Source organism: Sarcophilus harrisii, chromosome 3 (assembly GCF_902635505.1).
Source record: "Sarcophilus harrisii chromosome 3, mSarHar1.11, whole genome shotgun sequence".
In the NCBI taxonomy this organism is placed as follows: Eukaryota; Metazoa; Chordata; class Mammalia; order Dasyuromorphia; family Dasyuridae; genus Sarcophilus; species Sarcophilus harrisii.
In genome coordinates, this window is record NC_045428.1 from 540,156,353 (window position 1) to 540,280,290 (window position 123,938).

Below are 123,938 nucleotides of genomic sequence, written 5' to 3' on the forward strand. Positions count from 1 at the left end.
CAGCCCCAGCTAGAGCAGACTTTTGCTTTTGAAGGTCAATTGGCTGTCAAGGCCTGAACAAACTTCCACAATGTGTAACTGGGGATGCTGTGGCACTGGAAAGGGGGTAGAGGAGAATGAAATGCAAGAAAGCCTTTTGTTACAAGCCTGTGTTATGTCCTTGGGTCTGCTAGCACAATCTTGCTACTGGTAGCATAGGCGGTAGGAGAGAGGTGTTGATAGACTTTGGGTCAGTGAGCATCTGTTCCTGAGGATTGGTTTTTTTTTCTTTACCTTTACATTCTGGAAGTTGTAGACTATGGAAAAAATTGAGGTTTGAGAGGTCATGAAGATTGGAGAAAATGTTTAGTCTGCAGTCTTGTGGCTCACTTGACTCAATTGCTCTTTCCAGCTTTAATTCTGTTACTTTGAGGCAATTTATTGGTATAGATTATTTCCATTCATTTAAATATTACTAATATGGTAAACAAAAAAAATTAATACATTTGTCCAAAAGCACAATGAAGAATCTAAATTGTTTGTAAATATTGGCTGAATAAAGTCTAAGAGTTTTATGGAGTGTTCAATAATTCTTTGCTTTTGAAAGAAACTTTTAGGTCATATGATGCTATTACATTCCAGGTTTCCTAGAAAGACAACTGCTTGTCCTCTGAAAGAATATACAAAGTTATAAAACAGAGGTTAATGTATTCTTTCCCCCTCAGCACTAAAGTATGTAGTTTATTTAGCTGTCTGGTTTTTTTGTTTTGTTTTGTTTTGTTTTTGCTCTATATTCCTTACTTACTAGGTTGGGAACTCCTTAAAGAAACAGATCAGGACTTCTGTTTCTTTGTAATACCCTGTTTCTCAAATGCTTTTCATACATTTAGAATAATAAAGTAGGATCCACTGATCTCACCTTCCCAGATTGCAGGCATCAGATGTACGTACCATTATACTCACTATAGCAAGATTATTTTATTTTAAGTTTTTTTAGGTTATACACGTACATTCAATGTTCTCATACAAGTGGGAAAATATATCAGAACAAAAGGGAAATACCACGAGCAAGAAAAAGCAAACTTTAAAAAAAAAAAAGGTGAAAATAGTTTGCTTTGATCCTCAGTCTATTTCCATGGTTCTCTTTCTGGATACATATGACATTTTCCATCCAAAGTTTATTGGAATTGCTTTGAATCACTGAATTTCTGAGAAGAGTTAAGTATATCATAGTTGATAATCACACAATCTTGTTATTGCTATATACAATATTTTCCTTGCTTCACTTAGCATCAGTTCATGTCTTTCTAGGCTTTTCTGAAATCAGCCTGTTCATAATGTCTTATAGAACAATAATGATTTATTACTTTAATATATTACAATTTATTCAGCCTTCCCCCACTTGATGGTCATCCAGTCATTTTCCAATTTTTTTTTGCCAGCCCAAATAGAGATATTTCAAACATTTTTGCATAGATAGGTTTTTTTCCCTCTTTTTTGATCTCTTTGAGGTACAGACCCAGTAATGGCCTTATTGGATCAAAAGGTATAGCATGACTCTTTAAATACAGGCTACTAGGATGCAGAAAGAACATGTTTTTACAGAAGACAGATATACTAAATAGCAATTCAAAAGATATACATTGATCTTGTGGACATGGCTCTTTTCCATTGGTCTTATGATGGAGAAAGCCACCTACACCCAGAGAGAGAACTGTGGGACTGAATGTGGATCACAACATAATATTTTCACTTTTTTTGTTGTTGTTTGCTTGCATTTTGATTTCTTTCTCATTTTTTTCCTTTTTGATGTAATTTTTCTTGTGCAGCATGATGGTTATAGAAATATGTATAGAAGAGTTGTTTAACATATACATAACATGTATAGAAGAATTACAGTCTAGGGGAGAGGGGAAGGAAAGGAAGGAGAAAAAAATTGGAACACAAGGTTTTGCAAGGGTGAATGTTGAAAACTATGCATATGTTTTGAAGATAAAAAACTTTATTAAAAAATAAAGCTATACAGTGAAAGCATTTTCCCCAGTAAGTAGTAGATGTATCTAATTGTCCTTTTGCTATGTTGAATCTTAAGTTAGTATGATAATGGGCATAATGTAATTTTGATATTAATATTGTTCCCTGTTTTCTAGCTGTGAAAAGCCTGGACTTTTAATATATTTCATCATGTCCACTGTCATTATATCTACTTTCATAACTTTTATTATTGATGGTGAATTTGTTATGAAACTATTTATAGATCTTTCTTGTGGTTTTTTCTCTGTCCTGCTTCATCTTTAAATGTCCAAAGACTGATTTACTCAGTGGGCTCTCTCATTAAGATTTCTTTAAACTTCTCAGCTTTTCTTTTTGGTTTGTTGAATGCTACTAAAGGGAATTAGGCAACCGTGCCTGCCAGATCCACTACAAATCCATGTTAACTAATCTCAACTAGATTTTTGATGCTGCTAATTTTCTCTTCTACACTTCCTACAATGACTGCCCTAATACTTTTCCAACCTCAAGTCGTGAATTTCCTAAACTCATAATTCACTGAAAAGATTGATATAATTAATTATGAGCTCCCTTATCTCCTCTACACATCTTTCTGTGTCATCAGTAGTCTTTTCACCTGCACCAGTTTCAGGAAATGAAATGGCTCATTTTGATAAGACTAACATCTCAGTATGTACCTTTAATCCATACATCTCCAGTTTCCTGTAGAAATTTAACCCATGAATGCCCATCACAATATCTTACCACAGGTAATTGATGAGTACTTGAGGATTTAAATAAAATTGAATAATAAATTCATTAGAGAGAAATTTAGACTTAAAAATTTTTCAGACATAAAGGATAGAGGGGTTATGGCTATTATCAGTTTGCCTGAAAATCTATCTTAGGGGTTTTAATAGACTGTGAGCTCAAATTTGAGTTAAAAGGATAAAATGGCAAGTTAAAAAAGCAACTATGATTCTAAGATTTATTTTTTGTTTTCTTTTATTATTACTATTTTTATTATTATAGCTTTTTATTTACAAAACATATGCATGGGTAATTTTTTCATCTTTGACCTTTTCAAAACTTTCTGTTCCAACTTTTCCCCTCCTTCCCCCCAGATAGCAGGCAGTCCAATACATGTTAAATATGTTAAGGTATATGTCAAATACAATATATGTATACGTATTTATATAGTTATCTTGCTGCACAGGAAAAATCAAATATAGAAAGAATGTAAAAATAACCTGAGAAGGAAAATAAAAGTGCAAGGAAACATTAACAGATAGAGTGGAAATGCTCTGTTGTGGTCCATACTCATTTCCCATAGTTCTTTCACTGGGTGTAGCTGGTTCTCTTCATTACTTAACATTTGGAACTTATTTGGATCATCTTATTGTTGAAGAGAGCCACTTCCATCAGATTTGATCCTCATATAGTATTGTTGGTGAGGTGTATAATGATCTCCTAGTTTTGCTCATTTCACTTAGCATCAGTTCATGTAAGTCTCTCCAGACCTCTCTGAAATCATCCTGCTAATCATAAGATTTATTAAAAAGAGATTTAGTATCCAGAATTAAGGAGTTAGTCATCCTGTTCTGTGCTACTCTGGACAGACTACACCAAATATGTATATTCAATTTTAGGTGATATTTTAGGAAGGACATTTAGGAAGGATATTTAGGAAGGACAATCAAAGAGGATTCAAAGGAGGGCAAGCACTCTGCTTAGAGTTATGATAGATTCCTTGATAGTTATGATAGTTCCTTGCTCCAAAAACAGGGGTAGTATAAACATTTTTGTACATGGGGGTCCCTTTCCCTTTTTTATGAAGATCATAATCTATTGACCATGCCTAAGAGTGATTGTCCAATAAGTTCTGTCCTGGGCTACCTACTCTGTGCTATATTTATCCTATTTTCCTTGATGAACTTATGTGCTTTTTTTGAGCTCAATTATTATTTTGACAGATGATTACCATTTTAAAAAATGTTTAGTTCTAAACTTTTTCTTGACCTTCAGGCATACATTTCCAACTGCTTGTTAGAATCTCCATCTGGATATTCCATAGGCATCACACATTCAGCTTGTCTAAAGTGGAGTTTATTATTTTTCCCTCAAACTTTCCCCTTCTCCAAACTTCCCTATCTCTTAGGGGAACCATAATTATCCAGGTCAATTAAGTTTGTATCTTTAGGATTATATTTTACTCTTTTCCCTTCTCTTATTCCCCATATACAGTCCTGTCACATCTACCTACATGATATCTTTTGCATTTGTCCTCTACTCTCCATTCACATGACTACTATCCTAGTTGGGTTCCTTATTATACCTTACCTGGATTATTGTAGTATCCTCCTAACTGGCTTACTGCCATCTGTCTCCTTTATAATCTACTTTTCATATTGCTACTGAAATAATTTCTTTATGGTACTTATCCAGCTGTGTAACTTTGCTGCCCCCCCAAAATTAATTTCTTATTGCATCTTTGGACTGGGATTTTTGGCCCTCCAGATTCCAGTCTATCTCCCTAACTTTATTTCACATTATTCCTTTTTAATTCTTTTCTAGCCAAACTGGGTTACATGCTGTTCCCTAAACATAACAAAACCATCTTCCTATTACTGTCTTTGCATTATCACCCAACTCCCATGTTAGGAATGATTTCTTCTTCACCTTTGCTTTTCAGAAACCTCCTTTTCCTTTAAGACTCAACTTGTGTGCCACCTCCTCTGTGAAGCCTTCCCTGAATTCCCTAATTATTATTGCTCTTTACTTTGTCTGATATTCCTAGAACCCTTTGATTAATCTACTGTAAGACTCTCTATGTTAACTCAGTGAATAGCATATAAGGCCTGAAGTTGGGAAGACATGATCTCCAACACTTACTACCTGTAGCATTCTTGGCAAGTCACTTAACTTCTGTTTGCCTCAGTTTCCTCATCTGAAACTGAGACAATAATAGCTCTTATCTCCCTTGGTTGTTAAGATGAAATGAGATACTAATTGTAAAGTTAGCACAATATCTGGCATATAGTAACATTCATCACTACTATTATTATGCAGTATACCTAAATAGATTGTTAGCACCTTGAGGTCAGAAAGACTGTTTTGTTTTTGTTCCTAGTGCTATGGTGCCTTGTTGCATAACAGTGCTAAAGAAACAACTTCATAAATATTTGTTGATTTGAGTAATCCATATTGCTTATAAATTACTTTCAATCAATATTTTGAAGAAGAAAATCTTGACTTAAGAGGATAAAAGAACTCTCAACATTATCTCCTTATCAACACATTTTGTCCAACCCATACCTCTGAGTTAGAATACAGTTTAGGCAAGTAGGGGTTTGCTGTATTTAATGCATCTCCTAAGAAAGAGCTTTGTTCTTCCTCAGTTCTTTGTAGAATCTCGTTTGTTCTAAGAAAGAACCCTCCCTTTGGCTAACTAATGATATTTCTGTATAATTTGAGATTGGATAAGACTTGAGGAATTATTTTTTTATTAAAGCTTTTTATTTCTAAAACATATGCATGGGTGATTTTTTTAACATTGACCCTTGCAAAACCTTCTATTCCAACTTTCCCCCCCTTTCTCCCCACCCCCTCCCCTAGATGTAGTCCAATACATGTTAAATATGTTAAAGTATATGTTAAATCCAATATATGTATACATATTTATACAGTTATCTTGCTGCACAAGGAAAATTGGATCTAGAAAGGAAAAAACTTGAGAAGGAAAACAAAAATGCAAGCAAACAATAACAGAAAGAGTGGAAATGCTCTGTTGTGGTCCACACTTATTTCCCATAGTTCTCTCTCTGGGTGTAACTGATTCTTTTCTTACTGAACAATTGGAACTGGTTTGAATCATCTCATTGTTGAAGAGAGGCACTTCCATCAGAGTTGATAATCATATAATCTTGTTGCTGCCATGTATAATGATCTCCTGGTCCTGCTCATTTCACTCAGCATCAGTTCATGTAAGTCTGTCCAGGTCTTCCTGAAATCATCCTGCTGGCAATTTCTTACAGAACAATAATATTCCATAACATTCATATACCACAGTTTATTCAGCTATTCTCCAATTGATGGGCATCCATCTTGGAGGAATTTTTATTTTTTTTCAGTTTTTTTTTATTTATTTAATAGCCTTTTATTTACAGGTTATATGCATGGGTAACTTTACAGCATTAACAATTGCCAAACCTCTTGTTCCAATTTTTCACCTCTTACCCCCTACCCCCTCCCCCAGATGGCAGGATGACCAGTAGATGTTAAATATATTAAAATATAAATCAGATACACAATAAGTATACATGACCAAACTGTTATTTTGCTGTACAAAAAGAATCAGACTCTGAAATATTGTGCAATTAGCTTGTGAAGGAAATTAAAAATGCAGGTGGGCATAAATAGGGATTGGGAGTTCAATGTAATGGTTTTTAGTCATCACCCAGAGTTCTTTCTCTGGGCGTAGCTGGTTCAGTTCATTACTGCTCCATTGGAAATGATTTGGTTGATCTCGTTGCTGAGGATGGCCAGGTCCATCAGAACTGGTCATCATATAGTATTGTTGTTGAAGTATATAATGATCTCCTGTTCCTGCTCATTTCACTCAGCATCAGTTCGTGTAAGTCTTGGAGGAATTTTTAAAACAAAAGTGTGAATGAAGCACTGAGGACAAAACACTCCTAAAAATTTGTTAGCACAAAACCCTAGCCAGCTGTCAGGACATCCTGTCATAGAGAGAAGTTAGAATTAGTGAAAGATGATGCCCCACCTCAGAAACCTTTGTTATATCCTTTTAGTTGCTTCAAGAGCAAATCTTCTCTCTCTGACATAAAATCATTTATGTAGTGTTTTGGTTTGTTGTAGTTTTGACTTCAACAAAGCACTTTATATGTACTATTATGCCACTAGGAACCTCACCATTATGCACAATCACATCAGACTTAATATTTATAGTACCCTTTGATTGAAAAGTATAATGGGGAGCACCTTCCCAAATCTCCATTTAAGGAAGGCCCCACATCAGCCATCTCTTCATTTCCTTTCCACCTACACTCTTTTGGACTTCTCTATAATGTCCCTATATCTGGTTACTTCTCTTCCTTACCCTAACCCCCATCTTCTCAACTTCCTTTTTGTGTGATCTTCTCTTAAACTACAAGCTCTTTGAGGGCAGAGACCATCTTTATTCTGTTTGTGTCCTCAGTATTCAGTATCTGGCACATAAGAGGTTCTTAATAAATGTTTATCCACTATTTCACTTGAGCATTGTAATGACCCTCTGACAGTCACCAGTATGCCCATTTTTAGAGCTGAAGAAAACAAGTTTAGAGAGGAATAGTGACTTATAATCCTTATTAAATCTCTTGTCTTTCACTTCTAATAGGCTTGTGATGAAAAGTGGAAACTTGTGATGAAAAGTGCACATCCTGAGAGAACTATGAGACTGAATGTGGATCAAATCATACTATTTTCACCTTTGTTGTTATTGTTAGCTTGTGTTTTTTTTTTCTTTCTCATGTTTGTTTCCCTTTTGATATAGTTTTTCTTGTGCAGCATGATGAATATGGAAATATGCTTATATCTTATAGGAACTGCACATGTTTAACCTATATTGGATTGCTTTCTATCTTGGGGATGTGGAAGGAGGATGGAGAGAGGTGGAAAAATTTGGAACACAAGATTTTGCAAAGCTGAATGGTGAAAATTATCTTTGCATGTATTTGAAAAAAATCTTAAAAAAATAAATCCTTTGCCTTCTAAAAGAGGGAATTTGGAATTCAAGAAAAAATTTTGATGTTAAAAAATCTTGTTTACATGTAATTGGAGGGGGGGCCCAGCATAGAGAGGAATAGTGACTTATCCAATGTCGAAGTATAGGTGTCAACACTGGAACCCAGGTTCTCTGATTCCAAAGCCATCTTTACACTAATGCCCTGATTTCAACTTCTAACTCTGTTGTATTAGGAAGAAGGAATGACTGCTTTTAATTTTGATCTGTTAAAGAGCATCCAGCTGGGAAAGGCTACCTTGCAATAAGAAACTCCTTAGTAGTTGTTGTCTGCAAGAGCAAATAACCTTTTAATGTGTTTTCAGCGATTCAACAAATATTAAATGTCTGCTGGAAGCATAACATTATGCTGGGAGCCACAAAAATGAAAAAAGGAAACCCTTCCTGTTCTCAAAGAGTTTATATTCTGTTGAGAGTGTGTGTGTTTGGAGTGGGATAGGGAGGGTAATTTTCTTCATGTTATAAATTATTCTCAGATAATATCTCAAGGACATAGATAAAAAAAATAAGAAGGATTAACAATAACAAAACTATTCACCATTAATCCATGGATTATATCCAGGCCAGGTGCTGACGTTCATAGGATCATAAATTTAGAACTGGATGAAACCTTAGAGGTCATTTACTGTAGTCTCCCCATTTTACTTCCCACTGAACCTACAAGAAGTATCCTTTGCTCTTTTCATTACTCTCTTAGCTTTTCAGTTGAATTCAGGCTTTCACCTTTAAGTATTTGATAGACACTACTACTTCCTGCACATTAGGAAAAACTTGCTTTCTATTCCACTTGTAGGCAGTTACTCATTGCACTAATATGTGAAGGCTAATGTATCAAAGACCATTAAAGGCAGTGCCTTTTTACCACAGTTTGTGGGCTGTGAGATTTGTATATCATATAAGCCTGGGCCTAGAAGGAAACCTAATGAACTTCAAAAATATTCCTTATCTTTTTAGTTATCAATGGTGTTTCTTTTTGAAAAGCAATTTTATTCTTATAAGTCAGTGATGTCAAACTCAAATAGAAACAGAGAGCCACTGAATCACACATAAGGATCCCTGTACCATATTAAGAAATCACATTTTAACATTATCCATGTTCTGTTTTATTTTTATTTTGTTAATTATTGTTCAATTACATTTTAATCTGGTTCCCTTAATTTATGAGTATCAAAACCCAGGCTCTTTGAAACCTCTGATCTAAATTATACATTAAAAGAAATCAACAAATATTAATAGACAGTAAAAAAGAACTTAGGATTTGGAGTCATAATATCTGCATTTTAATTTCAACTATGTTAGGTACAACCTCTCAACTATATTATGTACAACCTCTGAGACTTCATTGAGCAAGTCACTTCCCTCCCTGGGCTCTTTTCATCATCTTTATAAACTGTGGGGCTTTGACTAAATAATAACTTTGACTAAAGTTCCTTCTATTTTAAGATGCTATTATCCTGTATAATCAGTCAGGCACTGGGATGAGTTATAGGACCTGCCCTTTGGGAGCTGATAAAATATTTAGAATTGAAATATTTGTATTAGGAGCAGCTGGGTAGCTTAATAGATACACCTTCCATCCTAGACTCAAGAGGACTTGAGTTCAAGTGTGGCTTCAGACACTTTACTCCCTTTGTGATCCTGATCATATCGTTTAATCTCAATGACTTACAAAAAATCAAATACATACATACATATATGTGTGTGTGTGTGTGTGTGTGTGTGTGTGAAGTATAAGTCCAGATAAATTATAGAGAGCTTTATAGAGAGAGCACATTTGCATGTGCTCATTTTATATAAACAGTCCCAAGAATTGGAGACATTTAAACTCTGTCTTATGTGAGTCTTACAATAAGGTATCAGAGAGATGCAATGGTCAATTAGGTGACCACAAAGTGTCAATAAAGAAATAAGGTTATTGTAGCCCTCTAAGATGATGTCTAGGACTTACAAGCAGATGCAAATATAGATTAAGGGACATGTCATTTGAATATTGTCATATTTAATATGTAGCATAAGAATTTTACATATATGTATATATATATAATTTTATAGCATAATGCTATATAAAAATGATAAGATTTGGAGATCATGGAAGTTTTAGATTTATAAATTTAGAGTTACAGGATCAGAGGTCATTTAATCCAACTCTTTCACTTCATAATAAAGAAACTGAGTCCCAGTAAGGGGCCTGGATATGTCCAAGCAAGGATGAATATATCCAAAGTCCCACATGTAGCAGTTATGTGGTGTTCAGGAGAACTAGCACCTCTGATCTGAACCCCTTTCAGGGCCTTTCCGCAGCTTTGGCGTGTAGATGTTACCCGATTTTCACCCAAGAAGCTGTAGCATGAATAGTGGCCACACCCCAATAAAACTCTTAGCAGACCAGGTTGAGGGTAACTAACAAGCCTTAAGCCCACTGGTGAGTTAGGGGATGTTTACCCCACACAGGTAAAGATTTCCTTTAGCAGAATGGGAAATGAGAATAATTTGTTCCAGTGGCCATAAAGACAACTAAAGAAAGTAATGCAGAGCATTTAGAGCTTGGTCAGACATCAAAGATGCCAGGCTTCCACTACATCCTGGACTATTGCCAGTTGTCTTGATTTTTGTCCTTCTATTGGACTTTGATGACTCAAGGAAAGTAAAGCTGATGACTTTGTGCAACTTTTCCTCTTTTAAATCCAATTCATAGGCAAGTCAAGACATCACTTATAATATCATTGATCCTCTTTGAAATGAAGGACAACAGTTAAAATAAAATTTAAATCCAGTTCCTTTAAATACAGATCCTATAGACAATATTGTATGAAGCAATTTGATCATATATATATGTATTTTCTTCCTGCTTTGTGAGGAGCTCTATGAGGGTAGGAATATTCTCTCTCTCTCTCTCTCTCTCTCTCTCTCTCTCTCTCTCTCTCTTTCTCTCTCTCCACACACACACACACATATGTCACTTATATTTGTGTGTATGTAATATATACACACAAATAGATATATCTTTGTATCTCTTCTAGCCTGGCTTAGAGCTCTACAAATAATAAGTACCGACTATTTTTGGAATTGCTAATAGTGATAACAACAACAATTATAGATGACATATAGTACTTTATGTATTTTTACATAGGACCTCTCTAGTCCTTAGAAGCAAACTGCCAGGCATTGTGATTGTGCATACCAAAGTCTTGAGGAGGTAGGTCATAGTAAGCAGTATGTTTCTTTGTTCTGTCTGGTTTTGTTTATTGTGATAAAATTGTGCTCTGATACTTTGTAATAGAAATGATTAAAAGGATAGAACCATTGTCATCTGCCCAGGTTATTTTGTAGCAAGATTTTTTTCCAGGTTTCTGAATGTTCTAGACTTCAAGAGAACAAACAGAATTATTACCCAGTTCTAATCCCATAGGTAATTCAGACTTTGTGCTATGAAGGAACCCACACAAGGGCTGCAGAAATTAAGATTACAATGAAGTGTGCAATAAAGGCTAGGTGAGCCATACTGATAGCTCTTCATGTTTTTAATATGTAAAATAAGTGGTTAAACTAGATTCAATTCAATTTGACAAACATTTATTAAGCTCTATATATGTAAGGCCTTTCAGGGCTTAGATACAAAGATTAAAGATGACACAATCCAATCCCTCAAGAAATATAGACTATTAAGGAAAGGAAATATAAACAAATATTTATAATATAAGATAGAAAATTAGGCAGAAGAAAGGTCAAACTAAGGGGCCTGGGAAAATCAAGAGGATGGATAACTTTTAGCTAGAGGACTAAGAAAGGTCTCATGGAGCTGGAGCCTTGAAGAAGGAAAAGTGCTTCATAAGTAGAAATGGAAAAGGAAAAGTTGGAATTATCTATTTCATGAATGAAAGCTACAAGTACAAAAGTAAAAACTTTGGAGACAACAGAAGAAGATCAAGGAATAATTTGGTTGAATTGTAGTCTGTGAGGAGATGAAAATGAGAAAGAAATAAAATAAAATTAGAAAAATAAGTTAGATTATGTACATTAAGAAATTGCCATGTATAAGAACTGTGCGGAATGGTACGATGAAGAATGCACAATTTCAGCCTTTGGGATTATATGATCTAGTGCAAAAATTCTAACCAAGAGTATGGGAGCCCCATAGGGTTCCATAGATAGATTTTAAGGGGTCCATAAACTCATATAGGGGAAAAATAATATTTTTATATTGACAAAACTTTTTTTTCTTTTGTTATCCTATATACCACATACATTTTTAAAATAGCTTTTTATTTACAAATATATGCATAGATAATTTTAGAGCATTGACAGTTGCAAATCCTTTTGTTCCAACTTTTTCCCTCCTTCCCCCCACCCCTTCCTTCCCTTCATGGCAAGTTGGCCAATACATGTTAAATATGTTAAAGTATAAGTTAAATAAAATATATGTATACATGTCCAAACAGTTATTTTGCTGTATAAAAAGAGTTGGACTTTGAAATAGTGTACAATTAGCCTGTGATGGAAATCAAAAATGCAGGCGGACAAAATAGAGGGATTGGGAATTCTATATAATGGTTTATAGTCATCTCCCAGAGTTTTTTCCCTGGGTGTAGCTGGTTCAGTTCATTACTGCTCTATTGGAACTGATTTGGTTCATCTCATTGTTGAAGTGGGCCACGTCCATAAGAATTGATCATTGTATAGTATTGTTGTTGAAGTAAATAATGATCTTCTGTACCATATACATTTAAAAACATTCTGAGAAGAGATCCATAGGCTTCATCAGACTGCCAAAGGGATCCATGACACAAAAAAAGGTAAAGAACTGTTTTAGTGTCAAGAAAAAGATTGATAATATCAGAGTTGGAATCTCAGAGTTCAACATTTAACACAATATCACTATAAGTGGTTAAACAGACTTTTTTGAAAACTAATAAGGCTTAACCCATTACACCCAGAAGGTATACATTCCACTATGGGATAGCTCTCATTATTAGGAACTTTTTACCAATCCTTATCATGCTTCATTTTGGTTTTTATTCATTGCTTCTATGTATGCTTTCTAAGACCAAACAAAACATATCCCTTTTTCACATGTTGGCTCTTCAGTATTAAAAGATAGCTATCATGTCTATCTTGGTCTTCTCAGAGCTAAGCAAATGACCCTCATGTGTAGTGATCTCAAATTCCTAATCATTCTCTAGCTTATTATGGCCTCCTTAAAATGTGACCCCCAATATTGAGCCTAATTCAGATTCATTCTGACTACTGTACAATACAATAGGAATATTATCTTCCTTCATCTGGACAGCTTGATTCTCAGTATATTTGCTTCTTTAACTCCTGGTCTCACTGTTGAGATCTTACTGTCCTTTTATAGCCTGCCAAAACCCTGAGATCTTTTTGATATAAACTTCTGCCTTCACTTGTCTCCCCACTTTTTACTAATGAAGTTGATTTTTTAAAAAGTCCAAACAGGGGGGAGAGAAATGCATTAAATTTCATTTTTCTGGATTTAGAAGTCAAGGGGATATAAACACAAAAGGTGTTGATGTGACATCTATTTAGCTTTGATGTGCTACTGCATGCCTTATTGCCAATAGTTGTGTGTGTTTTTTTTTTTTCTTTTGGAAAGTAGTTTCCATGTGCCAGACACTGTACTAAGGGCCAGGGCTAAAAAGACAAAAGGCAGTCCTTACCCTCAAGTCACTCACAGTCTTAATAGAGGAGACAACAAGGAAACAAATTTATATAAACAAGAGAAACAAGAAATCCTTAAAGGAGGGAAAGCACTGGAATTAAGAGGAAGTGTAAAAGAGGAGCTATTAGTTGGGACTTAAAGGAAGCCAGGGAAGTGAATAAGTAGAGTAGAGGATGGAGAGCATTCCAGGATTAGGGAATAGCCTGAAAAAAATACCTGGAACTGAGAGATGGAGTATTTTACAGCCAGGAGGCCAGTTTCACTGGATTGAAGAGTACATGTTGAGGAGGAAGGTTTTTGTTTTTGTTTTTGTTTTTTGTTTTTTGTTGTTGTTTTTTAAGAGCCCCTAACAAAATGGACAAAAGGAATAATATTTCAATTGGAAATACTACCAGTCCAAGAAAGAAGAGACATTATTATTACATTAGAACAAAATTTTAATATAATTGAATGTCATGAATATAGTCAAAATTAACTCTAAAATAAGATGAAATGTCAGAGTGCCTGAATCTACAATTCAGAATATTAGAAATAGGCAAAATAAAATTTAAGACAAAGTTGCACCACCTTTTTGTTTTGCATATAACTGTGGAGAATAAACATATGTTAAATGATAGAAATTATGTGTTAGCTATATGGATTGAAGATCACAATCAAAAACATTCCTCCTAAACATTCAGACAAAAACTTCAAATTTGTTAAAGCACTGTAAGTAAATGGAAAGAAATTGCATATGGAGAAACTTAATGCCAGATTTTGTTAGTTCATTTTAAAAATTGAGTTTAATTGTATAATGTTAAAAATTCCCAGAGAAATAGAGTACAAATGAGGGTGCAACATCTAAATATCCTGATGATTTGAAGAAACTAATTAAAAAAGCAGGATAATCTTTAATGTTTTAAATTTTTTATTTAAATTTTAAATTTTATTGGAAAGTAATGCTGAAGAGGATTTTAAGTTAAAAACCAATAGTTATTTATTCTCAAAGTCCTTGTACTCTGAAAGCATGTTTGTAATAGTATGAATACAACCAGGTTCTAATTAGTGAGAATGAATCTTTTAGAAGACTAAATCTTACATAATTCAATTTTGTACTTTTAAAGTTAAAAAATATAAAATATAGTAATTAGTTCTAGCCTAATAATGGAAGTAGGCAATTAAAATTAAAAATAAGTTTTTCATGTTTATTAATATATAGAGGATAAAAAAATGTATTTCTGATTCAAGTTTATTACAAAGTAACCAAGTAGTTATAAAAAGGAAAAAAAATTAAATTAACAAGTTAAAAAATTATAGAATTATAATGCCTAAAGATAAAGTTACACTGATATATGACAAAAACATTTTTTTGTCATATGAAATATTTTTTGCAACATAGACTATAACTGTCTCTCTTTCTTTAAATCATCAAGAAGACTCTATCTACCTCTTGGCTAATTTGTACACTCACATTCTCACACAATGAAGTGAGTACCTGGATGACCTGGGACATTATCGAAAATCATGAAAGCTTAAAATGTGACATTGTTGTCCTTGCAATATTTGCAACATGTGGGCTAAAATAACTTGAAAAACCAGTTTTCAAAAACAGTTTTCAGTTACCTCTGCTTTCTTATTTGTCTGTCAAAGAATTGGAAGTGCTTTTAGAACCTCTGGCATAGGAAGCTGTGCTTGAACTGGTATTTTGAAGGAAAAGAAGGGATTCTGTGAAGATGAGGAAGGAAGCAGGGAAACAAACATTCTTAAACTTCTGCTGTGTGTCAGGCCCTGTGCTAAGTGCTTTACCAATATTATCTCATTTGATTCTCACAACAACCCTGGGAAGTAAGTGCGGTTATTATCTTCATTTTATATTTGTGGAAGCTAAGAGGTTAAGAGACTTGCCTTGGATCATAGTTAATAAATGTCTGGATTTGAACTGGATTCTTCAGAATCCAAGGCCAATATTCTATCCATTGTGGCCAACTAGTTGCTTCTAGGCAGAGGTGGAGGCTGTGCTTTTCAGGTAAGAGAAATGACTCCAACAGATGCTTATTTAGAGCCTTTTCCCAATACCCTTTCCTTAGTTGTTAGCATCCTCATCACCAAAACAAATTACTTTTGTGTGTACTTTGAATATATTTTGTATTTGATTTGCATTAGATTATGGTACTTCCTTTATACATACAGGGAGAGAACTGTCATATAGATTAAATCTAGTAAAGGGGTTGGAATAACTCAGAGGGCAATATTTGAGTAAGCTGCTAAGTTATCCCTTCTTGAATTGTGCTATCTGCACGTAAGCCTAGTGCAACACTTAATCTTTTATCAATCTGCTAATTTTATCCTCTGGCCACCAGAGGGTACTCAAAACCTAAGCTATTTCTCTTAATGACAGCCACCAGTTTGGCCATTCATTTTCCTGTGAAAGAAGCTTTTCCCCTTTGCACAGATTACTGCTTCTTAAATTCACAATCTAGGACTGATTAATAAAATATTAATACATAGAGTAATTTTACAGTTATATTACCTCTGCCCACATGCCTTGGAATAATTCACCCTGAATTTCTCTCCTCTGACTACAATGTCTGTAGACATCTCCTCATTTTTAATACACATAAAATTAAAGTGAAAGTAAAACATCCATTTTACTTCCACAGCTTTCTTTTCATCCCCTATTCTTACTTGCTTGTTGGTAATGAGACATTCCCCATATAGTTCTCTGACTCATAGTGAAGAGGGAATTAAAGGAGTCTCCCAAAATTTCTAAGGTCAAAGGAAGGCAAAGAAGCAGAGTACTTAGATAGAATGTGTCCTGACTTGAAGTTCTCAGTGGATTCAGAAGGGGAGTTGATTATGGCAGTTTCTCTCCTAGTAGCTAGGCATATTATCCCCACATAGGACCATTAAAAGTTCTTTCTAACATATTGGTGTGCCTACAGCTCAACCTAGAAGTTCTCAAAGTGCTATAAAATATAGCCATCCTTCTTTGTTATATTCTTTGGCACAGAGGGAATTAGCAAGGCTATAAGAACAGTCCCTTAATGGTAAACAAGGCTCTACAAATCTATTCTGCTTAGTTTTCCCCTCAGAGTCACCTGGGTAATCATAGCATTTATATAGTACTTTAAAATACACAAACTTCTGTAGATATATATATATAGTAGCAGTTGATCCTCATAACCTTGTGAAATAGGTATTCTTATACCCATTGTACAGAAGAAACAACTAAAGCTGAAAGTAGGTGACTTACCTAGAGTCATGAAACTAATAAGTGTCTGAAACAGGATTTTAGTTCAGATATTCCTGATTCTAGGCCTACAACTCTTACCTGCTAATCCACTTGGCCGTCTTCTTAGGTCTTTGGAAGACTTAAAAAGGCAGAAAAATAAGGTAAAATTCCTTCAGATTACTGTACTTTCCTTTTCTATTGGTACAAGTTTGATGTATTGAAGAAAGACACCCTGTTGAAAATAAGTCTTTAAGATGTTATTTTGCTCAATTGAATTTTTTGCATTTGAGTTGTTGTGTTTTTTTTAAATAACAAATATAAACAAAATGGAATTTTCTGTTCCCTACATCTTCCAATTAGTTGTATAATTGGAAGATATGGTTGGTCTTCTGTGGAATATTATTTGTAAAATCTTGCCTTTGTGTGTGTGTGTGTGTGTGTGTGTGTGTGTGTGTGTACAGTAGATTTTAATTGACAATTGTTGATGTCTTCTTCAATTTTTTAAAAAACTAATGAAGTCCAAGATTTTGTTCATATTTTCAATATTCTTTCTCCTTCAAATATGCTTTGAGTTGATGTTTAGATGACTTTACAACTGTGTTACCTCCAGCATAGATCTCTCTTTTAAAACACTTCTTTTCTTGTCTTTGTTCTTTTTAGTATCATTGTGATCTTTTTTTTTTTTAATTATAGCTTTTTATTGACAGAACATATGCATGGGTAATTTTTCAACATTGTCCCTTGCAATCACTTCTGTTCCAACTTTTCCCTTCCTTCTCTCTACCCCCTCCCCTAGATGGCAGGCAGTCTCATACATGTTAAACATGTTAAAGTATGTCTTAAATACAATATATGTGTACATATTTGTACAGTTCTCTTGTTGCACAAGAAAAAAATTGGATTCAGAAATGTAAAATAATCTGGGAAGAAAAACATAAATGCAAGTAGTCATTTTGGTCTTTTTTATAAACATTTTTCAAGCCTGTGATGTTGGAGCCTCTGTGTATATTATTATTTATTATCTTTATTAATGGTTTAAAGTCTTAAAAAAAATTTGCAGATTTTTTCCCCATTTTTCTTCTGTTGTTTTCCTTCCATATTCATCCTGAAATTCCCTCAGCATAACTTTATTTAGTGGAGTCACTTATTAGGCTTTCTTTTACCTGATTTTACTGCTTCTTTCTGCTTTCTAACATAATAATTCTCCAAACAAGATTATATCTTAGATTGGTGTTGCCTTTAAATCTGACTGGGAGGTACTTCGTGTTTGCTGATTAAAATCCTTTTTTTTTTTTTTTTTTTTAAGGTGCTTTTAAAAGTACTTATTTGTTAAAAGTACTTATCTCTTGGTAGTAGAGGAAAAGTTCATTAGGAACTTAGAGTGATATACATATTTTACTGAGGCAATTGGGGTTAAATTATTTGCCCAGGGTCACACAGCTATAAAGTGTTAAGTGTCCGAAGTCACATTTGAACTCAGATCCTCCTGATTTTAGAGCTGGTACTGTAACCATTACACCAACTAGCTATCTTGTGATATTTTTTTAAATGGGAAAAGCAGCAATCAGACTTAAAAAAAGAAGAAGTAAAATACAGGTTATCATCATGGAAGCATATGAGCAAAAAAAGAGAAGTTTATGTGGGGAGTCAAATGGAAAGCCTAAGTATTTCACTTGTATCTTTAAGATGGCAGAAAAAAGTGATAATAAGACTCTCAGAACTTTGGAAGGATAAACTGTGGTGAACTCAAAGGCAGGGCAATATTGGAGTTGTTAAGTCTCCTCCATACAGACACAATAATAAAAACTTACAAAAATATAAATTAGATAAAAATAATTGAATTATAGAAATAACATAATAATAAGTGTAGGGTTGTGGAAGAAGAAAATAAAAATGCTAATATAGAGATATCTTATATCTGTAAAACATGAATCTTTTCATCAAGAAGATAGCAGATTGTACTGTGACCATTCATGGAAAAAACTGGGGAACAACAGATAGATACAAAATGAAATAGATTTGCCAGCATTTTGTGAGTTACCACATTTGGATTCTGACCTAGCAATTCTTATTGTGAAGTATACAAGAAAATGAGAGTAATATTTAAGATGAATTTGAGAAGAACTAGGAGGTCCTAGATGTGGTAATCATCAAATAACATTTAAAAAAAGAAATAAATTGATTATATTTTAAGACAGGATGAGGCTAATTATTATGGTAATCACTTCAGAAGCTATATGCAGCAGGGCCATTTTCTCTTTATTAACAAAAAAATTTTAAATAATAGTTTTTTTTATTTTTCAAAATACATGCAAAGGTAGTTTTCAACATTCACCCTTATAAAACCTTGTGTTCCAAATTTTTTCCACCCTCCATCTTCCCTCTTCCCCTAGACAGCAGTTATCTAATATAGGTTAAATATGTACATTTCTTCTAAACAAACTTCCACATTTATCATGGTAAACCAAAAAAATCAGATCAAATGGGGGGAAATGAGAAAGTAAAAACAATTGCAAAACAACAAAAAGTGAAAATACTATGCTGTAATCCACATTAAGTCCCCACAGTCCTCTTTCTGTATACAGATGACTTTCTCCAATACAAGTCTATTGGAATTGGCCTGAATCACCTCATTATTGAAAAGAGCCAAGTCCATCATAGTTGATCATCATATAATCTTGTTGTTGCTGTATACATTGTTCTCTTGGTTCTGCTCACTTCACTTATGTCAGTTCATGTAAATCTCTCAGGCCTTTCTGAAATCATCCTGGAAATAATTTCTTATAATACAATAATATTCTATAATATTCATAAACTATATTCAGCCATTCCCTAATGGGTATCCACTCAGTTTCCAGTTCCTTGCCACTCCAAAAAGAGCTGCTGCAAACATTTTTGCACATGTGGGCCACTTTCCTTTTTTTATGATCTCTTTGGAATACAGACTCAATAAGACTGCTGGATCAAAGGATATGCACAGTTTGATAGCCCTTTGGACATAGTTCCAAATTGCTCTTCAAAATGATTGGAGCAGTTCACAACTCCACCAACATTGTATTAGTGTCCCAGTTTTCTCACATCCCCTCAAACATTTATCATTATCTTTTCCTGTCATCTTACCCAATCTGAGAGATGTGATGTGGTACCTCAGAGTTGTCTTAATTTGCATTTTCTTAATCAATAGTAATTTAGAGCATTTTTTTCATATGACTAGAAATGGCTTTAATATCTTTCCCTTAAAATTGTCAGTTTATATCCTTTGACCATTTATCAATTAGAGAATGGGCAATTTCCTCTTTAAAACAAAGGATCAAAATCAATACCAAATTAGAAGAAAGGTTTAAGTTGAGAAGACATCAATTAAAAAAAGTAAAACAACCACAGTTCCAATCAAGTTATCCAAACTAGTAGTTGATTTTGAAAGCTAGGAACATGTAAAAAGTAAAAACATTGATTATTACCATATTTTAAGAGAAGTTTAAGATAAAGACAGGCAGGGCCAAAATGGTGGAGTAGAAGCTTCAACTCTGCCAAGTTTCCCTCCAAACAACTTTAAAGAATACCTTAAATCAAAACAAATTCTGAAACAGCAGAGCCCACAATAGCTTAGGATATAACAATTTTCTATCCCAGGACAATTTTAAGTCAGCAGGAAAGGTCTGTAACACAAAAGATGGTGGTTGGACCCAGAGCACAGCTTAAGTTGTGCCAGGAAATGCCAGAAGCAGGCCTTGAAAGCATCTGTAACAATGGCAACAGCAACTTCAGGAGCTCTTAATCCATGGATAGTAATAGAGGAATTGGACAACTGGTCAGAAATTATAAGAGATGCTTTGATGGCCCCATGGGATCTGGGCCTTGTCATATTACCCATGCATAGTTACAAGCTACAATTCCAGTGCAAAGAGGAGCATTAGTGCTCAAAGCCAGAGGTGAATAGAGAACTAGTCATATTTCCTGGGCTAAGAAAAATATTAGCACATGTAGCTCTAGGGGAACAATAAATTCAATTTAAAAAATGCAGGTCCTGGAATTCTATATACTAGCAATCAAAAGAACTAGCCCTGCAGCCAAAAATGTCATATCCAGCAAAATTATCTATAATATTGAATGAGAAAAAAATGTACATTCAGTGAGCTTGCAGATTTTCAAGAATCTGCGAACCTGAACTATTAACTAATTTCTATTAACCAAAACCTGAGCTTAATAGAAAATTTAACATATAAGAGCTAATATCAAAGGCCAATTTCAAGGAACTCAACATGGACAAATTGTTTATATTTTTCTTTTACATGGGAAATATATACCATATGTTTAAGACTGGCATTAACAATAGGGTAGCGCAAAAGAAAGATTGGGACAGAGTTAATGTAAAAATAGTAATTATGTTTTATCAGTGAGGTGGAGAGGAAGAATAGACACAGAGGTATCACAGGAGAGCTCATAATTCTGGAAAACCTGCTTACGTTAGAAATAGGTTAAAATGGGAAACACTACATATATGCCATAAAGGGTATGGCACCCTCCAACATCTATAAAGAAATAAAGGGGGGAATAGGCAGTTAATGAAGCAAATTGAGGGAAGAAGACAAGGGAGGAATACTTGAGTGGGGGAAGGTTAAGTAATACTAAGGCAAATTAAGGATATAATTTAAAAGTAAATAAACGAGAAAAACAAAACAGAATTGATTGACCACGTGATAAAATAAATACAAAAATCCACTGAAAAGAAAAATTTCTTAAAAAGAAAATTTGGCCAAATGGAAAAGGAGATAGAAAAGCTTAGTAAAGAAAAAGATTCCTTAAAAATGAGAATTGAGCAAGTGAAAGCTAGTAACTCTACGTGTCATCAAGAAACAAAAAACAATCAAGAAAAGAAACAATTGCTAAAAAGAAATAGAAGAAAGTATGGATTTCATAGGAATAATAGTTGATTTGAAAAATTGTTCAAGGAAATATAATTTAAGAATTACTAACCCACCTGAAAGACATGGTCAACATAGTCTTTTTTTTATTTTTTATTTTTTTATTTTTTTTTTATTTAATAGCCTTTAATTTACAGGATATATACATGGGTAACTTTACAGCATTAACAATTGCCAAACCTCTTGTTCCAATTTTTCACCTCTTACCCCCCCCCACCCCCTCCCCTAAATGGCAGGATGACAGTAGATGTTAAATATATTAAAATATAACTTAGATACACAATAAGTATACATGATGGTCAACATAGTCTTAAAAAAAATCATCTCAAGAAATTATCAAGGAAAATTCCCCTAATAGAACCAAAAGGTAAAATAGAAATGAGAAAAAATCCACCAATCACCTCTTGAAGGAAATCCCAAAATGAAAACTCCCAGGAATATTTGTAGCCAAATTCAGGAGCTCTCAGATCAAGTAGCCAAAAAGATAAATCCAATTAATATAACTAATATGAAACCAGTGCCACACTATCAAGCTGTGCATCCCCTTTGATCCAGCAGTGTTTCTACTGGGCTTGTATCCCAAAGAAATCATAAAAAGGGGAAAATGTGCAAAACATGTTCAAAAAGGTTTGTTGCAGCTCTTTTTGTAGTGACAAGAACTGGATACTTGAGTAGATGCCCATCAATTGAGGAATGGCTAAATAAATTATGTGAATGTAATAGGATTTTACTGTTCTATAAGAAACCATCAGCAGAATGATTTTAGAAAGTCCTGGAAAGACTTTCATGAACTGATGCTAAGTAAAGTGAGTAGAACCAATAGAACATTATACAGAGCAGCAACAAAAATTATATGATGATCAATTATGATGGATGAGGCTCTTTTCAACACTAAGGTGATTTAGACCAGTTCCAATGGTCATGGGATGAAGAGATCCACTTCCATCCAGAAAAAGAACTATGGGAACTGAATGTGGATCACAACATAGTATTTTCACCATTTTTATTATTGTTTGCTTGTTTTTCCTTTCTCATTTTTTCCCTCTTTTGATCTGATTTTTCTTGTGCAGCATGATAAATATAGAAATATGCATAGTAGAATTGCACATGTTTAACATATATTGGATTACTTGCTACCTAGGGGAAGGGATAAGGGGAAGGAAGGGGAAAATTTGTAATACAAGGTTTTGTCAAGGTGAATGTTGAAAATTATATTTGCATATATGTTAAATAAAAAGCTATTATTTAAAAAAAAAAGAAAAGAAAAAAACACCAATGCCACAAAAGAGGTTAGAAAACACATCAGTCTATAAATATTTAGCCTCCTTGCCAAGAATAAAAACATAGTAGCCAAAGGCAATACTGATTTATAATACAATTTTATTTGTAGAACTTAAAGGAGAATAAAATGAGAATAGAAAGTAATATCACCTTGTTATATAGCAAAAAGTAGTGAACCCGCTAAATCTTGGCTTAAACACTGACCCAGTTGATTCTAAGAGTATTTATAGAATAAGGATAACAAATAAATTTTTAAAAAGAATAGATTTGCCAATAATAAATTTTGGTGGCATTTTTAAAAATTTCTACCTGTTGATTCCCCTCTCCATATCTCTTTCCTCCCCTATCCAGTAAGTAAAGCTTTCCTTATAATAAAGATTTTAAAAAGAAAAAAAATTCTGCAAAACTGACCAACACCAACACCTTGCAAACCAAGGAACACTATGACCTCAGAAGAATCAAAAGTTCATGTGACTTAAAATATCAGGAAATTGCTATAGAGAAAATAACAATAAATTTCATTTGGAGAAATAAAATGACAAGAAATAGAATAGCAGAAAGGATGCCCAATTGTAAGTCAGGAAGCCTTGGATTGAATATTTCCTGGGTGATTAAGCACAACTTATAAATATTATGTTTTATCTAGATATCCAGGGACAATTGTTGTTTGTTCTTCATTCTCCAAGAGGACCATGACATCAGGGAGATGATGCCATGACATGCAAGTGAATTATATTTAAATGAGGGGGGGACTGTGTGAGGTCATCTGCCTCATTTTCTCCTCCCAGAGCACCTGGGTTCAGAGCCAAAGGCAATACTGATTTATAATACATTTTTTTTTTGTAGAACTGAAAGGAGGATATAATGAGGAGATTAGAAAGCAGTATTACCTTGTTATATAACAAAAAGTAGTGAACCTGCTAAATCTTGGCTTAAACACTGACCCAGTTGATTCTAAGAGTATTCATAGAATAAGGATAGAAAGGATAACAAATAAATAAAAAAAGAATATATTTGCCAATAATAAATTTTGGTGGCATTTAAAAAAGTTTCTACATATTGATTCCCCTCCCCATATCTCTTTCCTCCCCTATCCAGTAAGCAAAGCTTTCCTTATAATAAAGATTTTAAAAAGAAAAAAAAATCCAGAGGCCTGATATAGATCCAGACAACTGAGATGGCTCCCTCCACCAATAGTAGCTCTTTTTGCATAGCCCTAACACTAATTTTGTGAAAATTCTGTGAAATATTAAGTCAAAAGAAGTTCCCTCTGGCATATATACTAAGATGTGGGTAACAGCTATATAAAATGATTAAAGTAACTAAGCTACATTCTGCAGTCCCTGAAGAGTTTGTTTCAACATACCAGAAAGAAATTTTCTAAGAGATGAGAAGATGATGTTCCAGAGGGAGGGAATGATGTGAGGAGAAAAGCATAGGGAAAGAACAAATATTCTATCTTGGATTAAATATCTACAGAATAGTGAAGCATAAAATTGTAAAGGTAATCCAGTACCATATTGTGGAGAATCTGGAATTTTAAGGAAATTTAAGGAATTTAGCCTTTGTGAAATGAAATTATGAAAGATCTTTAAGAAGGGAAGATAAATGTGGTAATTAAAATGTTGAAAGATGAAAAGACCAGCACCTGGAAAATCAATCCCTCAATGCCCTCACAGTTCTTTTGATTCAACATGTTTTGGCTTAATCTAGCAACTTTTCCCATATCTACTCTCTAATACTATTTAATATTCTCTTTAATAAAGTCCATCTGGGGCAATGGTGGTAAGAATATAAGTGTGAGGTTTAACCAATTTTGCTGTCAAAAAGAGTTTTGTTTTTTTTTTCATTAATATATTTTTTTTTATTTAATAGCCTTTTATTTACAGGTTATATGTATGGGTAACTTTAGAGCATTGACAATTGCCAAACCTCTTGTTCCAATTTTTCACCTCTTACCCCCCACCCCCTCCCCCAGATGGCAGGATGACCAGTAGATGTTAAATATATTAAAAAATAAATTAGATACACAATAAGTATACATGACCAAACCATTATTTTGCTATACAAAAAGAATCAGACTCTGAAATATTGTGCAATTAGCTTGTGAAGGAAATCAAAAATGCAGGTGGGCATAAATATAGGGATTGGGAATTCAATGTAATGGTTTTTAGTCATCTCCCAGAGTTCTTTAAAAAGAGTTTATTTTTTTATTTTATTTTTATTTAATAGCCTTTTATTTACAGGTTATATGCATGGGTAACTTTACAGCATTAACAATTGCCAAACCTCTTGTTCCAATTTTTCACCTCTTACCCCCCCACCCCCTCCCCTAGATGGCAGGATGACTAGTAGATGTTAAATACATTAAAATATAAATTAGATACACAATAAGTATACATGACCAAAACGTTATTTTGCTGTACAAAAAGAATCAGACTTTGAAATATTGTACAATTAGCTTGTGAAGGAAATCAAAAATGCAGGTGGGCATAAATATAGGGATTGGGAATTCAATGTAATGGTTTTTAGTCATCTCCCAGAGTTCTTTCTCTGGGCATAGCTGGTTCAGTTCATTCCTGCTCCATTGGAAATGATTTGGTTGATCTTGTTGCTGAAGATGGCCAGGTCCATCAGAACTGGTCATCATATAATATTGTTGTTGAAGTATATAATGATCTCCTGGTCCTGCTCATTTCACTCAGCATCAGTTCGTGTAAGTCTCTCCAGGCCTTTCTGAAATCATCCTGTTGGTCATTTCTTACAGAACAGTAATATTCCATAATATTCATATACCACAATTTATTCAGCCATTCAAGAGTTTATTTTTTAAAAACCAAACCAAGAGAGCAGTGACATAAAAACTCAGGAATGTTCACTCTTAAGACATTTATTAAGAGCCCACCATGTGGAGAGCACTACAAAACCAAAAATGAAATAGTCCTTGCCCTCTAGAAATGTATGTTCTTTTAGGGAATATATAATAGTGTTAATTGTTGGAAAGAGATTGATAAGTATGAGGATTAAGAAAAAACTATTAGAAGAGAAATTTCCTATGGTTGAAGAAATCCTCCAAATGTTCCTATTTGCAAATGACATTGGGCTAATTGCATTGGACTTGAAACATTGCAGAAATTTTCTGGTTAAAATCAATAGATACTCAAAAGGATTTGGCCAAGATAAATCTATTCACAGGAAAAGTAGATGGAGAATGACTATCATCCAGACTGTGATATATGTAGGACAGATTTGCAAATAAAGAAATTAATTTGACCCAGAATTGAACAGAAGAGCAGATAGAATTCCCTTTAGGAACTTGACAGATTATTTTAATGACCACTAAACATCTTCTAGAAATAAAGACTCATTCTGTAGGCTGATGGTGTAAGTATTGTAGTGGATAAAAATATTGGACTTGGAATGAGGAAGACATGAAATTTAATTCTGCCTCAGAAACTTTTAGAATAGTTTTGTGATACTTTGATTATATCACTTAGTTTTTGGCAAATCAACCTATTTGCCTCAATTTCTCATCAGCAGTATAATAAAAGCAGCTACTTCACAATGTTGTGCAGCTCAAATGAAGTAATATGAAAAGCAGTTTGTGAACTTTAAAGGACTGAATAGATTCAAGTAATTCAACCAGTATTCTGATAGGCATATGGCCATGAGTCATGTAATACTACAGTCTCAGAAAAACTGAGTATCACGTAAAGGTACATAGTGGGTATTAATAAACAAGGAACAATAAACAAGGGAAAAGCACAATAAATGATGTCTCAAGGAAATTTATACATGACAAAATAAGGTGGATTTATCCCATAGCCAGAAATATAGATGGGTAATCTGTGTGCTCCATATTGAGAAAGGGACCGAACTGTTGGAGAAGTCCCTTATGGTAAATTAATGGGATGACATGGATTAGAATCTTTAAAATGAACAGGCATGATAGCTTGTGAGCTACATCATTAGAGGGAATGCTACCCACATTGATTAGATCAGTTTTCATATTTGAGCCCTTATGTATTTAAGTCACCAGAGAATACTGCTTACTACTAGTCTAATCCTCTTCACAATAAAAACCAGGCATGGGGCAGTCCAACTCTCTATCTGCTGCACCCAATAGGAAGAATTAATTCTCAGAAATCTACTGTCAACCAGCTCAGCCTCTATTGTGGATGGCAGTGATTAGTCATAATTAATCATAATGCCAGGTCAGGGGTTCTTAACCTTTTTTGTCATAGAGCACTTTGGGTAGCTTGGTGAAGCCTGTGGACCTCTTCTCAGAATTTTCTAAATAATAGAAGGAAACTGGGGCAGCTAGCTGATGTAGTGGACAGAGCATCAGCCCTGAAGTCAGGAAGACCTGAGTTTAAATATGGCCTCAGACACTTTAACACTTTCTGGACCCTTGGCAAGTCACTTAACTCCAATTTCCTCATCAATAAAATAAAATAAAATGAATATTAGAAGGAAACATTAGAGGTTATTAAGTCAATCCATCAACAAATAATTATCAAGCACCTGCTATGTTCCAGGCACTGTGCTAAGCCCTGAGGGTACAAAAAGAGGCAAAATATAGAGCCTGCCTTCAAATTGCTCACAATCTAATGGAGAAGACAATGTGCTGCTGACACATATAGAAAAAGACCTATTACATCAGATAGGAAATAACAGAGGGAAGCTGCTAAATTAAGAGGGAGTTGGGGTTATTGAAAAATAAAAGTTAGTGAAAATAAAGACGTAATTTTTTTCATGAGCCACTGCCTCCACTCCCCACCCCCCAAATTACTATCAGGTAAAGAGCCCTGGTCTGAGTTTGGTATGGATTTATCCATTTAGAATCCTATGACTCAAATTTCTGTCCATGGTGAAACTATCTTTCCTCTTTTGTGCTGTATTCATTGGACTCTACTCACAAGAGCAAGGCTTATTTGAGTTAACCACACAAGCATGGCTTGGCTTTATACAATTTTTTTCATACCACAGAATCAAAAAGAATAATATTCAAATATATTTAAAACAACTACCATGTAGTCTGTATGCCAGGACCTGGGTCTATTTCCAGACCACCCTTAGCATATCTGTTGTCTCATTCCAAATCCAGTAATTCCAAGTTCAGGTACTTAAAGTCAGCCTCTTCACTAAGGGCCAAGAGTTTCCAGTGTTGGAGTTGGGAGACTCAATGCCTTCCCACTCATGACCTTTTAATAATAATAACTATAGCTAACATTTATTTAATGTATACTATGTGCCAAGCTAACATTTATGTCGTGCTTACTATGTGCCAAGCACTGTGCTAAGTGCTTTACAATTATTATTTCATTTGATCCTCACAGTAACTTTGGGAGTAAGGTGCTATTATTATCCCCATTTTACAAATGAAGAAACTGAAACAGAGGTTAAGTGACCTCCGCAGAATTAAACAGGTAATATAAATATCTTAGACCAGCTTTGAATTCAGGTCTTCCTGATTTTTAGGCCTGGTGCTTTTTCCATTGTGCCACCCTAAGAACACTCATTTTTGCACTCATGGCCTTACAAAGAGTTAAAATAAAGTCATAGAACTATGACTTTAGGAGCCAGAGCTTGCTCCCAATACTACTGCTTTTTCTATTTAGTTTGTCACTATAAATAATAAATTCCCTTACTTAATAAATCAGCCTACTATATGCTAGGTATTAGTAATACAAATACAAAGAATGAAACTATCCTTACTTTCAAAGAGTTTACATTCTTTCTGGGAAAACAACATGTCTATGCATAAATATATGCAGAATAAATACAAGATAGTTTGGAACAGCTTCTCTAGGGTATTAAGACTGTGTAAACTCACTAGGTAGTCCATGAAGCTTCTGCTATGTGAGCTAAAGCAAACTGTCTTGGACAGAGATCACTTCATACAATCCATATTTGATCAAGAATATACTCTGCAATATCTCCAGGTGGTCATCCAGCTCCTACTTGTCCCCTAGTACCAGGAAGTTTTCTGTTTACCCTGAACTGAAACTTGTCTCCCATTACTCCTGACTTTGCCCCCTAGAGCCAAATAGAGCACATTTAATCCTTCTTCTATATGTCATATACATGGATACTTGGTGTCACATAAAGGTTTTTTGGGCAAAAAGGTTGAAAGTGGAAAAAATTTAGGAAACTCTAACCTTGAGTTCTTTTTTTTTTTTTTTTTTTATAAATTTAATAGCCTTTTATTTACAGGATATATACATGAGTAACTTTACAGCATTAACAATTGCCAAACCTCTTGTTCCAATTTTTCACCTCTTACCCCCCCCACCCCCTCCCCTAAATGGCAGGATGACCAGTAGATGTTAAATATATTAAAATATAACTTAGATATACAATAAGTATACATGACCAAAACATTATTTTGTTGTACAAAAAGAATCAGACTCTGAATTATTGTACAATTAGCTTGTGAAGGAAATCAAAGATGCAGGTGTGCATAAATATAGGGATTGGGAATTCAATGTAATGGTTTTTAGTCATCTCCCAGAGTTCTTTTTCTGGGTATAGCTAGTTCAGTTCATTACTGCTCCATTAGAAATGATTTGGTTGATCTCGTTGCTGAGGATGGCCTGATCCATCAGAACTGGTCATCATCTAGTATTGTTGTTTAAGTATATAATGATCTCCTGGTCCTGCTCATTTCACTCAGCATCAGTTCGTGTAAGTCTCTCCAGGCCTTTCTGAAATCATCCTGTTTGACCTTGAGTTCTTTACTGTGGATTTCATCCCTAAGGCTAAGATTGTTCTAACCCCATATCAGCCTTAAATAATGTTCTGGGCATTGATCACAGTGAAATTTCCCTCTTTAAGCTATTTAGCTCTTGTCTTCTTGAAAAAATTAGAAAAGCCATGCTTGAATTTCAAAAAGATTTTTACTTAGCAACATCTTTCTGACACAGCTTGAGCATGTATGAGGGAGGATAGGCGAACCTCATTTGACTAGTGGGTCCCTGTTTTTTTTAATGTTTATATATACATGTGTGTATTATAATACATATTATATATGTATATAGTATGTATCACACATACATACATATACAATATAGTAAGTAGGTAGTTGAGATAATATATGTAATATACTTTGCAAATCTCAGTGTATTATATAAATGCTAACAATTGGTGATGACTTCAAGAACTGTTCCATCCTCTTCAGTCTGGATTGCTTTCTAGGAAACATCTGCAATAATTTGATGAGTTTGGAGACACCAGCCTAAATTGATACATCTATGAGAAGCTAGAAGAATATTGGCATCAACAGCTGTTAACTAAACAAACGAACTAAACAAACTAAACAAACAAAAGTCTACTCTTTTCTGACCAGGTTACTGGATAAAGTAAACCATTTATCCTGTTATTCAAAAATTATTTCTTAGACACACAAGGGAAACCTAAGGGATAGGAAGATAAGAAACTAATTAACTAGGGTAGTTAGTGATGGAACAATAGAAAGCTATCAGCAATTCTTCCAACCCTTTCTACTTCCCCAAAATTTTTGGTTCAAAATAGTCCTCTAGGACAAAGATCAGGATTAAAGACTATGAATAATAATGTGCAATATATTATAGAATTTACTTTCCAGGGAAATGAAAGTATTACATGCTCATTCTGGTTATATAGACTTTTTTTTAAAACAAGAAATTTCAGAGTTTTTCTGTACTTAACAATAGGACCTTTGCGATCTTTCATGTATGTCTGACAATTATTGTGGAGTATATTTTAGTATCTCAAATAAGAGCAGCTAATAATACTAAATATAGAACCAAGAGAATTAGCAAAGAAATAGGAAAATCCTAAAATGAAGGAATGTTGTGACACTTAAAACAATCTACTTTCTATTTTAATTATATGCCAACCAATAAACACTTATTAAGTACCTCCTGTGTAACAGGTGCTGTGCTAAATGTAACAATAAGAAACAAAAGACAGATTGCCTTCTAGAAACTTCCAATCTAATGAGGGAGGCAACTTGCAAATTAACGAAGACAAAGCAAGTTATATACAGAATTAATAAGAAAGGCCCTAGAATTAAGAGGGGTTGGAAAAGGCTTCCTGTATAAGGTGACATTTTAACTGAAAATTTAAAAAAAGCTAAAGATCAGTAGTCAGAGGGGAAAAGGAAGAGCATTCCTAATATGAGGGATAGCCAGAGATAATGCCCAGAGCCAACAGAGATGCCCTGTTCTATATGCTTTTGGTAGTCTTTCAAGACTAAACATTTTTAGGAAAAAAATACTGTTTTCCTTTTTGTGGATATTCTCAATACCTATCAAAGAATCTGGCAAACAGTGGGTGCTCAAGAAATGTTTTGTGAATATTACTCAAGATTTAGATCCTTTTTTAAAATGAGTCTTTCCCGTGATTGTAGTTTCAAGAACATAGGTTGATTGCCTTCAAATTCCTCTTATCCTTTAACTCTTCTCATCATGGATCATAAGGATATCAACACTAAAAGAATTCTCTTGATTATCACAAAAATGATTAGAGTTAATGAAGAGAGTGCTGATTCTTTACAGGTGAGGCTCACAGGCATTAAAGATACAGAATCTAACTCTGGGAAGATTTCTTACCCTAAGATTGGATATTTCTGATCAACTTTTCATACTCTTATTTTGGTCTTACATGCCTAGAGCTTATTCCTCTCCACCCAAAAAAGTTAATTTTTGTATTAATATCCATTTATTGGATACTCTCACACTTATGATATATATATGCTTATGATCTATATATATATATATCATAAGTGTGAGAGTATCATATATATATATATATATATATATATATATATATTGAAGTTCCTTATTAGATGTTTTATTATGCTGGATATCTATATATCCAGTATATATATATAAATGAACTGTACTACTTGGTCATCTCATCAACTCCCTTAAAATTTAATTCTCATCTCCCCAATTTCTCTGCTGACATCCAGTCTTCCATCTCCTATTGCTTTTCAGACATCTCAAACTGAATGGCCTGTATATATCTTACCTTTCTTCTCCATTCTCCCCTTCATAACTTACTTATTACTCTAGAAGGCAGTCCTTCTGTCTCACACTTAGAAGTCATTCTCATCTTCTCACTACCTCTTTCCCCCTCATATCCAATGTTTTGTCAAGGCCCATTGATTTTACCTTTGCAGTATCTTTGAGATATGCCCCCTTCTCTTCTCTGACATTAATACCACTCTGGTGCAGACCTTTATCAGCCAAACCTTACACCTACAATATTGAAATAGCCTGATGGGGAGAGACTATTTAAGTCTTTCCCACTCCAATTCATCCTTCATTCAATCACCAAAGTTATTTTCCTAAAATGAAAATCCAATCATGTCACTCCCCTACTCACTAAACTTCAGTAGCTCCCAATTGTTTAAACCTTATTTCCCACTATATACTTTTCAACCCAAAGACGCTGGCCTGTTGATTGTTCCACAAAAAAGACACTCCATTTCTCAGCTCAGGACATTTTCTCTGACTGTTTTCCATATCTAGGATACTCTCTTTCCTCATTTCTACCTACTTATCAAAATCCTATCTTCTACAGAGAGTCTTTGCCAACCTCTCCTAATTCTAGTGCCTTCCCTCTCTTAATTATTTCTGTAATTATTTATATATTGTATATAACTTATTTGTCCATAAATTTGCTTGTTGCTTTCCCCATTTGATTGTGAGATCTTTTAGGAAAGAAACTACCTTTTGCCTATTTTTGAATCTTTAGCACATATAGCACAGTGGCATAATATGGCCTATTATTATGTGGACACTTTAATAAAAGTTAACTATTAACTATGGATTCTTATATGCCTGATTGAGCAGAAATGCTTATTTAATAAGTTTAGGACTCTTTGAAGCTATAGAAAAGGATACATGAGGGACAATCTGTGCCTTAGTTCTTCCTCTCTCACTGCCAGTGTCAAAGGGCATTTGAAGTTTGGCTCCACTTAATAAGAACTTACCTCTAGCCCTTGTTCTTTTGGGGAACCTCATGTCCTTTCTTGTACTTAATGTGTTTTAATGAGCACTGGTCATGTAACCATAACAAAAACTCAGCATTAGCTCTTTACAGAAGTAGACACATATGTCTGGATATTGCAAACAGCACTTGCTCTTAGGATAGAATCAATGAAGTACATAATAACTAGCACACATTGCATAATAAAACATCTAATTAGGAGCTTCAAGTATGCCACTTTGTTAAACTTTGGAAGTCCCAGAAGCAATATGGAAGCTGCTTAATTCAAGGAATTCTAAGAAATATAGTTTGTTTTGTCCCCTTTTGTTGCTCTCCTTCAAGTGAGCAAAAGAGTACCAGGTCAGGGCTTAATTCATTAAATTAAGTCAGAAACTGCAAATATGAAAGACCTAGATTTCATGGCATTACTAACAGACTTGGAATTTGGGTAATTTTCAATCTCCATTAAGCTTATAGCATGGAACTTGGATCCTGGCTGTCTTATATTTGGCTGGAACCTTCAGCCTCTTTTAGACAAATTTTGTCATCACCATTGAACACCTTCTCTGTTGTAGATAAATCTTTTCTCATTTCCAGGTACTACTCTTTAAAGCAAATTGGGCCAGGGACAGATGTGTTAGCTGCATCTATACCCTCCCAATCTTGGTCAGATCTGAGTTGTTATCTGTCTTTGAACTACCTGAGGAGTCTGTCCCCTTGCAGGGAAGGGTTCTGAGCTTTTCTTTTTCTTCTCAGAAACCAAAATGAGGAAGCTGAACTTGACCTCTAAGGTCCTCAAGGTACCAGCTTTGAAATTTCTTGTAAAAGTAAATAAAGTTTTGAACCAGCTCCAAATCTATCTTTCTTTGGTCCTATGACCTCTGCAACGTACATATATTCAACTAACATTCATCAGATACCTACTGTAGGGAAAGCACAATGCTTGGTACTTAAAAAAAAAAAAAGGCATAATCTTCACCCTAGACCTTGCAGTATAGTAGAGTGAAAGGACACAATACTGTATGTTAAGTCCATCCATTAAAATTACAAAATAAAGTGCAGTTACTGACCAGAGAGATTAAAGAAAGCTTTGTGGAAAAAGTAACATTTTAATTGGACTTTAAAAGATAGGTTGGAATTCAGTAGAAAAGAGATAGCAAAGGGATAGAAGTGAAAAAACATATGGCTGCTAAAAGGTTAAGTGATAAAATGTTCAAGGCTGGTACCTCTGTCATCCCTTTGACTTTGTCCCATGTATCTTTCGATTTCAATTTCAATGTTCTTTCAATGGTAATGATAAATTGGAATGCCAAGGCTTATGACAATTTACAGAATGAAGAGATAATCTTAAAAATATGCTTCCTGGGGCCTGGTAGAAAAGTCCATTAGAGAAGTCCTAAGGTTGTGTAGCCAATAGAGAAATGAGAAAAAATAAATCTGTAGTCATGATAATTATCTAGTTTTGAATGTCAGTACTTTTTGCTTTTTCATTTGCATTTTTAATTAAAGTTTTTTATTTTCAAAATACATACATGGATAATTTTCAACATTCACCCTTGCAAAAAAAAATAAAATAATCCAATTTCATTTAAAAAATTTTTGTGTATATTATTGTTTTGCTTTTGTTTATTTCATTTAAAATTATTGATTATTTCTTATGAAACAGTAGTATTCCGTTGTGTTCTGATGCCAGTTTATTTAACCGTTACCCAGTTGATAAGCAGCTGTTTCCAGTAGTTTGTTTCCAGTTCTTTCCTAATATAAAAAGTACAGCTATAAATATTTTTATGTGGTTGGGACCTTTCTATCTTTGACCTTCTCCTAATAAATGAATGATTCAGTGAATGAACAAATAAGCACTTATTAAGCCCTTCTGTGTACCAGGTACTGTACTAAGTATTAGGGATACAAATATAAGCAGGGAAGGAAATATCTGCCTTCAAGAAGCTTATGGGGAAAGGCAACACATTTAGGAAACTGATGTTCTGGGAGTATTTTAAAGAGTGAAGTCAGAGGGAATGGTGACTAAAGAAATAGGACAATTAATTGAGATGTTCTTGGCAGGAGTGGTAGTAGTGATTTGATTACTATTCTCTGAACAAGAGTTGAAAAATAGGAGTGGAGGAGGGAAGGGAAAGTTAATGGAAATGGCAGACCAATTCACAATTTGACCAAAAAGATTATTAAGAGTGCCTTCAACACTTACTTTTGCCATTTTTTATCATCTTAGGTATCTTTTATGATCTGGTTGTGAAGTAAAAACCCCAGAGTTGTTTTGATTTGCATTATAGTTATCTTTTCCACATCATAACTTTCCCTATTGAAATGTCAATATATTGTAAATCAGCATAAGAAATTAAATGGGCATTTTGGGGGAGTTTTGCAAAAATTGCAAATGACACTTGGGGGCCAGCAGACAACACAAAAAAAGTTTAGAAACTCCAAAATGTATAAAATACATGTATAATATTATATAGTATCAACCCAGATTTTACAGTAAGGTACTGTGAATAGCCCATAAAAGAAAAAAAAAGAAGAAATTCAGACTTTTTCTTTGGTATAAAGGAAAGATCAAAAAATCTTATGCAACTTTTCCAGATCACAAGGGGCTGTACCTCTAACCCCTGCAAGGAATAACTGTATTTTTTGGTGATTTGAAGCAACATTTCCTAAGTTGTCCATATAGAAAAGATTTGAGTTATATATTACAGTTAGACATATTTGGAACTCCTTATATGTAATCTTGGAAAGTGATTTGTGCTTGAGCCTATTCTCGTTAACATTTTTATTTTAGTCTTTCTTATTCTTCTTTAATTTTAATGATTATCTCAAAGCTTTTCCTTTTTACAGCTTCTTAATACATAGTTGTTTGTATATTGTCTTCCTCATTATATTGTGTACTTCTTGAGATCAGGGACTGAGATTTCTTTGCTTTTCTTTATTTTCCCAGCACTTATCACAGTATCTGGCATGTTTTTATTTATTTTAAATATTTCCCAATTACATTTTAATGTGGCTCCATATTTCCATATTGGGGGGTGTTGTGGGCTCCATATTTCTGATATGGACTTCTTTGGCTTACAGAATTAAAGAAGTGATAGTTCTATTGTACTGTGCTCTGGTCAGACTATACCTGGAAAATTATGTTCATTTTGGGGTGACACATTTTGGAGAACATGGATAAGTTACAGAATATCCAGAAGAGCACATTAATGGTGGCAAAGGTCCTAGAGATCATACTGTAATGTTCTTCTCTTAAATATAATGTTCTCTGGGAGCAGGTTTCTTGGGGGGCTTCTGGGAGCAGCCTTCCTTTCAGTTCAGAGTGATAATCACCTCAAATGCAGCCAAGAATTAAAGTCCAGATCCTTTATTGTCTCCTTCAAAATAGCCCGGTTAGTTTTCTTAGAGGCCTGTCTTTCTCCTTGGTTCCAAGAGCTCTTGCTGCTAGTCCTTTGTCTCTTCCAGCTTCAGCTTCTAGCTCCCTTTCAATCCAAAGCCTCCAGCCTAGCACAAAGGTGGAAAATGGAATGAATCTGACTCCGCCTCCAAGAATGGGCTTGTGGGTTTCTGACTTGTGAATCTTCTTGACTGAATTCTGACTTGTAAATCTCCCAGAGTCAATCCTCACTTATGAATCTCCCAGAGTCCATCCTGGTTGAGGCTTCTAGCTTATATATGCTCTCTTAAAGGTTTGAACTCTAATAAGTCCTAAATACATAATCATTGTCTCTATCAATCCCAGTGACTTAGCACCTTGTTTCAGGTTCTGGCCCATAACATTATACCATGTCAAGACAGGTAGAATTAAGTGAGAATATTTAGTTACTGAAGATTTAGAGGAAACATGATCAGTTTTTTAAAGTATTTCAAGAAATTAGATCTGTTTTTCCTCATGCCATTGGGAAAAATATAGAGCAATAGATAGATAGATAGATATAAGATAGCTATAAATATATGTAAAAACCATACTACATCTGTTTTATCAATTCTTTTTTTGAAGATGGATAGCATTTTCTCTGATAGCTACTTTATAGTTGATGTGAATATTTGCAATACTCAAAATAACTTAGTTGTTCAAAGTTGTTCTTAAAACAGTATTGCTTTTACTAAGTACAACATTCTGTTGGTTCTGCTCATTTAACGCTCCATATTTCATGCAAGTCTTTCCATGTTTTTATAAAATCAACAAGGTCATCATTTCTTATAGCACAGTAGTATTTCATCACATTTGTAATATTACAACTTGTTTAGCTATTCCCCAATAGATAGGCATCTCTTCAATTTCCAGTTCTTTGACACTATAAAAAGAGCTACTGTAAGTATTTTAGAGCATATAAATTTTTTTTCCTAATCACCTTAAGACCTAATCATAGTATTGCTGAGTCAAAGGGTATACAGTTTTATAACTCTTTGGGCATAATTTCTCTCCAAAATGATTGGATCAGTCCACAGTTCCACCAACTGTGAATTAACATCCCAATTTTTCTACATTCCAATTTTTCTATATCCCAACTAACATTTGTGACTTTCCTCTTCTATCATTTTAGCCAATCTGATAAGTCTATGATGATATCTTAAAAGTTGTTTTATTTTGTATTTCCCTAATTATTAACAAATTTGGAACATTTTCATATAACTATATATCATTTTGATTTCATCAAAAAACTGCCTGTTTACATTCTTTGACATTGGAGAATGATTCATATTCTTACAAATTTGACAACTTTTTTATATATCTGAGACAGGAGACCATTATCTGAAAAATTGTCTATAAAATTTTTTTCAGTTTTCAGTTTTTCTTTGAATCTTCGTTACATTGGTTTTGTTTGTATGAAACCTTCTTAATTTAATGTAATCAAAATTACCATTTTGCAACTATCTATCTCTTGTTAATCTGTATTTCCATGATCCCTTATTGAACAATTTTTATTGCACTGTGATCTAAAAAGGATACATTTAATATCTCTGCTTTATATGATCAATTTTTATTTTTTTATTTATTTAATAGCCTTTAATTTACAGGATATATACATGGGTAACTTTACAGCATTAACAATTGCCAAACCTCTTGTTCCAATTTTTCACCTCTTACCCCCCCCACCCCCTCCCCTAAATGGCAGGATGACCAGTAGATGTTAAATATATTAAAATATAACTTAGATACACAATAAGTATACATGACCAAAACATTATTTTGCTGTACAAAAAGAATCAGACTCTGAATTATTGTACAATTAGCTTGTGAAGGAAATCAAAGATGCAGGTGTGCATAAATATAGGGACTGGGAATTCAATGTAATGGTTTTTAGTCATCTCCCAGAGTTCTTTTTCTGGGTATAGTTAGTTCAGTTCATTACTGCTCCATTAGAAATGATTTGGTTGATCTTGTTGCTGAGGATGGCCTGATCCATCAGGACTAGTCATCATCTAGTATTGTTGTTGAAGTATATAATGAATATGATCAATTTTTAAAAAGATACTATGTACCACTGAGAAAGGTGTATTCTTTTCTATTCCCATTCAATTCTCTCCAGATATTTAGCATAGTTAGCTTATTTAAGATTGTGTTCATTAAAAAAAAATTTTTTTTTAAAGATTGTGTTCATGTCCTTGGCTTTTTTTCTTTGGGTTTTTTTTTTTTTTTTTTTTTTTGGTTAGGTTTGTCTAATTCTGAACGGGAAAGATTAAAATTCCCCACTATTATAGTATCCCTTTTCCTTTAAAAATAAACAATCTTGAGCCATCCCAGTCACCTTGACTCTATCCAGCCACTGGACTGTGATGACTCTGAAAGAGAATGTGAAGCCAGCAACCTTGTACAACTCTGCCTTAACTTAAATCCAATTTATGCACAAATCAAAAATATCACCCATATTACTTTACAATTTTTTATTTACATCAGAGTCCTGTGGTGATAGGCAAATGATGAAGTCGAAGGCCCAGATACATTGGATGTTGGTCACAATTCTGCACATAGGCAGCCCAGGCCACAGAGTTATCTTCTCACTGGAAGCAGCAGTGAGATTGGGCAGCTCTCTAGGTGTCTGAGCATCCTTTTAAGGACCCCACTGTTAACTTCCTAGTGTGAGGAAGGGATTAGAAAAGGTAAAAATTGTCTGCTTAAGGACCAGGAGATCATTATATACTTCAACAACAATACTATATGATGATCAATTCTGAAGGACCTGGCCATCTTCAGCAATGAGATGAACCAAATCAGTTCCAATGGAGCAGTTATGAACTGAACCACCCAGCGAAAGAATTCTGGGAGATGCTAAATGAAAACATGAGAACTCCACCGAGTTTACCAGCAGGGTAGTTCACCCACCTCTAAGAGGGCAGCATTTAACTCCTTCAAAAATAAAGTATAAGAGAAGCTTAGAGAGATGCAGGATTTTTGATCTAGTAAGAAGATAGATGAAATTCAATTTTACACTGATGATAACAATCCAAAGCACTTTTATGGTGCTCTGAAGGTTTTTTATGGGTCAGAGACATATGGTGCATCTTAGCTACTCAATGCTGTTGGAGCCACATTGATTAATGATAAAAGACATGATCTTGGAGAGATGAACTATAAACTGTCCCATTGTATTCTCAGCAGATTATAATCAACCAATGTTATTGACTGTTTATTTACCTTAAGTTGAAGTCAATCCCTCTCTAGACAAATTTCCAACTGAAGAAGATGTTTTGAATGTCATTAAGTTCCTCTCCTGTGGCAAAGCCCTTAGTGCTTTTTCTAAGCACTATTTCAACTGAGATTTACAAGCTGTTGTGAAGGAAAGGGGGATAATTCATTGTTCATACAAAAGTTGATTTATATTTTCTTGATTATATGGCAAGAGAAGGTTATCCCCCAAGAGTTCAAGGACACTTCTATTTTCCATCTCTATAAAAAGATAAAGGAAACAGATTGTCCTATAATAGTCATGGAGATCTCTCACAAAGATATTGCTGGCAAGATTCTTTCCAGAATTCTCTTTAATAGACTTATCCTTCACGTGGAAGATGAGAGCTAGTGTGGCTTCAGAAAAAGTCAAGGAACAATTGATATGGTATTTGCTGCCCAGGAGAAATGCTAGGAGAACAGAACTCTGCATACGATATTTGTTGATCCAACCACAGCCTTACATACTGTCAGTTGTGAGGGCTTATGGAAAATTATTTCAAAAATAAAAAAATTATAAAAAATCAAAATTTGGTTGCCTGATTGAGTCCATCATTATTGTATATCAATTTCGTGATAGCATGCCTGCCTTCTCACACTTTCTTAATCACCAATAGAATGAAACGAGGCTGTGTGCTTGCTGTCATGCTTTTGAGTATGATGTTTTTAGCCATGTTGTCAAATGCCTTCAATAAGGATAAATGTGGCACACTGATGGTAAATGACTCATCTTGAAAAGGCTACAAGCCAAGACTAAAGTAAAGGGAATGTTGATACTTGATTTTTTCTTTTTGTTTGCAGGTGATTATGCATTCAATGCAGCCTCTAAAGTCTAGATGCAACAATGTATAGATTAAAAAACAAAAACATATTCTCTGTAGAACCATTGATTACAACAAAATGAGAAGTTTTGAATACTGTGTATGTTTACTTTCCTTGGCAGTACACTTTCCACATTGTGGAAAGTACACAGTACATATTGATAGTGAAACTGACACATGCATTACCAGAGCTAGAATGCTTGGTAGGCTCCAAAGAAAAATATGGGAAAAGAGGTGTTATTAGTCTGACTATCAAACTGAAGGTCTACAAAACTGTTGTATTGACTTCATTGTTGTATACCTGTGAAACCTGGACAGTGTATCAGCACCAAACCAGGAAACTGAATTGCTTTCATAAACACTGTCTTAGGAAGATTCTGAAGATCACCTGGCAGAATAAGGTACTGAAGACTGAGGTCCTTTCTTGAATTTTGTTTCTAATTCTTTGTTGCCACAAAAAATGTCAAGCATTTCAACTCTACTATAGCCCAGCTCTGATGGACAAGCTACATTGTTTGAATGCCTAACTTAAGCTTGCCTAAAAGACTTTCTTATAGTTTATGGAGAAATCACACAAGGTAGGTGTTCACATGATGGTCACAAGAAGAGATACATGACACTATCAAAGTCTCTCTGAAGAACTTTAGAATTGATTGCATGACATGGGAGACACTGGCACAGTATTGTCAAGCATAGTGTGCCTCAGAAAATGTGCTTTTCTTTGTGAAGAAAGCATATTTGAAATAGCTCAAAAGAAATGCAAGATGCATAAATTTAGATGTTTACATGGACTATTTGTGTCCAACCTATGGAACTGGATTTCAAGCTTATGTTGGTCTGATCAGCCAGTTAAATGTCCTGTAACTTGACTCTAACATAGTGACGTCATTTTAGTTCTCTTCAAGGATAAAAGTCAACAATCAAAACTCAAATAACCCTTATTTTTATGTAAATTAATTTTAAAGTTTCCCCTTTGCCCAATTCTAGTTTTTAAGGAACTGTTTTATTCCTTAAATTTCTTGGAACTTCTTTCCATTGGTTGACTTAATTTTCAGAAATTTCTAGATTTTCTTGGATTGCTCTTTAATTTTTTTCCTAATTTTTCCTTAAACTCTCATTTTTTTTTTTAAAGTCCTCTTTAGGACTTTAAAGAGACTTTTAGGCTCTTTCAAGAACTCTTTTTGGGCTCGTGACCATTTGACATTTTTCTTTGTCTGAGTATAAACCCAGATCTTCTCAATTCCCATAGTAACTATCTATGATTGGATTCTTTCCCTTTTGCTTATAATGTAATATTATATTTATATATTATTAACTCATAATATGCTATATTAATATACTATGTTTACATAAATATAAATTATATATAAATTTGTAAATTCAAAAAATTTTATAAATATTTTTAATGACATTGTTATTTTAGTGGCTTATTAATAGTCTAGTTCTAGTCCTGAGGAGTGGAAGCTGATGCCTTAAGCTTCAGGTTTTTCATACTTATATTTTTTGAGCTCTGTCTGGGTGCCTGCTGTGTCCTGAGTTACAGCTTGAGCCCCCACAGATATATTGTAATTTCAAATGCTCTTGCTCTCTGATGTCTCTCCCACAGCTGCAAATTTCAGCTTAACCTTCTGCTCTAGAATTGAAGCCAGGGACTCTGCTCTCCTGAAAGTCACCACAACCAGTAAGGTTCCACAACCAGTAAGGTCCCTGCCCTACTCTGCTACCACACTCACCAAGCATGCCTCACTGCCACCGTCTGGGGTCTGAGACCTGGGACCTGGACCTGAGACTGCATCTATTCAACATACTCAAGCTTGCATCTTGTGACAGTGGAGGGTCTTTCAGCCCTCTCTGGTTCAGCTGTTTGATTCCCACACTGCTCTTAAGATGAAAGTTCCTGCCCTTTGTTGATTCAGTGGAGTGAGCCATGTTTCCATTTCTATGGGGCCATACTTTAGCCACTAGAGAAGGACAAACTTTCACCTCAACTTGTAATTATTTCTGAACCTCAATTTACTTTGAGGTGATGTTGTTTGTGGGAGAATTTTGGAGAGCTTGGTACTTCCTGTTTTATTCCACAATCTTTCCAAAACATTCTCAGAGTTTATTCCATTGCATTCATATACCAGTTTAGCCATTTCCTAATCAGTAGGTAGCTACTTTGTTTCCAATTCTTTGTTACCACAAAAAATGTTGTCAAAAGTATTTTGGTACATATTGGAAACTTTGTTTTTGTCCGGCGACTTCCTTGGAAATATATAGCTACTAGTAGAATCTCTGGATCAAAGGATACAGATGGACATTTTAGTCATATTGTTTGCATAATCTGAATTGTTTTCCAGAAAGGTTGTACCAGTTCACAGCTACACTAGCAAGGTACCTGATTTATTTGGAGGAATGTAACTAAGAGAAAAATCCATTTGAGGGAGGCTTGAGTTGGCCTTTTAGATCTTGTGTAATTTCATTAGATGATACTAAGTTTGCTGGGTGTCCTGAATATGTAATTGTTTCTTATTTACCTTTGAACTCTTTTAACTGAGGAAGTACACATATTTGATTCTAGTGTGATATTGTAATACCCATCATATTTTTCTCATTATCCTGAAGATAATAGAAGATCTCATTTTCCAAACTTAAGAGCTGCAAGGTCCACAGGGCTGGCCTTGTAATTGTGGAACAGAGAGTATGAGCTAGCTGGTTCCTATATTATTATTCCCCGTTATTATCTATAGAATTAGAGCCCTGGTCTCTATCAGTTTGCTAGGCTCCATGAAACAGAACTATGATCTCCAAGAGTGCTTGGGGAGTTCCTTGGAGGAGGGGGTGAGCTGATACCTAGAATGTAAAACCTTCAGGGACAGTAGTGGCTTCAGGTAAGCCTGTTTCCTCAGTACTTTTCTGGGCTTAGGCGGTCCAAATGCCTTTTGTTATTGCTGGCTTTGACCTTAGCCAAGTTGTATTCTCTGAACCTGTTCATTCATCTGTAAACAGAGCTGGATTCAATTCAACATTTAGTGTCTATTATGTGCCAAGGACAGGGGCCAGAACAGCCCCTGCTTTCAAATAGCTCACATTCTACTGTATATAGGTATACGGTACACAAACTGTACCCGATCAACGCAAACAGAAAAGAAGGAGGTGAGGAGGCAGCCATCAGGAAAGGCTTCACGGAAAGAGGAGGAACCCTCACCCAGGCATGAAGGAAGTTGGGGGGGGGGGGGGAGAGAGAAGTTTCCAAAAAGCAAGTTCCAGGCTCCAATGTGCAAAAGGCCCAGAGAGGGGCTGTGGTGCTTGGAGAATGCCCGGTTCAGCAAGGACATAATCGTGGGTGAAGTATAAGATGACTAGATCTGAAAAAGTTAGGAGCCCGAATGAGCAGGGCTTTAAATGGAGGGTGGGAAGGGCATCCTACGGAGTTTCCAGATTTTATTTTGGGCCAGGATCGGGCTCAGACCAACTTCTACCAGTTTTAAATCTTAGGGTCTTCTCATGGGGCGCCTGGGACAGGCGTGAGCCACCTGAGGTCGGAGCACCGGGCACAAGGCTAGGGACTGAGGGAAGACTGGACGGCCTGGGCGCCACTGTACCATACCTGTCGCCTCAGTCTTTTCTTCACTTCCCGCCCCAGCTGTTCTTTTTTCTCCCCTCTCTGCCCGAGGCGAGCACAAGGACATGCCCTCCCAGAGGTATGGGACGCCCTCGCGCCTGCGCGCCTCTCTTCCCGTGTCCCCCCCTCCTCAAGCGCGCTCCCGGCAGAGCCTGAGCGCGTGCTCGATTGCGCGCCCCGCCCTCGGGCCGGTGTGCGCGCGCTAGCTCCTGGTCGCGGCGGCGGCGGCGGGGATTGTTTTTGTTGTCGCTAAGACCGGAAGAACCACGGGAGCCCCCTCCCCTGGGCGCCGCCGCCGCCGCCGCCCCCTCTTCCTCCTCCCCCTCTTCCTCCTCCCTATCCCCTCCCCTTCACCCCAGTTTTCCGTCCCAAACCCATCCCCCCCCATCGTCAATATTCCGGAGATCAAGAGGTACGCGGCGGCGGCGGCGGCGGCGGCGGCGGGGCCCTCAGCGGGAGGCGCCGCTGGGGAGCGGGGCGAGGCGGCTCCCGCCGCCGCCGCCACCGCCGCCATGGAGGCTCTGGGACCCGGTGAGGAAGCGAGCGCGGGGGGCGCGGCGGGGACACGCAGGCTCCGCGGCCGGGGCGGGGGGCGGGGGAGGGGACTTGCGCGCGCGTCCGCCCGCTCCCGGCTCCCCCCGCTGGCCCCTCCCCACCCGACCCCTCCCGGGGGATGCCTGTCAGCTCTGCCGGGAACTGTCCCGTTTCCCTATGAGTGGAGAAGGGACTCTGAGAAAGTGCCGCCTCCGAGGATGGCTCTCTTGACCCCTAAAGACTGAGGGGCCGCGTAGCCCCGACTTCTCCACGTGGTGGCTAGGTTCTCCAGGTGCACGAGGTAGCCAGCCTCCCCCTTCCTACCCCCTCCTCCTTATGTATGTGCGTTTGTCCGTGTGTCCGTCCCTAGGGCAGGCAGTCTCTAGCAGGACTCGGTGGATGTCTGCCTGTGTGTATGCGTGCGTGTGCCCAGAGCCCGGTCTCCCCTGCCTAGCCTTAAATTTCCCCAGTATTTAGACTTAGGCTGTTCCTACTGAGTCTTGAGAGTTTTTTTAAAGCAATCTCTTGAGGTGCCTAATACTTGACCAAAAGCTAGGCGATCGGTCTCCTCTTCAGGAATTGTCAGGATGTTACAGATGCCTTGTAGACATCAGATAGGGTTTACTGGATTGTAACCAACAGGTGCTCCTCTTTTTTGCTCTGGCACGGGACTTTTATTTATTTATTTGTTGGAATGGGGAGTGAGTGTAGATATATTGGCTCTGAAAAGTAAACTTAAAGTGTGAACTAGAAAAGATATTTATAATAGTTTTGTAGAGCATGAACAAAAAAATCACGTTTGAGGGCTTTTGAAACTTAGTGAGTTTTTAAGTACAATTAAGTGATTACCCTTGTTTGCTGCTTTAAATTGCCTAAAAGACCTTCATTATTTATAGATCTGGCATATTACTAGAAAAGTCTCTCCTTTAGAGTAATTAAGTTGGAAGGAACCTTAATGTTAATCTTGTCCATCTCCCTCATCTGACCTTATTTAGAGGGTAAACGACTTTCCCAAGGTCATTCTCTTTGATGGAGCTATTGAATTTTATCTTTTCTGATTCCCAGTATTGTGCCCATACCTTCTGAACTATATCAGTAATCACATCTTATTTAAGACATTTTTTCAGAATGTGAACAGATCTCTAGGATCAAGCCAACACAAAAAGGATGAAATGCTCCTCTTAATAAGAAAACCAACTTAGAGATATAACTAAAAGTTTGCTTTTAGTTATAGTTTTCTTTATTTCATTCATCCCATGTAAAAAAACTGTTTTTAGTGTAAAAATTTAAGAGTATAACTAGAAGAGTATTGGACTGGATTGGGTCCTGGGCCTTCTTGTGCCACAAAGCATATCGTAATAGGTGACTTTGGATATGTCATTTATCCTTAAAGCCTGATTTGTCTTTCAGTCATCCAACTCCTCATGACCCCATTTGGGGTTTTCTTGGCATGGATGCTGGAATGGTTTGTCATTTCCTTTTCCAGATCATTTTACAAATGAGGAAATTAGTTAAACCTCTTTAAGAATTGTCAGGATGTTGCAAAAATCGGTTAACATATAGGGTTAGTCGATTTGACCAAGGTCACACAGTATAATAGTAGTCTTAGTCTGATTTAATTTTATTGTAGTTCAGTCAGTTTCAGTCATGTCTGACTCTTTGTAACTCCATTTGGGGTTTTCTTGGCAAAGATATTGGCATGGTTTGCTATTTCCTTCTCCAGCTCATTTTACAGTTGAGAAAACTGAGGCAAACAGGATTAAGTAACTTGTCCAGAGTCACCAGATAGGAAGTGTCACATTTGAATTCAAATGAGTTTTCCTGACTCCAGGTTATCCACTGAGCCACCTGGTTGCTCCAAAGTAAAGTGAAGGATTTCAATCAGATAAATTCTTTAGCTTTCTTTAGTTATGAAAAAAACAATCCCCGACCTTTTCATTTCTGACCTCTGCCAAGGAAGAACAGCAAGTGTTTACACAAGTCTTAATTTTTTTCTCAGTCCACCTTTACCCTACATCATCTAATACAGAGTATGGAAAAGTAAATGACCCAGGGATGGGAAGGGTCATTTTCTCCCTGTTTTGACTAAATGTGTTCAGTACTGTACTAAATCAAATATTTTTTTAACATTTATTATTTATCTGTCATTCTTTGGGAAATGATTCCCTTTCTCCAGAACAACCTCTTGGTTACCAGGAAGTAGGTATCAATACTCTTGAGTAAGAGCTATGAGGTTAACCAATTAGGTAACTATTTGCTTTTGAAAGTGGATCTTAAAAATTCCTAAAGGGCACTAGGGACAATACCAAGTACACATTATGTGAAAATTAGTTGTTAGGGGTCTGTGAGCACTGAAAAAACTTAAGTATCTTTTTTGTACAAAAATTTAGATTTGCTACATGTTAATAAATATTTTTAAAACTTGAGTTATGTTTTAATATCTTTTATCAAATGGGGTCAAAAGCAAGTGCTCTGTTCCTCAAGTTTGAGAGCACAGCTACTTCTTTGGGAAAATTCATTTTCCTTTGCCGGAATATATTCTCATTTTGTTCTAGGTGAAAGATTATTACAGTCATGAACCCTTAAAATATCCATTTTCCTGTTTTAACTAACCGTGTATTAGTTTATTTTTATTTTTACTTTTATCTGTATTTAATGCTATAATTAAAAGAGAATAAGCTAATTCAACCTAACAAATCACAACACTCTTGTGTTATCAAGATGCCAACAAAGCTAAGAAATATTTCTGTATGTGAGAGCCTGTTATTGTCCTAATTTGCTTTATTTTCAGAATTTAAATAAATTGATAAAAATAACTATTAGTTAATCTCTTGCTGCTGAAAATCAGCCTGTGCAGACTACAGTGATATAGACTATAAAACAGTATAGGGCTAATAGATCATCTCTGACCTTGGAATGGTACCCATTTCAAGAATATGGAAGTGGCTTTGTTTTAAAATACAAATACATAAAATGACCTATCTTTGGAACCACTCAGAGCCCTGTCCAGTAGGCCAAATTTTATAAATTAGTGTGTTGGTTTATTTAATCTTAATGTAGTTTCCTCTTTTCAATTGTCATTCATTAGCTTTGGGATTTCTAAATATTCTGACAGTTTATGTTCACTATGGGATAATTGTATTTTATCAGAGAACATAGTCATTGTTTCTCTATTTCTTTAGGACCTCCAGTCAGCCTTTTCCAGCCACCCCGTCGTCCTGGCCTTGGAACTGTTGGGAAGCCAATCCGTCTTCTAGCCAATCATTTTCAGGTTCAGATTCCTAAAATAGATGTCTATCATTATGATGTGGATATCAAACCTGAAAAACGGCCACGTAGAGTTAATAGGTAAGTATTATAGATAATGAATTCTGGAAGAAGTTCAGTTGTGTAAAAGAAAAACAAAGATGGATCATTCTGGCATCAACTGTGACTTTGAACATTTTGTTTTCTATATTTTTAAATTATTTGTAGCCTTGTTTCTTATTCATTATTTCTTGAATAAATTTGATCTCTCCAATTAAGCTGTTTGAGGGCAAGGTTTATTTCACACAGTATTCTTATATTCCCAACAGTGCCTACCACTAAAGTAATAGATTGTAAACTAAATTGAGTAAAGATTTAGAGGTCAGAAAAATGGGCTCTAACAGGAGGCAACAAGAATTCTCAACACTTATGGATGCAATTTGGAGGGATTGTTCTAGAAAGTGACATAAGGTGGAAATTTAAGATTTCAAAATAGTCCCAGTGGTAAGAATAGATATAGGAAAAGACTAATGGAAGTTGAAAAAAATAAAGGATCACCCTCAGTTATTGAACAGAGTAGAGCCTGTACCTATTAAGAGTTTTTCAGATTGTTTTATAACTAAATCCCAATAGCAGAGGTTGATGATTCTCTAAATAGTAAGAATATCTGCTTTTTTCTCTGGTTCCATCTACTACTAAGTGACCCTTAGGCCTTAATACAGTATCTTGAAAATGCTTTCTTCATGTACAATTCCCTTTTTAATTCTTGTGCATTTGAATATTTGCTTTTACTGGCAATTATTAAATTTATTTTTAAAATAATTTTTATTGATTAAATCTTTCACTTTTATATCACCTAAAATTTCTCGTCTATCCCTCATCTCCTTCCTCCCATGAAAGCAAAGAATACTTTTTTTTTAAAGAAAAAGAAGAAGAGAAAAAAAGCAATCAGTAAAAGTACATCAGAAAATATATGAAAGTCTATGCAGGGTTCCATACCTGTAACTTCACATCTCTGAAAAGGAGTGGGGGAAGATATCTTCTTTTATCTTTACTTGGGGACCAAGCTTGTTCTCTGTAATTTGGGCACATTCATTTTCAGTCATTTTTTAATTGTCTTACATTGTTTTTGTTATTGTACATCTTTTCTTCTGATTACTTTGCATCTGTTCATGTAAGTGCTTGTTTTTCCATTTTTATCATATTTGTCATTTCTTATAGCACAATAACATTTCATTATATTCATATACAACAGGTTTTTTTTTTTTAGTCATTCCCCATTTGATGAGAATCTACATGTTTCCAATTCTTTGCCAGCATAAAAAAAATACTGCTATAAATGTATTAGTGTATATTGAATCTTTCTTTCTCAATGACATCTTTGGGACATGTGCCTAGGAATCTGTAGTTCAAAGATTATAAACATTTTACTTAATTTATTTGCATAATTCCAGTTGCTTGCCAAATGGTTGTATTAATTTACTGTTCCACTAATAATGCACTAGTGCACTCATCTCTCTACAAACCCCCCTAACTTCAGCTGTTCTCATCTTTTGTTATTTTTGCCATTTAGTTCGATGTGAAATGAAACCTCAGGATTGTTTTGATTTGTATTTCATAGTTTATAGTTCTTTTGAGAACTGTTCTTGTCTTTTAACCACTTATTTTTGGGGGGATAGCGCTGGTCTTATCTGTTAATTATCTGTATATCTTATATAGTCTTATTCAAGAAGTTGGATACAAAGATTTTTCTCCCTTTCTGCTGCTCATGCTAGATGGATTAATTTTGTAGAAGCTTTTCAGTTTTAAGTGATCAAATTTGTTTTTAATTTGGAATTGGTTTTTTTTTTTTCCTGAGTATTTTTTTAAAAAATTATTTATTTTTTATAACTTTTTATTGACAGAACCCATGCCAGGGTAATTTTTTTACAACATTATCCCTTGCACTCACTTCAGTTCTGATTTTTCCCTCCCACCCTCCACCCCTTCCCCTAGATGGCAAGCAGTCCTATATATGTTGAATATGTCCTAGTATATCCTAGATAGAATGTATGTGTGCAGAACCAAACAGTTTTCTTGTTGCACAGAGAGAATTGGATTCAGAGGGTAAAAATAACCCGGGAAGAAAAACAAAAATGCAAACAGTTTACATTCATTTCCCAGTGTTTTTTCTTTGGGTGTAGCTACTTCTGTCCATCATTGATCAATTGAAACTGAATTAGGGCTCTTTGTCAAAGAAATCCACTTCCATCAGATTACATCTTCATACAGTATCGCTGTTGATGTATATAATGATCTCCTGGTTCTGCTCATTTCACTTAGCATCAGTTCATGTAAGTCTTTCCAAGCCTCTCTGTATTCAACCTGTTGGTCATTTCTTACAGAACAATAATTGGAATTGTTTTTATACCATTTGTGATTCAGAATACATCTGCTACTCTTAGCTATTTAAAAGGTATATGATGGGCTTCTCTTCTATTTCTTTTTTTTTAATGGCATGAACTTTAATATTCAAGTGCTGTAGCCATTTTGAATTTATTGTGGAATATGGTACAAGATACTGGTTTAATCCTAATATTTTCAAGCTGCTTTTCAGTTTTCTTAAGTAGTTCTTATCAAATAGAGTTCTTTCCTAAGTAAATCGCGTTTTCAAGTTTATTCAATATTAGGTTATTGAGTTCCATTATTTCTGCTTTTCCTTGGACTAATCTATTGCATTACTCTACTTTTTTTTTTTTTTTTTTTTTTTTTTTGACAAATACCAAATGGTTTTAATGATTGCTGCTTTATCATACAGTTTGATTTTTGGAAGTCCCATGTCCCCTTCATCCCCTTTTTTCATTTTTTTTTTTTTTTGATATTTTATATCTTTTGTTTCTCCAAGTGAATTTTGTTATTATTTGAGTTCTATAAAATATTTATTTGGAAATTTTGTAAAACATTAAAACTTAAAATTAAGCTTTAGTATTATTGTCATTTTTATTATATTGACCCAGCCCAGGTATAAGCAATGACTATTCCTCCAGCTATATAAGTTATTCTTTAGTTTTGCAACTGTCAATGCTGAAAAATCACCCGCTCATATATCTTGTAAATAAAAAGCTATAATAAAAAATAAATAAATAAAAATAAGTTATTCTTTATTTCTTTAGGGTACATTTTGTAATTGAACCTGCACAGTATTTTGTATGCTTTAGCCTCAAATATTTACACATTTTGTAGTTATTTGTAATGAGATATCTTTATTATTCCCATTTGGATTTTTTTTTTTAACATAGAAATGTTTATTTCTGAGGATTTATTTGCATCTGACAAACTTTACCAAAGCTATTATCTCAATTAGTGTCTTGCTTGATTTCCTAGGAACTTAAAAGCAAACCATCATTTCACTGACAGAGGATAGTTTTTTGCCTCTTTCTATAACTTGAATTTCTTTCTTTCGTCTTATTACTTAAAATTTCTAGAATTATTATAAAGTAATAGAGTGAAAAATGGTTATCCTTCCTATAGGTATAAATCCATAAGTATTGGAAAAGTTTCTATTATATCCCTATTTTATATATTAATTTCAGATATATTTTATTTTACTAAAAAAGAAAAAAAAAGAACCCTCAATGCCTTATTTTACAGGATTTTTTCCCAGTATATATTATGGTTGCTAAACATAGAATAGAAAAAATTACACAATTCAGTCAGCAGGAGAGGCAGTTTAGTATAGAATATATAGAGTAGTATAAAGAGTTGGAATTGGAGACAGATCACCTGGGTCCAAATCCTCACTTTAATATTTATTAGCTGTTTGACTGCAGACGAATCACAAAACTCCCATATTGCAGGGTTGTAAAGAAAGCATTTTGTAAATTTTAAATATTATAAAAATATCAGTTATCTTTTTAGCAGTTATATTTCTTATAAATTAGTGAGTTGACTTTTGGCAGTAGTGGAAGCAAATCTTAAAACCTAGCATGAATAGGCCTATAGCCTTCCCTTATTAATATCATTATTAAAAAACAACAGACATTTATATAGTGCCTTAAAGCTTGCAAATATACATTTTCAGACATGGCGAGGATTCTTTTTTCTTCACTGTACTTATTTGGAAAAAGGGCAGGTTCTACTGAAGAATGGGAAGCAATTTCAAAGTCAGAATGATTAAAAAAAAGAGAAAAGCATCAGTTAAACATGTCAAAGGGTGCAGCTAGATAATGCAGTGAATAGAGAGGGATTGGCTCTGAAGTTAGGAAGATTGAATTCAAATTTGGCCTCAGACATTTGATGCTTCCTAGTTGTGTGACCCTGGGCAAGTCACTTAACCCCAATTGCCTTAACCAGAAAAAATAAAAATTTCTTGGTAAAAGAAAAAGATAAAAATCTGGAAATCATGTTATATAAATTCTCATTTGAGCTTCACAATTTACCTGAGGAAGTACTACAGGTTTTATGCATGTTTTATGTGGAAATCTAAGTTTAGAGAGATATAATGACCTATACTTTCCCTTGCTCACACACCTAGTATAGAGGTGGGATTTGTACTCAAGACTTTCCATACTTTATGCCCAGTACTCTATTCATCAAGCTTATGAGTTTACTGCTGGGCTTAAGAAGTGTGTCAATTATGATTCTGGTGAAATTATTCTGGACAAGTTTTGGACTGCCAATCTCATAAGAGCCACAAATTAGTAAAAGATTTCTGAGTTTTTTGTTTTGGGGATTTTTTTCCTTCAATTATCAAGAATTTGGATTTTTTCTTCCTTTTATTTCCTCATCTACTGGAGGAAAAAAGAAAGAGACATTCTTCTAATAAGTATACGTAGTCAAGGAAAATAAATTTCTACATATCCAGAAATGTAGATCTTATTTGATATATTTAGCATTCATTATTAAAAGTCTTCTGGGATTATGATCTGGTCATTGCATTCATCAGAGTACTTAAATTTTCCAAATTGATGTCTTTACAATGGGGTTTATGTTATATTAATAGTTGTCTTAATACTGTTCATGTCAGTCTGTGTTAGTTCATTCAGATCTACATAGGTTTCTCTGAATCCTGTGTATACTTTAACATTTCTCACGGCACAATAATATTATTTATACATATATGCCATTATTTGTTCAGCAATTTCTCAATTGAAAACCTCATTAGTTTCCACTTCTTTTCCATTACAGAAAGAGCTATTATAAATATTTTTATACCTATGAAATCCTTTATATTTTTTTAATCTTTTTGGGAGTATAGGCCTGCAGTGGTTTTTCTTGATCGTAATGTATGGTCAGTTTTGTAGCTTTGAAGGCATAGTTCCACATTCCTGTCCTGAATGACTAAGCCAATTACAGTTATTTTCTTTTTTTATAAACTTTGCACATCTGATAGTTGAGAGGTGAGAAGTCAGTTTCTTTGTGTTTCTCTTAATTATTGGTGATTTAGAGTGCATTTTTCAAGTAGTTGTGGTTGGCTTAAATTTCTTCCTTGAAAATTGTTTGTTCATATCATTAGCTCTTTTATCATTTGTAGAATAGTTCTTGTTTTTTATTATACATATGAATCAATTACTTCTATCCCTTTGGAAATTTGACCTTTATCATAATGACTTGCTGTCAAGACTTTTTCCCAGTTAAATATTTCCTTTCTAATCTTAGTTATGTTGTTTATTTGTGGGGTTTTATACAAAATCTTTTTAATTTTGTGTAAACAAAACTTATTTTCTATGGGTTTTTCTATCCCTTATTTGGTCATGACTTCTCCTCCTACCCATGTATCTGAAAAATAATTTTTTTTCTTACTTCTAATTTGTTCATGATATTATCTTTTATATCTGGATCTATATGTCAAGATAATCTGATCTATTTGGAGCTTTCCTTGGTATTTCATCTTAAGTGTTGATCTAAACTAATTCCTGCAAGACTGCTGTCTAGTTTTCCAGTTTGGGGTCATATAAACAGGCAGTTAGGTTCATTTGCTTCTGTATATTGCATATTTATTCTGTTTCATTGATCAACTTCTCTTATTTCTTCAGTACCAAATTATTTTGATGATTAGGACTTTGTTATACTTTGAGACTTGGTATACTTGGGCCCCATTCTTTCCTATATTCATTATTTCCCTTGAATTTCTTAACCTTATGTTCATCCAGATGATTTCGTTATTAATTTGTCTAGTTCTGTAGAGTACTCCTTTGGTAGTTTGATTAGGTTAGTATTCCTATACATTATAATTTATTTCTACTTTTCTATGAAAATGGGAGTGTAGGACTAAGGCCATATTTTTAGATCATTGCAAGTGTGTGAAAGGAAGAATAGGATAATGCCACTTAAGCATATTAGCTGTCTTTCAGTTATCTTATAAAACTATGAAAACTTTTGCTTTGCCTACATTCTTAAGCTGCTGTTTCAGAAATTCTAAAAGAAAATTTACATTTCTTAAGGGAGTGGAAAGTACAAAGATATATACCTTTGTGTAGCTTAGTGGAAAGAATGCTGCATTTGGAGTCAGGACCTGGGTTTGAATTACAGCTCCACTGTGTAGCACTTCTGTGACTTTGGGCAGTCACTTGACCTCTCAGGGATTCTGTTTCCATATCTGTAAAATGAGGTGGTTGGAGCAGGTTATATGAAGTTTCTTCTGGCTCTGAATCCTAAGTACATTTTCTTTTTTTTTCTTTTTTCCTTTCTTTCTTTCTTTCTTTTTTTCTGAAGCAATTGGGGTTAAGTGACATGCCCAGGGTCACATAGCTAGGAAGTGTTAAGTGTCTAAGAGCAGAATTTGAACTCAGGTCTTCCTGACTTCAGGACTGGTGCTCCATCCACTGTACCACCTAGCTGCCCCTCTAAGCACATTTTCATGTGAATTGTCTTAAATGCAATATTTGGCTTGTATAATTTATTTGGAAAGCCCGAGTCCTTATCCTATCTAGGCCTTAGTTTTTGCCTTTATAGAATAAGGAAAGTGGAAAAGACTTGAATGTTTATAATATATTTTTCTCCTAATATTTCATGACACTATGACTAAATCATCTCTGACACATTGTTTTAACCATTTGTGAAATAATTTTGTGCATAAGAAATAATTCCCAATGCTTGAGGAATCCTGTATATTGGTAAGGCTCACATACCACATGCGTACAGTTCATGGCTTTTCACTGCTCCTGTGTTTTACACTGCACAGACTCCGTGCTTGGGCACCACTGACAGCAGCTGTGTTTGTTCAGTGCCAGGGCACAATATGTTATGCTATATGTATGCAGGTCATGCCTTGTTTTGTTATGTGATATACTACATTAGTACATTTTAAAAATGAGATGTTCCAATGTGCTTCTTTCTTCATTTTATATATGAGCATTGTAGAATAAAGACAAACTTCATATAGAGTAACTGTATCATCATTTAATATCCAAGAGAACCAATTTATTGCTTTGGGAAATGATCTTGATCTTCTATTCCTGAACTGCTTCCCACTCTACTCCTGTGTTCCAATACTTTGAGGTTCCCCCCCCCCCCAAATCTGTGTCATGCACTTGGAGGTATTCATCACTGGTGGGTTTTAAATAAATATGAATTAAGTACCAAATTAATTTTTAAGCTTTTTTTTTTCCCCTAGGAAGCAAAAGTAGTACTGCTAATCTTGTTGTTTATGGTTTGGCTTTTTTAAAGCCCTGAAGGATTTTATAGCCTATGCCAAAAATCCTATGCCAAATTTTCTCCTCCCTCAATTTATGTTGTAGGTTTTTCAGAGTTTTTTTTTTTTTTTTTTTTTTTTTTTTTTAGGAACTAGTAACTTGCTTTAAAAAAAAATGATTTAGCCCTGAAGTCCATCATATAATTAGTTTTGACTTAAAATTAGATAGTTGAATATGGGTTGGTACTTTCCTGGCTATTGACCATTTTCAAAGCTAATTTCTTTTGTTGTTTAAGGGAGGTGGTAGATACAATGGTGAGACACTTCAAAATGCAGATATTTGGTGATCGACAACCTGGTTATGATGGCAAAAGAAACATGTATACAGCACACCCATTGCCTATTGGACGGGATAGGGTAAGTATGGATAATAGGTGGAAACAAGTCATCTTGGCCTAAAGTCACTTAAGTGAATGAAAAAACATCTATTTAGTACCTCTTTTTTTATAATGCTCTATAATATAATGGTGATGACTCTAAGAAGGCAGCTCGGTGGCTCAGTGCATAGAACACTGGACCTAGAGGGAAGGAAAACCTAGAGTTCAAATGTACCCAAGACTCTATGATCTTGGACAAGTCCTTTAACCTTTGTTTGCCTCAATTTCCTCAGCTGTTAAATGGAAATAATAATAGCCCCTGTCTCCCAAGGTTATTGTGAGGATCAAATGAGATCATATTTGTAAAATACTTAGCACAGTGCCTGGCTTCATAGTAGGCACTATGTAAATGCTAGCTATCATTACTGTTTTTTTATATGATTATGCTACTGATCCATCATGAATAGGAAATATGCTTAGGACATATTAATCCTTCCCTGTTTCCTTACCCAGCCCTGTGTGACCAGCAGATTATATTCAAGACAGCTAACTGGGATTAGGTAAAGAGCCTTCAGCCTTGTGTAACTAGCAGGTATATTGTGCACAAAGCTACATAGGCTACTTAGAGGTCAAACCTGGCTTTGTTTGCATTATATTCTATCTGTTATAATCAATTCTTAGAACTGATAGATTTTACGTAATCACAGCTATAGTTCTTCAGACTTGGATTATAATGAAATTGGTTCTTCTAGCCTTCTAGATTTGACCTATGTCAGTGATTGTTTTCCTTAAGTCCTTCAATAGTTCCAGCAGAGCAAAGTTCTTTCTTTCATATTTGTGGATTGCCAAAGCCAAAACCTGCCAAATACAGGTTTTATGAACCTGTATTTACTTGACTTCTTAATGAACATACACATCATTTCTGATAAATGCAGTTCTTTTACTTAAATAGAAGGCTATTTCATTCAGTTATGCTTTTTCTGTATTAGAGCTGTATTAAGTAAAACTTGACCTTATTAACATCCCTTCTCTTAAGTTGCAATGGGTAGAACACCAGGTCTGGAGGCATGAAACACCTGAGTTCAAACCCAGCTCCAGACACTCATTTAACTTCTGTTTTCCTTGATTTCCTCATCTGTAAAATAAGGATAATAATAGGGATAATAAAATACATTATTGAGAAGATCAAATGAGACAATATTTGTAAAGAATTTACTGGAGTGCTTGGTACATAGTAAGTGATATAAATGTTAGTGATTATTAGTATTTTAATTTTTAGTGGAATTACTCAAATCAAATCTGTGCTAACAAGTGAAATTTAGATTATCATATCTACATAAAAAATTTGGACACTGACATTGCTTGCCATTCTATCCATTTAAAAAACTTTGGGAAATGATTGTGAAAAAAGATTGTGGCAGGGATTTATAATTTACAAGAAATTGTGAAATTGATGTTTGATGAAAAGAAACTTTGTATGATAAGCTTCATAGTAACAACTTTATCACTTACCTTTATCAGTATGTATGTATGTTCTTTTTTCCCCACCAAGGTCGATATGGAAGTGACTCTTCCAGGTGAGGGCAAAGATCAGACCTTTAAAGTGTCAATTCAGTGGGTGTCTGTAGTAAGTCTTCAGCTACTTTTGGAAGCATTGGCTGGACATTTGAATGAAGTACCTGAAGATTCTGTACAGGCACTTGATGTGATCACAAGGCATCTGCCTTCTATGAGGTGAGTTATCCCTGTTGGGTCTGTACCACTTAGGTTCAGATCTCTGGAATATGTTATTTTAGGGCTTCCAAGATGGTTTCTGCGTAGTTCCTCTTTCAGTTTTCTGATTGAATAAACTCTTAGAAAAGGCGGGGGGGGGGGGGGGGGGGGGGGGGGGGGGGGGAGAATAGAACTTTTTACCTGTGAAACATGCCAATTCTTGTTTCTTCAGGTATACTCCTGTGGGCCGTTCATTCTTCTCCCCTCCTGAAGGTTACTACCACCCTCTGGGTGGAGGCAGGGAGGTTTGGTTTGGCTTTCACCAATCTGTGAGACCTGCCATGTGGAATATGATGCTGAATATTGATGGTATGCAAGAATTATGCCCCTACTTCACTGTTTTAACCCTATTCATTCCCAAAACTAAGTGTCCTTTTATTATTTTTATTAGTATCTGCTACTGCTTTCTACCGTGCCCAGCCTATCATTGAGTTCATGTGTGAGGTTTTAGACATTCAGAATATTAATGAACAAACAAAACCTCTTACAGACTCCCAGCGTGTCAAGTTTACCAAAGAAATCAGAGGTTGGTATTTGTGTTAAAGTGGTTTTATGAATAGCCATATGACCACTTACAAGCATTTATTCTAATGAAATAACTAGCATTTTTTTTCCCACATGGAATTTTATTTGGGAGGGAATCATGTATAACTGAGACTTGTTTCCTAAAGGTTGGAAGATAAAATTAGCCTAATTATCTCCTCTCCAATTTATCCATTTACAAGTATGTTTTGTATCTTTTTAAAAATAATGGCTGCTTTGTTACTCTGTTTTTGTCATTGTGAATGTAATCTAATACCTTTGTTTTGGCATTTCTTCCATATTAGGTCTTAAAGTTGAGGTTACCCATTGTGGACAGATGAAAAGAAAATACCGAGTTTGTAATGTAACTAGACGACCAGCCAGCCATCAAACGTATGCTGATCAGATCTGAAAGGATATTTAACGTTGAATTGTTGGGTACTTTGCTTGGGTAGTACTCCTAAATGCTTTGTTTACCTGACTCATTTGAAAATAATTTTCATATAAATGTATTTTCTAATTACTAGGGAAAATCTCTTTCAGCAGTTAGTATTTAAAATTTCAAACATTTTTGGTGAAAATATTTATAGATTATATTGCTTTTTTGGCTTCTATTTTAAAAAATACATAATTTGATAATTCAGGATCATCATGATGAACTTCATGAAATTATTACTATCATTCTTTTGATCTAGACTTGTAATTTTATCATTGTCAGTGAATCTTGGTATGGATTCCATACTAGATATGCCTACCACTACAGATTGGCAACCACTCTGTAATTGACAGTTTTAGAGAGTTGCCTAAGTACTAAAAGGGTCAATGAATTGCCTGTGATCACCCAGTGTGTGTGTGTGTGTGTGTGTGTGTGTGTGTGTGTGTGTGTGTGTGTAAGCCCCGATCTTTCTAACTTCAAGTTCAGCCCTTTATGCATTATAGTATACTGCTTGTATTATAATTCAATATAATAGGTTTTTTTACTCTTTTATAAATGTGTCCAGACAGCAGTGTTTTTTATGTTCTCTTCCCTAATTATCAGTTGTTGCTGCTTCTTGTATTCACAATATTTCTCAAAGGTATATTTTTATATCTCTCCGTTGGAACCAAGCTTAGTCATTATAATTACCCTTGAAATATATTTATTTTCAAGTACTTTCCATTTTCATAGAAATAGTCATTGTATATATTATTTTCCTGATTCTGCTTCCTTCACTTTGCATCAGTTCGTGTAAGTTTCTCTGTGGTTTTCATATTCATTTCTCATAACACACTAATATTTCATTACATTCATGTATCATTATGTAGCTATTCTCCATTTGATGAACATGTATTTTGTTTCTTATTCTTTGGTAAAATTGCTGCTATAAATATTTTTGTTGTATAGCACCTTTCATTTAGTCTTTGACCCTAAAGTACCTATCTAGCAATGGGATCTCTTGAGTCAGAAAGTATATACATTTTAGTATAATAATTTATTTTATAGAATGCTTGGACTAATTCATTATTATACCAGTCATAATCTAGGTTACTAGATTATCAATGGATAACTACAGTACATACTTTTACCACAACTTCTCCAACACTAACCATTCCATTCTTTTACATCAGTAGTGTCAAATTCAAACAGAAAAAGATATCTACTGATACTTAGAAAACTAGAAATTAACATAATATATGTTGTATTTTTATTCATCTTGTTAAACATTTCCCAATTATGTTTAATCTGGGTCTGGAAATGTTTGATACCTTTGTTTTATATCTTTGCCAATTGGCTCTTGTTTTAATTTGCATATTTCATATTGTTAATCATATTGCTCACATAGAGCAATACTTTCATGGTTTTCAATCATTTAAAATTCTTTTTAGAATTGTTTATTAATATAGTTTTACAACTCTTAGCCATTGATTAGGGAATAACTATTAGTCTTCTATATTTATAAGCAAATACACTAATTTCATTATTTTTCTAACATATTTTTTAGAAAGCATATTAAAACCTGATGTATTTTACTAACTACTTGAAGTATTCTATTTGAATATTTCATATAGCATTGCCCTGACCGAATTATGGCACTGAGACATTAAACTTTACAAGTAGGTTTACTTCTCATGTATTAAACCCCCGTATCAGATGTTTGGTAATATTCCCAGCATTACCTGCCCTTAGTTGGGTGTTTCTATTGTTTATTTCATTTTGCATTAACTACTTTTCTACTAACTGTGTTGCCCATGAAGAGGTATGCTTTTATAGAATGAATTAATGAAATTAGGTGAAATATGGCTATATTTCATACCAGTTCACAAGTTTGTACCATACTATTCAATGTAAAATATGAAGGGCTATTATTAAAAAAGACCACCCCCTAAGAAAGCCTATTTGTTAAAAATTTAGAGTTTTGTTAAGTTACTGTTTCTTGGTGTGTGAAGTTCACTGATTAGTCAACTACTTTGAAAATTTTTTAGTGCCAGTAAAAGTAGAAAGCTAATTCTACATATGTAAACTGAATTCTTGTTAAAAATTGATTTAAATACTTAAAAGAATTAATTACCTCTTCAAAGAAAAATTTACCTGTACTCACTATGGAACCAATCAATTGCCTAGCATTATCCTGGGCACTAGAGATAAAAGTATATAAAGGAATGAAGCAATTCTCACTCTCAAGGAGCAAATATTCTGTTGGGAAAAACAACAGGTATAGATAAAAGTATATTAAAAATAAATTATAAAATATAAACCGTATACAAATGGCTTAGAGGTTAGGATTTTATTCTTAATTGGACAAAAGTATGAGTTGGTGAAAATTTTCTAAATAACATCATTCTACAGTTTTCCTCTACAGCTGGAAAATGGTCAGGCCATGGAATGTACAGTAGCCCAATATTTTAAACAGAAGTATAGCCTGCAGCTTAAATATCCCCATCTTCCCTGTCTCCAAGTGGGACAAGAACAAAAGCATACTTATCTTCCTCTTGAGGTAAGTTTGAATAAATGGACTCCTACTACTCTGTCACATCCTTAGATTATTTACTTGTAAAAACTATCCTCTAACCTAAAATGTAAAATTGAGACAGTTTAAAGCAGTTTTTATTTATTTATTTATTTTTAGCTAGGAAACAGTGAGACTTTTGCTATTATTTCCATTTTTCTAAAATTTTTTTCATGAAGTCAGGTTTGGCAAAAAGCCATTAACTTAGTCATTTGTTTTATCCTAATGGCAGGTCTGTAATATTGTGGCAGGACAGCGGTGTATCAAGAAATTAACTGACAATCAGACATCCACCATGATCAAAGCTACTGCCAGATCTGCTCCGGACAGACAAGAGGAAATCAGCAGATTAGTGCGTAGAATCTATTTTTTTTTTGTAATCTTAGTTATATGCTGAAAGAAAGAAAGACTAACAGGAAATTTTCCTAATGTGATATGATTAGTTTTTTGTTCTTATATCTACCAAAAAGCCTCATCTTAATTTCATTGACTTTTGGCTTTGTTTTTCTCTTTAGTTAAAAAAAAAAATACCAAATCTGAGTTGCGAAAATAATGGTATCTTACACATTTTTATATCCATTCCATGATATGCAACACAGTACCTTTCATATAATGTGAGTTTTTAGTAAATATTGAACAAATTTAAATGGTGTTTTATGTAATATTCTTCTCTAAAATGTAATATTCTCTGAAAGCGGGTTTCTTGGGGGGCTTCTGGAGGCAGCCTTCCTTTTAGTTCAGTATAATCACTCCAAATGCAGCCAGGTATTAAAGTCCAAATCCTTTATTGTCTCCTTCAAAGTCTTATCTCCTTCACTTGAGGCTCAGCTAGTTTTCTGGAGGCCTTCCCGATCTTGGTTTCAGTGTTCTCCACAGGACAACCTGCCACCACTTCTCTGTCTTCCTTCGTTCTGCCTGACTCCCTTCTCTGGCTTCTGAATCTGCCCAACTGAATCCTGGCTGAGGCTCCAAGAGCTTCTAGTGGGCTTGGCCTTTCTGCCCCTGACAGTTCCTCTTTATATGTTCCATACTGAGTATACGCCAAGCATTATATCACTAGGAAACCATTATTTGTTGTAGGGGTAAATCAATGCTAAACTAGATTTAACCACTGTTTCCTCAATTCCACTTACTTAGCACCTATTCTACTTAGGAGAGCAGTGAGTTTTCTGTATAAGAGATACTGAAATGATGCATTTTATCATTTTGTCCCATTGCCTCCTTAACCAAGATGACAGTTTTTTCTGTTTTTTTTGTTTTTTGGTTTTTTTTTTTTAGGTGAAAAGTAACAGCATGGTGGGTGGACCTGATCCATACCTAAAGGAATTTGGTATTGTTGTTCACAATGAAATGACAGAGTTGACAGGTAGAGTGTTGCCAGCACCAATGCTACAATATGGAGGCCGGGTAAGATGGTTTGGGGGGATATTTTTTCCACTAAAACATCTATTCCCAACCAATCATGCAATATTTTTTCAGTCATATGTTACTTTGACAGCAATATTTTTCATCTTATATCCCTCTAATCTTGAGAATTATTAAGCTTTCCACAGATACTGCCTGTTTCCTACCATTATAACCTTAAATTTGTGGCAATATTCCTTTAGTCAAGGAATAGTAAAATAATGATGGAAGGTTTTTTCCCTTTTGTTTACAGTTGATGAAATAAACCAAATTCTCACCTAAGGTAAAAAACTGAGGTGAGGGTCACCTCTGCAAAAAGCAGAAGTGAAGAAAGCAAATGGCAAACCAAGGACCAAGTCATAAGGGAGACTCAGGCAGTGTGAGAAATTTGTCCTAGTAGGCCCGCCTCTCTTGTCATTTGACACTGTCTTGCTTAGTTATTTCATCAGCTCCTATGAGTTCATTTATCACCACTATGCTGATGATTTCCAGATCTGTGTATACAGCCTAGTTTTCTCTTCTGAACACTGTGTATCATACACATTTTAAATTCAGTATGTCCAAAGCAGAACTCATTATCTTTCCCATATAATCCTCTCCTCTAAGGAACTGCCTTAATACTGTCCAGAATATCACTGTCTTCCTAGCCACTCAGACCCATGCATCAATATTATCTTCAACTTCTCTCCAACAACCCCACGTACCCAGGCCATTTCCCAAATCTTGTTTCAACGTTTACTGTATCTTAGCTGTATACCCCATACCCCCTTTTCTCAGATACACCCACTTTCCAAATCTAGTCTTCATCACCTCATGACTGACTGTTGCAGTCACTTTCTAGATTCTCTCTCTCTATTCCAATCTGTCCTTCATTCATATGTCTGCTTATGTTAAAGCACAACTCTTATGTCACCTCCCCTATTTAGTAAATTTCAATGGTTCCCCATTAAACCCAAGAACATAAATAAAATCCCCTAATTTTTAAAGTTCCTAAAGGCCCCTCCTATCTTTCCAGTCTTCTTATATTTTATTATTCTTCACTCTATAATCCAGCGTGACACTGGCCTTCTTTCTGTTCCTCACACAACTCTCCACATAGGCCTGATGCTTTTCACTGGCTGTCTTTTATGCCTAGATTTCTCTGCCCTCTCACCTTCTTATCTCTTGGCTTCTGAGACTTACATCCTATTTCTGCAAGAATTCTTTATCATTGCTCATCAGACTGCTGATGTCTTCTCTCTGAGATTACCTTCTATTTACAGGGCATTTACCTTTTTTTTTACATAGAACTTCTCTCATTAGAAAGAGACAAGTCTCTTCAAAGAAGGACCATGTTTTTGCCTTTCTTTGTCACTGGTTAACAGTGCCTGATACAAAAGAAGCACCTGATAAATGGTTGTGGACTAACTAGGTAGATCATCATTTAACAATTTTGGGAAGAAGCTTATATCACTGAGCAGTGCGGAATATTCCTAGACTGTTATAGAACTGTGAAGAGAGCCTCAATGAATCTGTTATCAAACCTATTCAGGAACAGTGGCAGAGATTGGGACCCATAGAAATCAAAGATTGAGATCCATAGAGATAAAGGGTTTTGTCCAATTCACAGGGCAGGTTGATGGCAGTCACATTAGACCTGCTCTTTCAATTCAGCATTTGGCTCCTCTTATCTCCGCACATTAATGTGAGCTTCTGCTTATTGTGCCATCATTATTAACATGCTCTTGAATTGTAATCTATTCTCTTCCCTCTTTTTTCTTTCCCCTCTGCACTCCCAAAAAGAATAAAACAGTAGCTACACCTAACCAAGGTGTATGGGATATGCGAGGAAAACAATTTTATGCTGGCATTGAAATTAAGGTGTGGGCTGTTGCTTGTTTTGCTCCTCAGAAACAATGCAGGGAAGATCTGTTAAAGTGAGTATGTATTTTTTAATCTATGTAGCTAGGACCTACGCCTTTCAAATATAAAATGTTACATTTAGAGTCTTTGTCTTATGTCTTTAGGGTCTTATGCGTATACACTGGCACTTAAAATCCTAGTTCTGAGAGTGTCCACACCAGTCTGGAGGAGGGAGGGAAGGCTTATGCTGGGGCTAGTTTCATACCTGAGGATTCTGTAAAGTAGAATGGTAGTTTTATACCATACACTGAGGTTTTGTGGGGATTCCGCCTCCCAGCTAAAAGTAGATTAATTTTAGCCATTATGTTTTTGTTAATTCTACTGGTTCTGAAAGAACACTGACTGGAATTATTGGTATCAGTCTGTATCACTTTTTATACATTTATTGAGGAAGTAAGTAAGAAATGTGGAAAAATCAAAGTGAGAAAAGGAAGTTAATATGAAGGGAAAGAAATCTTTAAAATAATTGGCAAATAAACAGAAGAAGATTCTGAAAGGTTCATACATAGGTTGAAGTAAAGATATGAAGTAAAGATAAAGATAAAGATTTTCTGCACTAGAGTTCTCATTTACAATATTTAAATTAAAAATAAATTTAATTTTTTTCAAATCCTAGTTGCTTTTTAATATTTGTCATTTGGGGAGAGGTTAATTTCTGGGCCAAGCTTTAATTTAATCCTAGCATATCCTTTGATAATAATATGTTTATCTTAAAACTCTCTTAAGCACAAATTGACTTAACTCTTTTTAAGCCAGATATATCAAGTTACCTTTGAGGCAACATTTTAGTCTACATTTATTCTTAAAATTAAAATGAAAACTCATCATTTGGCAGGCTCTTTGATAACATCATACTCCAGCTCCAGTATTATAGCCCAGTCCAATTCTGGCCGCTTTTTATGCTACATTTTAATATAGAATTGGCTATTCTGAGAAAAGCATTGAATTATAATAATTGCTAAGCACCAGACTGACCATGAAATAACAAATTCTGTGTCAATGGGTTCTGTTTCACCAGGAGTTTCACAGATCAGTTGCGTAAGATTTCTAAGGATGCCGGGATGCCTATTCAGGGTCAGCCATGTTTTTGCAAGTATGCACAAGGAGCAGATAGTGTGGAGCCCATGTTTAAACACCTGAAGATGACTTATGTAGGCCTGCAGCTGATAGTGGTGATCTTACCTGGGAAGACACCAGTATATGGTATAGTTCCTGTTTTATTATATTTTATCATCTGTTAAGTGATCACGTAATTTTTTTTTAATTCTATGGTAGGTATATGCATAGTCTCTTGTTTACATAGTAAACATAGTAAATGGTTTTATCTGGTTTTTATCTATGGCTTAAATGATTTTTACAGAGTTACTGGTAATTATCAATCTGCCACTCCCTCTTAACTGTCCTCCTTTGCTCTGATGATGCTACAGTTACCTTTCTTAGTACATAACTGATGGTATTGCTGTTGTGCTCAAGGTGCTTCAGTGACATTCTACTGTCCACTGAATAAAGCTCTTTAGATTCGTAAGCCTGTTATTCAAGACCCTTTACAATCTGGAATTCTATGACACTTTTTAAAACTTCTATTACTCCCTTCTGTCCTTGAGTCATATCGGGTTACAGCTATAAACTAGACAGATTTTGTACTTTCTTGCCTCCATGAATTGCCTGCCTATGCCAGAATACCCACCCTACCCTTTTCTTTTCTTTGCCTTTTGTAATTCTATCCATTAGATAAGATAAAGCATTTATTAAGTTCTTTGTGCTGAATGCTAGGTATATGAGAAACAGTCCTTATCCTCAAGGAGCATAGAGGGGAAGACAATAAGTAGAAGAAGCTGGAAAAGGGGTGGGAACTGAGTTGTCAGAAGTGTGAGAAGGCCCTGGGATAGCTGTGGAAAACTCCCAGTGTCAGGGACTGATCCAGGTAAGAGTGTGACTGGCTTGGATACTTCCTTGTATGGAAATCCAGGAGGAACCCATCCTTTAAGACCCATCTCAAACGGTACCTCTTCATGGAACCTTTGATTTTCCTACCCCCAAAAAGGATAATTTTTTTTTTTCCTTTCTCCAACCTCAATATTTTGGCATCTTTTTTGCTGGAGGGTGGAGTTGGGTATGTGTGAGATCTTTATTATATTATAAATTTGATTAGAACAGGAACTATAACCTATATAATCTTTTTATCTCTTATCACCTGACACTGGACTCTATACTTAATAGATACATAATAAATAATTATCAAGTTAGGTGAATCACCTAACTTATTTTATTTGTTTGCTTTTAGCTGAGGTTAAACGTGTTGGTGATACCCTCTTAGGAATGGCTACTCAGTGCGTTCAGGTGAAAAATGTAGTAAAGACTTCTCCCCAAACTCTGTCTAATCTCTGCCTGAAGATAAATGCAAAGCTTGGTGGAATTAACAATGTCCTTGTACCCCATCAAAGGTAAGACTTATTTTGAATCTTAGTTTATAGGCTTTGAATTGGAAGAAACCTTAGAGGTCATTTAGCAAATTATAAGTTGTATAGATCAGGGCTTCTTAAACTTTTTCTACTTGTGACCCCTTTTCTCCTGAGGAATTTTTATGTGACTCCAGTTATATAGCTATATAAAGTAGGTATACAAATCAAACATTTACTGACAATAAATAATAATAAAATAAAAATAAGCAAATAAGTTCTCAACTCCACCCACACACACATACAATTACATAACACAACCCACAGTTTTAAGAAGCTTTGGCATAGATAATAAGTGACACAATAAATTCCAAAGTAGCAATTTAAACCCAAGTCCTCAGACTCTAAATTCAACTTTATTTCATGGTACTTCATGTTTAAAACCTGATATTTTTCACCGGAAATTGTTGAACCTAAAAGTAATCAAATGTGAGAATAAATAGTGTAGTGTAGTGTAATATAGAGAAGAACAAGCTAGTCAATAGGAAAGTCAGTTTGCCAATTTGATTTAACCAACTTGCTTAGGATCTTTGTTTCTCCCATCTATGATACCTGCCTTGCCAATGTTAGAATTGAAAAGTCAAAAATGCTTTACAAGGGGCAGCTAGATGGCACAGTAGATGGAGGACTGCCCTTGGAGTCAGGAAGACCTAAGTTCAAATATGGCCTCACCTAACACTTCCTAGCTGTGTGACCCTGGCCAAGTCACTTAACCCCAATTGCCTAGAAAGAAAAAAAAAAAAAGAAAGAAAAAATGCTTTACAAATTGAAGGCAGTAGCATTTGTTTAAAAGACCTTTGTAGGATGAAACCTGAGTCCAGAAATTAACATTCCAAAATTTTATTAGTTCCAGATTCCCCATGTAGAATGGAGGGTTCTGCAGTGCTGGGACAGTGATGCCAGCAGCAGGCCATTTTCTGAGAATAAGCCTGGCCTTGAAAAGGCTTCATTCCCCCCAGGTTGGCCTTTCATGTTGCATTGTAGTTCTTTCACTTCCTCAGTGACAGTGGCAGAGGTATGAAGAATGGGCAGGGGATATACTATAATACTAAGTTATCTTTTGGTACTAAAAATGTGAAATCTCTGTCCAGTGATAAATAAGCAAGTGTTCTACTGAAGGAACTGGATTGTTTCTGTCTTGATGATCCTTTTTTTTTTTTTTTTTCTCTTTTTTTCTGTTCAGTATTTTTAATAGCTTTTTATTTTTACAAATACATGGAAAGATGATTTTCACCATTCACCTTTGCAAAACCTTGTATTTCAAATTTTTCTCTCTCTCTCTGTTCCTCCCTCTCCCCTAGATTAAGTAAGCAATCCAATATAGGTTAAATGTGTGCAATTCTTCTAAACATATTTCCATATAAGTCATACTGCATAAGAAAAATCAGATCAAAAGAAGAAAGTTAAAAAAAAAAGACACAAGGAAAAAACAAGTAAACAACAACAACAAAAATGAAAATACTATGTTTTGATCTACATTCAGTCTCTGTAGTTCTCCCTCTGGTTGCAAATGGCTCTCTTCATCACATATCTATTGGAATTGCCTTGAATCTTCTTGTTGATTGTTGAAGAGAGCCAAGTCCATCACAGTTGATCACATAATCTTGTTGTTGCTATGTATAATGTTCTCTTGGTGGTTCTATTCACTTCACTCAGCATTACTTCACATAATTTTTCCAGGCTTTTCCGGAATCAGCCTGCTCATCATTTCTTACAGAACAATAATATTCCATTATATTCATATACTGTAACTTATTCAGCCATTTCCTAACTGATGGGCATCTACTCATCTTGCAGTTTCTTGTCACTATAAAAGGACTGCTACAAACATTTTTTGCACATGTGGATCTTTTTCCTTTTTTATGATCTCTTTGGGATACAGTTCCAGTAGAGACACTGCTGAATCAAAGAGCATGCAAGTTCTATAGTCTTTTGGGCATAGTTTCAAATTGCTCTCCAGAATGGTTGGATCATTTCCCAACTCTACCAACAGCACATTAATGTTCCAGTTTTCCCACTTCCCCTCCAACATTTATTATTATCTTTTCCTGTCATCTTAGCCAATCTGACTAATGTGAAATTGTACTTCAGAGTTGTCTTAATTTGCATTTTCTAGTCAATAGCGATTTGGAGCATTTTTTCATGTAACTAGAAACAACTTTCAGAAACTTTTTCATGTCCTTTCACCATTTATCAATTGGAGAATGGCTTGTATTCTTATAAATTTAAGTCAGTTCTCTATATATTTTAGAAATGAAGCCTTTATCAGAAATGTTATATGTAAAATTTTTTCCCCAGCTTTCTGCTTCCCTTCTAATCTTGACTGCATTGGTTTTGTTTGTACAAAAGTTCTTTAATGTAATCAAAATTATCCATTTTATATTTCATAATGTTCTCTATCTCTTGTTTGGCCATAAATTCCTTTCACAAATCTGAGAGGTAAAACTGTACCTTGTTCTCCTTATTTGCTTATAGTATCACTCTTTATGTCTAAATCACGAACCCATTGCAACCTTATCTTAGTATAAAGTGTTAGATGTTGATTATTGGCTAGTTTCTGTTGTAGTATTTTCCAGTTTTCCCAGCAATTTTTGTCAAATAGTGAGCTCTTGTCCCAGAAGCTGGAGTCTTTGGGTTTGTCAAACACTCGATTGCTATAGTCATTGATTATTTTGTCCTGTGAACCTAACTTATTCCACTTATCGACTACTCTCTTTCTTAACCAGTACCAAATGGTTTTGATGACCACTGCTTTATAATATAATTTTAGATCTAGGACAGTGAGGCCACCTTGATTTGACTATTTTTTCATTAATTACTTTGAAATTGTTGACCCTTTGTTCTTTTAGATGAATTTTTCTTAATTTCTTGGCAGTTTGATATGGCACTGAGTAAGAAGATTAATTTAGGTAGAAGTGTCATTTTATTATATTGAGCACTTGATATTCTTCCAAATATTTAGATCTAACTTTATTTGTGTGAAAAGTGTTTTGTAAGTGTGTTCATATATATAGTTTCTGGCTTTTTCTTGGCAGGTAGACTCCCAAATATTTCATATTATCTACAGTTATTTTTTTATACCTTGTTTTATTTTTTCTTGTCATACATTTACATTTTTTTGGGGGGGGGGGCTTTGTTACACACACTCTTTATAAATCATGTCGGGAGAGAAAAATCAGAACAAAAGGGAAAAACCACAAGAGAAAAAAAAAACACCAAAGAAAAAGAAAAAAAAGTGAACATAGCATGTGTGGATTTACATTCAATCTCCAGAGATCTCTCTCTGGCTGCATATGACATTTTCTATCCAAAGTTTATTGAGATTGCCTTGAATCACCAAATCAATGAGAAGAAACAAATCTTTCATAATTGATTATTACACAATCTTGCTGTTACTGTGGATAGTATATTCCTGGTTTTGTTTGTTTCGCTCAACATCAGTTCATGTAAATTTTTCCAGGCCTTTCTAAAATCAGGCTGTTCATCATTTTTTATAGAGCAATAAAATTCCATTACTTTTATATAACACAATTTATTCAGTCATTCCCCAATTGATGGGCAGACATCTACTCATTTTCCCATTCTTTGCCACCATAAAAAGAGCTGCTGCAAATATTTTTGTACATATGGGTCCTTTTTCCTCTTTTATGATTTCCTTGGGATATAGACCAAATAGTGACACTGCTGGATCAAAGGATATGCATAATTTTATAGCTTTTTTGGCATAGTTTCATATTGCTCTCTAGAATGGTTGAATCATTTCACAATTCCACCCAACAATACATTAGTGTCTCTATTTTCCCACGTCCCCTCCAACATTTATTATTTTCTTTTCCTATCATCTTAGCCAATCTGAGAGGTGTGACATGGTACCTCAGAATTGCCTTAGGTCAGGTACTAATCACCTCCAACTTGGGTTACATTTAACATAAAATTTCTCTTTTAAGAATTGTTTTGGCTACATTCCATAAGTTTTGGTATGTTGCCTCATTATTGTCATTCTCTTGGATGAAATTGTCACTTGTTTCAGTGATTTGTTGTTTGACCCATTCATTTTTTAGAAGTAAATTATTTAGTTTCCAAGTACTTTTTAGTTCTACTTTTCCATGATCTTTCATTACATAGAATTTTTATTGCATCATGATCGGAATATTCCTTTCTATCCTCATTCATTTTCTCCAAAGGTCTATCATACCCGACTTTTCTTTTCTTTTCTTTTTTTATAACAAATCATAAATTTATTTCAAAACAATTCTTTGATATACAAAAAATTTTGTCATTTATTAAAGACAAAAGAAAATTTGTACACTAATGAAATGGATGTGCTTATTTATTTTTACAAATAATTAAGTTTTGGCAGAACATTTGATACCTTTTATTGTTGCCAACTTTTTTGCTACCCACAGTTTAAGAAGCTTTGTTCTAGATTAGAGTAGGGGTTCATAACAAGACCCTTTTAGAAATTTGATGAAATCTGTGGATCCCTCCTCAGAATTTTTTTAATGCATTTTATTAACTCCCATTAATATCATTTTGCTATCTATTTTTTCTTGCAACTCATTAACTTCTCTAAGAATTTGGGCGTCATACCATTTGGTGCATATATATTTAGTATTGATAGTTTTTTATAATACCTTTTTAGCAAGATCTAGTTCTTTCCCTAGCTCTTTTAATTAGATCTGTTTTTGCTTTTGCTTGATCAAAAGTCAGGATAGCTTATCCATGCTTTTGTTTTACTTCAGTTGAAGCATAATTAATTCTGGTACAATCTTTTTATCTTTCCTCTCTATGTATCTCTCTACTACAAATTTTTTTAAATAAACAACATATTGTAGGATTCTGGCTTTTAATACAGTCTGTTATCCACTTCCATTTTATGGGAGAGTTTATCCCATTCACATTCACAGTTAAGATTACCAGTTCTGTTCCCACCATCCTATTTTTCCCAAGTTATACTTTTCTTTTTCCTTGAACCCTTTCTCTTCTCACCAGTGTATTGTTTATGACCACCTTCTTCAATCTATCCTCCCTTTTTTCAGCCTCCCTTCTGTTTCTTTGCTATTGCAGTAACCCAAATTGGAGATGATTAGTACCTAAACTAGACAGTCATTATGTGAGTGGAGAGAAAGGAATGTAAAGGAGATATGCCCTGTGGTTATAAATAACAAAAATTGACAACAGATTGGATATGTAGAGTGAGTGAGAGTGAGGAGTCAAAGACATCAGTAAGTTGCAAATCTGATTGTTTGTGGGAGGATGGAGATAGCCTCAAAAGTAATAGGAAACCTGAGTAGAGAAAAGGATTTGAGAAAAGAGATAATGAGTTGTGTATTAGACATGCTGAGTTTGAGGTGTTTGTGGAACGTCCTGAAAGGTTATTGATGTGGAGCCCAGGAGAGAGACTAGGGCTAAATATGTGGACCTGGGAATTATCTGCATAGAGATAACAATTGAACCCACTGGTGTTAACAAGATCACCAAGTAAGGGAGCGTAGAGCAGGAAAAAAAAATTTTTTTGAGGAATATTTTTTTATTATAGCTTTTTATTTATGGAGCATGGGTAATTTTTCAACACTGACTCTTGCAAAACCTTCTGTTCCAAATTTTCCTTTCCTTCCTTCCACTCCCTCCCCTAGATGGCAGGTATTCCAATATATGTTAAAATATATGTTAAATCCAATATATGTATACATATCCATACAGTTATCTTGCTGCACAAGAAAAATCAGATCTAGAAAGAAAAAAAAAACCTGAGAAGGAAAACAAAAATGCAAGCAAACAATAACAGAGAGAGTGAGAATGCTATGTTGTGGTCCACACTCAGTTCCCACAGTCCTCTTCCTGGGTGTAGCTGGCTCTCTTCATTACTGAACAATTGGAATTGTTCTGAATCGATCATTGTTGAAGAGAGCCACGTCCATCAGAATTGATCATCATATAGTCTTATTGTTGCCATATACAATGATCTCCTAGTTGTGCTCATTTCACTCAGCATCAGTTCATATAAGTCTCTCCAGGCCTCTCTGAAATCATCCTGTTGGTCATTTCTTATAGAACAATAATATTCCACAACATTCATATACCACAATTTATTCAGCCATTCTCCAATTGATGGGCATCCATTCACTTTCCAGTTTCTCATCACTACAAAAAGGGCTGCCATGAACATTTTTGCACATGTGGGTCCCTTTCCCTCTTTTAAGATCTCTTTGGGATATAAGCCCAGGAGTAACATAAGCAGGAATTTTTAATAGTTTTTTTGTATCTTGTAGCCTTTTGGCAATCTGAAACCTATGGACTCCTCAGAATAATGTTTTTAATGCATAAAATAAAATACATAGAATTACAAAGGAAATTAATTATTCTGAAATATTGTTATCAAAACTATTTTTTTTAAGTTCACTGTTCCCTGGTTAGGAGTTTCTAGAAGGAGAAGAAAAGGCAGTCCAAGACAGATCTTTGGAACAGCCATGAATGTGACATTGATTAAATTGTAGCAACAGAGACTTATGTGGAGTGGTAGAGACATATATGAAGTGCTCAGTGAGATAGTAGAACCAGGAAAGAATTGTATCATGGAAACCTAGAGAAAAAAAGAGAGTATCATGGAAAAATAAGTAATTGACAGTCTCAAAAGTTGCAGAGAGGTCATGAAAGATAAAAGTTGATAAAAAGCAATTAAAAACATCATTGATAATTTTGGTGAGAGTATTTTCAATTGATATGAGGTCTGAAACCAGATTGCAGAGGGTTTAGAAGAGAGTAAGAGAAGTGAAAGACTCTAATGTAGGTAGTTTTCTCAAGGAGATCTGATTCAGAGGTCAGAAAGGAGAGAGACCAAAAAGTTACACTTCAGCTTTATACTCAAGTATCATTCATGATTTCTCCAAGAAAGGAATTGAGAGGCATTAGACATGATAGGTACCAAATAACAGCAAAAAATGAAATTAATCTTATCATTACAATAACCTGGCTTGTTGTAGGAGTCATTCTGAAATCAGTTTTGTAGGCTCTTAGACCACTTGCCATATGAGTGAATAACTAAAAATCTTCTGGCGAAGGACTATAGTTACTCTTTCAAGGGCTCCTAGTTCTGGAGTGAAGGGATACTGAATTCAGTCTTGAAGTAGTCTGACCAAAAGCTTAGGCTTTTTCTTATCTCTAGCGTTTTATATGTCTTCCCACTTCAGAACAATGGTGGGAGGATGAGGGAAAGAATTACTTAAAACTTAGGTTTAACACAAGTCTGGCATCTCACCAAAAGAAAGGTTTTGAGTGTGCATGGTAGATGAGGTATGGGATAACTTTTTCTCTCCACAAAAACTATTCTTAAAATATAAAAAACCAATAAGTGCACATTGACTGGATTAAATACAGGAAATTATCCATAGTTCCTATTATACTGTCACATCATAACATTAAACACATTGTGTGTGGTACTGCTGAACAGTTATTTTACCTTAGTTTCAGCTCTGCACTTCCCGAGTAAATTCTTTAAGATGTCTATCTTCTGAAATGTTATTTTTAGCTCTTTTCCTTGTGAAGGTCATCTCCAAGAAGGATGAGTTAAAGAAATTTTTTTTGCTGCCAATCACTACTGACTACCAATACCATGAGGCTCAGACGTTCACCTCCATGCATGCTACATAAGTTTGCTCCCATTCTACTTCAACTATAAGTACAAAAGTAAAAATTTATGTAAAATTAGAGAAAGAATAAAAATGAGAAAAGCATAATATGTAATGTAATGTAATTCTGACCAATTTAAGGAAGTTTTAGCCCCCAAATAGAGAAATGAATATAAATATTGATAATAATTTCCTAAAGAAGCTTAACTGGTGTTAATCAGTTATCATAAAAGAAAAAAGAAAAGCTGAGAAAATTTAATCACAAATCCTTCATCTTGATGCCAGCCAAGATATGTGACAATCAAGACCAATTCCAATTTGTAGTATAAATTCATCTTCAGAATCTTAGGGAAAAGTAACTTCCAATCAAGTTAGCCATCCAATTCTCTCATATCTACTCTACCAAAACCCTGAAATTCATGTAAGATTGAATATTGTTCAAGCAATCCAAGGGAAAAACTGCACTAAAGTAATATCTTTCAGCCTAGAACAGCAGAGGTCAGAGAACAGCATACAAACAATAGGTAAAGGTCCCTTTTTCCCTAACCTCCAACAAAACCATCATCGGTCTTTCCTAGCTTGACCACAGAGAGGACATGTATAGCCTCAAGTTTCTGTCCCACTTGTCAGCAGGAGCAGAGAGCCTCAAAGATCTAGGGCAGCACCAAACTTCTTTAACAGGGAATAGAACTTGAACCTGGCATGAATATGAATTTCAGGAACTAAAGTTGGAGAGGTGAAATCAAAGAAAATACTATTCTGTTTCAAAAATTATTGTAAGTCTAATTGTATAATAACTGCAAACAGAAACTCAGAAAAAGTGGCAATTTTCCAAAAAGACTACATGAATTCTACATGAAAAAATAGGGCAAGAGACAAAAAAAAATGAAAATAAAAGCTATCTTTAAGGAAAGATTTGAAAGAGAATTAAGTAGTTTAGAAGAAAAAGTGTAAACCTTACTCAAAAAAGGGAATTCCTGAAAACTAGAATGAACCAAATACAGCAAGGAACAAGATCATTAAACAAAATCAAAAGGTTTTTTAAAATAAAAGAAAGAAAAGAAAACAAAAATCAAAAACAAGATGCTAAGGAGATATCATTTAAGAATCATTGGACTCTTAACAATTACCAAAAAAAACCCAAAACCTAGACCCTATATTTCAAGAAATCATAAAGACAAGAAAACTTTACAGATCTATTAGAACAGATGACAAAGTGAAGAGAGAAAGGATTTCTCAATCATATTCTAAAGAGAATTCCAAAATAAAACATACCAGAAATGCCAAGAATCCAGTTTCCTAACACATCTATAAAGGACCTCAAGAAACAAGGAATTACAGTCAGGATCATGCAGAACTTAATGCGTTGATTCTGATAAGCTTCATAGTAGAACTTGGTCCAGAAGGCAAAAGATAATAGACTCACAATAAAAAATAACATGTCCTGGCAATGCTGAGTATGATCCCACTGCCCCTTAATGGGACAGAAAACTAAAGCATACCAGAATTGTGTAAGACCTTTGAAATATGAGTTCAAATCTGGGGAAACTTAGAAGTGTAAATTTGTTTAAGTACTTGGAAGTAGCTAAATAATGATATAGGATCAACAATCAAATGGAAGAGAAACAAGTGTCCCTTCAGAAACTTATTTCTTCAAAGTATGTTGAGGAAGCTAAACAAGAAGAACAAAAGACCTAGGTGTGGGTTGGTTCTGTTTTGGGAGTTTTAAGAGGAAAAGAGAAGAAGGGAGAATAAAAGAAGAAATACACCAGTATTGAAAAGAAGAGAAGAAAAGAAACTTTCTGCTTCTCATAATTAGATTATAAAAATATGGAGGAAAGGATAAAAGTAGTGAGCATCAAATGAACCTCCTCTAATCTAAAACATATTAAAGGAGGTTGAACATGCATGTACCACACACGAGAGTTTAATCCATCAAACTCAACAGGGAAATAAATAGCTCTGGGGAGCAGAAAATAGTCGCAAGCAAAATAATCCTCCTGATTCTGAAAGGTGGGAGGGGCAAAGAACTAGACTCAAGGTGAGGTGCTTTAGATTACCTCTTAGCTATTTGAGGAATGGCTGAAGAAAATATGGTATATTAATATAATGGAACATTAATGTGCCATAAAAATAATTTTTAAAAAAATGTCAAAGAATCTTAGGTAGTATGAATTTATAGAGAATAGTGATATTCTCTTCACTTTCTCCAAGGACAACAATCCTGTTAAGAAAAGCAACTTTGAAAGATATACAAACTCTGATCAAAGCAATGACTTGCCATGCATGTTTCCAGAGGACCCATGACAGAGACCTCCTGATAAAGAGCTGAGACACACAGAGTAGAGAGACAAACATTTTTGCACAAGACCAGGGTATGGATTCATTTTACTCGATTCTATTTAAATGTTTACAAAGGTTTTGGGTTTGGTTTTTTTTTTTTTTTTTTGCCTATATTTCTCTAGGTTTATTGCAGGGTAGAGGAAGCAGTAACAGTGTCAAAAGCTGAACTATTGTAACATTTTTTTAAATACATGGAAGAGACTGGAAAGCAATTCAGAAAGCTTAGACAAGGACAATTTTGAAAATGTGTAGAACTTTTTAAAATAGCAAATGATATAAAACGGAGATTTATAGTTTGTGGTTTATGACTATGGAAAGGCTTCATTTTGGTTCAAAATAAAGAATTAATTTTTTTTAAAAAGGCATATGGCGAAATCAAGGTTATTATTAGTATTCATAAAGCAACAAGAAGTAGAAACTAAATATAAAGAAAGATTGAAAAACAGACTTAAGGAAAATCATCCCAGTGGCTTTTGAAGATTAAGATTAAAGAAAAGAGACTTCCAAAATTTTTACAACAAACATTTTCAGCATTCTTGATAGTGTTACCACTTGAAGTTGACTATTGTATATCTCCCCCATCTCTTCAGCTCCCCAAAAGGCCAAGTATCATCTTAGGCATATTATCCTTCCAACCATATTGATGATTCAAATGCAATATAATCTAATAGAATGTGTGCGATAATTGAAGTTATGAAAGACTAAAGTTAGAATCCCTCTTTTGATCATTATTTAATTTTTATGACCTTGAACAAGACACCTAATCCTTCTAGGTTTCAGTGTCATCAGCTGTAAAATGAGGATAATAATGCTTACAGTGTCATCTTCATAAAGTGCTGGTTATAAGCAAAAGAGGAAATTAGGTAATAAATAATTCTTTATAAATCTTAAATATTATATAAATGTTAGCTATTTATATAATAGGGATTTTGAGGTTTTTATCCACTAAAAATAAAACTTGGTTATCTATCAGTCAAGGTGAGGAATTTGCAATGTTTTATCAGTTCTGTATGTGGAAGTTATATATACAAATAGTCTCAAACTCCACTTATAGAGAGTCTAAGAACTTACTTAAAAAGTTTATAGTTATGATGACCAGTTCTGATGGACCTGGCCATCCTCAGCAACGAGATCAACCAAATCATTTCCAATGGAGCAGTAATGAACTGAACCAGCTACGCCCAGAGAAAGAACTCTGGGAGATGACTAAAAACCATTACATTGAATTCCCAATCCCTATATTTATGCCCACCTGCATTTTTATTTCCTTCACAAGCTAATTGTACAATATTTCAGAGTCTGATTCTTTTGTACAGCAAAATACAGTTTAGTCATGTATACTTATTGTGTATCTAATTTATATTTTAATATATTTAACATCTACTGGTCATCCTGCCATTTAGGGGAGGGGGTGGGGGGGGTAAGAGGTGAAAAATTGGAACAAGAGGTTTGGCAATTGTTAATGCTGTAAAGTTACCCATGCATATAACCTGTAAATAAAAGGCTATTAAATAAATTTTTTTTAAAAGTTCATAGTTTTTATTTGTACTTCCTTGGTATCTGGATATCAAGTATAGGCAGCTAACTATATTTTATGATTTTCATCTTTTCAGACTTTTGCTTGTACCATCCTCCCCATGCTTAAAATACCTTCCAATCACTATGCTCAAAGGGCAATCAAATTATGCATATCTTTTGATCCAGCAGTGTCTCTATTGGGTCTGTATCCCAAAGATATTATATACAAAAATGTTTATAGCAGCCCTTTCTGTGGTAGCAAGGCACTGAAAGTTGAGTAGATGTCCATCGGTTGGAGAATGGCTGGATAAGTTATAGTGTATGAATGTAATGGAATATTATTGTTCTATAAGAAATGATGAGCAGGGCTGATTTCAGAAAAGTCTGTAGAGCAGAACCAGGAGAACATTGTATATATTAACAAAAAGATTACATGATGATCAATTATGATGGACTTAGCTTTCTCAACAATGTGATGATTCAAGACAACTCCAATAGATTTGACATGGAAAATGCCGTCTGTATCCAAAGAAAGAACTATGGAGACTGAATATGGATCAAAGCATAGTATTTTCACTTTTTGTAGTTGTTATTTGCTTGGGGTTTTTTCCCTTTTTTTTTTTTCAACCTTTTAATCTGATTTTTCTTATTCAACATGGCAAATATGGAAATATGTTTAGAAGAATTGCATATGTTTAACCTATACAGGATAGCTTGCTGTCTATGGGAGGGGTTGGGAGAAAGAGGATGAAAAATTTGGAATACAAGATTTTGCAAAGGTGAATGTTGAAAACTATATTTGCATGTATTTGGAAAAAATAAGAAGCTATTTTTAAAAATTCCTTCCAACCTCCTATTTAACTCTACACTCTTACCCATACACACACTCTCTCTCTGTGTTTCTCTCTCTCTCTCTCTCTCTCTCTCTCTCTCTCTCTCTCTCTCTCTCCTAAAATGCCAATTTACCTTTAAACTTCCCTGATCCTCTTCCTTGATCCTTCCTTCCAAAAAGATCCTCAAAGATCCTCTCCTCTTTCTTATATTTTCCTTATAAATGTTCACTCACATGTATATATATATGCCTTAGATCATCAGTTTTTTCAGATCAAGTACCCTCTCTTACTCATCTTGATTTCAGTTCAGTAAACTTTTATCAGATTCTTACTTTATGTGAGATTTGCCTGTAGTAGTTGCTAAATAAATGTTGGAATTAAAAGGTTTTTATCTCTTTTCTAGAAATGACTAAAAGTAGAAAAATGAGCACAGCAAAAATAAATGACCTTTCCTGAATCTCATTGTTTAGGAAGAGTTAAAAAATAATAAAAACCTCCTGACTCCACTTCAGTGCTCTGTCTATAAGATACCCAATGCCCAATAGACCTTTGTTCTTTGATATTAATCATAGAAACCTGAATCTAAGTGAAAAGAGAAGTAATTTCTTAGGAAAATCTGTCCTGATCAAATAGACATTTTGGTTTCAAAATGGGTGATGGGCCAAAACTGTAACTTCTTTCCCTGCTCTGATAGGAATATTATGTTCTAATCACAGACAACATATAAATGTATAGGTACCCCCTGGAGCATTGGGGTATCCATTTCAAGTTTGGGATGCAGTTGTCCATACTTTACCATCAATAAAGTGATGATGACTCAGTTATTTTTAATAACTTGCTGAATATAATTTTTATCTTTCATGTGTAAATGAATGAAACATCTCTTTAAATTTGAACAGGCCCTCAGTGTTCCAGCAGCCTGTCATTTTTCTGGGAGCAGATGTTACTCATCCTCCTGCTGGAGATGGGAAGAAGCCTTCTATTGCTGCAGTGGTTGGAAGTATGGATGGACACCCCAGCCGATACTGCGCTACAGTGCGAGTACAGACTTCTCGCCAGGAGACCTCCCAGGAGCTCCTCTATAGCCAGGAGGTGATCCAAGACTTGACTAATATGGTTCGAGAACTTTTGATCCAGTTCTACAAATCTACACGCTTCAAGCCCACTCGAATCATCTATTACCGTGGAGGGGTCTCCGAGGGACAGATGAAGCAGGTGCCCTTCAATTCTTATTTTCAGAGTTTAGAAGGTGACCCATTTGGGGAGAAAGTTCTAGTGCTTTCCCCTGTCATTCTCTTCTCTCCTCCCACTCATCCCATCCTCACCCCGAGTAGTGTGGGAAATTTGACCCCCAATTAAGTCACACCTGAATAAAGAAAAGAGGATTCTTATCTAAACATAACTAACTTTCTATCTTGTAGGTTGCTTGGCCAGAATTAATAGCAATTCGGAAAGCATGTATTAGCTTGGAAGAAGATTACCGCCCAGGCATAACATACATTGTTGTGCAGAAAAGGCATCACACTCGACTCTTCTGTGCAGACAAAACAGAAAGGGTAAGGAATCAAGAAAAATTGTGTGGTGGGGTAATAGGGGTATTGTCTGGTAAAATTTCATTTTTTTGAATTTTATTTTATTTGTTCCATTCTGGATAGATGAGTGAGTGCTGAGGTATTAAATCATAACATGTATGAAAATCTAAATCTTAAGTTTTGTTGTTCAGCAGGATAAGTAATTAACTTGAAACACCTATTTATTTCATCTTACATTTTGATCGCCCAGGTCACAAGGACATTTGTGTTGAGAGTATAACAATGTAGGCTTATAGAAATTTCCTGATTGCTAAAATGTTGAGTAGCTGCAAACATGGACAGCACTGTGACAAAACAGAAGTATTCACACAGAATGCTTTTAAGTTCTAGTCATGGCTTACTTCCATAATTTTCTCCTGCTGTCTTTTGGGTAGGTTAAGGGTGGGGAAGCAAGGGAGGACTGACTCAAAGGCCTCACTTCTAGGATTCATGGCCTTTACCCTTTCCTTTCTCCTGTGGCCTCCTTCCCTGCCACCACATCCAATGTAAACAGGTAGAGGTAAGTTATTAGTTGTTCAGTCTTATGTTCCTCAGCTTGCTTGACCTTGCTTACAGCTTGATTGTCTCTTCCAGCCTTCCACTTTCTCCTCCAGGTAGAATGATTCCTATAGCTCAGTCCTTTGTGTTCTTTTTTCTTACTTGTTAGTTTATGCTTACTTTATAACCATGTTCAAAGGCAGAGCTGATTTTTATTAATCCTTTAGTCATTGAAGAAACAACATGTTTCTTTTTGGATGTTAGGCCCACAGACCTCTGCTTCAAGTTAAAACTGTTCTTGTAAAATCCATGTGGTTGCTTTTTCAAATTTATCAATAGAAATTCTTCTGTTTAGCTGCTTTAGTTCTTAAGATTTCTTTATCTTTGTTATCTACTTGTCCACAAGATTTTAGGACTTGAGTTAATTAGCCTGTCCAAATCCCATTGGAATTCAGTATTTTCTTCATCAAACTTAAAGGATCATTACTATTCGCTAGGCCCTCTTCATCTCTGGATGTCCCTCACACCTCAAACAGCATTAATAAGAAATAATCAGAGTAGCACTATAATCCAGTTACTTTTCTGCTTCTATGATCTGAACCAGGTATGTATTTCTGTAAAAGAATTTATTGCAAGTTATATTTTTGTTTTCAGTTCAGTATTACTATTGCAAGTACTATATGAGTTTCCAGAAGAAAAAAAAAGTCACAGCTAATTACACTTACCTTCAGGATCCAATTTAAGTAACTCTCTTATATTGTGCTAAATGTACTAAATAGGCTTTCTCAAAAGAGTTGAAATCTACTGAGACATGAAATAGTGAAAATAGGGACTGTCAAAATCATATTATCTGGTTTCTTTGCCAATTGTTTATCCCTAACTCTGTCTCTCTGGTGTTGTCCTTAGTGGGCTTTTTACTTAGATAAAGAGCCGAGTGATTATTTTACAGATGAGAAAACAGAAACCCAGAGTGGTTAAATAAATTTGCAAAGCCACATAGAAGTTGTAGAGCTGAGACTGAATTCCAGATTTTTTGACTTGCAGTTCAAGGTTTTATCCATTCTGATATACTATGAATGCCAGTAAAGTAACCTTACTCAGCTTGGGATGACATACATATGACCCTATCAGTTTTTCTTTCATTACCTTATTAAAATATTTCTAACTGAATATTTTTACTTGAAGATCATGGTTTTGTGTTTATTAAGTAATCAATAAAAATTGACTTAGGAGGGAAATTTTTCTGTTTTGGAATCCAGTGTATTTTTTTTTCCTCTTTCACACAAACATTGCAACCTATAAATGACTGTAATCAAGAGTTAAGGATTATAGAAAGAATAGTCCCTTAATTTGATCCTCTCAAGAAACCCTGCTCTGGATTGCTCTTGGAAGATGATTGAAAATTAAATGGTTAAGCTAGGAGAAATTTATAGGCAAGCTGCCGTCAACACCTCTTGAGCAATTATCAAATGTTGTGTACAGAGGAAGAAAGCTAGAATTTCTGCTTTATATGGTTCATTATATCTTTTTTTATGTCTCTTTTCTTTTCTAAATAGGTGGGGAAAAGTGGTAATGTACCAGCAGGTACTACTGTGGACAGCACTATTACACATCCATCTGAATTTGACTTCTACCTCTGTAGTCATGCAGGAATTCAGGTAATTTGGATTTACGACTTAATTTATGATTTGATAGACATTAATTCAACTTTCAATATATAGAGATATAGAAATATATTTATATATCCATATCTAGTGCCCAGCCTTTAAATATGGTAATCCCATTTTAACATCCAATAATTGAACGTAAATCACTTTACTATTACTATCTTTAGACTGAGAAAATACAAAAAGTTACTATAAATTTAGGAATACTTGTAAATTAATTCATTTTTTATTCATTATAATTATTTTTGATTGCCAAAATATTATCCATAGTTTCTGAGAAACATGGAAGACGAGAGGCGCTACAGGCAAGAAAATTGTCTAGATTTTTCAATTAAATAAAAAAGTGCAGTTTGCTCTGGGAAATTTCAAGAAAGCATTATTAAAAGGATAAGTAATGACTATCTAGAAAATGAAGCCAGAAGTCATTCTGTCAATTCACAAACATTTATATGCTAGACAGATTTCATGGGCTAGACATTAGGGATGTAGAGTCAAAAATGAAACTACTATTCTTCTTAAGGAGATTATTTTTGATTAGGGGATATTACATATAAACAAATAAATACTATATATGGAAAATAATTATAGGATAATTTTGGGCGATGAAGTACTAATAGCTAGGTAAATCAAAAACATACTCATGTCAGATGTGCCATTTGAACTGAGCTTTGAAGGAAGGTAAGGAGTCTAAGAGAGAGTTCATTTCTGGCCTAGGGAATAACCTGTACAAAATTCAAGTGGGAGAGAGATTGTCATGTGTGAGATGCAGCAAGAAAGTCAGTGAAGCTGAAACAGTGAATTGAGTGCAGAACAGAATTTGATAAGTCTGGAAAAGCAGATTGGAGCCAGGTTATTAAGGGATTTAAGTGACACACACGGAAGGATTTTAATTAAATTCTAATGGTAATAGGAATTCACTGTTGATGATTAAACATGGCATCAACATTGTCAAATCTGTGTTTTAGAAATAATCATTTGGGCTGCTGTGTAGACAATGGATTGGAGAAGAGAGGCAGGGAGACCAAAGAGGAAGCTCTTATAAATAGTTCGGGGATGTAATGAGGCACTAACTAGTATGATGGTCATATGAATATAGATAGGAGAATATATTGGAGAGATGTAGAGGTAGAATTAACAAGACTTTTACTGATTAGATGTGTGTGGAGGAAAAGAGAAAATGAAAAATCTATGGTGATTTCTAGGTTTTTAACCTGGAAGACCCAGAAGGATGGTGATTCCCTCAACAGAAATAAAGAAGTTTAGAAGTGAGTCAAAACTTGAGTGGAAAGGTAGTGAAGTTTTTTCCCAGACATTTCAAGTTTAATGTGCCTATGAGATATTTAGTTAGAAATACCCAATAGGCAGTTTGTGATACTAGGACTGGAGTTTAGTTTGGAGAGGCTTCATCCAGAATTGGTCATATCACAAAATGTTTAAGACTTAGCCTGCCAAGGCACACCAGGGTCAGGAACAGGGATAATATTTGTCATGGCATAGAAAATTTTCTAGTGAGGAAGCTGCTCTACCACTGCAGCTCCACACCCTTTCTTCAAACTGTGATCTTAGAGGGTTGCCTCAAGCTTGGAGGGATTGAGTTGTTAGTCCAGAATTATACAGGAATGACTAATACATCAGGAGGAGATCTTGAATCCAAGTCTTCCTGGGCTATGTCTAATAAAAATGACAAAATCAGAAATTTTAGTTCTATATCAAGCAAAATACCAAAATACTGTATAGAATTAGTGAAAACATAAAACTCATTTGGAGAAAGAAATTTTTAAAAAGCTTAGATTCTCCAGGAAGGTGATGGAAAAAAAAAAAGTAGACATAGCATATTATTAGAAACTTGAAACACGGTCAGTGATGATAAGAATAAAAAGAGAAACCATTAAAGTAAGGAAAATATTTGCATCATATAGCACTAATTAATGTGATGGCTAAGATACATAAGAAATTGACACAAACACATCAGATCAGTAGTTCTTTCTCAGAAGTTGATTTGTAAAAGAATATAAATAGTTTTCAAAAGAAGAACTGCAAAGTAAAAATGACCACATGAAAACATGCTGCAGATCAGTAGAGAAATGCAAATTAAGAGTTCTGAGATTTTACCTCCCAAGTTGGCAAAGATGATAAAAATTAAAAGGCTAATGTTGGAGAGACTGAGAAAATGAATAGATTTAATTTTACCATTGGTGGAAGTGTTAATTGTTCTATCCATTAAGGATTTCATTATGAATTAATCACAAATTGTAACTGAATTTGACCTTATAGGACATTTACTACTAGGCATAGGAATTCAGGGACAGAAACAACAAATATCTGATATGTATCAAAATATTCATAGCAGTACATGTAATAATCAGAGAATTGGAAACCAAGAGGGGTGCCTCTTATTTGGGGAATCAATTGAACTTGTGAGATATAATATTGTGCATTCAGAAATAACGAACATGACAAATTCAGAGAAACATGGGAAATCTAGTATGTATTGATTGGGTTCAAAAAATCAAATGCACAAGATAGAGAAGGTATAGCTTGATAGAATTTTAGTGGATAGCAAGTTATGCATGATTCATTTGATAGCCAAAACTGCTAATATGACCTTAGGCTGCTGTGAGTTAAAGATTGTACGAATGATATATTTTCTACTATATAGCAAGTCAGTTGCTTGTATTTTGGAGCATTTTGTTAAATTCTGGGCACCACATTTTGGAAAGAACATGGGCAAACTAGAGTCCAGAGGATAAGTGACCAAGATAGAGAAAGGTCTAAAGAAGACTTTTTGGAAGGATATGATAGTTATATTCAAATATTTAAAGGGATATCTTGTGGAAAAGAAATTGATCCTAATCTATTTAACCCTAAAGGGTAATAGAAGCTAAAGGAAGGTAAATTTGGAATTTGACATAAAGAAAAACATCCTAATAGAGCTATCCAAAAATAAGATGGGCTTCTGTGGGAGATAGACTATGTCCCTTCACTAAAGGTCTTCAGACAAAGGCTAAGTAACCAATTGTTGAGTTACATAGTAGATTTAATGACCTCTAGGGCCTTTCCAACTTTGAAATTCTGCAATTCTGTTAACACACACCTATTGAAAAATACATGTGTGTATAGATAGATATATTACATACATACACATACACAAGACCTATTTATTCCATCTGTAGGAGGTATGTTTATTATACCAAGTCACAATGCATATTTTGTTGGAATTAAATAAAGTCCAAAGTAAAACTACAATCTGTATTTATGGAGTAGTGACACAGCACCCCCTATTGATCATTTTGAAGAGTCACTATTCAAGTGCTATAATTATTTGAGCTTTGGAATTTCAGAATATTATTTCTGAGTTTAAGGAGAATTTTAAACAGCTCTTCACTCTCAAGTGAGGGCCCAGCCAGTTTCATCTTAAAGCTAACTCTGTCTCTTTGTGTTTGTTTCTGTCATTTCTCATTTATCTCTCCAGGGAACCAGCCGTCCATCCCATTATCAGGTTTTATGGGATGACAACTGCTTTACTGCAGATGAGCTCCAGCTTCTAACTTACCAGCTCTGTCACACCTATGTAAGGTGTACCCGCTCAGTCTCCATTCCAGCCCCAGCCTACTATGCCCGATTGGTAGCATTTAGGGCAAGGTATCACCTGGTGGATAAGGATCATGACAGGTAAGAGTCTCTAAGGCAATAATTTATCTTCTTGGTTTTGCATATTATTTAAAATTTAATTGTTCTAGCCTTTTTGTATCATTTAAATATTCTTTTAGACTCTTAGTCCCAAATACTATATAAAATGGCATGACCTCATTGAGAATTTTGCTTTACACCAAGAGGAAGCAATTCCTGAAACCAGACTATTAGTTTAATACTTCTACAGTATATGAAGCGAGAAGGGAAAAAACTAGCAACAGATTGTTCAGAGGATATTTATAAAGTAAGAAAGACAGTCTGGTTTTTTTTTTTTTTTTTTTTTAGAAACATTTTAATCAGCTTTTTGTTCATATTAGGTAATATTAAAAATGTTCCTTAGACTTGACTTTAAGCAACCCTAAGCCCCTATTCTGTATGTGTTCTGTAAATGTGTGTGTGGGGGGGAGTTGTGTCAGAAACATCCCACTCAAGGGTGCTCTTCTGAACCAGCAGAGCATCTGGACAGGTTGTTGAGTTACTCCATGAGGAGCAGAACACTTTCAGTCTTTCCTTCCTTCTCTAAATGCAGCCCTCTCTGGGCCCTGCCTCAAGTGAGATACCTCCTGCCAAATAGTGCACATTCTGCTCTAAAATTCTGTCAACGCTGACTTTTCATTGTTGGGACACATGCCTGGGGAACTTGAACTCCCCTACTACTTCATAGCATGTGTTGGTTGCACCTGGTTCTTCATTGTTTTTTTCTTCACAGTGCCGAGGGAAGTCACGTGTCAGGACAAAGCAATGGCCGGGATCCCCAGGCCCTGGCCAAGGCTGTGCAGATTCACCATGATACCCAGCACACGATGTATTTTGCCTGAGAGCCTTTGTGAAGACTTAGCGGATTTGGCACACCTTGTATTCTCTTACCATGTGGTCTTGACATGTTTTAAAACATACTGCTTTTATTAGATAGGGCCAAGTTGACTTCAGACAGTCTTCTACCAGCAGTTCTGAACAGTCACTGTGTCTGATGCACCAACAGAATTGAGCCATTTTTTGTTGTTTTGTTGTTTGCGGGTTTTTTTTAGTAATTTTTTAATAATAGAAATTTTTAGACTGTCTTTTTCTGATGCATTGGACTGAATTTTTACCTCAAAGCATAAAAAGACTGATCAACCTGAAATTTTTAAAGAATTTGACATAAGAGGTTTCTTTTGAATATTTTGCAAGCTGCAATTATCACCTCAATCCTCCAGTTTGATGAGATGAAATTATTCTTTCTGTTTGTATTCATCAAGCAGGTGTGCATGACTGAGAGGGGCAGGCCACCCATCATTTTACTTCAATATAGCTGTCTATTGTGTGGGGCCATAGACTTTTTAACAAAGATTTTTTTACTTTACTATTGTAAATGCCTTTATGGAGCATTAATTTTAGAAGGTATTGCAGTTTGTCGTTTTTACTAGTTTTATCTTTTTTGATCTCTGCAAAAGTGTGCTGGTGCAGGCACGAGCAGCAGAGTAATTGCACTATTTGTGACTTCAGACTCACCTGGCAGTTCTTATTGGGTAAACCTTTTTTGAATGTGTCATTGAACCAGAGAGGGATGCCTGGAATTATTACAGATAACACTGCCATGGAATAGTAAAAATACTCATGTTTTCCCCTTCTTTAAAAAAAAAAATAGAAAAGGAAAGGAAAAAAAATTAGCTTGTAGGTATTTTTCCAAGTTTTACAAAGTGCCCATTTTATGCTGCTGTGTGGTTTGATAAATATAAATGATTTTTAAACTTTTCTTCTAGAAGGTTAACTTTGGCAATAAGCTTTTTTAAAAATGCTCCCCCTTCCAAACTCCACCCCATTCCTAAAATGTAGTTTCCTAGCCAAGGGTTGTGCATGATTTATCTAATATTTCTTCACAATCTGGCAATTTCTGAAACCAGTCAGAAAAGACCCATTTTCATCCTTTTTTAAAGGTTATTTTTACCTGTTTTTTATTCACTATTGGTGTCCTTTCTCTCTGTCTTATTTTCTTAAAGTAAGCTTGAATGTGATTGTTCCCCTTAGGAAAAGCTTTGCCAATTTGTACAGTGAGTATGTTGTATGGTGCTAGCAACCTAGAGACGTGTACTTGTACCAGCATTTTGAGTTTCTTCTCCTTGGCAATTTAGGATGCTCCCACAGTTACATACAGTGCATGTTTTATAAAGTTGTATGTTATAGCTACTGTATGCCAGCCTAGATTGTACTCAGTTTTCTTTTTTTTTTCCTACCACAATTGAGTTTTTAGGCTAACATGTATTATGAGAGGCTTGATATTCCTTTACCAGCTTTTATATTCTACTAAAAGGCTGACTTCCTTTCATGTTAAAACAAAGGGAATTGAGATCACGTAAGCATCAGTTACACTATACACATGACTGGTCCTTGTCTGCCTAGTGGTAGACAGGCCCAGAATCTCAGTCGCTCCCACAGTGGTAGCTGCTCTGAGCTCAGTAGCAGTTCTGAACCATGTATATTGAACTAGTCTTTTCAAAAGTTCAGTAATATCAGATGCTGTTTTTTTCTGGTCTTTTAAGCAAGCTTGTAAATACATCCAAGTTTACATTTCTCTCTGCTGTCTCTTTTTGGTAGCACCATTGGGTGTGCTGAAGCTACTCAACAGGAAGTTTTATAACCTTTTTTAAATGGTGAGACTTGAGACTGTTTTACTCTGTAGACTTTGGGACTGAAGAGCGAGCTCTGCCCCTGAGGCACAGTGCACAGATTTCTTTTTTTCTTTTTCTTTCCTAAGCTTTTCCTTTAAAAATAAAAATACCTCACTTGGATAATAAAAATCAGGACATGTCGGTGAGAGGCTGGCTGCCGCTTCAGCAAGATGGCTGCTTTTGTTCACATTTGTTCAGGGAGAGCACAAGAATAAACCCATCAGCAACTCTGTCCTCCAGCCTCAGAGGAAGAGACACAAGGCACCTAGAAGAAAAAATGGACCCTTTGGATCAGGAGGACCAGAGGGATCCACCTGCTGGGTGTCTGGCCAGGTGAGGTCATTTGAGGGTGGCTATCAGGCAAGAAGGCCCTGCTTTTTGTCTTTGACAACATGTGCTCGTTGTGGGGCACTGATGGAGTATAGTGATGTGACCTCAGACTGGATTGATTCTAGGAAGGACCTTAGCTTGCTCAGGTGCACCTGCACAAAATGGTTTCATTAACCATTGGGGGGAATTGTGGGGAAGGGTGATGGGGCCTAACTTTATAGGAATGATTCCTATTTTAACAGTGCAATGCTGTCATTTTTGGAGGAAAGTAAATGCAAGTCTATTAATAATAACTACAGTTATTGGGGGAAAAACATTGCCACGGGGTATATATCTTTAAGAAGTAATCATGCAACATCAGAATTGCAGCAATACTAGTATAAGCAGGTCTAAAAGTAGAGTTAATTTGCAGTTTGACAGTTTTTAACTATCTAACCCCTTGGAATGAACTGAATCATTATGCATGTGTCAATCAATGGGAGGTGTGCATTCTGTAGCAGTAGTTTATAGGATGTTGGGGGTCTTTCTGTTTTTAAATAAAGCCTATTAGGCACTATTATATGGTGTGTGAAAGACTGAAATGTAGCAAAGTTAATTCGGGGATGAGGCACAAGAACTTTTACAAAGAACATCAGCAATCCTGCCATGAAGTCATTTAGGATTTCTTTTTGGTTTAGAGTTGAACTCTGAACAATCTGTAAAATGGCTGGCTAGCTTGTTCTAGCCAGGTGTCTGGGCAGGCAAAACATATTTATTCTTACTGTAAGTACTACATGATAATTTTGTGCCTGTAGCTGTTCCCAAAGGTTGTGATTTACAGGCAAACGTGTTTTGCACAATTTGTATCCTCTAATCATGTTCTAGGCACAAACATCAGGCTGGTCTACCTAACTCAACAGCCTCCTTCTTCCCTTTCTTTGGGAAAGGTGTCTTTGATCAGATGCTGTTTGACAAATTAACCCTCCTTCTGCCCCGTCCCCAACAACCTTTGTGAATGTTCTCTAGGATTTTCTTGCTCAATAGCAAGGCAGTAACTCTACTTTCATTTTTAGAAAGTAGAGATCAAGGGCATTGTATCAATACTGTTTCAACTACAAGGTTTTTTCCTTGTGAAATTTAAGGAAAGATCTTGTTATCACTTAAAAATTTTCTTATCCCTTGCTATTGACATTTTCATGATCTTTCTATGTCTAATGGCTGAAATTTCATTGTAAAATGTTTGTATTTGTTCTTTTGACTAATGATGTAATTTTGTTTCTATATTGTTAGACTTGTAATGTTTCAAATGGTATTTTATTAAATTTGGATTCGGATGTATGTCTAGCAATACGAGGTACTTTCTAAATTATTAAGGGAGGGAGAAAGGGATGTCATAGCCTGGTGTTTTGATAAAATGTTGATTGTTTCAGTTTTGCAATGTAATTTTTTTTTGGCCTGCAGGGATATTTTGTGTTTTGTGTCCAAAAATAATAATAAATAGGCATTCTTGTGCCAAATGATTTTTTTCTTGTTAATAACCAATAAAATGGAGTGTGGATGGATGGATGGATGAATGGATGACAGGCAACAAGTATGGTTGCTTTTTGTAAAAAATTATTTCCTTAAATCAATGATTTATTTAGAAAGGAGAGGGAAGAAAGCCTGAGAACTACTTTTCACATATCAGGTAACTGAATGAATGTTCAAAAATGCCTATTTAAAAATCCAGGAATGCGCTCTAGTAATAATTTTTGTGTAGAGACTTTTATAACATTTGCCAGACTCCTTGATGCAAATGTAAATCCTCAAGGGATGGCTACTTTTTGCAGTGCCTGAAAGAGTTGCTGCCGCCAGAGAGCAGTGTGTCCAAATGCTTGTAAGCCTGGTGATACACTTGGGAGGAACTAGTGCTATCACACTGGAAGGAGCTGGCCTAGCCTTTGAATTATTTATCAGCATTAAAGTGATGTTTAGGCAAAAGAGTATATTCACACAGTCTTAAAGAGACCTTAGGAAAGTCATCTAGTCCAATTTAAACCTAAATAAGAAATTCCCTTTACAACCTACCAGGAATGATCAAGATACCTTGTTTAAAAAAAAAAAAAAAAAAAAAGAAGAAGAAGAAGAGAGAGAGAGACCCTATTTACAAAGGCAAACAAGCCCAATTTCATCTTAGGATCTTTTTTTTTTTTTTGCATTTGATTCTGTATTTTATCTTCTTTATTCATTCACTGGCTTTTTCTTAGACCTCATTCTTTTAACATTTGTGGCTTTTAACACTATTGACTGCTTTCTGAGTTTTCTGTCTTTCCTGGGTTTTCTTGACTATTCCCACCTAGTTTCTCCTATCTCAGTGTTCCTTCTCAGATTCCTTTTCTGCATCTTCATCATCATCTTTATCATTCATGCCTTTCCCTTTGAGATGGTACCCCATCTCAATATACCACACCCCAATCCCATATACAATGAACTACTAAATCTTGTCCCCACCTCCACATTTTTCATCTCTATTCCCTGCTTTCCACTCCCAAAACCACTACTAGTTCAATTCCTCCTCATCTTTTGCCAGGACCATTGCAATAGTTTCCTAATTTATCTTATTGCTTCTAATCTCTCACTATTCTAGCCTCCAGGGAGTTATCAAAGTGATACTCTTAAGACATAGGTCTTACCATATCATTTCCCTCTTCAAAAAGTTTCAGTGAGTTCCCTATTACATTTAAAAAAAAAACATAAATATTAAAACCCTTCTAACTCTAGCCTATCTTTCTGGACTGATTTTATATCACTACCTCTCACTGTATTATTCTGAGTCAAACTGGTATACTCACTCTTCACTACCTGTTACATTTCTATTTCCTCTTTTGTGTTTTTGTATATGGTGTCGACCATGTCTGGAATGCATGACTACACTTCCTCCTCATCACCACTTATTAAAATTCCTAGCTCCCTTCAAAGTTCATCTAAAAAACCATCTCCTACATAATCTTAACTGATTTCCCCCACCAACCCTAGTTGTTAGTGTTTCTCCCACTTCTCTAAATTGCTTTTTTCCCCTTATCATTTGTAACTATTTCTCCTAAGTAAACTCTTCAGAAATTAAGGGAGGAGGAAGGAGCAATAGGAGGATGAATAGGGATTAACCCATCTCAATTCCAAATCATTCTTTGATACAGTAATTATAAAGCTTATTATATGATACTTATTTAAAAATAGAAAAGCAGATAAAAAAGGCTAGGTAGGTAGAAAGGATTATTAAGCTCAATAGTCCAGTGTTTTAATAAGCCTGAGAAGTTAATTACTTGGGGGAAACATACTTCTGGAAAAACTAGAATGCCGTTTAGCTAAAATTTGGATCACAAACCAAATAAGCAAAATTGTTATTCAATCTAGACATTAAAGGTTGCTGAATTTAAAAATTCAAAGAGAACCAAATCAAGTATCTTATACTTGTATGTTCTTAACCAAATAAGGGATGAAGTCATTCACAAAAGGTAAGATAAATCATTTCAATTATGGAAAATTGTGGGAAAATTGCAGATTTTCATTAACAGAATGAGTTTCCTTATCTGGGAATTCCCTGAGAGAAAAGGATACTTATATTGAATGGCCTTAATTTTCTCAGTAAAGTAAAAGGCCAGAGAGAATGTGAAGGGGTGATGTAGAAGTTTTTGGGGAACTCTGTCAACCAACCTTACTGTATACCAGGCAGCTAAGTTGGACAATGAATATAGAGTCTGTAATCAGGAAGACTCAATCTGAGTTCAAATCATGCTTCAGACATTTACTAGCTGGGCAAGTCACTTAATTTTGTTTGCTTTAGTTCCTCATCTGTAAAATAAGCTAGAGAAGGAATTGGCAAACCACTCCAGTATCTTTGCCAGGAAAACCCCAAATGGGGGCTTGAAGTCAGACAGGACTGAAATGACTGAACAACAATATACCAGATGGTGCTCAAGTGCTTGGGATTCAAAGAAAGGCAAAAAACACTATCCCTGCTCTTCAGCTCACAGTCTGATAGGGGGAGAGAGAGAGATCATTCAAACTATTTGTAAATGATAATTTAAGGAGTGATCTCAGAAGACAGCTTGAGGATGAGGAAAGACCTGTTGCAGAAGATAAATAAACTATAATTCAAGCAAAGTCAGGGAAGGTAAGAGGCCAATAGAAGGAGAGAGTTCCAGACAGACTAGAGGACCATCTCAAATAAGAAATATCCTGTGAAGAATGGCAGGAAAGCAGTATCACGGGATCACAGACATAATCTACAAAGCAGTTCATGTGAAAACATTTTGTGCCTTTTAAAGTATTCAAATACTTAATTCCTTAATGAGGAAATTGATTCAAGATTCGGCTAAAGGGACAGATGCTGTATATTAAATTCCAAGTATCTCTTAAATGAACTATTTAATTAGGAGATTTTCATGAGACAGTAGTGGAGAGAAGAAAAGGTCCAGAAAAGCTTGAGAGGAGTTAAGAAACCAATTAAGGATGAACAAAAGGACTGCCATACTACAGAAAGGGTCTGGTTGAAGCTGAAAAACAAGATTTTGCAATGTTCCAGTTAGGATAGTTGTGCAATTTCCTTCAGTTGCATTTAGCAACACATGAGTAAAGAAGGCGGATGGTAGGAATAATCCAGGACTGAGGTTTGGAAAAAAGATGAATGACCATAGAGTGACTTCAAATAGTGAGGAGTAGACAATAGCATGGAGTTCGATTGGTTACTAAGTAGAGGATGGATAGTGGAAGGAAACGTGATGTTCTGAGAAAATAGTAAGGTGTTGAAGGACTGGGAGTTCTCAGTGAGAATGAAGAATAGATTTAGGAGTGAGGCACAAGTAGAGATGAAAGGAATTAAGGCTAAAATCTGATGAAGGTCTTGTGTGAGTGTGAGAGGCTGTTGAGGTAAGTCTAACAGCTGGGCAATTGGTAAAAGGATTCATGTGCAAAAATATTAGTTCATTTTGTGATAGCAAAGAACTGGAAATGAAGGGGATGGTCCATCAGTGGGGGAATGGCTAAATAAATTATGGTATAATTCAGGCCAATTCCAATAAACTTGTGGTGGAGTCTTCTGCACCCAGAAGACTGTGGGGACTGAATGTGGATCACAACATAATTTTTTTGTTTTTGTTTTTTACCATTTTTTGTTGTTCACTTGCCTTTTGTTTTCTTTCTCATTTTTTTTCCTTTTTGATCTGATTTTTCTTGTGTAGCATGATAATTGTGGAGATATGTATAGGAAAATTGCACATGTTTAACAGTGAATTACTTGCTGTCTAAGGGAGGGAGATGGGAGGAAGGAAAGGAGAAGTAATTTGGAACAAGGTTTTGTAAGGGTGAATGTTGAAAACTATGCTTATGTTTTGAAAATAAAAAGCTAAATGTAAAAACCCTTTGAAAACTTAAAAGCACAGTGTAAATTTTAGCTATTATTAAATATTTCTTTTTGGAAAAATAAATAGTAGCTCAGTGGAAAAGTTAGGTGTATAAGATGTAAATAGTCAATAATTATAGCAATCTACAGTTTGATAAACCCAAAGACTCCCTCTTCTGGTATAAGAACTCACTATTTGACAAAAACTGCTGGGAAAACAGTATGGCAGAAACTAGGCATTGACCAGTATCTTACATCCTGTACCCAGATAAGGTCAAAATAATTACATGATTTAGACATAAAGGGTAATACCAAAGCAAATTAAGAGAGCAAGGAATTTGTCAAATCTATGGAGAAGGGAAAAATTTATAATCAAACAAAAAATAGAAAACATGAAATGCAAGGAATAATTTTGATTATATTCAATTAAAAAGCTTTTACACAAAGCCAATGTAACCAAGATTAGAAAGGAAGCAGAAAATCAGGAAGCAATTTTTATATCCAGTGTTTCTGATAAAGGCCTCATTTCTAAAAAAAATATGAAGAGCTGAGTCAAATTTATAAGAATAAAAGTCATTCCCTAATTAATAATTATAGGATATGAACAGGCAGTTTTCAGATGAAGAAATTAAAGCCATTTATAGTTATATGAAAAAATGCTCTAAATAAATATTGGTTAGAGAAATGCACATTAAAACAATGCCAAGGTACCATTTCATATATCAGATTGGCTAATATGACAAAGAAAATGATAAATGTTGGAGAAGATGTAGGAAAATTAGAACACTTGCATTGTTGGTGGAGTTGTAAAATGATCCAATCATTCTGGAGAGTAATTTGGAACTATGCCCAAAGGACTATAAAATTGTGCATACCCTTTGATTCAGAAATACCTCTACTGGACCTATATCCCAAGGAGATCATAAAAAAAATTGGAAAAGGACTCATATATACAAAAAAATGTTTATAGTAGCTCTTTTTGTTGTGGCAAAATACTAGAAACTAAGAGGATACCCATCAATTGAGGAATGGCTGAACAAATTGTGATATATGAATGTAATAGAATATTATTCTATAAGAAATGATGAGCAGGCAGATTTCAGAAAAACGTGGAAAGTTTTAACATGAACTAATAATGCTGAAGTAAACAGAAGTAGGAGAACACTATCCACAGTAACAGCATCATTGTGTGGCTTGTCAACTTTGATAGATTTTGCTCTTCTCAGCAGTATAATGATCTAAGATAATTCTAAAACACTCATGATGGAAAATCCTATCTACATCCAGAGAGAACTATGGAGTCAATGTAGACTGAAGCATACTATTTTCACTTTTTGGTGGTTTTTTTCCCTTTCTCCTGATTTTTCCCTTTTGTTCTGATTCTTCTTTCACAATATGACTAATGTGGAAATATGTTTTAGATGATTGTACATATGTAACCTATATCAGATTGATTACCACTTTGGAGAGGGGTTGAGGATAAGGAGGGAGAAAAAAGAAAATCAAAATCTTATAAAAGTAAATGTCAAAAACTAATAAATAAATTTTAAAATAAATTTAAGTAAATGCTATTGTGCCATATATAATGAAAAGAATAGTTTCAAAGAAACCTGGGAAAACTTGTATGAACTAATGCAGAGGGAAATGAACAGAACCAGGAGAATAATTTTTATGACAAAACATTGTAAAGACAAGCAAATTTGAAAGACTTAAGAACATTTGTCAACATAATGACCAACAGTTATTTCAGAGAATTCATTATGAAACTTGCTGCCCAACTCCTGTAGGGAAGTGATGGACTTGGGAAACAGAATGAAATTCTGTATTTTTGGAAGTTAGCCCTCTGGATATTTGTGTTATTTGACTATACATATCTGTTACAAAAGTTTTGTTTTCTTTTTCAATGAAGTGGAAGGGTTCAAAAGTAGATTTTTTTCTTAAGCAAATCTTTAGTGCCTTAAGATTGTTTTGTCTAAAATAATACTGTCCTTGGTATATATATTTAATTTTATCCAACTATTCTTCCCTTTTTCTTAAGCCTCATGTCTCATCCTTTATGTATCTTTCCAGGGCTCTTTTCCTGATGATGGAAAAGAATATTCTAGAAAGAGTCACAAGCTAGTTCCATGTTCTGTGTTGTCTTCCTGTTTCTTTTATAACATTGCTCCATACATGCTATTTTAATGAAACAGAATCTTATTCTGCCCTTCTCTTCCAATGTCATATGAGTTTGTATTCTAAACTAGAATGGCTTTTAACTGATCCATATCTCTGCTTGGCAAAGAGATCAAACATTTGTCCATCAAGTTGTTCTCTTTTAAGCCTTATCCTTGTGGCAACTACTTTACACTGGAAGAAAAGAAACAAGCATTTCTTACGCACTTACTATGTGTTGATCACAGCACAATTTAACAATGGTTAGACTTTTGTAGAAGACATCTAAGTAAATGCTGGGCCTAGAGTCATATCCAGCCACTGATACTTCTTGTGTGAGTTCACTTACTCAGTGGAGACAAGTCACAACCTTACCTACCTCATTTTCTTCAATTGCAAAGTGGGGGTAATTATGACACCCACCTCAGGGTTGTTGAGAGAATCAAAGATCATATTTGTAAAGTACTTAACACAGTCCCCTAGGACATAAAAAACAGCTATTTTTATTACTATTAGTGTTACAATCAAGTCAACACCTTGGATTTTTTTTTCCCACTTCCTACTTTTCATCATCATCTTTCTGTCTTATGAAAGTATTCATGGTATATAAGCATAAAAGTTCTGAAAACTCTATAAACCTTTGTCTCTTCTTTTCCCAAACATGATTCTTATTCTCCAACATTTTTTGCCATGTTTAACCATTGATTTAATTTTTACATTTTTCATTCAACAAAAAAACAACTCTTCCTCATATCTCCCCTCACGTGAGAACAAAAAAAAAGCAAATCTCTGATATAAACACATATACTCAAGCAAAACAAATTTCCACATTGACCACACCTAAGAGAAATACACACCTATATGTGTAAATATGTACAGATGTATTTATGGTTCATTCTATATGCTGAGGGTATTACCTCCTCTACCAGGAAGTAGATAGGATGGCTTCATCATTAGTCCTTTAGAATTGTGGTTGGTCATTTTGCTGAATAGAGTTCCTAAGTCTTTCAAAATTATTTTTCTTTAAAATATTGTTATCCTTGTATAAATTATTGTTCTGGTTCTGCTCATTCCAGTTGGCATCAGTTCATACACATATTCTCAAGAAACTATCCCCTTCATTATTTCTTTATAGCGTAATAATAATCCATCATATTTGTGGATCATAATTTGTTCAGTCATTTTGAATTGATAGGTACCCCCTCAGACCCTCAGATGTAGTTCTTTGCCACTTCAAAAAATGTTATATTTTTGTACATCTTTAGTTAAGATTTGTTTTGCTTAGGATCAATACATCCTTTTTTTTAAATAGCTTTTTATTTACAAAACATATGCATGGGTAATTTTTCAACACTGACCCTTGCAAAACCTTCTGTTCCAACTTTTTCCCTCCTGACTTCCACTCCCTCCCCTAGATGGCAGATAGTCCAAAACATGCTAAATATGTTAAAGTATATGTTAAATATAATATATGTATGTATATATTTATTTAGTTATCTTGCTGCACAAGAAAAATCGGATCTACAAAGACAGTAAAAAAAAAAAAAAACTGAGAGGAAAAAACGAAAATGCAAGCAAACAACAGAAAGAGTGGAAATGCTAGATTGTGGTCCACACTCATTTCCCCTAGTTCTCTGGGTGTAGCTGATTCTCTTCATTACTGAACAGTTAGAACTCGTTTGAATCACCTCATTTTTGAAGAGAGACATCAGAATTGATATTATTGTTGTTGAAGTGTATAATGATTTCCTGGTTCTGCTCATTTCACTTAGCATCAGTTCATGTAAGTCTCTCCAAGCCTCTCTGAAGTCATCCTGCTGGTCATTTCTTACAGAACAATAATATTCCATAACATTCATATACCACAATTATTTAGCCATTCTCCAATTGATGGGCATCCACTCAGTTTCCAGGTTCTAGCCACTACAAAGAGGGCTGCCACAAACATTTGTGCATGTACTTTTTCCCTACTTCAAGATCTGTTTAGGATATAAGCCCAGTATTAATATGCTGAATCAAAGAGTATGCACAGTTTGATAGCTTTTTGAGCATAGTTCCAAACTGCTCTCCAGAATGGTTGGATCCATTCACAACTCCACCAACAATGTATCAGTGTCCCAGTTTTCCCACATCCCCTCCAACATTGGTCATTACCTTTTCTTGTCATCTTAGCCAGTCTGACAGGTATATAATGGTATTTCAGAGTTGTCTTAATTTGCATTTCTCTGATCAGTAGTGATTTGAAACACCTTTTCATATGGCTAGAAATAGTTTCAATTTCTTCGTCTGAGAATTGTCTGTTCATAACCTTTGACCATTTATCAATTGGAGAATGGCTTGATTTTTTATAAATTTGAGTCAGTTCTCTATATATTTTGGAAATGAGGAAAGTCAGAACCTTTAACTGTAAAAAATGTTTTCCCAGTTTATTGCTTCCCCTCTAATCTTGTCTGCCTTAGTTTTGTTTGTACAAAAACAACTTAATGTAATAAAAATTTTCTATTTTGTGATCAATAATAATCTCTAGTTCTTCTTTGATCACAAATTCTTTCTTCCTCCACAGGTCAGAGGTAAACTATCCTATGTTCTTCTAATTTATTTATAATTTCATTCTTTATGCCTAGATCATGAACCTATTTTGACCTTATTTTGGTATATGGTTTTAGGGTGAAGGTCAATGCCTAGTTTCTTCCATACTAGTTTCCAATTTTCCCAGCTGATTTTGTCAAATAGTGAGTTCTTATCCCAAAAGCTGGGGTCTTTGGGTTTGTCAAACATTAGATTACTGTAGTTATTGACTATTTTGTCCTGTGAACCTAACCTATTCCACTGGTCAACTAGTTTATTTCTTAGCCAATACCAAATGGTTTTGATGCCCATTGCTTTGTAATATAGTTTTAGATCAGGTACAGCTAGGCCGCCTTCATTTGATTTTTTTTTTCATTAGTTCCCTTGAAATTCTTGACCTTTTGTTCTTCCAGTTAAATTTTGTTGTTATTTTTTCTAGGTCAGTAAAATAGTTTCTTGGGAGTTTGATTGGTATAGCACTAAATAAATAGATTTGTTTAGGGAGTATTGTCATCTTTATTATATTTGCTTGACCTATCCAAGAGCACGTAATTTTTTCCATTTGTTTAGATCTGACTTTATTTGTGTGGAAAGTGTTTTCTAGTTTTGCTCATATAGTTCTTGACTTTCTCTTGGTAGATAGATTCCAAAATATTTTGTACTATCAATAGTTATTTTAAATGGAATGTCTCTTTGTATCTCTTGCTGTTGGATTTTGTTAGTGATGTATAAAAATGCTGATGATTTACGTGGATTTATTTTTTATCCTGCAACTTTGCTGAAGTTGTGGATTATTTCTAATAGCTTTTTAGTAGATTCTCTGGGGTTCTCTAAGTATATCATCGCCAAAGAGTGATAATTTGATTTCCTCATTACCTACTCTAATTTTAATTTCTTTTTCATCTCATTGCCAAAGCTAGCATTTCTAATACAATATTGAATAGTAATGGTGATAGTGGGTAACCTTGTTTCACTCCTGATCTTACTAGGAATGATTTCAGTTTATCCCCATTACATCTGATGCTTACTGATGGTTTTAAATAAATGCTACTGACTATTTTAAGGAAAAGTCCTTTTATTCCTATATTCGTGTTTTTAGTAGGAATGGGTGTTGAATTTTATCAAACGCTTTTTCTGCATCTATTGAGATGGTCATATGGTTTTTGTTAATTTGGTTATTAATATAGTCAATTATGCTAATAGTTTTCCTGATATTGAACCAGCCCTGCATTCCTGGTATAAATCCTATTTGGTCATGATGTATTATCCTGGGGATGATTTTTTATAATCTTTTTGCTAATATTTTATTTAAGCTTTTTGCATCAATATTCATTAGGGAGACCAGTCTATAATTTTCTTTCTCTGTTTTCATCCTACCTGGTTTAGGTATCAGTACCATGTCTGTGTCATAAAAGGAATTTGGTAGGACTCCTTCAATCCCTAATTTTTCAAATAGTTTATATAACATTGGAGTTAATTGTTCTTTAAATGTTTGGTAGAATTTACATGTAAATCCATCTGGACCAACATATCTTTAATCTTCCTTCCCTCTAATTTACTCTTCTCCCCTCCCCTTTCTCTCTCTTTTCCTTATTTAGTGAAATGTATTTCTGTACCTAACTTTGTATTCTTCCTTTCTTCAGTTGAGTCAAATTCATGTGTCAGTCATTCCTCTCTTCCTTGTTTTATAGAATCCTACATTTAAGTGAGATAGTTTTCCCTAATTTTTCTTTCCCATTTACCCACCAAGTGTATACTTCCCCCCTTTCCTTTCCATTTAAAAAAAAAATTTTCATCAAGACATTAACATAGTCTAGACCTTCTGTTTCATTAGATTCTTTGACTTCTGATGATGATAGATTTCAGAGGGAACACATATATTATTTCTCCATATTATAAATACTTTATCTTTGTTTAATCCTTCATTAATTTTTTATTCATGTTTACCATTTTGCATTTCTCTTAATTCCTGTATTTTAACTCCAGAATTTCTATACTATTTTGGTCTTTTCATCAAGAATGCTTGGAAATTCTCTATTTCATTAAAATTTTATTTTTCTCCCTTTGTAAGATTATACTCAGTTTTGCTGGATGTATGATCTCCCAAAGGCTGACTCCTCCCCTCCGAGGGAGGGATTAAGGGAGGTGTGAATTCAGATATCTCATACTAAACCCTGAAATCACCCAAACGTGTGAACTCCAATGAGTACTTAAATACTTCTTGCTTATATGAGCTCTCTAAAAGTGTGAACACAAGCCTTGTTTCTATCAGTTGTACTTAGTACCTTGTTTCAAGTTCTGGCCCATAACATCTCCTTGTAGGATCAGATCAATCATACTGAACCATGCTAAATTAGATAATTATTGTCTCTATCAACTCTAATGACTTAACAGTTTGTTAAAGATTCCAACGGGGAGGGGGGGCGAAGTCCATGGTTTTCAGGTAGTCCAATAATTCTTAATTTTTTTTCTCTTTAATCTCCTTTCCAAGTAAGTGAGATAATTTACCTCCCCCCCCCCCCTTCTTTCAGTATTTTGATTTATTTTAATTTTGTTGTTGTTGTTGTCTCATGGAGTCATTAGCTTCTATTTGATCCATTCTGATTTTCAGAGAATTTGTTGCTTGCTCAAGATTTCACAACTCTTTAGTTATTAGTTTTCTTTTCAATTCTTTCTTCTATAGCTTTTATTTTATTTTCTAGTTTTTCCCTCCAATATTAATGTTTCATTTAAAATACCTTTTTAAAAAAGTTTTTTTTGAACACTTGCTTCACTTCTTCCAGGAATGTTAGTTGAATTTGGACATAAACTGTTTTTCTTTAAGGCTTCACTTATAGATGTTTTGGAATTATTTTCTTCTTGGGGGTTTGTGTCTTGAGTGTCCCTGTCAGTAAAATAGCTTTTATTTATTTATTTTGCTGAGACAATTAAGGTTAAATAACTTGCCCAGGGTTACACAGCTGGGAAGTAACTGAGGTCAGATTTGAACTGAGGTTCTTCTGACTTCAGAGCTGGTGATCTATCCACTGTGCCATCTAGCTGCTCCATATAATAGCTTTAAAAAAATAACAATAGCTTTTTATTCTTCAAAAATACATGCAAAGATAGTTTTAAACATTCACCCTCCTTACCTCTCAGATCTGTGGAACAAGAAGGAATTTGTGACCAAAGAAGAACTAGAGATCATTATCAATCACAAAATAGACAATTTTGATTATATTAAGTTAAAAAGTTTTTGTACAAACAAAACTAATGCAGACAAAATTAAAAGGGAAGCAATAAACTGGGAAAACATTTTTACATTCAAAGGCTCTGATAAAAGCCTCATTTCTAAAATATATAGAGAATTAACTCAAATTTATAAGAATTCAAACCATTCTACAGTGGATAAATGGTCAAAGGATATGAACAGACAATTCTGAGATGAAGAAATTGAAATATTTCTAGTCATATGAAAAAGTGCTCTAAATCACTATTGATCAGAGAAATGCAAATTAAGACAACTCTGAGATACCATTACACACCTGTTAGATTGGCTAAGATGACAGGAAAAGATAATGACGAATGTTGGAGGGGATGTGGGAAATCTGGGACACTGATACATTGTTTGTGGAACTGTGAACAGATCCAGCCATTCTGGAGAACAATTTGGAACTATGTTCAAAAAGTTATCAAACTGCATACCCTTTGACCCATCAGTGTTTCTACTGGGCTTATATCCCAAAGAGATCTCAAAGAAGGGGAAAGGGTCCCACATGTGCAAAAATGTTTGTGGCAGCCCTTTTTGTAGTGGCTAGAAATTGGAAACTGAATGGATGCCCATCAATGGGAGAATGGCTGAATAAGTTATGGTACATGAGTGTTATAGAATATTATTGCTCTGTAAGAAATGACCAGCAGGATGATTTCAGAGAGGCTTGGAAAGACTTACATGAACTAATGCTAAGTGAAAAGAACAGAATCAGGAGATCATTGTGAATAGCAACAAGATTATATGATGATGAATTCTGATGGACGTGGCTCTCTTCAACAATGAGATGATTCAAACAAATTCTAATTGTTTAGTGATAAAGAGAGCTACCTATACCCAGAGAGAGGCCTGTGGGAACTGAGTGTGGACACAACATAGCATTTTTGCTTTCTTTTGATGTTTACTTGCATTTTGTTTTCCTTCTCAGGTTTTTTTATTCTTTCTAGATCAATTTTTCTTGTGCAGCAAGATAACTGTATAAATATGTAACATATATTGGATTCAACATATCTTTTAACATATATAACATGTATTGGACTACCTGCCATCTAGGGGAGGGAGTGGAGGAAAGGAGGGAAAAATTTGGAACAGAAAATTTTGCAAGAGTAAATGTTGAAAAATTACCCATGCATATGTTTTGTAAATAAAAAGCTTTAATTAAAATAAACAAACAAATGCATTGCAAAAACATTGTTGTTCCAGATTTTTCTCCCTCCCTTCCTCATCTCTCCCCCTCCCCTAGACATTTAGGTTAAATGTGCAATCAATCCTTCAAAACAAATTTCCACATTTACCATGCTATACAAGAAAAATCAGATCAGAAAGGGAAAAAATGAGAAAGAAAAAAAAAAAACAGACAAGCAAACAACAAAAAAGGTGAAAAAATTATGTTATGGTCCTTATTCAGTCTCGGTAGTCCTATCTCAAGGTCAAATGGCTCTCTCCATCACAAGTCTATTGGAAATTGCCTAGAATCACCTCGTTGTTGAAAAGAGCCACATTTATCAGAATTGATCGTCACAATAATCTTGTTATTGCATACAATATTCCCTTGGTTCTGTTCACCTTACCTAGTATCAGTTCACAAGTCCAGGCATTTCTGAAATCAGCCTGCTCATCATATAATAGCTTTTTATGGTGTATCCTTTCTTTCCATTTGTTCATCCTTTCAGGTCTTTCCTGATTTTATTTGGATATTAGGGATGATCTCTGCATATTTCTAGAAGAAAGGTCTAGGTTAATCTTATTGTTGCTTTCTTGAAGTAACAAGCATTGTTTTATTTCAGGATTTCATATACAGCTAAAGCTGGTTACTTTTAGACTTTCAATGTTCCCAAAATGGTCTGATCCAGGGCAAAATCTGATCAATGTCCCCTGAGCTCCACAAGTTCTTGACCTGGGTTTATATCTGAGCAACATTAAATTGTTGCTGGACTCAGCTACTGCTAGTCATCTGGAAAGCTCTCTTGTTTTAGTAATAAAATTAGCCTTCCCTTTGGTCTGAGATTTCTGCCTTGTTTATCCCTTTGCCAGTTAGAAATTGTAACTGAGATCCCCACCCTCCATTCTTTAGTGGGTATTCAAGGCTCTGATTATTTCTTACCCTAGAATGCTGCTGCTTGTTACAGGTACCTTCTTTAGCCCACATGGATTTGTGACCCAGAAATGAGTATTGCCACTCAATTAGTACCTGTTTTTTACACCTTGCATGAGGTCAAGCCCCAGAATGGGTCTGGAGCCTCATCTTGCCCTAAAGCAATCCTTGGGTACTGAAATGTTCTGTGTTGTATACTTTTGGCTATATCCCATTACCAGTGTCTGTAGGATTCTCTGTCTCTCCATGCTGACCTGGGCTAGAAAAGTGGCTCACTATGATTTCTTTTTTGGATATTTCAGTCAGAATTTGGTCTGGTACATTTTCTAGATCTGTTTGAAGGCATTTTGTGGGGAGTTTACTGTCCTTCTTTCTACACCATCTTGTCTCTGCTTGTGCTTTCAAGCACTCACTTTTGTGTTGAAGTCACCAAGTATTCAATTGTATGATGCTTTAATTTAAAGGGTTTTATTGATTTTTAAATAGAACCATTCTAAAATAGCTATTAGCACCTAAGTTACAGTATTAACTTAGTATTTTTATAAATGTTCATTATAAACACTGTAATAAGAGATAACCAAATGTCCTTTAAAATAATTTTCCTTTGTGCCTTAGGAGATCATCATTATCATCATCATCATCATCATCATCATCATCACTACCTCACCTCCTTTGAGGATCATTCAATCCATATTTATACCCAGTCAAGATTCTGTTGTTGTAATATAATGATCCAAGACTACTCTGAAGGACTTATGATGAAAAATGCTGTCCATACCCAGAGAAGAAACTGATTGTATCCGAATACAGATTGGAGCATACTTTGTTTTAGCTTTATTTATTTCTCTTAAGGCTTTTTGGGAGTTGGTTTTTTTTTTTTTGGTGGAGGAGAGCAGGGTGGAGATCTGTTTTCTTTTGCAATATGACTTTAATGGGAGTGTTTAGTGTAATTTCACAGGTGCCTTCTGGAAGGGAGGGAGAAGGAGGAAGGGAAAGAATCTGGAACTTAAAAAGTTTTAAAAACAAATGTAAAAAAATTCTTTTGTATGTACCTGCAGAAATCAAATAAAATAAATAAATAAATATATACATATATGTATATATAAACAAAAAATATAAATACTCTGAATTTATCAGGTGAGACATGACTAAATGGATGTTCTAGAATTGTTGGTTGAATAAATTGACAGTTAAAAGCAAAAACAAAAAAAAATTCTTTCACTGTTAACTCCCAAACTTCTGAATGTTGCCCTTCCTTTGTCAATGAGTTCAGTGTCTTGCTCAGTCTTTCTCTTTTCCCTAACATCTGTCTTCATACTAGGGACTTCAATATATGTCAAAATTTTTGCAAACACTCTAACTTAGCAATTTCTCAACTTACCTCCTACATTCTACATGACCTAAAGATGGTCATAACCTTGATTGTACTATCACCTACAAATGTTTCACATCTGAGTTCATAAATGTTGAAATTCCTTAATAACCAGTTGTCATTTCACCTATCCCTCTGTCTTACAACTTCTAACCATTTTCTTCATTCTCATCATGACTCACCTTCACTTCTTAATTCTTTCCTAAATTATCACTCCAACATTGTCTTCTCTTTCCACATTCTCTTCTCTTGATCAACTCGATCCCTTGGTGAACCACATCTACATTGCCCTCTTCTCTCATATTCCTATCAAAGATCTTGCCCTTCCAAACTCCAGCCTTGAATTACTCCCACTATCTACTGCATTTGCTCCTATTCATGACCTGATAAATGATCTGGGACCTCACTATGGCATAATAATCCTTTTATACCTCTTTGTCCATTCACTATTCCACTCATTAAAAGTGACTCTGCCAAATCTTATCATCTTTCCTCGAATCTTTTTTTGGCTCCCCTTCTTCATCCTCTTAGCTAAGAACTTTGCCTAATATTTCATTGGGGAAAAAATGAAGTCATCTCCCTTCTTTTTCATTTCAATCACTCAGATGTATTTCTTCTTTCACCTTCATTTCACAGCCCTTCCTATAAAGGGAAAAGTCTACCTAAAGAGGTGATTCCCATTCCAACCTGTCTTCTCTAGCAGATTACTCCAATTATCAGCCCTATTCATTAATTTTCAATTGCTTCCACTCTACTGGCTGTTTCTCTACTACTTACAAACATGACCATGTCTGTCTCATCCTCCAAAAAACTCTCACTTCATCCATTCATCTGCACTAGCTATCAACCTACATTTCTTCTCCCTTTCGTAATTAAACTCCTTGAGAAAGCAGAAGGCTATTTATGATAAATACCTGCGCTTCCTTCCCTTCTCTTTTTAACTTTTTCAGTCTGGGTCGCAACCTCATTATTCAGCTGAAACTTTTCTCTCCAAAGTTACTAATTATCTCTGAATTGCTAAATCCAGTGGCCTTTTCTCAATCCTCATCTTTTTTGACCTCTCTAGTCTGATACTGCTAATCAGCCTTCTTCTTGCTGCTTTTTTCCCTCAATTTTTCATGCCATTACTTTTTCTTGGTGAGGGAATTGAGAGGATTGAAACAGCTAATGATTAAGTGTGAGTCCCATTGACACCCCCCCCCAGCTGTGACTCAGTTCCTTTTCTATTGGAAGGTCCAATCTTGTGAGAAAATGTTATTCAATTGTGAGAAAATCTTATTGCATTGTTTGAAACTATCCTTGTGTGAGTAGGAAACTGGGTACCTCCACCTGCTATTTAGAGACCCTTAACTAAGGATCTAGGTTATGCTGACCAGATTCAAAGATTGATGCAAGGACTTTTCTCACAATTGTCCTTCTCAAGCAATCCATCTATCTAATCTAAAAACTGGCCCCATACTGACCAATCATTTGTTGTTTCCATGTTCATAGACACTTGGGGGAAATAAGATATCTCTTTTTCTTAATTCATTTGCTCTCTCCCTCCCAACTTGGAAAGTGTCTTATCTTTCCTCTAATTAGAAATCAAATTATCTAATGTATTGTTTTTTTTAATTTATTGGTCATATTTAATTAACTTTTTAAATGTGTGACAGTTTTTCTCCTCCTGTGTTTGGGGTTCAACCCTAAACTGAGAAAGGGGCCAGATCTCAATTTATTAGGCAGTTGGCATGCATTGCTTAATAAATCAAAATGCTCAGAAACTCAAATCTTTGTTACCTCAAGAATTTTATCTTTCACCCACCACACTTATTCTCCTACTTACTTCTCACTCTCCTTTCCTGGGTCTACTTCCAGGTCATCCCCACTAAACATAAAGATCCCCCTCTCCTAAAGGCACTCTCCTAAGCCCTCTTCTTTCTTCTCTTTATACTATTTCACTTATTAATTTCAGCTTCTCCCATGGATTCAAATATCATCACTATACATATAGTTTTCAGGATTATTTATCCAGCCCTATTAAGTCTCCTGGCTTCGTCTCAAATCTCTGACATGTTGAACTGAATGTGCCATAGACTTAAACTCAGCATTCTAAAACTAAACTCACTATCTTTCCCCCAAAACTATCTCCTCTTCTTAACTTTCCCATGCTTGGCAAAGATGCCACCATCCTCCCAGACACTTGGCTTTCATCCTTACCTCCTTACTCTCACCTCCCATATCCAATCAACGATCCAATCCTGTTTTATCTAGCTCTATAACATCTTTTTTATATGCCCTTTTCTGAATTTTCACACTGCAACCACCATGGCAAAAGCCCTCATCATCCTAACCTTGGCTTATTGCAGTAGCCTGATTGCTTTCCCTGCATATAGTTTCTCACCATTCTAATCCATCCTCCGCTTTACCTATCATCTTCCTAAAACATATCATCCTATCACCACCTATTCAGTAAATCTCAGTGGCTCCCTGTTACCTTCAGTATCAAATGCAAAACATTATTTGGCTTTTAAAGTCCTTTATTATCTGGCACTTTCTTAACTTTTCTGTCTTCCTATACCGTACACCTTTCTGCATAATAATCTCTATAATCAAATGACATAGGCTTCCTTTGAATGTATTTTTGTTTTGCCTTTCTTTGTATCTTCAATGGATAATAGGCATTTACTAAATGTTCTTTGGCTTCCTGACTAGAGCACCATCACTGAATGACTAAAAAATCTAGACCTTAATCAATTGCTCCGAAAATATTGATATTTTGCTTTTTCCTCACTCAAGACATTCTATCACCAACTCTATGCATTTTAACTGGTTGTCTCCCATGCCTGGAATTCTCTCCCCCTTCACCACCAATTGGCTTTTCTGACTTCTTCAAGTTTCAGCTAAAATCCTACCTGCTCCAAGAAGCCTTTCCAGATCCTTCTAAATACTAGCGCTTTCATTTTATGGATTATCTCCAATATATGTTACAAGTACAAAGCTGTTTGCATGTTATCTTTCTCATTAGACTGAACTTGATAGCCAAGACTATTTTTGCCTTTCATTGTATCTGTAGTGCTTAGTGCAGTGCCAAGCATGCAAGTGCTTAATAAATGCTCAGTGATTGACTTGAGATGAACAGCTATTTAACAAAATAGCTATTGTCCTTACCTCCCAGAAGAGTATAATAGTAATATTGGATAATTGATTTATATTTTAAGTATTTATGAGTGCACACTTAAGACTATTTTGTGTTTTAAATGTAGTAAATATTCTCTAGCCTACTTTCTCAGAGGCAGAATGGTATATCTTTCCCTCATCATTCTTGACACACTTGATCCATCTGTGTTCCTCCCACTCCCATTCTCAGAAGTCGTGACCATTGACCCAGTTCCACTTAACCACCCTCCTCTGAAATGAATGCTTTTACTAAGATTTATTTCAGTCCTACGGTACAAAAAGAAGCCCCCAACACCTTAAGGACATGTTCTTCTCTGTACCACTTCAGTGGTTCGGTCACTGGATGTGGAGTCAACTCAAAATTTAGCTTAGATTCTATATAGCATTGATTCACATATAGTTTTCACCAGATTCACATCCAGAGTCATCATCTCTGCTGGATAAGTCCTTATCTCAGGAGCCACTGGGCTGGGTTCCTGAACTTCAATCCCAAAAGTCATTTCTTATTCCTTAAAGCATTGATTGATGCTGCATTACCTCTGAAAACCATTGAACACCAAGATGTCAGAATATCCTCCAGATCTTTTAAAACTCACATGGTCATGGATGTACCAGTCTCCATCATCTAAAAGAGATCAAGCACCAAGGCCACTTTTAGAAGGCCATATGGCTTCAGAGAGGGAAAAAAAAGTTCCATTGCCTCTGCCCTTACACTATTGTAAGGAATTCCATGAGGAATTCCATACTTCCAAGAGAAGATAGCTGAAATTGAGAGACCTTTTTGAATCCCTTTGCAGCCAAAGAGCCTTCTCTTAAACACATGATTAATTTCTAATCATGTGAAAAAATGCTCTAAATCACTATTGATCAGAAAAATTCAAATTAAGACAACTCTGAGATACCACTACACACCTTTCAGATTGGCTAAGATGATAGGAAGAGATAATGATAAGTGTTGGAGGAAATGTGAGAAAACTAGGGTACTAATACATTACTGGTGGAGTTGTGAACTGATCCAACCATTCTGGAAAGTAATTTGGAACTATGCCCAAAGGTCTGTCAAACTACATACCCTTTAATCCAGCAGTGTCTCTACTGAGCCTGTATCCCATAAAAAAGGGAAAAGGACCCACATGTGCAAAAATGTTTGTGGCGGCCCTCTTTATAGTGGCAAGAAACTCGAAACTGAGTGAATGCGCATCAGTTGGAGAATGAATGAATAAGTTATGGTCTAGGAATGTTATTGAATATTATTGTTCTATAAGCAATGATGAGCAGGCGGATTTCAGAAAGTCCTGGAGAGACTTACATGAACTAATGCTAAGTGAAGTGAATAGAATCAGGAGAACATTGTACACGGCAACAGGAAGATTATACAAAAATCAGTTCTGATGGATGTGGCTTTTTTCAACAATGAGGTGATTCAAGCCAGTTTCAATGGTCTTGTGATGGAGAGAGCCATCTGCATTCAGAAAAGAGGACTGTGGGAACTGAGTATGGATCACAACATAATATTTTCACTTTGTTGTTATTTGCTTACATTTTGTTTTCTTTCTCATTTTTTCCCTTTTTGATTTGATTTTTTTCTTGTGCAGCATGATTATTATGGAAATATGTACAGAATTGTACATGTTTAACATATATTGGATTACTCACTGCATAGGGGAGGGGATAGGGAGAAGGGAGGGACAAAAAATTGGGATAAAAAGTTTTGCAAGGGTAAATATTGAAAACTATCTTTGCATATATTTTGAAAATAAAAATCTTTTATTTTATTGTATTTATTATTTATTTTTAATTATTATTATTTTATTTTTTTAAAAGTAACATGGAAACCATTTTACAGAATGTGCATGATGCTACACATTCTCTTGAAAGTACTTTTCTTAATGAATGGATGCCCATCAATTGGAGAATGGTTGGGTAAATTGTGGTATATGAATGTTATGGAATATTATTGTTCTGTAAGAAATGACCAGCAGGCATCCTGCCATTTAGGGGAGGGGGTGGGGGGGGGGTAAGAGGTGAAAAATTGGAACAAGAGGTTTGGCAATTGTTAATGCTGTAAAGTTACCCATATATATATATATCCTGTAAATAAAAGGCTATTAAAAAAAAAAGTTACCCATGCATATATCCTGTAAATAAAAGGCTATTAAAAAAAAAAAAAGAAAGAAATGACCAGCAGGATGAATACAGAGAGGCTTGGAGAGACTTATATGAACTGATGCTAAGTGAAATGAGCAGAACCAGGAGATCATTATATACCTCAACAACGATACTGTATGAGAATGTGTTCTGATGGAAGTGGATTTCTTCGACACATAGAAGATCTAACTCAGTTTCAATTGATCAAAGATGGACAGAAGCAGCTACACCCAAAGAAAGAACACTGGGAAATGAATGTAAACTGCTTGCATTTTTGTCTTTCTTCCCAGGTTATTTTTGCCTTCTGAATCCAATTCTTCTTGTGCAATAGGAGAACTGTTCGATTCTGCACACATATATTGTATCTAGGATATACTGTGACATATTTAACATGTATAGGACTGCTTGCCATCTGAGGGAGGGGTGGAGGGAGGGAGGGAAAAAGTCGGAACAGAAGTAAGTGCAAGGGATAATGCTGTAAAAATTTACCCAAGCAACTATGCTCAAAAAGTTATCAAACTGTGCATACCCTTTGATCCAGCAGTGTTACTACTGGGTTTATATCCCAAAGAGATCATAAAGAAGGGAAAGGGACCTGTATGTGCAAGAATGTTTGTGGCAGCCCTCTTTGTAGTGGCTAGAAACTGGAAACTGAGTAGATGCCCATCAGTTGGAGAATGGCTGGATAAATTGTGGTATATGAATATTATGGAATATTATTGTTCTGTAACAAATGACCAACAGGATGATTTCAGAAAGGCCTGGAGAGACTTACACAAACTGATGCTGAGTGAAATGAGCAGGACCAACAGGTATACTTATTGTGTATCTAATTTATATTTTAATATATTTAACATCTACTGATCATCCTGCCATCTAGGGAGGGGGGGGTAAGAGGTGAAAAATTGGAACAAGAGGTTTGGCAATTGTTAATGCTGTAAAGTTACCCATGTATATATCCTGTAAATAAAAGGCTATTAAATAAAAAAATAAAATAAAATAAAAATATTTGGGGGATAATCCAAAAAAAAAAAAAAAAAAAAAAAAGAAATGGGCAGGACCAGGAGATCATTATATACTTCAACAACAATACTATATGATGATCAGTTCTGATGGACCTGGCCATCCTCAGCAATGAGATCAACCAAATCATTTTCAATGGAGCAGTAATGAACTGAACCAGCTACACCCAGAGAAAGAACTCTGGGTGATGACTAAAAACCATTACATTGAATTCCCAAGCCCTATATTTATGCTCACCTGCATTTTTGATTTCCTTCACAAACTAATTGTACAATATTTCAGAGTCTGATTCTTTTTGTACAGCAAAATAACATTTTGGTCATGTATACTTATTGTGTATCTAATTTATATTTTAATATATTTAACATCTACTGGTCATCCTGCCATCTGGGGGAGTGGGTGGGGGGTAAGAGGTGAAAAATTGGAACAAGAGGTTTGGCAATTGTTTTTTTTTTTTTTTGTTGGTAATAGCATTTTTAATGTAACATTTTGTTTCCAAATAAGATTGCCAGGAATCTAAAAAATAAATTTAAATCAAAGAGATTTCAAATGTCTGTCCACATGCTTTCAGGTGGCAATTCAATGCAGTATTTATAAAGCTCTTAAATAATTATGTTTACTTATTGATCTTTTTTTTTTTTAAATTTAATAGCCTTTTATTTACAGGATATATACATGGGTAACTTGAGGTTTGGCAATTGTTAATGCTGTAAAGTTACCCATACATATAACCTGTAAATAAAAGGCTATTAAATAAAAAATATATATATATATATATCATATTCAAAAAAAAAATTTACCCAAGCATGGGTTCTGGCAATAAAAAGTCATTTTTTTAAAAAAGTACTTTTCTTATACATCAATATAATTTCTCCAAAAACAAGCTTCCAGGTTTTTTTTTTGTGGGAGAGTTTGCATTAACTGGGTAAACATGGGTTCTATACAAACTCCAAGTCCCAGATATAGGAGCATGTCTTTCATAGTGGGAGATAAATAGCAATAAATATAAATATAAATAGCAATAATATATCTGAATATTCAATACATTGAATGTAGGTATGCAAATATGTACAGTTTTATGTATGTCTATATCTACATGTATACCTGTTCTTGAATGGACTCTTGATCCCTCTGGATTATTTTCTCTAGGAGAATAATAGAAACAAACCATACTTTAATTTTGTTAAATTTCGCCCTAAAATTCTACTCCAGGATGGGGACATAATGAGTCAGAGCATGTAAGAAAAGCCTGAATCTCTTTTTAAGGGACAGTTGAATCCAAGCTCTGTGTGAGCCTAGAGCTGGAGTTTCATTTATAGGAAGAGATAAGAAACACCAGTAATAAATACATTTTAGAATTTGGTCAGAAATCAAAAACAAACTCACTGGCTAATAATTTTCTTTGAGATTCCCTTCTCTTCCCTTTCTTAAATATCAGGACACTCATCTATCTCCATTTACTTCCTTATATTTTTTCAATTAACAAAAAAATCAGTTTTCTCTCTCAATTCTTCTCCCTTTACTTCCCCTCCCTAATGGAAAAAAATACAAAATCCCTTTATAACAAATATACATAGTTAAGCAAAACAAAATTTTAATTGATCTTATTCAAATATGCATACATTTATACATACATGTGTATGTGTGTGCCTGAACCTAGATACACTACTTTGCGACTTCTCTGACTGACATACACCATGTCCCCACCTTATATATTTTCTGATCCTCTTCTATTCCAACAATTTTTCAGTTTTTGTGTATTGAATTCTCTTATTAGATTGTAAACTCCTTGAAATCAGAGGCTATCATTCTTTTTATGCGTTTTGTAATTTGTATTCCCAGTGCTTATCATAGTACCTGACATACTATTGGTATATAATAAATGTTTATTGATTAATCAACATGTAAATGTATATGTATATAACATTCTGCATCCAAGTCCATCACTACTCTGTCAAGAGGTAGGTAATACTTGGTTAATCATAATTAGATGGTTAAAGAATCATGGTTAATTTTATGATGATAAGTGCTCTTAAGTCTTTCAAAGTTTGTATAAATTACCTGGTCCTGCTCACTTTACTTTATATCAGCTCATCCATGTCATAATCATCCCTTTCATCATTTCTTATGGCATAATTCCTCAACTGACACTCCATTAGTTTTCATTCTTTGCCACCACAAAAAGAGTTACTATAAATATGTTAGTGCATGTGAATAATTTTCCTTTTTTTTTTAATTCTTTGGGTTATATATCTGGGAAGGTATATTGCTGAGTTAAAAGCTATGAACAGTTCAGTATCTTCTGAGGTTTACTTTTCCAAGTTGCTTTCTATAATGACTGGATCAGTTCATAGCTCAACTAAGACTTCATCAATATGCCTGTTTTCCCACAGCAACCTTCCACACATTTTTCATATTCCATTTTTTGTTTTAATTAGCATTTCTCTAAATATTAGTGCTGTGTAACTTTTTTTTTCATTTAGCTATCTATAGCTTGGATTTCTTCTGAAAACTTTCTATTCATATCTTTTTGCCAATTATCAGTTGAAGAACGACTCTTATTCTTATATATTTGAGTTAACATATATTTGAGTTAAAGTGAAACTCATAGTACAGAAATCTATCTTACCCTGCAGGAAAATAGGAGAGGAATGAGTATGGGAAGGGGGGAAGGTGATAAAAGAGAGGACATATTGAGGGAGGGAGTGGTCAATACCAAAACACTTTTGAGGAGAGACAGGGTGAGAGAGAATAAATGGGGGGAGATACAATTAGCAATAGTAATTGTAAAAAGAATTTTGAAGCAGGTTTCCCTGATAAGGCCTCATTTCTCAAACACAGGCAGAGTCAAATTTATAAAAAAATAAGAATCCAATTGAGAAATGATCAAAAGATATATTCTCTCCCAAAGGGCTATAAATTCATGCATACCCTTTGACCTAACAATACCACCACTAGGCATGAATACTAAAAAAATTTTTTAGAAAGGGAAAATTACTTTTATGTACAAAAATTATTCATAGCAGCTCTCAAGGCAAAAAAAAAAAATTAGAAATTGAGGGGATGCCCATCAATTGGGAATGGCTTGATAAACTGGTATGTGTTTGTGATGGAATATTTTTGTTCTATAGGAAATGATGAGCAGGATGTTCTCAGAAAAAAAAAAAAAACACCTGGAAAGTCCTCCATGAACTCAAGCAAGTGAAACATATTAAAAATAATAGCAATGTTCTGGGATGGCCAGTTATAAATTACTTTACCATTCTCAGTAGTACAATCATTCATGACAATTTTGAAGGAGTTATGATAAAAAAAATCCTATTCATACCCAGAAAAGGGTGAATGTATCCAAATACAGATTGAAGCATTCTCTCTCTTTTTTTAACTTAATTTTTCTTGAGGGTTTTTATTTTCATTGCAGTGGGGGAATCTATCTTTTCTTTCACAGCTTGACTTTTATGGAAATGTTTTGCATAACTTCACATGTGGTCTCTTAATTGTGGGTGGAGATAAGAGAGAGAACCTAGAACTCAAAAATATTTTTTATTAAAACTTTTTATTTACAAAACATATGCATTGTAATTTTTCAACACTAACCCTTCCAAAATGTTGTGCTTCCAGTTTCTCCCTTCTTCCCCTTCCTTAAATGACAGGTAATCCAATATATGTTAAATATGTTAAAATACACGTTAAATCCAATATATGTATACATATTTATACAGTTATCTTGCTGCACAAGAAAAATCAAATAAAGAAGGAAAAAAACTGAGAAAAAACAAAATGCAAGCAAACAACAACTGAAAGGCACTCAAAAAAATTAAAAACAAATGTAGAATGATAGTTTTGAAGTGACTGGGGAAACTATTAAATAAATAAAATTTGATTTAATTTTTAAAAAATGAAACTCATATCAGAAAAACTTGCTGCAAAGAGTTTTCTATAATTCCTCTTTCCCTTCTAATTTAACAATATTATTTTGCTTATATAAAAACTTTTCAAAAAAACTTTTCAATTTTATGTAATCAAAATTGCACATTTTACTTTCCATGGTCTACTATATCTTTTTTTTTTTTTTGGTCAGGAACTGTTCTATACATTGTTATGAAAGATAATTTTTCTTGCTCCTCAAATGTGTTTAGGATATTACCCTTTTATGGCTAAGTTCCACATCCACTTGGAGTTTATTTTGATATATAATTTGAAATAGTTGTATATATCTAGTTTCTACCAGATTATTTTTCAGTTTTCTCAGATTTTTTTTAATAGTGAGACCCATTCCAGCACTTGAGGTTTTCAGGTTAGAAGACTCAACTAAACTACTAACTAAACATTAGACTACTAGGATTATTTGTTTCTGTTCAGGTAGCCCCAGGGAAGGATGATGAAGGTATATTGGATTCCTTCCCAGGCAAAAGCAAACTTTTCTGAGTAGTTTCAGTCACACGAATACAGAAAAAAGCATTGACAAAGTTAATAGCCCCAGACTATTTATGGCTAAATGCTGCCAGATCCTTTTCACATATACCTGTTGTGTTAGAGCAAAAGTATACCTTTCTTATTAAATGTTCAGTAACCTTAGAGTGGCTCATTTCATCCCAAACTTGAACTAAAAGGATGCTAATATTATCATGCCTACATTATTTGGTAGTGTAGGCAGAATAGGATGAGATGAATTGAGATGGCTGCAGAAAGAGGACTGCAAACAAGGAAAGTGGTGTGATAATTTGGTGGGATACTGACTGGTTCTGTGTTGCAAAAGTCTTCCTGGTTGTGGATGGAAAAAATATTAACTTGGTGTATGCAAGAGGAGGCTGCCCAAGAGGGGGAAAAAGCCACCAAGACCAGCTTTTCTTGGATATTATTTGCTATACTTGAGTTCTTTCTCTCTGACAGCTTGCAGTATTTTTTCTTTGAGCTGGGAGCTCTGAATTTTGGCTATGATGTTCCTGGGAGTTCTCATTTATAGGTTTCTTTCCAGAGGTAACTGATGGATTCTTTCCATTTCTACTTTGTCCTCTGGCTCTAAAAGATCTGAACACTTTTCTTTTGAAACATGATGTCAAAGCTCAATTTTTGGTTGTGGATTTCAAGTAATTGAATGACTCATTATCTCTTTGATCTGCTTCTAGGTCAGTTCTTTTTTTATATGACATATCTTACCTTACAAGTAGCTCCATACACCTTAAAGAAGTAACTCAGGTCCCCTTCAATTGATGGTCTTCTTTTCTCTGAGATGGGTCAAAGAACTCTTTCCCAGAAAGAACTTGGCAGATCAAGTGGTGCTCATATTGAGAGGTAGCTTGCTCTCTAATAGCATGTGGTTAGTGAAACTGGTTGCTGTAAAACTATGATAGGTATATATTTACCTGACAAAAAGGGGATCTTCTAGTTACTTTAGTAGTAATTTCAAGTCACAGAATAAAAAGAAGAAAAAGCTCTCATTTGACCACTGTGGTAGAAAAGGGCAATCCATCCACAGAGACCTCTAAAGGAGCAAAGATTTTTTTTATCATTCTCCTGACATGGCTCTTAAAGAAGAGGAGATTTTAGAAGGTGGGCCAAGGATTACTGAATTGGATGGCAATACAAGGCAGCCTTGGTATCAGCTTTAAACCCAAGATGGATAGCATACAGGTTGCTTATGATCTTAGGTATTTTACTTTAGATGACCATAATGTAAGATGCAATTGTTGGTTCAACCAGAAATGTCCATGCAGTGATTTTGATGCTCTTAGAGCGGCTTCTGCTCTGCATTGCCACCTCCCAACAAAAGAAGTATGGAAGACTATATTGGAGATATTGTCTTCTGCATTATGGCTCTGATGTTCTTGGTGTTGCTCTGGTTCATCATCATTACCTTGCATTAGGAGACCTACCATGAACTCCCAAGGTGTGACATCAATCAAATGGACCAGGTTCTGAGACTTTTGGGTAGAAGGGAAGAAAAGGCTTAGGATTTCTGGCTTTTGTGTCTTGCATTTTTATTTATTTATTTATTTTCTGTTCTCCTTTTCCTTTAGCACTGCCCATGTTAGTACTGTCCAATGAAAGACTTGAAACTTGATCTTATTGAAGAAGTAGAAAAGAGCTAGGATTATTAGATCTTGTTCTCATGCACATTTTCATTTTGTTCTGTTTTTGTTTTCTCTCTTACTGCCCATGCTAGAATTTTCCAGTAAAAGACTTAGAATTTCCAAAAAGGACAGAGAAAGGAGAAGCCTAGAATTTCTACATTTTTGTTTAGTTTTATTTACTTCTGCTTTTTACTTTTCTCCCCTTTTCTCCTGCTTTAGTATTACTGATGACACAAGGACTGTCTAGTAAAGGCCCTATAAACATTTAAATAGTGAAAAGTCCTTTTGAAGATTCTTGGGACCTTGTCATCAAGGGATGGTATGTATGATAGGACAGCATTTCCATTACTCAACTTCTTTCTTCTCATCCACAACATGGGGAGATTTTACCAGAAAATAAACAAAGCTTTTCCAGGGGCCTGATTGACCTCAGCTTCCCTTATATAGTTTACTGGTGGTCAAAGGATATATTAAGTCCTAATTGCATGTAATCTGGATCTCTCATACTTGATGGATGGCAAGTCACCATAACTTGATGACATACTGACCAGACATGTTTCTAGATAAAGGAGGCTACATCCAAAGAAACTAAGTGTTCCTATATCCTTGTCTTCTGGTCTTTCTGTGATGGAGTAAGATACACCACCTTTGTTAAATGTTCTATAACTTGTGAATGCCTTATTTTGTCTTAACATGAAAACTGAACTAAAAATACTGACTTTTTTAGCCATGCCTTCAATGATTAAGCATAAAAAAAAAGGTTATGAATCTTTCACTTGTGCTGATTTGCTTGATAATGTCATCGGCTCCCATGGTTTCAGCTACCATCTTTATACAAATGATCCCCAGATCTGTGTATCTAGCCTTAACTTCTTTCCTAAGAAAGATCTGCATTAACAACTAGGTTTTTGACATATTGAATTGGATGAAATGGATTTCAAAGCTATCTCCTTTAGGCATGTCCAAAACAAAAGCCATTATCTTTTCCTTAAACTCCTCTCTTTCCAACATTCCTATTCCTGTTGAGGGTGCCACCATCCTTCCACTGTCTCCCAGGCTCACAACCTTAGTGTCATCTTCAACTTCTCACTCACTCGACATATCCAGTTTGTACTCAAACCTTGTTTTTTCTACCATCATAACATCTTTTATACATATCACATCTCCATTTGTCTGTTCTATCTTGATTCTCTCTTCAGATTTCTTCATCTCTTTGGATAAACTTCTCTGAGGATTAGTCTCCTGATTACTGATTACCTAGCTCAGACAATCATTTATAAAAAATAAATTTGTAATTTTTTTTCATTTATCAAGTATTTCAATTTCCACTTTTTTCTCACACTCTCCTCACTACCTCCTACCACTGGAAAAGAAAAAAGTAAAACAAAATCTTTGCAACAAATATGCTTTGACAAAGAAAACAAATTCCCACATTGGCTATATCCAAAAATATGAGATTTATTCTGCAAATTGAGTCCATCATCTCTCTTCATCACCAGTTGTCTAGAATTATGGTTGACTATCACATTCATCAGAGTTCTTATTTTACAATGTCATCATTAAAATATAAATTGTTCTTCTGGTTCTGCTTATTTCACTTGCGTTTGTTCATGCAAGTCTTTCCAGGTTTCTTTGAAATCATCTCCTTGATCATTTCTAAGCACTATAGCATTTCATTATATTCACATACCCTAACTTCTTTACTCTTTCCTGAATTGTTGATATCCTCTTAGCTTACAGGGTTTTTTTTTTTTGTTTTGTTTTGTTTGTTTGTTTTTGTTTTTTACTATAATGTCTTTGTACATGTAGAGACCTTTTCTCTTTCTTTGTTTTCTTTGGGGTGTGAGCTTAGGAAGTTAATTTGCATTTCTGTAATTATTAATGATTTGGAGCATTTTTCCATATTATTATAGAAAACTTGGATTTCTTCCCTTATAAATTGCCTTTTCTTATCCTTTGAGCATTTATTAATTAGAGAGCAAACCATAATTTTTTATTAAAGCTTTTTATTTTTCAAAACATACATATGAATAATTCTTCCACATTAACCCTTGCAAAACCTTGTATCCCAATTTCCCCCTTTTCCATCACTCCCTCCCCTAGATGCCAAGTAGTTCAATATATGTTAAACATGATAGAAATATATGTTAAATCCAATATATGCATATATATTTATACAATTACCTTACTGCACAAGAAAAATCAAATCAAACTAGAAAAAAATGAGAAAGAAAATAAAATGCAAGCAAACCACAACAAAAAAAGAGTGAAAACGCTATGTTGTGAACCACACTCAGTTCCCACAGTTCTCTCTCTAGGTGTAGATGGCTCTCTTCATCACAAGATCATTGGAACTGGTCTGAATCATTTCATTGTTGAAAAGAACCACAACTATCAGAATTTATCATCGTATAATCTTGCTATTGCTGTGTATAATGATCTCCTGGTTCTACTCATTTAACTTATCATCAGTTCATGTAAGTCTCTCCAGCCCTCTCTGAAATCATCCTGCTGATCGTTTTTTATAGAACAATATGTAAAAACATACTATTTTCACTTTTTTTTTCTTTCTCATGGTTTTTCCCTTCTGATTCTTCTTTCACAACATGATTAATGTGGGAAAATATTTAATATGAGAGTACATTTGTAACTGTTATCAGATTGTTTGCCATCTTGAGGAGGGAGAAAAAATTGGAACCCAAAATCTTATAGAAGTGGACACTGAAAACTAAAATAATAATAATAATTCTAGTCTATAACTCTCAGAGGTTGGGGGGGAAGTCTAGTTTTGTGGCCTTTCTGTTCTTGTCAAGGCAGGAATAGCACTCTCCCTTGCAAAAAGAGTGGGCAAAATTCCAGAAATATCTATCAATACTTCTCACAAACTACATTTAGATAACTCATGTGTAAATACATACACTACATTGATATACACATGAACATATATTCCTTAAATCTAGATGACATCACTGCAGTGAGAAAGGTACAAGAGGAGTATAAAGAGAGACTGATGACAATGTTGGATTAGCTAAAGGAACTGTCAATAAGTTGCTGTTCTCCAGAGCTTCTATCAAATGTATGGGTCATGTCACATTTCAGTAGTGTGAATATTATCCTCTCCCCAGGAAAGACAGAAGGATTCTTTAATAGACCACAATCATCCACCCTAAGGATTTTTCTAGGATTTGGTATCACAAATTAATAAAGACCTATGCTGCTAAATTGCTAAATCAATGAATGATCTTATTGTGGAAATGTGATAGAAGAGAACTATGTGCATAAGGGTAAGAAAATTTTTTATTTCTTCCTGAATGCTCTGAAGTTATTCAAAGATTTTTGGATGACCAATGTGGGAAGCTTTCACAGATTCAACCTCTACCAGAGTTGGCCTATGCAAATCTGAGAAAGTCTTTTATGTTGCCTATCTATCCTAACCTGGAGAAATAGTTCTGTAGCAAGAGGATAAGGGTAACCAGAAATTAATTGCATTCATTAGCAGAGAATTTATTGACCATGAGATTACTATCCCATACACAACCTGGAGATCTTGGCTTTGGTTCAGGGTATCATTGAATAGATTTATGTGTATGAGCTAAATTTGGACTAAAAACAATAGAATAACATTTTCAGTGGTACCAAGTTAGATACTCTTTCTAGAACTGGACTATAGTACTAGCTGAGTATGAGATCAGACTACACTTACGCTTAGGGAAGACTAATGTGGACACAGATGCTCTCCCTTGAAGATCATCAAATACAAAAACATACCTAAGAAGTAATGAAAGCTATAGGTGATACCCAAGGAGTTAGATCTAAATCACATGGAAGTACAGCCAAGATTTTTGGACTTTCGCCAGACAACATTTCAGTGCTACTTGGGAACTTTGTTTCAGCTGTCCCTGGATGACAGAGTAAGTGAGAGCAAATGGTTGGTGAAAGTCTGTGAGAAAAGCTATGTATGACCAAAAAAAAAAAAAAAAAAAAAAAAGAAAGAAAAAAAAAAGAAAAGAAAAGCGAAAGGACTAAAGTTCCATTACCCAAAAGACACTTCCCAAATAGGACAAGACAGAGTTTGGAGCTGTACAGTGGCATTCTTGTCTCAAACATGGTACCAGAAAGTAAAAGTGTTATATTCAGAACATTTGCTGTGATAACATAGGACATGTGGGTCAAGAAGGAACCCCAGAAATAGTTTTTAAAAGTTATTGACCCAAGATGGCAGCAGAAGTCACAAAAAAGTATGAGATCTATGTCTGATATGTTGGAACAAAAGTACTGCCAGTTTATGCTTCACATTTAGGAAATGCGAGTCCTAGAAAACCTTTAGAATTTGTTTGCATTGACTTTTTATTTTTCATTTTTTAAGGGAGAAGGGAGAAAGAAGCATTTATAGAGTACTTACTATGTGGCAGGCTCTGTGCTAAGTGCTTTACAAATATCTAATTTTATATTTACAATAACTCTATAAGTAGGTACTGTAATTATTCCATTTTATACTTGAGAAAACAAGCAGAAGTTATATATCTAACTTCTGTCTGTGTCTGAAGCTGGACTTGAACTTAAGGGTTTCCTGACTCCAGGTTCAAGTATCTGTCTATTGTACCACCTTGCTATAATAAGAAAGTAAGCCCTATCTTAGGGGTATTCTAGAGACTTCCATGAACTAGAAGAGGAATGCAATAAAAAGAGTTTGAGAAATATCACAAACCTAGCATAGAAACATAGGAAGAAACTCCCAATGTCTATACATTTTCTGATTCTCTCTCTCTCTCTCTCTCTCTCTCTCTCTCTCTCTCTCTCTCTCTCTCTTTCTCGCTCTCGCTCTCGCTCTCTCTGTCTATTTCCATCTGTCTCTCTCTTTCTCTTCCTCTTTCTTCCTCTCTGTCCCCCTCCCCCTCCCTCCCTCTCCCTTCTTTCTTCCCTCTCTCTTTCTCTCTCTGTCTCTGTTGAAGAACAGTGAGAGTACCATCATCAAGTTCATATTTTTTTCCTATTTTTATTAAAGCTTTTTATTTTTTAAAACATATGCATGGATAATTTTTCAACATTGACCCTTGCAGAACCTTGTGTTCCAAATTTTCCTTCCCCCAACCCTCTCCTCTAGATGACAAGTAATCCAATATATGTTAAAGATGTTAACATATATGTTAAATCCAATATATGTATGTATATTTATATAATTACCTTGCTGCACAAGAAAAAAATCAAATCAAAAAGGAAAACAAAATGAAAAAGAAAACAAAA

At 34.8% G+C, this 123,938-nt stretch overlaps 1 protein-coding gene across 5 annotated transcripts; it reads left to right on the forward strand.

Moving 5' to 3' along the window:
• Window positions 1–44,140: 44,140 nt before the first annotated feature.
• Window positions 44,141–105,984, forward strand: AGO4 (argonaute RISC component 4). Of its 5 annotated transcripts, none has more exons than XM_031962137.1 (18): window positions 44,141–44,359; window positions 47,664–47,829; window positions 55,636–55,756; window positions 57,269–57,450; window positions 57,662–57,798; window positions 57,881–58,015; window positions 58,317–58,404; window positions 60,839–60,986; window positions 61,231–61,350; window positions 62,277–62,405; window positions 64,185–64,318; window positions 65,323–65,507; window positions 66,589–66,748; window positions 79,985–80,300; window positions 80,507–80,641; window positions 82,711–82,812; window positions 86,294–86,493; window positions 87,224–89,208. In XM_031962137.1, the coding sequence occupies exons 3-18, from the start codon at window positions 55,652–55,654 to the stop codon at window positions 87,330–87,332; spliced, it is 2,385 nt and encodes a 794-aa protein (XP_031817997.1). In that variant the 5' UTR covers window positions 44,141–44,359; window positions 47,664–47,829; window positions 55,636–55,651; the 3' UTR covers window positions 87,333–89,208. The 5 variants fall into 5 exon arrangements, with proteins under 5 accessions (XP_031817997.1, XP_031817994.1, XP_031817995.1 ...); XM_031962134.1 differs by lacking the exon at window positions 87,224–89,208 and adding an exon at window positions 105,534–105,984 and having other exon boundaries at window positions 44,276–44,478; XM_031962135.1 differs by lacking the exon at window positions 87,224–89,208 and adding an exon at window positions 89,249–91,584 and having other exon boundaries at window positions 44,276–44,478.
• The last annotated feature ends 17,954 nt before the right edge of the window (window positions 105,985–123,938 follow it).

What these genes read in the sequence shown, in the direction of transcription:
- AGO4 (XM_031962133.1), top strand. An exon ending in GTTTACCAAAGAAATCAGAG is followed by an intron (nt 58,016 to 58,316) that starts GTTGGTATTTGT and finishes CTTCCATATTAG; the next exon opens with GTCTTAAAGTTGAGGTTACC. An exon ending in ATACTTATCTTCCTCTTGAG is followed by an intron (nt 60,987 to 61,230) that starts GTAAGTTTGAAT and finishes TCCTAATGGCAG; the next exon opens with GTCTGTAATATTGTGGCAGG.